The sequence below is a fragment of the Rhipicephalus microplus genome, chromosome 1, assembly GCF_043290135.1.
Source record: "Rhipicephalus microplus isolate Deutch F79 chromosome 1, USDA_Rmic, whole genome shotgun sequence".
In the NCBI taxonomy this organism is placed as follows: Eukaryota; Metazoa; Arthropoda; class Arachnida; order Ixodida; family Ixodidae; genus Rhipicephalus; species Rhipicephalus microplus.
The window spans coordinates 73,313,498-73,457,676 of NC_134700.1; the positions used below are offsets into that span (position 1 = coordinate 73,313,498).

At 46.4% G+C, this 144,179-nt stretch overlaps 1 protein-coding gene and 1 long non-coding RNA gene across 2 annotated transcripts; both read left to right on the forward strand.

Annotated features, from left to right (window-relative positions):
- The first annotated feature begins 17,487 nt into the window (after positions 1-17,487).
- Positions 17,488-106,754, forward strand: LOC142768250 (uncharacterized). Its single transcript, XM_075870204.1, has 6 exons — positions 17,488-17,709; positions 18,351-18,451; positions 62,960-63,065; positions 64,424-64,585; positions 93,781-93,912; positions 104,541-106,754. The coding sequence occupies exons 1-6, from the start codon at positions 17,503-17,505 to the stop codon at positions 104,730-104,732; spliced, it is 900 nt and encodes a 299-aa protein (XP_075726319.1). The 5' UTR covers positions 17,488-17,502; the 3' UTR covers positions 104,733-106,754.
- LOC142768242 (uncharacterized) lies at positions 20,550-23,774 on the forward strand. The gene is made up of 3 exons (XR_012885257.1): positions 20,550-20,875; positions 21,845-21,923; positions 23,517-23,774. It is a non-coding gene; the product is annotated as an uncharacterized LOC142768242 (long non-coding RNA).
- Positions 106,755-144,179: the final 37,425 nt, after the last annotated feature.

A 144,179-nucleotide genomic window follows, 5' to 3' on the forward strand; every position in this document is an offset into this window, starting at 1 on the left:
CCACTCCGTGTTCTAAGCTAACTTGAGTTACGTTTGAAGGCCGACTATTGAAACCATTGGAGGGAGCCAAACGTTGCTCTGTGACGTGCAGTTCGTAACATTTCTCACCTGCACGTCAGTTTCTGCAGCATACAGGCAAGCTGCAACAGCAGAACAAGGCCCCTTCCCCCAGCGCCTGTAATGCACGTGCAATGGGCTTTTGAAAGCACAACTCCGCGTTTTTTGCAAAAGATCCACACACCTAGAGGCTGGTCTCGCTACCTTTGTGAATGGTTCACCTGCAAACGACGTGTTGCGGGGTAAGAATAAACATTGGGGACATCTTTGCACGTCGCTTTCGAGTTATTTGTGTTATAGTGAACGAGCAATCACGACAGGCTTGACCAGTTAAAGCAGACCTTCATTGGTCGACGGGACAAGTGCACGGGAGCTAGATTTTTGGTTGACGACTACGCGGCAAGCGATATAAATCTCTTTCACGCATTCCCGTATTTTTTTCGCGCTATATATTGCCAAGCGTCCTAACTAAACAAACCAACAGCTCCTGCCATATGATACTTAAAAAAAAAGACTCGTGATGACACTTTGGGATTGAGTTACAGTAAATAGCTGAGTGGATTGTCACACTAAATCACTTGCGCACTGATGAAGCATTATTTAACTTTGAAAAATAAAATAAAACAACCTGCAACATACCTCGCCATGCAGAAACACCTTGTCTTCTTGCAACTGTTTAGCCGACAGACCCTTGACCCAACCACTTGTAAATAATTATGCGCCTCGATCGACTTGAACGCCTACATTTCTTCGAGGGTGAAATAATTAGCGAAAAAAGCGAGATATTTGCTGATGTATCCGTAACAAATGTCCGAAAATATGTTCACGTCATTTGAAGAATGCGTTCTCGGTCGCATGCAGTGTGAAGGGATCGATGCTATCGCATTTTTCCACCTTTGAGGCAGAGCGAAGCCGCTCAGGTCTCGTAAGACCCGAACATAAAGTCGGGTCTAATGGCAGCGTAAGGAAAATAGTCGGCATCGCACACAAAAAGCACCACAATTGTCTGGAATCTCGAGCAAATGAGTGCGGACTGGCCTACGCATCACAATAGCACCACGACGGATCCGAATGTAGTGCACCAGCATGGCCGCCACATCGCGCGCCGCTGGGCATGACGTCACGTGAAAACCCTGTATAGGCCTGTTCTTCTCAGCCGTCATATTGGCCTTCCCAACTGTTGCTGTCGTGTGTTTGTCGTGACTATCTTGAAGCCAGAGATATACAGCGCGGCGTGGTGACCTGTCGAAGCTTTCTTCAGAGTTCATGGGTGCAGCGAAACGCTAAAACAGCAGCCCACACTCATTCAGGCGTACACACAAGCACGACGTCGTAGTTCTTAGATCGTCGAATCTAGGCGGCCGTGATCGAGCACTCCGAGAGCGCCGCTGCACAACCGCCGCCGGCAAAATGCGGGGAAAGACTGAGCCAGCAGAGGAGGAGAAGGACATGTGTTCTGTGGAGAAGGAGGCTGGTCGCCTTGGCAACGCTTTTCGCGCTGCCTGCAATGCCCGGGCGGTTCATCCCTAGTGGAGACTAAGTGGTTTGGCGCCGCACGCTTCCCTCTGCGGTTGGTCCTCAACGGTCTATCCGTTCATCACGTGCGCCTATTGGGCTTCGTTACTCCTTTTTCGGGTAATTTTGTCTTAGAGTGTAAGTAACGTTGCGCAATTCACTGAAAAGCATTGACTGATGTATGTAACATGGAGAAATAGAATGCTCTGTATGTGAATGTTTTTTTCAGACCGGCCCTCAAACCCGAAGTACGTGAAGAAAAGTAAGTCATCTTTTTCTCATTTTTTAAAGCACTCGCAAAGCAGTACCGTACAAGTGGAGAAAAACTGTCTCCGTATCGATGTAACTAGCGCAAGTCTGAATACACTAATGGCGAATCTGAAGTTTGCTTGTGTAAAAAAACAACTAAATATGAGTAGATGTACCATGCAGCTTTTACTGTCATCATTTCGAAGGGTAGGCCCACAGAAAAAATTCTGCTGGCATAATCAGATTCCTGTTGAATCCTGCAGCAGCTTTCAGATACCACTTATGAGACTGCTCCACAGGATGCAGGCCTGTGTTCTAAACGATCAATAAGCAAAGTGGTTCCTGCATTCCAGATGAAGCGTAAGATGGAAGCGTATCTTTTCCTTCTTTTCCCGGTTACAACACTTTCCACTTGCATGGCACAAAGATAACGCAACAAGGAACGATGAGGCAGGAATGCGGAAGCTGCGAGTGCTTCTTTTGCCATCAGGTTGCCAGCTTGTTCGTTCTGCATTCTCCTCCACATAAACCACATTGAGGTGAATTTTCCCCTTGCAACTTCAATTTTGTTACATTCAGTCACGACTGCAGAGCGCAAACTCAACGAAGATGTAGAAGATGACACAACACAATTGCCTACGCTGTGTTTTTTTTTACCTATCCTTGGTGCATGTGCGATGTGCTATCATGTCTGTACTATATGACCATGTAAACCGTGGTACCACTTCATCAAGATATATTGCAAAGTGCAAGGGGACGTTCTGGATGAGTTAACGTCGGAAAGCCTTTCCTCGTTTATAAGATAAAGAATTCAAGTTTAATAACCCCACCGTATATTTGGTGTCAGCTAGCGGTAAGTGAAGGACAATAGAGAAGGTGGTACGGAGGGAGGGCGCAGTCTTACAACATGGTCAGTTAATCGACGTATGTAACTGCGCGGTAGTACACGGACGACAAGAAGATACAAGGACAAGCGCAGCGTCGATCATACGTCGATCATGAATCACCAACTCGCCCAATCGTCCACCTTGATGGTCAGTTAACGTTGCCATTTGAAAGCACGCGCTTTCCACATCTAACATGTAGGTTATTTCTTAAAGCTATTTGACGTCAGGTCTTGAAAAACAAATCGGTACAAATCACTATGATGGCAGCACTCTGTATGAAGATTCAAGAATATACTATTTTTCTTTCGCATTCACGTTTCAACCGATGGTGACCACATAAAGTTTTTCACGAAAAAAAAATGCTTGAGACCAGCCTTGTTCGTGTAGTTCATGTACAGGCTTATTAAGAAATTGTATTTAAAAATGGATTTTGGCGAACAATACAGTCATGTGCGGGAAGGGTAGCCGGGGCCGGGCGGCTCACGAGAGGTCCGCGAGCCGCGTCTTTGAGATCCCTGGTTGAGATTCAGGAAGATGTTGTTTTTTTTTTTGGTAGAACTGACCTATATACATCCATTTCACGAGCCTAGGAGCTTGGTGCATGAGCGTGACGTGTGCCTCTGCATTTGCGCAGGCATCAGTGGCCTCATATGCCACACTGTGGTGGAAAGCTACCTGAAATTTGCGGTTCCCGATGGTTGCGACTTCTTCATCGCCGACGTTGTCATCGCTGCTCCTGCAAAGCACCCACAGTACTCACCGTATATGGCCAGCGTCAACCTCAAAAATGGTTAGTGCCACACTACAGTTTGAAGTGACGCAAGCAGTGTATTGCTCCGCTTTAACTGGACCGTTAATGGACACGCAGTGGAGCATTTCACAAATAATAGTCTGACGGAAACTTGGTCGGCCACTGTAAGAGGCCCAGGGTATAGGACAGCCAAAGTGATTTTTTTCTTAGCCTAGGCCACCACTTATAAATACGGCTCTTGGTCGCTTGCATAGCTGTCTCCAGCACACCTATTCAGAGCACTTTCAAGTGCATTTTTAAGATAGCACTGATCTGTGAGGAACCGGCAAAGAATTGATAGCATACAAGTGATACTGCCACTCAGCTTGATAAATAACCACTGAGTAGCGTGCAGTCATGATTAATAGCATTTTTAGCTCTGCCACAATCCTTGGTAATGAAAACACTTCGGGTTTGAAATGCGATGTCGAGGGATAGCACTTCTAGAATTAACAAAAACATAGTATATTAGAAGTACTTTTTGCTGTTCCAGTTGGTACATCATAGTGAGTGATGTTTGTAGCATTTAAAAATTTCCCTCAACGAAGAGGGAAAATTTCATGCATTTAGCATGTTAATGCGTTTTCAAAGCTAAAAAGTTCATGCGTTTAGCAAAACTAAATATGCATGAGCCCGGAGAGGTCCAAAGGGTGCGAAAATCAAACCCACTGGGGTAAATCCACGAAGCTGCTTAAGTTGCCTTCAGCAATGTCTGTTTGACTTTCAAAGTTACGCAGAACTTAGGCAGAGTGTATGCGAAGCGTGATAATCTCGCATTGATTGTTGATGCGCCCGGCTCAAACTGACCACAAGGATCTCAAACTTGCCTCAGGCAGCGGGCCGCTGTCCCACAATTTAGTCCCTCAAGGACCAGCCCGATGAAAGTAGTAGTACCGGGCACAGTCTTTCCCAAAGTTAACTAGAAGAGACTCTGCTGCTGCGATCCTTAAACGGCCATGGGAATGATGGGTAGCTCACGAATTTGCCTTGTCTTCGTACTTGCGGGTATCTAATCACACCTGTGGCTTCGTTTATTGCTGCGTTTCGGTTTCGTTTTGAAGGGAGGAACGAACCCTTTGAACTTCGTGACCCCATTTGAAATCATAAACCTAAAAGGTTCAGGTAGTGAAGTGTAATTGCTGAAGAATTGCTGATTTTTGTTTCGTAATAAAGCAGCTTCCAGCCACGCGGTGCCTACCGGAGCCAAAAGTACGAAAATTATACAAACTTGTGTACTGCCCATGATTCCCATGCTCGCTGCAGCGCCGTGCGTTGCAGCTCTCATAGACACTATTTATTTATTTATTTATTTATTTATTTATTTATTTATTTATTTATGTATTTATTTATTTATTTATTTATTTATTTATTTATTTATTTATTTATTTATTTATTTATTTATTTATTTATTTATTTATACATCCTACCCTAAGGAACAAATGGCACAACAAAGGGGGTTGGGTCAGTACAAAAAAGATATAAAAGAACAAAAAGCAGTGAATAGGCTAAGATCGTACAAATAAGTCTCTTATAAATACATTGTCTGGTAATGCACTTACTTATCAATACATGTTAGCTAGTACAACACAGAACCTAATTATACAATGGTAGCTACTGCAACTAAACAACACAAGAGAAACCTTATGTCACTATGTTATCTAATGCATTACTAAGGCCGGCATTGTAACCGGGAAGTCTGTTTCAGTCCTTTGATGTACGATGCGAAAATGAATTGAAGAAAGGTTTTGTGTTGCATGAAGGGGTGCCTACTTTGTGATGGTGGTCAATGCGGCGGGATATGTGCTGTGGGCGAAGAAGTAGCTGGTCAATCAGGAAGAAAAGGTGGTACATCTTGTGAAATAGTGTAAAACTGGAGACTTTTCTGTGAGATGTTAAAAAATGGAGTGCTTGAGAAGTTTTCGTGGGTGAAATGTTCGCAGTTTTGTTATATAAAGATAATATAAAGCAAACCGAGATATTCTGACAAAGTTCAGGAAAAGGTATACCAGATTATTATTGGTGATGTCCCACATGGCTCTAACATATACTAGTTTAGAGCGCATTATTGTTTTATAAATAAGCAGTTTAAAGGCATACGGGGTGTTGAAAAAGTGGCGACGTAAATAGCGAAGCATGCGATTAGCATTGTTATAATGTAATAAATACTAGGTGACCAGTTGTGATTACCTGTTATGTCACCTCTAAGATACTTATAACAGTTAACAGAATCCTAAGGAATGTTATTACCATAGTAAAGAGGCGAGGTAGTGAAAGTTCTTGATACACTGATGAGTGCGCACTTATTGTGTTTATGTTCATTAGTCATTTTTCACACCAGTTATATATAGGGTTAAGGTCACATTAGAATATGTCCTTATCGCTAGTAATTTCTCAAAAATAACACAGCCGTCTGCAGAGAGATGAATGTTCGATGACACAACTGATGACAGGTCGTTAATATAATTGAGGAACAACAGGGGGCTTCATACGGACCCTTGTGCAACACCGGAAAAAAAATTTGCGAAAAGAAAAATTATGACCACTTGCAGTAACGAATTGTGGTCTGTTAGTGCGAAAGCATTCAATGCAGAATAGTAGGTTACCGTGAAGATTTACGTGGTGAAGTTTGTAAAGTACCAGTCTATGGAAAACCTTGTCAAAAGCTTTTGAGAAATCTAAAAAAAATCACTCGGCATGGGATGATTTATTAAGAATCTGATGTAAGTGATGAGTGAATGATAAAAACAGTGTTCCACATGAATATGTTTTACGGAAGCTATGTATGCTGACGAGAAGAACCAATTTGATTCTAAAAACATTGACTATGTTTGTTAATATTATATGTTCGTGCGCCATCGGCCATACCATGCTGAATGCGCCGGTTCTCGTCCGATTATATGTTCGTGCATCTTACAACAAATACTAGCTAGAAAAACGGGACGATAATATTTCGAAGAGTGTTTATTACCAGATTCATTGTGCGGAATGACTTTCCCGATATTCCTTTGACTAAAAATAGCAGAAGTATCCCGTGACTGTTGGAAAATTCTAGTTAGTACAATAGAACTGTAAGTGCTAGTAGTTTTCCAAAACTTTCTTAATACCATCATAAGCAAAAGATGATCATTTCTGAGTGATTAAATGAGGCGTACAGCTCTTAAGAGTTTCAATAATAACTGATTACATGGGTGAACATTTGTGTAAAATCACGCTAGATAAAGGGAAGCGCCAGAGTTTCCTCTTGTGTATTTCACTTTCAATTTATTTGCCTAAACAGACCATGTGAGGCAATACATAAAGTGGGGGAAGGGGGGTACAAGAAGCATGCATGACACTGGACCAATCAGGATGAGAAATGAGCTCTTACAGCTTCAATGAAAGTTTCTCTGTTGGTGATGGCAACGATGGTGCAGGAAGGGCAATTCCACTCTACAATGGGGCATGGGGAAAACGAAGACGAGAAGATCAGAGTGCGAGTTCGGAGTGAGCAACACTTAAGGGATGACTTGTACGAGGTGATATACGGGCTGGTGGTGAGAATATATATATATATATATATATATATATATATATATATATATATATATATATATATATATATATATATATATATATATATATATATATATATATATATATATATATATATATATGCAGGAAATCGAAGTGGAGGACTGTTTACTCAGCCACAGCTGCCATTCACTTCTTCGCTCTCATCTTCTGCCACCAACACAGCTTGGCATTAAACTCTCCCCAAAGAAATAAAAAGAAGAAGAAGCATCGCATGAATGCCACGGCTCCGAACAACAACAAAAGGTAGTCAGAAATGTCTGTGTCCTTTGAAAAGAAAAAGGACGAGATGAAAAAATAAAGAAGCAAGAAAGTAATGCACAATTGTCTTGAAGGCTATTGCCACATCACCAAGTTCTTGACTTGCAGTCAACGCGAATAGTACGGCTTCATCCTGGAGACGTGAACCACATCCGAGGAGCGTGGTCTGCGAGAACGGTGTGACGTGTCTGCTGGGACAACTTCGTAGTTCACTTCGCCGAGGCAATGAAGAACTCGGTAGGGTCCGAAGTTCCGACATAACATTTTTTCTGAGCGTCCCCGTTGATGTATAGGAGTAAAAACCCAGACTAGGTCACCGGGTTCGTATATTACTGCTCCGTGGTGGGTGTTGTATTGGCGAGCATCTTGATTTTGCCACGATAAAATGCGAAAGCGCGCCAGCTGCCGGGCGTGTTCGGCACGCTGAACAAAAACATCTGCGTCCGGGGTAATCGTGTCCGGTAGAGTTGGTTGAAGCATGTTGTCAAGCATTGTGGTGACGTCACGGCCATAAACCAGACGAAAAGGAGCAAAGCCGGTGGTTTCCGGCAAAGCCGTATTGTAGGCAACTGTTATATACGGGAGGATTTCATCCCAATTCTTCTGATCCTTGGCGACCTACATACAAAGCATATCTGCAATCGTTTTATTAAAGCGTTCGGTTAACCCGTTAGTCTGCGGGTGGTACGCAGTTGCTGATTGGTGCGTCGTGCCGCTCAGCAACAGGATCAGTCGGAGCAACTGTGCCGTAAAAGCAGTACCACGATCTGTGATGACGACAGCGGGAGCACCGTGGCGGAGAACGATGTTCTTGATGAAAAAGTCAGCCACCTCGGAAGCAGTTTCTCGCTGGGCGGCTTGTGTTTCGCAGTATCTGGTCAAGTAGTCGGTGGCAACCACAATCCAGCGGTTACCAGCCGTAGACTTCGGAAATGGGCCGAGTAAATTCATCCCGACCTTTTCAAAAGGTGCGTGAGGAGGTGACAAAGGCTGAAGCAGACCGGCTGGTTTCGTCGTTGGAGTTTTGCGGCACTGACAGGCTGTACATGTCTTGACGTATTGCCGGACGGTTTTCGTAAGTTTCTGCTAGTAGTATTTGTCTTTGATCCGCGCCAGAGTACGCGCGAAGCCAAGATGCCCTGACGATGGTTTGTCGTGACAAGCACGCACAATATCATCGCGGAGAGCAGCAGTAACGACGAGGAGGTAAACAGTTTTCTTTGAATGAAAGTTGCGCTTGTAGAGGATGCATTGGCGTAGACAGAAAGATGACAAATCACGCACTAACTGACGGGGGGTTGTTGGCGACGTCCCTCAAGGTATTCGATCAGTGGTTGTAATTCTAAGTCTTCGCGTTGCTGCTCAGCCACGTTTAATGATGCGAGAATAGCAAGGCAGCTGAAGTCTTCATCATTGTCTTCTTCAGTGACCTCGACAGGTGCGCGGGAAAGACAGTCAGCGTCAGTGTGTTTCTGACCAGACTTGTAAACCATCGTCATATCGAATTCTTGTAGCCGAAGGCTCCATCTTGCGAGACGGCCCGAAGGATCTTTAAGATTCGCTAGCCAGCAGAGATAGTGGTGGTGACTGACGATTCGGAAGGGGCGTCCGTAGAAGTAGGGCCTGAATTTCGTTGTGGCCCATACAACCGCCAGACATTCTTTTTCAGTCGTCGAGTACTTCTTCTCCGTAGATGACGACGTGCGGCTAGCGTAGGCGATGACGCGTTCCACGCCATCTTGATAATGCACGAGAATAGCTCCGAGGCCAAGGTTGCTCGCGTCAGTGCGGACTTCTGTGTCTGCTTCGGTGTCGAAGTGACCTAGGATCGGTGGCGTTTGTAGGCGTTGTTGAAGGTCGCGGAAAGCGCCGGATTGTTTGGGGCCCCAGACGAAGGCGACGTCATCCTTGATGAGTTGTTGTAGAGGGTCGGTGATTTTCGAAACGCTCGGCACGAATTGGCGGTAATAAGCACAAAGTCCCAGAAAGCGGCATACATCATGCTTTGTTTTCGGTATCGGGAATAAAGCAACTGCCATAACCTTGTCAGGATCGGGGCGAACACCACTGCTGCTGACAATGTGGCCAAGAAATTTCAGTTCCTCATATCCAAAATAACACTTTTCCGGTTTCAGAGAGAGGCCGGCAATGCGAATAGCCAGAAGAACGGCCTCAAGCCGCTCAATGTGCTGTTCGAAAGTCGTAGAAAAAACGACTACGTCGTCTAAATACACTAAACAAGAGTACCACTTCAAGCCACATAAATCTGTGTTCATCATTCGTTGGAACGTGGCTGGAGCGGAGCACAGGCCAAAAGGGAGAACTTTAAATTCATAGAGACCGTCCGGTATTATAAACGCTGTTTTTTCTCAATCCCGTTCATCTACTTCAATCTGCCAATATCCGCTACGGAGATCCATGGAAGAGAAGTAACGGGCGTGTCGCAGGCGATCCAAGGAGTCATCAATACGAAGAAGAAGATATACGTCTTTTTTCGTTATCTTGTTCAGTTTGCGCTAGTCGACGCAAAATCGTAATGAACCATCTTCCTTTTTAACCAGAACAACTGGTGACGCCCAAGGACTAGTCGATGGTTGAATTACGTCGTCGTCGAGCATTTGTTTCACTTGATGACGGATAGCATCTTGCTCCTCCTGGGACACGCGGTAAGCATGTTGGCGCACTGGTTGCACGTTGGGCTAAGTGATAATTCTGTGCTTCATTAGAGGAGTCTGCCGGACTTTCGAAGTAGTGGCAAAGCAGTCACTAAAGGATGAGAGGAGACGGACGAGCCTTGCCCTCTTAGGTTCTTCCAACTGGCGATTGACGTTGAGGCGACTAGTCGCGTCAGTATCGCAGCTGTTCTCAGTCGAGATCGTCGTAATCAAAGGCAATGTGTCCAAATCATTCAATGCCTCCAAGTAAGCTATAGTTGTGCGTTTCGCAAAATGCCTGTGTTCGCCACCGAAGTTAGTAACTAAAACCGTAGTCTGGCCATTTCGCAGTTGAACGAGACTTCGAGCAATGGCCACTTCCCGATCAAGCAATAACGTCAGGTTGCTTTCGGCGATGCCCGTAATCGACTGCTCCCGTGGACACTCAACAAGCACAAAGATACTACTACGAGGTGGCCACGTGACGCAATCATCGACTACGCGTAAGGCCACACCACGATGTTCGTTCTCGATGTCGGAATCTGGAGAAACACAGTTAACAAAACTGACGAAAAAATCACGCAGATTAATTATCGCTCCATATTCTTGCAGCAAATCAATTCCCAAAATGACCGGCCGAGAACAATTGGGCAGTACAAGGAATGATGCTACAAAAGCCGACGCACAAATCTCAAGCCTGGCGGTGCACCTTCCTATAGGGGATACGAGGTGTCCTCCAGCGGTGATTAGTTGAGGGCCGTCCCACGTTATCAGCACCTTGTGTAGACGGGTGGCCAATAAAGCACTCATCACCGAGTAATCAGCTCCCGTGTCGACAAGCGCAGTCACCGGATAACAGTCGACGGAAACGGTAATGGCAGCGGACGTTCTGTTGGCGGTTTCACAAAAAGGCTTTAACGGCCCGTCGTAAGGCAGCGGCGAAGGGTATTCGTCGGTTCGCGTGACAGCGGCTTCACCTCCGGAGGTCGCCGCTTTCAGTTTCCCCGGCGTGGGCTTGCGCCACTGACACCAGGGGACCCAAAGGCGGGTCGGGCGCGGTGCGTTGATGTGGACGGACGGGGTGATGGTGACCGTGACTGTCGTCACGGCGGGACAGGAGCGTGATGACTACCTTCCAAGTAATCTGCAATTTATTGTGGGCGCTCACCATAGCGTGGACAACGTGCATCTGGGTGGAATCCTCGTAGGCCTATTCGTCGGTAGTAACAGTTGCGGTACATGTGTCCAACTTCGCCACAATGGTAGCAAAAAAGACGATTGTCGGGTGCACGCTAGACGGTGGACTTCCACGGGCCAGGACGAAAATCGGCCTGAGAAGGCAGGCGATGGGCTGGACTTGGAAAGCGTCGGGGGGTACCAGTAGGTTGATGAGCAAAATGTGCCGTCGACGGCGTAGAGGCGCGTAGGGCATCCGCGTAGGAAAGCGTGGGAGGTTCGACTTGCGATGGTGGTGAGGAGTGAACGAACTGCCTGATTTCGTTACGAACGACGTCCGTAAGAGCAGCGCTACTGGGAGGGGACGCTGAGAGAAATTTCCGAAGTTCTTCGCGTACAACTTGCCGTATGAGTTCTGTGAGGACCTCCCTGTTATCACCTCCTGGTACAAGCGAGTACGCAGCGGACATGGCTGTCTGACGCTCATACTGCGACACCCGTTGCCGAAGCATGCGCTCCATAATTGTGGCCTCACGTATGAACTCGGACACAGTCGCAGGAGGGTTGCGCACAAGGCCCGCGAAAAGTTGCCCCTTTACGCCTCGCATTAGCAGGCGCACTTTCTTGTTTTCTGGCATCTGGGGGTCAGCCCGTCGAAACAATCGCGACATTTCTTCGACAAACATGACGACGCTCTCGTTCGGCATTTGAAATCGCAAAGAAAGTGCCTGCTCCGCTCACTCTTGCCGTTCGGGGTTACTGAACGCCTCGCGAAGCTGCCGATGGAATTCCTGCCAACTTGTGAGTGCAGTTTCTTGGTTCTCATACCACACTCTTGCCGCGTCTAAGAGGGAGATATACACGTTCTTCAACTTACGGCGATTGTTCCAATAGTTGATGGCAGCGACCCGGTTGAAATGGTCTAGCCAGTCTTTGACATCCTCACTGGCATCACCATGGAATGGGTTGGGTGTGCGAGGCGTGTTGATGACACAGGATATGCTAGCGAGTGGGTCATGCTCGGTTTGGGTTGCGGATGTGGCAAACATTGTCCTCACGGAACTTGCCAAGGGGCCGTACTGTGGTGGTATTCCTTGAAGGCGGCGGCTGCTTCGATAGATATCAGCAGACCCTGGTGCACTGGCGGTGGTTGCTTCTGGTTCAGGACCAGCAGGCATAAAACGTTGCAGTTGCAGTACAGTACACAGCGTGACAATATATATATATATATATATATATATATATATATATATATATATATAATAGGGGACTTGGGGAACGCTGGAGGTTGCGGAAACAGGGCTCAGCGGAAATAGTGTTAAGTAAGGATTTTTTTGTCTATCGTATGGCATCTGGCTGCAAGCCTAAACGGCAAAGTTTTAATAGTAGGCGTCGAAAAGGTACCTTGTCGAACACCTCAGCATGTGTGTTTATCATGTGTGTTAGTATCTAAATATGAATGCAGGTCCGGAAGATAAAGAGCGAGCTGAGTTTCACAACACGTTGCGAAAACAATGCTCTTATGAATGGAAAAAAAACTGTTGTAATTGAGGAAGTTCTTGATGTTTGTGTAAATGACATGCTCCATGATTTTTCATGGTATACTGGGTATCGAGATGGGCCAGGAGTTTCATGCTGAAACTCTGTTACCAGACTTGTAAACAGGATCGACCTCGCCTACTTTCTATTCGTTTGGTGGAGTGTCTGTAGACCAATGATTGATTTATATGTAGGGTGTAATGTCCCAAATCCAACAAATGGTTATGAGAGACGCTGTAGTGGGGGCTCCGGAAATTTTGACCACCTGGGGTTCTTGAACGTGCACCGAGCTCTGAGCACACAAGCCTACAGCATTTTCGCTTCCATCGAAAATGCAGCTGCCGCCGCCGGGATTCGATCCCGTGATCTGCGCGTCAGCAGCCAAGTACCTTAGCCCCTAGACCACCATGGCGGTACATGCCTGAAGACAGAGATTGTCTGAGCAACAAGAGTAAAACTGTGGCAGAAACATTTTTAATGTTTCTTAACAAATTCTCAGTGATGTTATAACACCTGGGGAAGAAGAAACTTTCTGACCCGCAGGTCGCGGGTTCGATTCACGGCTGCGGCGGCTGCACTTCCGATGGAGGCAGAAATGTTGTAGGCCCGTGTACTCAGATTTGGGTGCACGTTAAAGAACCCCAGGTGGTCAAAATTTCCGGAGCCCTCCACTACGGCGTCCCTCATAATCAAATGGTGGTTTTGGGACGTTAAACCCCACAAATCAATCAAGAAGAAACTTTCATTTTATCATTCAGTGATGTCACGCCTACAGCTAGAAAGTTTATAGCCGCCAGTGTTGACACAATAGGGGTACAACATTCAGGTAGGTGGCGTCTGATTCGCTTATGAGAATAGACAAAAAGGTGGCATTAAATGCACTAGCACACTCAGAATCTGATAGAAGATCACCCTGATCATTGTACCGTATTTACTCGCGTAATGAACCCACCTTTTTTTTTTTTTCAGAAGAGTTCACGCCTATTCGGGGGGAGGGTTCATTACGCGAAAAAAAAAAGTCACGGGAGTTACAACAGCGAAAATTTCGCTTGATGGCTTTGCTTCTTTGGGCCCGTTAAATGCGCGACAAAGCTTTTTTGTAGCCTGAAGCTCTTTTTGTTTCGTCTCGTAACGAAAGCGCACAGATCAACGTCGAAGTGTCGTCCAGCCGCTTGGTGCAATTGCTCCAGCGCTTGCTGTTTGTAAGCAGCCTTGTAGCTACCGTACTGGCCCAACGCACCCTGCGCAGCAGGTGTCCCAACCAAGTTCACAACGATAAACTCGACAACAAAAAAGTGGCAGTTTCGCCACATGAGCGAAGCAATGAATACAATATCAACAATTTAAAATTTAACGCTCATACAACTAGAAGATCGAAACGTGCAGCACGATGTTCACGCACACATGACGCACGAAAACAATTCACAGGACGAGAGCTAACTAACAACGTTTACCGCTCGACAGGTAGCGCGCTGTTTAAACAAAAACGATGCACTAATGGTAATTACAGGTACATATATTAGTGCGAAATAACAGTGTAACAAGTGCCCCAGTTGGTACTTCGCTGTGGTCGAAAAGCGCTTTCTTTTCGCAAACGGCGCCTGTCCAGTGACCGAAATGATATTAGTGCGCCCGGTAACTAAACGTGGTCGTTCAGTGAAAGGCCCGTGATTTTCCACACCGGTATATAAGCACGCGTGCACAAACCTCCATAGCCCCCCCCCCCCCCCCCCTTTATTCGCGGAGCAAAGTACGCGTGGGGATAAGCGCGCCTCGGTGCACTGGGACCGAGCTGGGCGCTGCGCGAGGGTGGCTTTTTAAATGCGAAGCATTTTTGCGAACTTTGCGACTTTGAGCCTATCTATCTATCTATCTATCTATCTATCTATCTATCTATCTATCTATCTATCTATCTATCTATCTATCTATCTATCTATCTATCTATCTATCTCTCTATCTATCTATCTATCTATGAACAACTTTTAGCCCTCCTGGCCGTTTCGATGATGATATCGATACCAAACTTGGTATGGCTTAATATGACTGTATGAAGAACATATTTGACTGGTCATAACATGAAAGTCATGAGATGTGCACCATGAATGTCATGATTTAAATGTCAAGGTCTTGCAGCTCTTGCGGTGGTTTTGTTCGCATGGCATGTTGCAAAACTGGTATAGTATGACATGATTGCATGGCGAACACAAGCGACAGACCCTAGCATGAAAATCATGACAGGCTTGTCATGTAACAACATGACAACATGCCATGGTCATGAGGCGCTGGTGACCATTTCGCTAGCGTCACGTATACTAAATTTGGTATTACGGTACGTGAATGGATGACGAAGGTATGTGACTGGTACAAACATGATAATCATGAGATGCGTGTTATGTAAGAGCATGACTACATGCCACGCTCATGATTCACTGGCGGCCGTTTCACTAACCTCACTTATACCAAGTTTGGCATTATGGTACGTGAATGGATGACGAAGGTATGACACTGGTGCAAAGATGATAAACTTGAGATTCGTGTCATGTAACAACATGACTACATGCTACGCTCATGATGCGCTCGCAGCCGTTTTGCTAGCTTCACATGTACCAAACTCGGTATTACGTGACGCCAACGGACAACATAGGTAAATAACACATCCTAATCACGACATGCATGTCATGTAACAACATGAATACATGCCACACTGATGATGAGCTCGCGGCCTTTTCGCTAGCGTCACAGATGCCAAATTTGGTATTACAGTACGTGAATGGATGACGTAGGTATATGAATGGTGCAAACGTGATAATCATGAGATGCGTGTCATGTAATAACATGACTACATGCCACAGTCAAGGCGCCAATACATTTCAACGTGACGCGGTGCGCGTGCTCGCTGGAGTTCACTTCGTCGCGTCACGCCGGCGTTGCGACGCCAGGCGCCGGTCCTGCCATATACTCGCAGGCGTGCGCTGTGCCGCGTTACTTTGACGCATGCGCATTTTAGCGTGTCCGGCGTCCCTGCATAACGAAAAGAGGGAGGCACAGTGTTGTCTGGATAACGCATCGGCGCGAAATGCAGCATATTGCACTTCGCGCCGGCTGCCGTCGGGCCGTGCCGACGGGCGCTGGTCGCTCCTGGCGTCAGACTATAAAGTGCTCGCGTTTGGCTAAGGTAAGCGTCACTGTGCCCAGCGTGCGCGCGCGTCAACGCTACATTGGAGTATATTTGGTCCTTCATGATGCTCTAGCGGCCATTTTGCTAGCTCCGCATATACCGACTTTGGTGTTACGTGACGTCAATGGATGACGAAATATATGACTGGTGCAAACAGGATAATCCTGACACGCGTGTCATGTAAAAACATATCAACATACAACGCTCATAGCGTGCTTATGGCCGTATCGCTAGCTTCACATATACTAAATTTGGTATCACATGACGTGAATAGATGACGAAGGTAAATGACACATCCAAACATGATAATCATGACAGGGAAGTCATGGGCGGCATCATTTACTTCCACCTCGTAACGTTGTGCTGATTTTAAAGTGACATATCAACATTTCTCATTCGTGCTTCGCATATCATCAATTACCGCTGTACGTGGGATCTGGCAATTTTTTTTCTTGAGTTTTATTTACATAGATACAAATACATATACAGTGAGTGACGTCGACGTCGGCGGCGAAACCCATCCGACAGTATCCATATAATTGCTGTCTCAGTAAAACGCAGCGTCCGGTGGCGGCTCAGGAAAGTTGCGGGCGCACTGGGTGCGATTGAATTTTGCATGGCCTTCGAGATAGCAAGGGCACGGCGTGTATTTAGAGTGTTCTGTCTATTTGCGCCACGCGCGCGCCAGTTTGAAGGCCATGCGCTTTGTATTTGTGCCGCTGTGCTTGCGTGACGCTATCAGCAAAAAGTTTTCTCCTGCATTCTACGGATGGTGCTCTGCCGTAAAAAGCGCGATTTTCAAATTTTTATTGACGTCGTCTGCGCTAGCACTGCTCGAAAATATTTAGCATGGTTGAAAAACTATGTTTAGACTTTTATCGCGTTGTTATTTTCAAATATATTTGCTTGATTTAGCGCTGTTTCAAACGTCAACGGCACTGACTATCATACCAAATAAAAATAACAGATACATTACAAAGCTTTTTATCTCTTTTTTCGAGGCGAAGGTGGGGGGTTGGTACATTATGCGAGTAGGTTCATTACATGAGTAAATACGGTATATACAGGTAACGCGGTCAGCTGACAGTTAATGGCGGGCCAGAATTCATGAGGGTCATCGGTTATTATGCGGGGGAGGTCAGAGCTAAAAAAAGAATGTTTACGTTGATGAGCAGTCGCGAGATGTGCGCGTTCAGCTTGATAGTATATCTGTCCCATGTGACTGCATCTTGCTTACACTTCACAGAACGCTAATCGACAGCAAACAATGTCACTTTGAAAAAACATTCCCTATGCTTTCCATACGGTCATTTTGAAGTAGATTTGGTGCCAGTAATCCAGCAACATGTCGATACTGATCCCCAAAGGGACCAAAATCTGCACTCCCATCCTGAAATATATAGTTTTTTTTCTCTTTGATGGTCAAGTTTCAGCACAGAATGAACACATGGGGTCCTTCACTATGCTTTAGACCAGTAATGCCTGTGCAGCTCACGCAAATGCATACCAATGAAGCAGAAAAAAAAGTGTGGTGCGAGGACAGTGATGTGCGAATGGGGTGTTTGCGACTGTCTGCTATAGATGAACTACGTGACCTCTCTCGCAGCGTCACAGAAGGCAGCGGTTATGAGACGGATGCAGCTGGCGCCGGGCAAGGGCCTCATCCTGATGGTGAACCGCAGCTCCTTGCGACCGAAGAACCCCCAGGCACGGCCACAGGCCATCGTGCGCGGAATCCTCCAAATTGTGACCGACATCAACGCCGATGGCGTGGGGCTCACCGACCAAGGCTTGCGAGAGGCCGACGTCAAGGAGGTCACGTCCGACGCCGACGTAAGTGCTTAGCAGTGCCCCTTCAAAGGAACACTGAAGCGACGGGCTTGTCGGTCTGGACCAGTATTTATTCATTAAATTAGTAGTTTTATACTTTTACGGTACCTGAACGTTTATCTATTGCTCTTTCAAAACTTCCCATAGTAGTAGCCCGTCAACTTTTCCTTGTAAAAATATCAGCGAACTTTGCTGAGTGATATAAGTGACTTTTTATTTGCTTAAGTATAAACTTCCTTCCTTTCTATATACCCGCCTTTAAATTTTATGTATATATACCCTTCTTTATATGCATATATACTGTAATAACTGCATACTTTACACACTGTATACTGTGTACTGTACATAAAACACTGTAACCAATTTCTGTGTCATATCAAAGCTACAGGCGAGTACGGTAAAGCTCCTTTATGACAGCCGTAATCAACATGATGCATGTTAATTGCCGGTGCAGATTCGTAACAACGTTTTTTTTTCTACATAACGTCATTGGATAAGAAGGAATACGGGACATTTATTATATCCAGAGGCTCCCTAGAATATCAGAATGATTTATTATGTATGTGCGTTACGGCATTGCGTACGAAGTATCTTTCTTGATTCAGCTAAAGAAATATCCAAGATTATTAATCTTTCTCTCTCAGGTGCTGTCGGACGAGATGCGAGATTATCACGGTCTCTACAGGCATGAATCATACAGCGGGTCTCCGAACGTGTTCAAAAATCTGGTCCAGTACATTTCAACGTAAGTTGACGAAGTGAAATATGAAGTGCAATAGGCCTCGATCAGCTGATGGCTTCACAGCATACGAAGCAATCGTTCCAATGATTTGTTCCATCATTCTGCCCTCTTACTTTCCTCCGATGGTTGCGTATGTGATAGAGCTTTAAAAGTGGGAATGAAGGCGAGGATTTACTGCTTCTCTCCAGCCCACCTTGAAAAATACCTGTTTTTCCAAGCAGCCCTCGCAATATAAATTGCTATAGCCTCCAAAGTTTTTATACATCGTCTCTTTCAGCATGCAGTCGCCAAATGACACACAAAGGACGCAGAAAAATTGGGCGAAATGGTTACTAAACCTAATATTTGAAACTTCAAGAAACGTTCATATTTCGATGTAATAAGATAGCAACAAATAGGTACGTTATACTAAGCAAAGTTAACGTTTAAAACAACTTCACGAAATGATGGCGCAAAGAAGCATTGCTGATGCAGGGAATGAATTAACCTTTGTGCTCTCCATTGCTTCAACAGCACCTGAATGCTGGGAACCCAGTACGCATCAAATTATTGATTGATTGATTGATTGATTGGTTGATTGATTGATTGGTTGATTGATTGATTGATCGATTGATTGATTGATTGATTGATTGATTGATTGATTGATTGATTGATTGATATGTGGGCTTTAACGTCGCAAAGCCACCATATGATTACGCAGTGAATGCATCAGCCTTCTGTTGTTTCTGTTGAAAATACGCGTGCGACCACCCCCCGGCCACTCAAGGTGCACAATTCCCTCCGCAGCTGTGCGAGTCCCCCTCCGGGAAGCCACATGGGTACTTCGCGTCACGTACATCGGCCAGTGCGTTTCTTCTCTGCATCAGATGCGACCTTTTACAGTCTCGCACTCTTTCACTCTCACATAGAATATAGGACGCACGGGGCGAGGCTCTCGCACTTGCACGTTCTGCGTACATCACTGTGACACCAACGGCAAATCGAGCCTTGGGTATCTTTGTAATCAATTATTTATTCATATAATTATTTATTAAGTGAGAATCATTTCTTAGCGAACTTCGGCGACTTTGAGCGTATCTATTTATCTTTCTATCTATCTAGCCGCTTATGATTGGGTGCTCTGGGGGTCATCCCCTTACCTTGGCGCGAACCAAAATTAGCATGGGAGGGTAAGATGGTTTGACGAATATGACGTGCTGTTCAAGACATGAATAATGTCACAATCTCGTCGCGTACACTCTAAGCCAAAAATGGCCAAAATGGGAGCAACGGCTGTTTTTACTCCTTCAGACCGACTGTTACTCTCCGAAAAGACCAAGCGGAACAAGATGGCCGACTTGTTCGAGAATGGGGGAGCAACTGTATTCATCTTAAGTTTGTAAGGGAGCAACGGAAGGAGGAACCGCTGTAAATGCTCTCGTCACGCAACGGTTACTCCCCGGCAGGACACCGCACACAAATATGCATGCCGCCCACATTGATATTAATGGGCCAGATTATTGTTTGTTCTGTGTGCCAAACTTCACCAAACCAAAACAGTGATTTATTTTAGCATCCGTAGATAATAAGATAGCAGCGCTGGCTGAACACAGAAGGCCTGAGAATACAATACGGCAAATACCTAACACACGCAGCAGCAGAATGGAAAGTTGGCACGTCAAAGCGGACCGAACGCCGAAACACGTGCAAAACAACGATAAAAAAAGCCTAGACACGCCGTTCGTCCGCGAAGTAAGGGCGTCAAAGTCGATCAAGCACCGAAACACGTGCATAAGGAGCCCCCCCCCCCCCCCGCCCAGATATATCGGAGAAAAAAAAAAGCGGACCCAGACGCGTTTCTCATCAGCCATTCACTTAGTAGCACGCTTCACCGTGTAGTTTGAGGGCAGAATGACAAATCTGCGCCTTCTGCGCCCGCACGACAAGTGTGGCGCTGGTGTAGCAAACGATGTAAGTTACAAAATAATTTTTATTCCGTGTTTATGTTGACTAGCACTAAATAAAAATTACACTCAACTTTTTATATTTATTTATGAGTTTTAGTGTACCCCAGTTTTTTTTTATAATTGTATTAGGACAACACATTGAAATTATTGCGCTGACGCCTGTGCTGCCACTGCTCGACGTTTTTTTTTTTTCGGCGCAACTAGGTTCGCGTTCGCACTACTTACTCATTTTCATATGGTCTGTGGTTGGCGAGCACATGGACGTGCGAGCTTGTCAGCTATGTTTTGATCGTGTGTGTGTGTCGCAGATTTGCGTTTCTACTTATTCGTGATGAAGGTTAGTGTATATTTATCTTTATGGAGCCCGAAGTAGTTGTGGATTTTGCTGCTGGGTGGAACAAACACATCGTAAACACGTCTTCAGCTATCTGCAAGCCTGTTCGCTCGTCGGACAAAGGACTGTGCATGCATCAGCGTGCAGGTGAGTGGCATTTCCAGCAACATTTAATGCTCTTACAATACATTGTTGAGTGGTTGCGCTATTGAAAGAGAAATTATTTGCTCTTATTCACCGTATCCATTGCTAGCCGTATCGGACTAAATTACCTCTATTACCGCCTGCATACCCTCTTGCTTCCCCTGTCACCACTGCAGTGCCAGTGTACTTTTGCAGTTAAAAGTTCATTTCCGCAACACTACCTCGCTTGAAAAAACATTGGGGCGGGGTTGTAGCTGCATTCATACTGGCACTTTTCTACCATTGGCTTTATGTAATGTCAACGGCTGAGTGTTGGGGCCTTGGGCCGCATTTTTTAGAGATGTAAAGTGTTTGTAAATCAGTAAGTGAACAAATCATTGTCGCATCACTTCACTGGCATAGCCAGGCGGTTGCGCACAGAATTTTTTTAGGCCGGGCGTAGGGAGCCCAAATTGACGACCATATTCGCTTGCCCGGCCTATTCAGATAAGCGGACCCCCCCCCCCCTCCCCGCACGCCTAAAAAAAAAAATCTGCCCACATCACTGCGTCACTTGCTTCACCTCTGCGCTGAACGTACTATTTTATAAGCGCACCATCAAGCGAGCAGTTTACATATTGACAGAACAATTGGAGGAGGAATGACCCAAATCTTTCAGATTTATTTAGTGATGCAAAACCTTAGCAAACCTGAATATTGTAAAAGACAATCATAAATGCTGTATGTTCTCGTTAGCACTGTCATTATTCTGCATCATGAAATCTTTATGCGCTGTGAAAACTTGGCATGCCGTTGAACTCACATATCGACGTAAATACCAATCGACGAAAATTTTGACAACCTCAATAACGCCGTTTGGGATTTGCCGCATGCACATAATTAGGCTGATTCCCACTTGGCTGTTCTTAACCTGACTTCACTGCTACCAAATGAAACAATATTTGATGCATGTCTTTTACTTTTTTTTTTCAGGGATATGACACAAATTTGGTTATACTGCAGATAAAGATGCTCCCAACGATGCTAAAGTACAGAAAGCAAGTGAATTTTGGTAAGTGCAGACTTTTTGTACTACGTATATGAAAGCATCTCTTTTTAGGGGCAAACTGTGCATGTGTTGGCCAGAGAATAGTTCATTATGCCACATGGTTACACTGGCACAGACAATTCGACATGGCTCCGCTGGCCCGTGTGTGTGCTCACACTGCTACCGTTAAGATAAAATGTTCATGTTTTCATTGCAGGGATTGCTGTTTGTACTAAAAAGCCAACTGCCAAGATTTGTTTACGCTGGTACTCCTAAAAGTACGCTTTCCCTATTTACATGGATTTTGGCTTGCACAAAGCATAACACTTGGGCCTAGATTCACAAAGCTGTCCATGCGCAGGCCTTCATAACAGCGTTTCTTGACTTGCCTTTACCCTGTTTTCTGCAGATGTTTCGTGGATTTAAAAGTGCCACAGCATGTTGACCTCCCTCACTCTGAAATATTCGCGTTCAACGTTCCGCAAGAGTGGGCTTAACTTTCTTGTGCACCTCTTTGCTAGTCCAAGATACTGAAGTGTTATGCTCTTACTAGAGGTGGCAGTGTTTTTAACGTTTGTATTTCCATCACATTGACCAAGTATGCGATCTTGGCTTGATTGGTAGCACATCCTCAACAAATGTCTTTGTGGCACATGTAGAAGGCAGTACAAAATAAATAGGCAGACATTCACACAGGGAGCTAACTTCTAATAATGCTTTTTTTTTTGGAAACCATGGTGTGCTTATTCCAATTTGTCTAACAAGCAGTAACCTGTTTGGCTGTGAACCAACAAGACGTTTGAGCTAATAAAAGCTTCACATCTTGTTGCTCTTAAATATATATGTATTGGCAAGCTATCTGTGACACTGTCAAACGAAAAATCAGAATATCTGTGCATGCCTTAAGATATATTGCTTCGTTTACATATCTCGTGGCTGTGACCCGTCAACCGAGTGAACAAATGCACCCTAGTTTTCTAAATTTAAAGCATTTTTTGAAGGTAGCACAGTCTACATTTATTTGTCTATAGTTTTGTCTAGCCGTTTGCGTCAGGTACAAAGAAATATACTGAAGTATATTATGTAGCCTCTGCAAATGGTTGCTTTCAAGCAGGCTTTGCATGCTTTGCTTGTGCCTACAGGTATTGCACAATTCAAGACGCAGCAGCGTATGATAGAACAGTAGAATCGGGAGCAACTATGTGCATGAGCTAAATAAGTATTTTAACATGAGCGGACAGTACGTGTTATTTGCCACACACATGACCTCATTTAGAATGCCCATTGGTGAATGGGCTCATAGAAATGTCACTCAGCTGTGTATAGGAAACAAGTTAACTGAACCTAAGGGTATCTTTAACTGCTACAAATATGCCTTGTTGAGGTGCTGCACATTTTCTTCCAGAATATTGCTGTCTGAGACATCATGTGAAGAGCGTCTACCACATCAGCATTTATATGGCTTGCCAAGGAACGTTTGGCCGAACCTTCCTTTTTTTCACATTTCGTTTTGCAGTAGACATCCTTGAATGTAAGCGCCGCTGCAGTGTGTGTGACTCATTGTTATGAATTTATTCTGGCATGTTTAACCTCACACTTCTATTTTTTTTCTTGCAGCAATGAGATGCTTCACATATGCCTGCGGTGACGTTCTGCTGCGCTAACCTGATGGAAACACCAGCTGCGAAACTTGACTTTTTCAGAATTGGAGAAGTTGCCCTTCTCTCACCAATGATGACACAGACTGCCCTATGCTAGAAATTCAAGATTGTTTTTCCACGGATGACGCAGAAAACCTTTGATGTATTATGGTGTTTGTTTAGTGCTGGCTGTGGTGTGGCGAAGTCTACTTTTACGTGTGGTCACACGTCGCCTCATAAAAAGAACAATAAAGCATTCATTTTCCTTTGAATATTGTCCACTTTTTGTGTTAGAAGCACCAAGCAGTGCTCTTCCAAGGAGCTCTCGCCATGTGTTAAGCGTGTGACAAGCATACTCGAGATAAATACTCATTTCCCCAAGGAGTAACTGGAAGCATGTGCAGTTGGTTTTCAAAGAGTAACTGCGAACACGTGGGAGGAACAGTAAAGAGTAACTGCTGCTCTTAGAAGAGCAACTGGTGGGAGTAATGGTTGGTCGGCAGGGAGCAACTGGTGGGAGTAACTGTTGGTCTGCAGGGAGGAACTGGAGGGAGTAACTGTTCATCCCCCGAAGGAGGAACTGAAAGGAGAGCAACGGTTCCTCCCTCTGCAGTTACTCCTTTTAGGAGAGTAATGGGAGTGGCAATGCAATTGCTCCCTGAAAGGAGCAACCCCTATACCCCTGTTGCTCCGTTTTGGCTTAGAGTGTACGTTATCAAACACTTCCCGCCAGACAGTAGCACATATCCACGGGCGGGTATGTGCCACTGGTATTCCAACAAATGACGCATGCTCATCAGGTTCATCCGTCGTACCTAGGAACGACGAGAACACACATGGGCAATTTTAACTCGCGAGCTTAAAGAAATACCCGACATTGGTAGCGTCGACCCAACGAATGGAAAAAATTAATGTCAGGGTCTCAGCTAGAATCGAACCCACGCATTCTACATGGCAATGTAGCATTTTACCACAAAGCTACGGCAGATTTCGTAACTACTCTTCAAATAGACGCTAATCGTTGTGAAACGTCAATTTTGGTTGCAGTACTGCCTACCCAATTTCATAAACATTACATATGTACTCCATTGATACAGCCGTCGCGTCGGGTTAACGTCGATTGTGGTTAGTTGCCATGCGCTGAAGTTGGTATATGTAGTAGTGCCCAGGGCCAGCATCCTCGAGAGCATCCACGCTTCATATCAGCTTCTGGTGTTGCTAATACGCATGTTGCAGTTGGCATCGTTGCTCAAGTGTAAGAAACTGGTTATATAAACAGCTGCAACTCTTCAACATACGTCTGTACGCGCAACATTTGTACATATATTTAGCGTCACTTCGCGACGTGTTGCTCAATAAAAAAAATTACATCGTCACCTTCCTTCCACATGCTTCGCATAACGTCGATTCCCACCTACGTGGAACCTGCCAAATTTTTATTTTTAGGGGCGAAGCTCCTTATAGCGGCACCCGTTCGTCCCTCGTAGTATGTAACAAGTATCACATTTTGACCTCCAAGGTGGTGCCGGTGAGAGACTTCTTCTGTGCGTTGTTGAACAATAAAAAAATATTTCTCAATGTACATGTCAATGGCTGCTAATGGGGAATCAGAGACAGGAGCATTCGGCTTTTAGTTAACGCGCAGGCTGCGATCACCATTAGCAGCCATTGGCATGGACATTGAGCACTATCTGACAAGAAAGGGTTGCTACGTTATACTCGCTGGGTGTAACCTCTTTAGCTTTAGAAAGGTTTAGCGAGCGTTGAGCCGCAGTGCCATGAATACAATGAACTTGTATATACCATGAATGAACTCGAGGTGGTTAAAAATGGGAAGTAGATACGAAGCGCAAGCCGTAAGAAAGTAAAAGCCGAATTCTCCGCCTCTCATTTTCCATTAGCAGCCATTGGCATGTACATTGAGCACTATCTGACTGAAAACGTTTGCTACGTCATACTCGCTGGGCGTAACCTCCTTGGTTTTCGAAAGGTTTAGTGAGCGTTCGGCCGCAGTGCCATGAATACAGTGAACTAGTATATACCATGAACTCGAGGTGGTTAAAGGTGGGAAGTGGACCCGAAGCGCAAGCCGTAAGAAAGTGTGCGTGTGCCACCTCTCGTTTAGTCATTGGAATGTCCGCTGGATGGCGGTGCTTCTATATGGGGAATATATGATGAAAAGATGCGAGATGGTGGTACTTGCAGTGTTGAATAGATGGACGAACGGACACATAGACAGATGCATGGATGGACGCATAAACGGACGCAGGGGCGGCTGCATGGACGAACGCAGGGACGGACGCACGAACAGACGCACGGACGGACGGGCTGATGGACGCATGGACGGTCACACTGACGGACGCATGACGGACGCACTGACGGACGGCATGGACGGACGGACGCATGGACGGACGGATTTGTGGAGACGAACTGTCATTACGGGCAGATGGTATAATTGGCCAAGACGTTCTAGTAGAACGAGATGCCGACCTCCTGCTGAGTGAGGGGTGCCTGAGAATAAGCAATGAACGTGTCCCATTTATCAATTGCGTTGGAAAGCCCAGGCCAGCCGAAAAAACTAGTTCCGGTGAAATGGAGTACAGTCCACTGAGGCCGCGTAATGTTAATGTTGTCTCCTTTATCGAAGAGGCTACCCTCCCACCACTATGCGAGTGCGTGCTGGCAGGTCAGGCTCACACGCCGGTGCCCCCAGGCAAAACCAAGGTTGTCGAGGTTAGTGGCCTAGAAACAAATGGATTAACTGCAGTACCTACCTTGACCACCACACGGGAATACGGCGTATTGCCAGTAAGGATGGCAAACCTAACATTGAAGGAGATCCACCTCCCTAAGAATAAAGTGGTTAGCTCCTTGGTTGACACGGAAGCCTACCACGTGGTCGCGATGGTTGAGGGAGTAGGAGGAGGCCCCGTTGACGAAGGAGATCTGTTGAAGATGTTCGGTCTGTCGCACGTCGACGGAAAGGAGAGATAAATGATGGAGAGCATGATAGTGCAGAATCAGTCAATATTCTCAGCAGAAACAACAGACTTGGGGTGATGCGAAGCTATCAAGCATAGGATTCACACCAAAGGGGCGGCACCTGTATATCGCCGGGCATACAGGATCCCTTTCGCGCGCAGGGAAGAAATGGAAAGACAGGTAGACTCCTTACTGGGAGCCGATATAATTCAGTACTCAACCTCCCCCTGGGGAGCACCCGCACTGCTGGTCGAGAAGCCGGACGGGTCATACCGATTTGTTGTCGATTACAGGGACCTCAACAAAGTTACCCTCATTGACCCATATCCGCTTCCTAATGTCCACAAAGCACTTGCCCAACTGGGGAAGGCGAAATATTTCACGGTCGTGGATGTAGCCAGCGGGTACTGGGAAATTGAGATGGAGCCTGGTTATAGAGAAAAAAGAGCCTTCAACACCCCCTCCGGTTATTACGAGTGGAACCGAATACCCATGGGGCTTGTAAACAGTGCGGCCATCTGGCAGAGAACCGCAGATGTGATCCTCGCAGGCCTACTCGGCAAACTTTGCCACGTGTATTTAGATGACATCATAGTATACAGCGAGACGTTCGAGGACCATCTGCGGGACCTCGGTGAGGTGTTTTCGAAATTGTGAGCGGCTGGTTTGAAATTGTAACCCGCTAAGTGCCAGTTTCTATAACCGGGGGTTAAATACTTGGGACACATCGTGTCCGCGGAGGGCGTTCGTCCGGACCCGTTGAAGGTACAGTGCGTAAGGGATTTCCCACCACCTAAAAACAAGACCGAGGTGAGACAGTTCTTGAGACTCTTGTCCTATTACAGGAGGCACGTTCCTTCATTTGCGGAAGTAGCGAAACCAATTACCCGCCTCACCAGCAAAAGCCCATTCGAATGGAATGCAGGCACCCAGGCGGCATTCGAGCAACTGAAAACGCTGCTCGTAATGGCACCTATCCTGCGGTTTGCAGACTTCTCAAAACCGTTTATTTTGACGACGAACGCGTCAAAATACGCTGTCGGAGCGGTGCTATCTCAAGTCCATGACGGACTTGAACACGCAGTGGCCTACGCAAGCCGCCAGCCTGATTCGGCGGAGCAAAAGTATGGCGCGACGGACCAAGAGTGTTTGGCCGTCGTTTGGGCAGTGCGTCACTTTAGGTGTTACTTGTACGGAAGGAGTTTCCGAATTGTTACCGACTGTCAACCTCTCAGGTGGCTCATGAACGTGAGGGACCCTAGCTTGAGACTGGCGTGCTGGCACTTACTCCTTCAGGAGTACAGCTTCGACATCGTAGATCGCCCAGGAAAGCGGAACCAAAACGCCGATGCTCCAAGCCGTGTGAGTGTGGCGGGTGTGGTTGATTTCGCGCCGTCGTCTGATGAGGCTCATTACCGTGAGGAACAGGGTAGGGATCAGGCACTTCAACAGGTGATCCAGCAATGCAAAAACTCCACAGACAACACCTGTTGGAGGTATCGGCTAGACAGCACCGGACTATTGAGACTAAAGGAAGGAAGTACCGCAGACGTCGGGAAAATTGTCGTACCGAGATCGATGGTCGGCGAACTGATGAGAGTACATCATGATTCACCTTGTGTCGGACACCTGGGAATAAGGAAAACCCTGTTGCGATTGAAGAAGGCTTTTTTTTGGTTAGGGATGAAAGCAGACGTGGTCAAATACTGAGCAGATGCAAGTCGTGTATTCTCCGGAAGGTACTGAAGGGTCGAAAACAGGCTCCACTTAAATTATTCTCTGATGTACACGAGCCGTTTCAGAGAACTGCGATGAATATTGTGGGACCGCTGCCGTGTACGACGTCCGGAAATAGGTACATCTTGGTCTTTGTTGATCACCTGACTCGATTCGCGGAAACATTCACGCTGCCAGACCAGAAGGCAGACACGATCGCTAAGGCACACTCGACGCACACTCGTCGAGGGCGTATTGTTGCGTTATGGCACCCCGTTGCAACTCCTCACAGACCAGGGCACCAAATCACTGGTAAACTTCACTGTTAAGAAGATGCACTTATTTCCGGACGTCGTACATGGCAGTGGTCATGAGAGAGGTATGCGACGTGCTTGGTGTGAAGAGGTTACGAACGACCGCCTACCACCCGCAGTGTAACGGAGCTGTCGAACGCCTAAACCAAACACTCGTTAGTATCATGTCCCACTGCGTGAGCGAGAACCAGCTGGATTGGGATAAGTGGCTCCCGTTCGCGACTTTCGCTTATAATGCCGCCGTCCACGAAGGCACAAAAGACAGCCCTTACTACCTCCTGTTTGGCAGGGACCCCGTCGAGTCCGGGGGGGCTTTCTGTGAACCAAAGGGGCACTACGGCACACTCGATGACTACCGCACGGAGCTAACACAGAGGCTTCAGCGAGCTCACAACATGGCTTCGTCCACGCTCTGTTCTGCGGCAGAGTTGCGTAAAAAGAGGCTTGGACCTTCCTGCAGGGACCCGAAACTTAAAGTTGGAGAGAGAGTTTATATCAGGGTCGGCGCAGTTGCGAGGACTGGCCAGGAAGTTAGCCGCCAAATGGGATGGACCGTATCGCATCATTGAGCGTCTTTTGTCCGTCACCATGCGCGTGCGTAACATCAAAACGCGCGAAAGCAAGGTCCCCCACGTAAACAGGCTGTGACGAGCGGATCCCTCGGGACGTGCCGAACTTGAGCAAAGTAGCCGACCAGAGTCCTCGACACGGTCATCCGGCAGTCCAGCCGTCGGGGCAGGTAACGCGAACATGCCTAACATACCCCTGGAACTCCTGCTGGAGTTAATACTACAAAAGCAGCCGCAGCGACCCGTATGTCCAGCAGGGGCCACGAGTCCTATATACCCCCTTAGAAGCCATGGTCCTGTCCCCGATCCACCTTAGGTTAAGAGACAACGGTATGGCCCACACATACAGCGGACAACAGGTAGGCAAGAGGCGAGCCGGGATCTTGGGTCGCTTGCTATGTCGGGGTCATAAATGTCCATGGTGCTTGTTATTTTGATCCCTATGTTTTCACCCATATCCTACTTTCATTACTTTTGCGTGAGCACTGTGCCAGTTTTTCGCCCCTCATGGATTTTTTTGCTTATAGACCTGTTTCGTTTAAAGATTGGATTTCGAAGAGGGCATGTAGTTCATTTGATTATTGTGGCTTTGTGTTGCTCGCAATATCTGATGTTGGCCTCTGAGCGAATGATGTGCGTGGAATCGATTTCACCTATGGCATAGGGGAGGAGCATAGAGTTAGTGAATGTGAGGTTACCTAGACTTCGCCGCGTGTCGGAGAGAGGGTGCGAGGGGGACTGGTCTGAAAAGCGGTGAGGTTTAGATAGACAAGATATGTGACTGGCCTCTGTGGCCCAAGCTAGGCAGCTAATGCGAGGTGGTTGGTCGAGATACCTAAATAGACGCTGCACAACAGGTGATGAGATGAGACAAGTAAAGATAAGACAAGCTACGGCGTTTTCCCTACACAATAGTGTCGTGCCTCGATAGGAGGCGGGGAGGGCTGGCTTGTGGGAAGAGTTGAAGCAGCCCCGGTATCGACGAGGCGAGGTGAAAGTTCAAATTGAAATGGTTTCACGGCGTCTCCCCGCACGGAAGTGTCACGCATCATTAGGAGGCAGGGGACGTCGTGATCGGTATTGATGTACAACGCCCAATGTCACAGTTGCACAGGACAGCATATAAGCTACGTTCTCAGCCAATCAGAACACGCATTTCGCGTTGAAGTTCCCTTTCCCTCACCGACAGTTGCAGCAGAGGCCGGGCAGGAGATGGTACGCGAGGGTAATTCAGTGTTGCTACATGCATGACCTATGTTTTCCCGCCATCCCGCTTTTCGTTTGGTTTGAGATGTTCGATATGATCTTAAAATTTTGTGCATGTGTGGAATGAAAGCGTATTGAAATGTGTGTATCCTCTGTTCGGTTGGGCCGAAAGTGGACAGTGCAGGCGATGTGTGTAATGTGCTCACATGGTAGTGAACCTTCCGCACACATGACTGAACGCTGCGTGCCAAACCATCCGACGAGCAGCTGTGACCAGTGTGCGTTTTGTCCACGCGTAATCCACGAGTTTCTGCGGTGATTCTGAAGGTTTCAACTGTGTTGTACGTGATACAAACGCGGAATCAAACTGCTTCGTGGTGGGTGATGATTCAGCAACAATCACAGAATGCTTCCTCTCAGCGACGCGCTGCCGCCAAGGCTGAATCACAAGTGTGCTGTGTTCGCATACCGTATTCCTAAGACTGCCGCAACGTCTCAATTGCGCTGCGCGACCCGAAGGCACTATGTGCCCGCATTTCTTGTATTTGAATTTCCCCGCTGGAAAAATTCTTCTGCAAGATGAAGGGATTGTGACGTCCCCGCAAACACGGACTGAACCCTGGTCCTTTCAAGATGTTTACGCTCGTTTCTTAAACCCATGCATTAAAAAAGGAAAAGAAAACCTTCGGTGTAACGAATGGGCATTCCGGAGTGGAGTACCTGTAAGGATTATTTCTACTGTTCTCGTGGGCCCCCCCGCGCAAACACGAAGACCGGGCGGTGCCTTGTTGTCTACAGACAGTGTGATAGTGTACGGTGGCAATAATCCGCGCGCACCCTTCAGATTTGTGGCATGGGGGAGCAGCAGAGCACCTTTTGTTGGTTCGGGGAATGCGACCCTGCTGCAGCGCCTGTGCCGGGTCCGGCCTGACTCCTTGGCTCCAGGGCTCATTACTGCGTTCTGCGCGGATGGCCACCCGCGGCGTTGAATGACGAAGAAGCGGCGGCTGCGGAGAATTTCACGGGAGACACCGAGCTGCATGGAAACGTTGAGACTCGGTCTGGACATCGGCTCATCAAGTACCAGAAACCAGGGGAATTGGTTCGGCCGAAGACATTTCGCCACAACACTGCAAACTCCGGACGTTGGCCATTACAGACGACGCACTTTGTCGGAAGCATCGGGACCATTGTTCGATCGTAATTCACGTGTCTTGGGACAGCTCGCCCATCTCTCTCTCTGAGGCTTGAGTTTGTACATTGTTAATTGCTCGGCTTTGTTTGGGAGAGGATTTTCTACTGGTGTGGGTCGCTGGGGCGGCCGTCGAAGATGATACACTCCGACTGACAAGAAAATATGCCGCGTCGATAGTGGCGATTGGTTTGGTGCCCCGGTAGGGCGCAGTCGGAACCCGAGAAAAGCGGCCACGGGTCAAGGAAGGAGTGAGGCGAGGAGAGTCATTCCCAGAGGAGAAAAAGAAGTACACGGCGATGAAAGGGTACTGATCAGACCTCGACGCCAAGAACCAACCTTGGGCCCCGACTCAAGCAGCCAACTCCGAGGCCCCGACTACATGGACATTCTGTGAGACAAACTTCACCTCCCTTACTTAAACGAGCTTTGCGGGAAGAAATGCGGCATATTGAAACATTGCGCGGTTTTATTAAATAATGACTATCATATGTGTCGTCGTGTGTTTACTCTGTATTGAGGCACCCTTGTATTATCACCGTTACTTCGCTTATGAATCTTGTTTCGTGTGTCGCGAGTATTTGCTGATGTGTTACAATTTCGTGTAACAGAGATGTCGTTCACGGACAGTATGTGTGTACGCCATTTGCACTTGTTATTGAATTAAATGCATCCATGATCAAGAAAAGTTCGTGACGTCTCTTACTTCCCGGCCCCAGCACGAATCCCTGTATGTGGAAAGTGATTGAGACACGTAGCCAAGAGGGAACCGGATAAAAAGTGGGTTGAGGGGTCTTCCCTCTCTTTGGCGATCGGGGGCGTAGTGGGGACGTCTCATCACAAAGATTGTAAAGAATGGTATCACCGGTTTGTGAAAGTAATGACACTTCGCTGGCGTTCACTGGTTTCGTTACACTCCAGAAACGTTTAGGCTTACTCTTAATGGTTATAGGCAGGGTTATCTTGAAGAACGAGAATTCAGAAGACTTTAGTCCTCACAAATATTTTAAGATTTCTGGTACGATAGCAATTATATATATCGGCCCTCAGCTGTTTTTTGCCATCGTCGTCATGCCCCCGTATATATATATATATATATATATATATATATATATATAGAACTTGAAGGGGAGGCACGACAGGTCCGGGTATTTTCTATATTGAAATAACTTGAATATAGCACATAAGAAGAGGATCGTATTTACTAACGTTTCGGCCGTGGCACGGCCTTCGTGAGAGACTCTGACGAAGGCCGTGCCACGGCCGAAACGTTAGTAAATACGATCCTCTTCTTATGTGCTATCTTCAAGTTATTTCAATATATATATATATATATATATATATATATATATATATATATATGACGCTATGATAAATGGCAGAGGTGGCCTGGCTTATACGTCATGTTTATTCCATCTCACCTCTTCTTCCTCTACTTCTCCGAACCATCCCTGCCTTCTTAAGTCAAAGGATTCCCCCTTCCCCCGAAAGACGTTGCGTCAGGCGAGCAGAAATCATAAACTGAGCATGCACGACTTAGAAGTGAATACAGTCAAAAAACGGATGATGGTTCCATGTCCCAGGAAGTTTCCGTAAACACACTTTAGCTTCACAGGAGAGTGCAGCAGTCCGGTAACTGCTGGAGTTCTGGTGGGTGAGGCTGACTGTTGCGTACTGGAAAACACAAGTACACCTTGAATGTTGAAACTGCAGACCATAAAACTGATTGTATACTTGCAAAGAATGAACGTGGCGGAAGGCTTTGGAGCACCAGCAGCATGATTTGCGTAGGCGTCGTGCTCTATGCCTTGATTGGTACACATGCTGTGTCACCCGTCTGTGTGTTTGTTGAACAAGACTGATGCGGTGATATCTGCGTCTTTCCGTAATACAGGGTGTGGTTCTGCGCCTTCTTCGTCGCTTTTTGTCCTGTTGTTAGAACAGCTTTCATTGTAGACTGCATCTTGATCTCTTCTGGAGAAAACTTGTGCGATGTTCATTTTTGCGAAAATATTTTGAATTAGAAGACTTGTTTCTCTTAAGCAAGACATGTTTAATTTGTCGTCGCTTCACTTGACCCGCTTGTAGACGCCTTTGTTTAATCCTCGAGTGTTCTTCCAAAGACTTTTCCATTCGTAGTCGTCCTTACTGGTGTAGCCCATGGAGACTCTGTTGTTCTTGGGCTAGCTTCTGCTGGCATTGATAGTGTTCATGTGTAAGAAGCTGAGGTGGCAGCCGTTTTTGACCATGGCACTGATTTTCTGGGCAGCTTGATGTGGTGTCCCTTAGGCAGATCTTAGTCAGTGGACTGTTATGCTGCATTTCGGGTAATGAAGGTTGTGCGCTCGAATTTATTGGAGACTGTTCGGAGGCTCTCGTGACGCTGTTCCTAATGGACCCTTCTGGCTCTCGGCAACGTGTGCGATTTTATGCTTCCGAGCCTCCTGTGTTGTTAAGAGTCCTAGGTGTACGTGCACAGGATGGTGACACTGCAGCAGGCGTAGTGTGGTCAGATTCCAGTCGGAAATGTTTGTCTTTCTGTGTAACTAATGAGTTAAGCTGTTCCGATGCATGCATCTGCACAGAACGGCCAGAGCCTGGCTGAGTATCTTCAGGGTTCCTCACCTGTATATCAACCGTAGTAAGCATGTGAGATGCGAGGTGAGCGCTGTGAGCAACTGAAGAGCCAAGTGACGGAAAAGTAGGAGGTGGTCGAAGTGCGCGAAAAGGAAAGTACTGTGCACAAGGTGGCACCCTGATGTGAGTGCTACGGTGCAGTGATCTCGTAAAGATTGGTTTTCGATCGCGCAGTTGCAAAACACGGTGTGGTGGAGGGTACACCCTTCCTACAAACAGATCTGGCTGCCTTTCATTAAGCGGGTGCTTTAATTGCTTTTGTTTCAAAGGCCGATTCCTTTTTGGTGTCCCAATGCGTGAGCATGGCTTTTGACTGCGTCGACCGAGCGCGGTTGTCTGTGGATGGTCGGTTATAAGCGAATCATCGTCGTAGTCGTCATTGTATTTTTTAAACTAAACGACCATTTCTGTTTTGATCTTTTCCCACGGCTCGTCGTTTAGAAATATGTGGGTGAGGTATAATTTGAAAGCCTCACCGGAGATGTAGTCGGTAAAGTTGATGATCATCTCCCGTTCCGACTATGATGCAGCGGTAGCATGGAGCTCGAACAGGCCAAACCAGTCCTGTACAGGTCCATCGTCCACTGCTCCGGTGTACTTGGGGATGGGAAGGTCAGTCGATGGTTCTGTCATGATGCCGGTAATTGCATGTGGCTGAGATCACCTCTTCTGTGGTCAATATTCAGTTGATGCGTATTGCCGGTGGTGTCGTCAATGATGTGAGGCTGATGAGTGGCGGCGAGGTCTTCATCCTGTCGACTCATGTGACGCTATGATGAATGGCAGACGTGGCCTGGCGCATACGCCATGTTTATTCCATCTCACTTCTCCTTCCTCTACTTCCCTGCCTTCTTACGTCACAGGATTCTTTGACGTAAGAAGGCAGCGTCTATATATATATATATATATATATATATATATAAATATATATATATATATATATATATATATATATATATATATATATATATATATATATATATATATATATATATATATATATATATATATATATATATATATATATATATATATATATGAAAGTAGATGCGCTTTCACATAACAACTGTTTATTGTGCCGACGTTTCGACAAGAACCCTGTCTTTTTCAAGGCATAATACTATTTACACATGTTCCGTGCCTTTTTATATCCTGTCAAGACAGGAGAGGAGGGGTCAATTGAGAGAGAGAGAGAGAAAAAAAAGAAGAAACAGCGAAACGGGAGGACAAACATTAAATAAAATATAGAAAATCTAGGAGAAGAAGCAAGACCGACACGGCGTAATTAGAAAGGGGCAGCATTTCAACAGAGTAGGGCAGAGGTAGATGAGGAATGTCATCATTGTCAACAATACCTCCCCGCACCCACACTTCCCCAAGTGGGCAGGGAGCCGCCGTTTTTGTATTTCACCTTTCCGTGTAGTCCGCTGGCGGCTCGTTCCTCTTTGAAGTGTATGACAAGTTAATGGGGAGGGCTTAAGCGCTTTGAGTGCGTGCTGGTGGCGTCGGGAGGAGCGAAAAAGCCGGTGAATGAGGCACCGCCATCGATATTCATTATATGCATTGGCTCCTTGTCAGTGAAGGAACAGAATGTGCGTTAAAAATTAAAGAAGGAAAAAAAAGAACAGGGGGGGGGGGGAAGGGGGGAGACTGTAGGACATCCGCGACAGTCACCACACAGTTGCGGCACACTGGGAAGACATGCGCGCATGCACGAAAAAGTTAACGAAACCACCTAGCTGTCAGCTCCTTGTCAGTGAAGGAACAGAATGTGCGTTGCAACTCAAAGAAAAGAAAGAGAGAAAAAAAGAAGGGGGGGGGGGGACCGTACGACTTCCGGGACCACTTATCTGTGCGTTTCGGCTGTGCTTGATGAGGCAAATCATTTCTATGTTGTCAGATGCATAGGCCAAAAGCTTTGTTAGCGGGTAATCTTAATGTCGTAATGAAACCGGACTGATTAGAGAGAAGCGTTTGCGTCTTTTAGCGGTCGTAACGCAGACAGACCCCCGTATTCAGAAACGTTCCTCGACTCGAATTCCATCCTTCACTTGACTGAGTAGAGCACTGCGCCACTGCTCGACTGAAATTGACGCTGCGCTTCTCAAGAATCGCCGCAGAATATTGCCGATATGCAGTGACTTGTTCTGCCAAGAGATGGCGCTCCCATCGAGTTTGTCAAGTCGAGGAGACTTCTTGAGTGAAGGAGCGTTTGTGAATACGGCGGAGAGTGTCTGGGTGTTCATTTATTCCGTACTTTATCGTGTTAAATTTGTAGATAAAATAAGATTCCCGTTGTTCCCGTTCTCTGATTGTTCGAAAGTTGTTTTCTAGTAGTGTAACCCTGATGTCATCAAAGCTGTGGTCTTTTAATGTGAAGTGTTTTGAAAGTGAAAGGCCTAGCAAAAATCGTACATGTGCCCGATGGTTGTTGAATCTAATTCTAAACGGAGTGTCCGTCTGGCCCACGTATTGCTTGTTACATACCCATCATTCCAGGAGGTATATGACGTTGTCTGAGTCACAGTCTAGTGCACCTCTTATCCTGTGCTTAAAATCCGAGTTGGTGCTTTTCGCCACTGTCGTTGTCTGCATGTGTTCGCATACCTTGCATCTGCTTTTTCCGCAAGGGTGACACCCAATTTGAGGTTTCACACCCATCTTTGAATTTATTAAATGATCCTTTATATTTTTCGGCCTTCTGTATACAACACAAGGAGGAGAAGTGAAAATTTTGGATAGTCGCACGCTCTGTTCCAATATGTTAAAGTGTTTTCTTAGGACCTTGTTTATGTTCGGTGGGTTGCTCGTGAAAGTTAATAGCAAGTTTTTGTTGCGGTGTTGGTCGGCGTTTCTCTGGTGGTTGAGAAGAATCTGGCGGTCCAGATTTTCAGCTTTTTTGATGGCGTCATCTATGATAGCTGGCGGGTATTCTTGATTAAGGAGTACTTCGCGCATATGTGTGCTGTTTTTGTGGAAGTCCTCAGTGCGAGAGCAGATTCGTCGAAATCTGTGGCTTGGGAATAGGGAATGCTGGTCTTGCAATGTCGCGGGTGGCAGCTTTTTAAGTGCAGGTATTGTTGCCTGTCTGTAGGTTTTCTGTATACGTTAGTTACCAACGCACCATCGTCAACTCGAATGAGTACATCAAGAAAGTTTATTTCAGTGTTAGAGTAGGTGTGTGTAAAATAAATGCTGGGGTGTACTTGGTTGAATGGCTGTATGAATTTGAGGAGCTCGTTTTCCGAATGTGTCCAAATTATGAATATATCATCTAGGTACCGTTTATAGAGTAATGGTTTGATATTACAAGATGAAAGAAAATTGGACTCTATGTGGTGCATGAATATGTTAGCGTAGTTTGGGGCCATTCTTGTACCCATTGCCGTACCGCTGATTTGAAGATAGTACTGGTTGTTAAATTCAAAGCTGTTCAAATCGAGTACAAGTCTTGTGAAGATTTCAATTACTTTTTTGCTTGGATAAGCGACAGGGTTGTGTGTGCCATACGATTCAACAAGTGCCCTTACACCATCGTCATGTGGGATATTAGTGTAGAGTGAGCTAACATCCAATGTAACGAGAAATGCACCGTCTGGAATTTTCACGTCTGCTATTTCCCGAAGGAAGTGGTTTGTGTCACGCAAGAAGGACTCATGTGTGGGTGGTATGTCTTTGATTAAAGAATCAATGTAACTGGAAATGGGTTCCGTTAACGTTCCCGTGCCTGATATAATGGTTCTGCCAGGGTTATTCTCTTTATGAATCTTTGGCAGCATGTAAAAACGACCAGGCGCCGAATGTAACGTAATAAGTGCCTTTTTAAGCTTTGAATTAATGGCGCCTTCACGTGTGAGATTCTCTAGGGTTGTTACAATGATTTTTTTGTGCTCCGTGGTAGGGTCAAAGTCGAGGTGTTTGTAGAATTGTTTGTTATTTAGTTGTCGCTTGCCTTCCTCAATGTAGTCCGATCTATTCAGAACAACAATCACGCCTCCTTTGTCTGCTGGTTTGATGACGAGATCTTCGCAGTTGCTCAACGTGAGTAGTGCCTCTTTTTCTCTTTTTGATATGTTATTCATGCTTGGTTTGTGCACTTTGTACGCATGTATAACATTTTTTTGAACCGCGTCTTTATAGAGATCCAGATGTCGATCTCTGTTGGCGTCTGGGGTCCATTGCCGTCCGATTACCCCACGAAAAAGTGCGTTATCTTTGTCGGGTTTATCAAAGAAATATTCCTCCAATCGTAAATTTCGTGCGAAGTTGTCTAGGTCTTTTAGGAGCGTGAATTCATCATACCTTCCGTTGCCAGGGCAGAATGTAAGTCCACGTGATAATATACTCAATTCTTCCTTGCTAAGTTCTTTGTCGGAAAGGTTAATAACGTTTGGCTCTTTGGGGTGTGGTGGCAAATTTTTTTGAACGTGAGATGATTTGGTATTTTTTTCTGTAAGCAGCAGTGGGTATAGCTTGTGACACATTGTTCCGCGCAAATTTCTTCCTCTTAAGTTTTTCAATTTCCTCCGTTTTTTGTGCTCAAATACGTCTAGTTCTTTAGTTTCCCACTCAGAAAGAGAAAAGTTATTTCTTAAATACCGCTCCTCGTCTGTCAGTGCGTTTAGAGTCTTTCTACAGTGTTCGATGGTGACCTTCGTTAGCTCCTGTGTGGCGTGATCGAGAATTTCGTTCCACCGTTTCATTTCCCCTTCGGCAAAGTTATGCATCGATGGTGTTAGCGACAAGCGCAGCCCCTTCGGAGCCGTACCCGCCAGTACATATTGCTCGAGGCTTTGCACGTGAAGTTCGTGCCGTATTCTTTTGTCAACCACTTTTCTAAGTTTAAGAAAATTTGGACCCGTTCTATGGCCTAGTTCATCTGAAACGGACGGAGTTTGCCCACTCGCACAGCCAGTATGTCACTTTGCACAGACGCGGCGAAGAGGGCCGCAAGGTGCCCGGAGGTCGTACCTGGTTTGGGTTGGAGCTCCATCCCGTTGTGCCTCCCGTGACGAGCTGTCCTGTAGACGCCTGCTGTTGGCTCCTGGTGGTTGCTGCTTGTTCGTTGATGATGTTGGCTGCTGATTTTTCCTTGCGGGTGGTTTATTCTGGCCACTCGTTGCTGTTGATTTTGGTACAGCTTGCCGTTGTTGTTGGCCTGGATTACCCTTCGTCACCGTTTCCGGGGTGTGTGTTGTAGGCGTCGACGACAGCCGTGGCAAGCGTGATGGCAGTTGTGCACTCGGTGAGGGGGGTCCCGACGGGGTATGCTGGCCTGGAGAACGGGCAGCAACTGTTTCTGGGGCTGCTGGGTTCATATTCTTCTCTTTGCCGCCTTGACAGGTGGCATCGGAAGAGTCACGCCGCAGTGCTTGGGGCTAGGATGGCGTCTCCCGAAGCTCGTACGCCCCCGCCTCTGGTTGCGGCGCGTGTTCCAGCCAGTTGTTGATGTATGGCCGCCGTAGGTCGAAGAGCAGGTTGTAGATGTTCCAGGCCAGGAAAGACACTCCAGCGAAGCTCGGGTGCAGACCATCGGCCGCGAGTACGGTCCACGGCGGGAGCGCGTCGATGCGATGGTTCACATAGAAGACGCCCTCTCTCTCATGGCACAAACTCAGCAGTCGCAAGTTAGACTCCCGCGCCTCGAAGTTGAACCGCCTCACCGCACGCCAGTTGTGTCGGCGGAGTCGTTGGTTGGGGGCTCGTGGGAGCACTAGTGTGGCAAACACCTTAGTAATATCTGGTCTCTCATGCCGGATGCGGTCAAGGAGGGCGACGTAACGGTTGAATGCTGTAGGGGCATCCGTATTGGCCAGGTCGTTAGTTCCAATGTGCAGAATAAGGTTCGAGGTACCTTTAGGGACGAAGTCCAATAGCTCTCCGATGTCGCCAATGCATGCGCCAGGCTGGCAGATGAAGGCAGGTGAAAGGGGGCTGGCCGGATCGAAGTGTTGATGCAGGTACTTTAGTTGTGAGTCACCGACTATTGCCGCCGAGGCTCCGTGGATCGGAAACCTCCATGTAATTTGTTTGCGAAAGGCGCGGGCAGCAGCCAATTGTGGTAATGGCTTATATGCAGAAGAATAACTTCGGTTGCCGCAAGGTTATAAATATGAAAGTAGATGCGCTTTCACATAACAACTGTTTATTGTGCCGACGTTTCGACAAGAACCCTGTCTTTTTCAAGGCATAATACTATTTACACATGTTCCGTGCCTTTTTATATCCTGTCAAGACAGGAGGAGAGAGGTCAATTGAGAGAGAGAGAGAGAAAAAAAAGAAACAGCGAAACGGGAGGACAAACATTAAATAAAATATAGAAAATCTAGGAGAAGAAGCAAGACCGACACGACGTAATTAGAAAGGGGCAGCATTTCAACAGAGTAGGGCAGAGGTAGATGAGGAATGTCATCATTGTCAACAATACCTCCCCCGCACCCACACTTCCCCAAGTGGACAGGGAGCCGCCGTTTTTGTATTTCACCTTTCCGTGTAGTCCGCTGGCGGCTCGTTCCTCTTTGAAGTGTATGACAAGTTAATGGGGAGGGCTTAAGCACTTTAAGTGCATGCTGGTGGCGTCGGGAGGAGCGAAAAAGCCGGTGAAATAGGCACCGCCATCGATATTCATTATATGCATTGGCTCCTTGTCAGTGAAGGAACAGAATGTGCGTTAAAAATTAAATAAGGAGAAAAAAACCAGGGGGGGGGGAGGAGGGAGACTGTACGACATCCGAGACAGTCACCACACAGTTGCGGCTCACTGGGAAGACATGCGCGCATGCACGAAAAAGTTAACGAAACCACCTAGCTGTCAGCTCCTTGTCAGTGAAGGAACAGAATGTGCGTTGCAACTCAAAGAAAAGAAAGAGAGAAAAAAAAGAAGGGGGGGGGGGGACCGTACGACTTCCGGGACCACTTATCTGTGCGTTCCGGCTGTGCTTGATGAGGCAAATCATTTCTATGTTGTCAGATGCAAAGGCCAAAAGCTTTGTTAGCGGGTAATATTATTGTCGTAATGAAACCGGACTGATTAGAGAGAAGCGTTTGCGTCTTTTAGCGGTCGTAACGCAGACAGAGTGCCTGGATGTTCATTTATTCCGTATTTTATCGTGTTAAATTTGTAGATAAAGTAAGATTCCCGTTGTTCCCGTTCTCTGATTGTTCGAAAGTTGTTTTCTAGTAGTGTAACCCTGATGTCATCAAAGCTGTGGTCTTTTATTGTGCAGTGTTTTGAAAGTGGAAGGCCTGGCAGAGATCGTACATGTGCCCGATGGTTGTTGAATCTAATTCTAAACGGAGTGTCTGTCTGGCCCACGTATTGCTTGTTACATACCCCACATTCCAGGAGGTATATGACGTTGTCTGAGTCACAGTCTAGTGCACCTCTTATCCTGTGCTTAAAATCCGAGTGGGTGCTTTTCGCCACTGTCGTTGTCTGCATGTGTTTGCATACCCTGCATCTGCTTTTTCCGCAAGGGTGACACCCAATTTGAGGTTTCACACCCATCTTTGAATTTATTAAATGATCCTTTATATTTTTCGGCCTTCTGTATACAACACAAGGAGGAGAAGTGAAAATTTTGGATAGTCGCACGCTCTGTTCCAATATGTTAAAGTGTTTTCTTAGGACCTTGTTTATGTTCGGTGGGTTGCTCGTGAAAGTTAATAGCAAGTTTTTGTTGCGGTGTTGGTCGGCGTTTCTCTGGTGGTTGAGAAGAATCTGGCGGTCCAGATTTTCAGCTTTTTTGATGGCGTCATCTATGATAGCTGGCGGGTATTCTTGATTAAGGAGTACTTCGCGCATATGTGTGCTGTTTTTGTGGAAGTCCTCGGTGCGAGAGCAGATTCGTCGAAATCTGTGTGCTTGGGAATAGGGAATGCTGGTCTTGCAATGTCGCGGGTGGCAGCTTTTGAAGTGCAGGTATTGTTGCCTGTCTGTAGGTTTTCTGTATACGTTAGTTACCAACGCACCATCGTCAACTCGAATGAGTACATCAAGAAAGTTTATTTCAGTGTTAGAGTAGGTGTGTGTAAAATAAATGCTGGGGTGTACCTGGTTGAATGGCTGTATGAATTTGAGGAGCTCGTTTTCCGAATGTGTCCAAATTATGAATATATCATCTAGGTACCGTTTATAGAGTAATGGTTTGATATTACAAGATGATAGAAAATAAGACTCTATGTGGTGCATGAATATGTTAGCGTAGTTTGGGGCCATTCTTGTACCCATTGCCGTACCGCTGATTTGAAGATAGTACTGGTTGTTCAATTCAAAGCTGTTCAAATCAAGTACAAGTCTTGTGAAGATTTCAATTACTTTTTTGCTTGGATAAGCGACAGGGTTGTGTGTGCCATACGATTCAACAAGTGCCCTTACACCATCGTCATGTGGGATATTTGTGTAGAGTGAGCTAACATCCAATGTTACGAGAAATGCACCGTCTGGAATTTTCACGTCTGCTATTTCCCGAAGGAAGTGGTTTGTGTCACGCAAGAAGGACTCATGTGTGGGTGGTATGTCTTTGATTAAAGAATCAATGTAACTGGAAATGGGTTCCGTTAACGTTCCCGTGTCTGATATAATGGTTCTGCCAGGGTTATTCTCTTTATGAATCTTCGGCAGCATGTAAAAACGACCAGGCGCCGAATGTACCGTAATAAGTGCCTTTTTAAGCTTTGAAATAATGGCGCCTTCACGTGTGAGATTCTCTAGGGTCGTTACAATGATTTTTTTGTGCTCCGTGGTTGGGTCAACGTCGAGGTGTTTGTAGAATTGTTTGTTATTTAGTTGTCGCTTGCCTTCCTCAATGTAGTCCGATCTATTCAGAACAACAATTGCGCCTCTTTTGTCTGCTGGTTTGATGACGAGATCTTCGCAGTTGCTCAACGTCAGTAGTGCCTCTTTTTCTCTTTTTGATATGTTATTCATGCTTGGTTTGTGCACTTTGTACGCATGTATAACATCTTTTTGAACCGGTTCTATATAGAGATCCAGATGTCGATCTCTGTTAGCGTCTGGGTTCAATTGCCGTCCGATTACCCCACGAAAAAGTGCGTTATCTTTGTCGGGTTTATCAAAGAAATATTCCTCCAATCGTAAATTTCGTTCGAAGTTTTCTAGGTCTTTTAGGAGCGTGAATTCATCATACCTTCCGTTGCCAGGACAGAATGTAAGTCCGCGTGATAGTATACTCAATTCTTTCTTGCTAAGTTCTTTGTCGGAAAGGTTAATAACGTTTGGCTCTTTGGGGTGTGGTGGCAATTTTCTTTGAACGTGAGATGATTTGGTATTTTTTCTGTAAGCAGCAGTGGGTATAGCTTGTGACACATTGTCCCGCGCAAATTTCTTTCTCTTAAGTTTTTCAATTTTCTCCGTTTTTTTTTTGTGCTCAAATACGTCTAGTTCTTTAGTTTCCCACTCCGAAAGAGAAAAGTTATTTCCTAAATACCGCTCCTTAAATACCGTTCTCGGCGTGGGTCGGGCCACCCAAGATTGTCGCCGAAGATTGACCCCTCCCGCCACTGCGGTGATAATCTTGGGTGGCATGACACACGCCGAGAACTGACCAGCACGGGATTAGAACCGGATGTGGACATACACGGACATTTGGTTTGGTTCTCAGTGTTGACAATGGCTCTTCCTCTTTTTTAATTTCTTTTTTTCTTTTTTTCCTTTTATTCTTTTCGTCTTGTTCTTTTTTTCTTTCTTTCTTTCTTTTTTTAGTTCTCTTTCACTCTCGCAAACATCTTCCAAGGCGAGAGGGACGCGGCAGCAACGAAGCTTGGAAGTTCATGTTAGTATAACTCATCCCCTGATGAAGAAAGGACCCCTCCCGAAACTGTTGGGAAATGAATATATTTATCCTTGTTGACAACGCTCCCGTTGTGCCATATCCCATGTATGTATATATATATATATATATATATATATATATATATATATATATATATATATATATATATATATATATATATATATATCTTAAAGCGGTATGAGCCTTGGGAAAGAAGAAGAAGCACGAGAGCTGAGGCAGAAAAGGAGAGAAGGATGAAGTGAGAAATAATGCAGATTAAGATGGACGCCAGTTCCATACTGAAGCTGTAATGCTGTTCTGTTCTTTTAAGTAGGAACACTACATTATTTTGGCGCAGCCGGCCATCGAAGCCAACATGTGGGTGACGTTCTTCAGTGACGAGACCTCCGCGGACAAGATCATCTTTTCGAAGTACCAAATTCAAGATGAAATCAGCGGTGGACCTACCTCGTGAGCTCTGCTCGGAAGACCTCGTGAGCCTAGTTGTGGGTAAGGCAGCCATGGACACTACTGAAATACGACGAAAGGTGCTGTAAAGTGAATTTGCGTGTGGCGACCTTCGACAGCCTAGTTCTTGAACCAGCACGTCGAAGATACTCAGCATCAAGGTCTTTGACGGAAGAGGCTCGCATCAATTAGAAAGCTCTTCAGCTGCGATAGGAACAGATTGTGCAACAGAACCAAATATTGACATCCCTTATAAGCTCTCTAAATGCTGAGAAACCGGTGCTTAAATTCGCAGAGCCTGATGCCTTCGACGGTATGTCTTCAAGTCCAGAAAGTCGCCTTGAGTTCTACGAATATGCCACTGAAAAAAAACAGGTGTCTCTTTGATGAGAATAAAATCAATAACATGAGTGTTTACTTGAGAGATGTTGCGCGCAAGTGGTATGACATATGCATTCAGGAAGACAGTGGTGACTCTTGGAGTCAGTGGAAGAAGAAACCTTCGACTGCATGCATTCGAAAGCAATCCAGTACATAGATGGAGTAAAGCACTCAATTTCGAGTCCAAGCAAAGCTTACTTATCGAGTACTTCTTCGAGAACCACCGTCTTTTGAAGCTAGCTGAGCCTTTGCTTCCATCTACGGCCCTATTAGCCTTAAGAACGCATGGATTACACACTCAAGTCTTGAAGCTGGTGCAAATACGGTCACCAAGAACTCTAGATGACGTCCTGGAGTGTCTTCAGAACATACCATCAACTTCGGAAACAAGCATAACCGCTAATTCAAGCAACTGTTTCAGTTGGAGTAAAGCAGACTGGTCAAGGCGCGATCAGCGAAAAACGAGCCACCTCACAAGTAGCACGGATAGCTTGAGCGTGTGCGCTCCAAGAGGTCGAGTGAATAATATTGACACAGAAGCTCAGGGGGGTTCGACAGAAAAAAAACTAATAAATGAGGACGGTTAGTCCCACCTGATGACTCAAAATGAGACTGCTTAATTAAGCTGCTCTAGCCTACTTCACATTTCAGTGAAAGTAGGAAACAAGCGGATGATGGCTCTTCTCGTAGACAGCGGTGCGTCTGTGTCCATTGTAAATGCCAAGATGGTGGATGCACGTCGCGTGCATAGTGGGAGAGTCCCACGGGTACAAGGCTTTGATGGAAAAGTAACATTACATGATCAGTGGGCCTTTGTAAACATCAAGTTGTAGGATTAGAAACTAGAGAGCGAAGTGTTGGTGGTAGAGGGGGTGACGTACGAGTTTTTGCTATCAAGACCAGATATAATGAAATTAAAGATCAACGTATACTGAGATTATGTGGTTCTAGTCGAGACCGTAGCAAGGAACGAGACATATGCAGATGCTCTATCAAGGTTAATTGTACGAAGCAACGCAGAACAATCCGAAGAAATCAATGAAGTGTAGCTGTGGGATGGCTCCGAGCAACTGGTTTTTACTGATGGTCGGTATGAGGTCCCACCAACACTTGTTTCCAGTGTCCTTTATTTGTACCAAGATAGCCCAGAATCTGGAAGGCACGACGGATTTTGGCGCACCTGACACAAATTGGTCAAGAGATTTACATGGCCTCACATGAAGAAAGACGTTAGTCAGTACGTTCGTTCCTGCCACGTGTGTCAAGTACACAAAGTCAAGTATAAACAGCCCACGGATGCTATGATACTACCTTGCCACTCTAACGTGCCTTTCGAATTAGTTCACCTGGATTTCGCCGAAATAAATAACAAACGGGAAGGAGTCAAGAAAACGCAAGCTTTTCTTCTGGCCATAGATTAATGCACGAGGATGGTCGTGGTACGAGCAGGAAAACAAAGTGCCAATAGCATCATAGCCCTCCTCTAAAGAGACATGTTTAAGACTACGTCGTCAATCGTATGCGATAACGGCCCTCTGTTCAAGAGCGAAAACCTAGCAAGATGGGCTTGGGATCACAATATATCGATCAAGTTTTGTGCTCCATACCATCCCGCAGCTAATGGGCTGGCAGAACGTGCCATACGAGACGTGAGACAGTACAACAAGATGTACGATAGTTATCCTGGTGGATGTATATGTTCTTTGGAAGCCGCCATGAAACATCATAAGCGATCCTATACAAGCGGCTTGGGGTGCAGTCCACAATACGCTTCTTCAGGAGAAACCCTTATTCTGCTGGCAGACCGTGAGTTGGGACTCTTGGAAAACATCGAGGATGTAGAGGAGAGCCCAGAGAAATCACGGGAGGAGAGATATCGAAGACGAATGAAAAAGAATTCCGTCAAGAGGCATCGAGCAGATATGCCAGACATTCAAGTCATCGGCCTCGTACTAATGAGGAAAGGAATAAGAGATGAAAGTGCTAAATTTTACGGTCCTTACCCTGTGACCAAGACAGCCACCTAGAACGGAATTTGAAGACTGTCTAGTACAAATGTGAACGTGGTCTAGTTGAATGTGCTTCAATTAGAAATGTCTTCAAATATTACTACAGGAGGGGTAATTAAAAGAAACCGTGAGTATGAGCCTTGGGACAGGAGAAGAAGAAGCACGAGAGCTGGGGCAGGAATGAAGAGAAGGATGAAGTGAGAAATAAAGAAGATTAAGGTGGATGCCAGTTCCATACTGAAGCCATAATGCTGTTCCGTTCTTTTAAGTAGGAACACTACATATATATTATTCCCACGCGCGGAATCGAACGGGTGACCTCTCGCTCCGCATCGCTAACTGTTCTACCGCAGCAGCACACGTCCTTCACCATGCTATAGGTGAACTATTTATAATGCCACCTGTATGTATTGGGTTAGGAGCAAGAGCGGCTCTAACCGTGCAAAAGAAAAGAAGATCGCGTGCGTCTTTTTTGCTCGAGATCTAGCCACGACGGACGCGCTTTTCAAGATCTGGCTACATCTTGGCTAATTAAAAGCCCCTTGCACTTCTGAAGTCTCGTGACAAACTGGTGGAGGCGCTGGGTAGCCCTCGCGGATGTTGCAGGCCTCTCCAGGGAGTCGTCCTACGAGTCCATTTCCAGTTAACACCCCAGTGCATCGGGCCAGTCGCCGAATCGAGTGATTGCCTCCGGAAGTCAACGACACGTGTCCCACCACTTAAACAGGCATGACGAGTGCTTCGGTTGAAAGAGCTTCAACCGACACGGGAACCGCGATTTCGAACCGGTATACGGTGGAGAACCCTCAGGTCCAGACGATGTTCCGGGGCACGGAGCATGAAGACGTCGAAGACTGGTTGGCCGATTTCGAGTGCGTAGCCACCTTAAATCAAAGGGACGATGCGGCCGAACTGGAACATGTGTTCTTCTACCTGGAGGTCGGGACGCGTATACGCGGTACCAGAATCGCAAGAAGCACCTGACGTCGTGACACGAGTTTCGTCGTAGGCTTCTGGAGACCTACACAAGTGCCGATTGCCAAGAACGAGTGGTACAAGCGATTGAGGCCCGGGTCCAGTTGCGAAATGAAACGGTTAGCACTTACGTGAAAGACATAACACGTCTCTTCCAACGAGCTCACCCTTGAATGGCGGGGGATAAGAAGTTGCGCCATCTGATGCGTGATTTTCAAGAGGAGCTCTTTACCGGCCTCGTGCGGAGCCCTCCTAAGACCGTCGCGGAGTTCTTGACAGAAGCTGTGACCGTGGAAAAAATGCTGCAGCAACGTTTCAGCATGTATGCAAGACAAATGAATGGCGTGTGCGCTGCGGACATTGTCGCCACAACTGGAACCAACGACAGCCTACGAGAAATTATTCGTTCCGTGGTGCGCCAAGAGGTGCAGGAGGCCGGCAGGACACCTCATCCCACGTCTGCCTCAATTGCAGTGGTTATCAGAGAAGAGTTACAACAGGCCCTACGGGGCTCCTCGCCACCTGAAAGCTCTGTGCCAGCCCCTACTGAATACTGCCATTAGACGACCATCCATCGCGTTCACCATCGCCGAGCGGTATTCTACCACACGATATCTAAGTCCCCACCGGGAAAACTAACTGGAGTGACGTCTGGGGGCGGGGTTGCTGAACATCGAAGTGCCGAAGACCTCCAACCGACTCAGAGACTTAACGATACTGCAGAATACGACCGGCTTTCACTTGATATACCAGTCACGATTCATGGTTACGTCATTGACGCGTTAGTGGACACCGGCGCCGACTACTCAATAATGAGCGGGAAACTGGCCTCGCAGCTAAAAAAATTATTCACGTCGTGGCACAACTCCCAGATTCTGACGGCTAGCGGCCGTGTTGTTACTCCGCTGGTCGCCTGCGCTACTAGAGTTTAGATCCGATGATATACGTTTGTCGCGAGCTGCCTTGTCCTACGCGAGTGCTCCAGTGACGTTATTCTTGGAGTTGACTTCCTTCAAGAGTGTGGCGCTATTATCGACCTGGAAGAGCATCGTGTCATCTTTTCAGCCGACTGAGCAATCGATGTACAGGATGACGAACGGCGTCTCAACATACATCGAGTTTCTGCGAACAGCGTCACGCTTCCTCCTCGAGCAAGCGTCATGGTTGACGTCACATGCTGCAGTTTGGAAGGTGGCATAGCCATGGCCAAAACGAACATGGAGCACCTTCTGAAACAAGACATTTGTGTAGCCAGAAGTGTCATACAGCTTCGTGCTGGCTAATCGCAGTTGCTTGTTAGCAACTTCAGCAACGAACACCGACAACTCTTCCGCGGAACTTCGATCGCTTTTGCCAACGAAATAGAAAAAATGGCAACTCTTTTGCGTCGGAGGGGCCACCGATGCCACATAGACGGCATTCGGTAATATCGACATTAATCCTGCGCTGTCGACCAGTAACCAGACTGCACTGCGAACGCTCTTGTTGGAATTCCGGTCCTGCTTCGCAAATACCTCTATGGTGCGCAAGACATCAATTACACGGCAAAGAATAATCACGTACAACGACGCACGCCCGATCACTAGTATCCTCACCACTTGTCGATAAAATAACGAGTAGCGATACGTACGCATGTCCGAGAGAGGCTTGAAGATGGTGTCATCGAACCATCCAACAGCCCATGGTCGTCTCCGGTTGTCCTGGTAAAAAAGACAGAACACTGCGCTTTTGCGTCGACTACCGGAAGCTTAAAAACGTCACCAAAAAAGACGTGTATCCGCTGCCACGTATCGATGACTCATTGGATAGACTTCGCCATGCCCAACATTTATCTTCTCTGGATCTGAAAAGTGGGTACTAGCAAATTGAGGTAGATGAGCGAGACAGCAAGAACACAGCTTTCGTGACTCTAGACGGCCTCTTCCGATTCCGATTCCGAGTGCTTCTTTTTGGTTTGTGTTCAGCGCTGGCAACCTTCCAATGAATGATGGACACTGTCCTGCCATGGCTGAAGTGGCAGACATGTCTTGTCTACCTTGACGATGCGTTGGTCTTTTCTGCCACGTTCGAGCAGCATCTTCACCTTTTGCGCAGTGTGTTGGAGGCTATCCGATCGGCGAACCTCACACTAATACCACAGAAGTACTGATTCTGTTATGAGGAACTCATATTTTGTGGACATGTAGTTAGCGCCGAAGGAGTCCGTCGCGATCGATAAAAACTTGCCGCTGTTGCTGAATTTCCAGCTTCTGTCGATAAGAAAGCGTTCCGGCGCTTTCTTGGTTTGTGGGCCTACTATCGCAGGTTCATTGACGTCTTTTCACAGATAGCGGAACCCCTCACTCACCTCCCAAGGGACGACACACTGTTTGTGTGGGAAAGCGAGCAAGAAGCAGCGTTTGCTGAACTGTGACCACGCATGCAAACAGCGCCCGTTCTCACTCATTTCGACGATCATGCTGACACGGAGGTGCATACTGAAGCCAGCAACGTTGGTCTCGGTGCAGTGCTCGTTCAGCGTCAAGATGGCATCGAAAAAGTCATAGCTTACGCCAGCCGCTCCCTACCACGTGCCGAGGCGAATTATTTCACTACCGAGAAAGAGTGTCTCGCAGTAGTGTGGGAAGTCACCAAGTTTCGCACGTACCTTTATGGTCGTCCCTTCAAGATAGTGAGATATACTATGCCCTCTGTTGGTTGGCTAACGTGCGAGACCCTTCAGGACGACTAGCATGGCGGAGCTTGCGGCTGCAGGAATTTGACGCCACCATCGTCTGGCTGTAAACATGAATACGCTGACACACTGTCGCGCGCACCACTTCGTCTCGTCAGTCAGGGAGCAGACTATGACGAAGATTTCCTGGGAGCAATTAGGTCGTCGGGCCTGAGCAGATGACAGCGTGACAATGTAGAAATTCGACCGATCATTGATCACTTGAAGAGCCACGACGCAACCATACCCCGTCATCTCTCCCGCTCGTTGACGTCGTTTTGCCTGCGAGACGGCTTTGTTATACAAGAAGAACGCCCGTTTGAACGACCGTACCTACCTCCTGGTGGTTCCTCCTGACATGCGAGGCGACGTCCTTTTCGCTTGCCATGACGAACCCACGTCTGGCCACCTAGGCTACTCACGTACACATGCCAGAGTGAGTGAGAAGTGCTCTTGGCCTGGACTTTCGACATGCGTCAAACAGTACGTCAAAGCCTGTCGGGTATGTCAGTGCCGAAAGCAACCATCTGTTAAGCCAGCTGGCTTAGTTCAGCCCATCGAAGCACTCTCTATGCCGTTTGAACAATTTGGCATGGATATTCTCGGCCTATTTTCCCTGTGTTCTGAAGGCAAGAAATGGGTGATCATAGCGACCGAATATTTAACATGGTATACGCTGAGACAAAGGCGATCCTATGAGCCAATGCCTCGGAGGTAGCGCAATTTTTCATGCGCCACATCGTATTGGGTCACGCTGCACCTTGTAGCGTCATAACAGACAGACGCACAGCATTCACGGCACAGCTTATGGAAGAGGTTTTTGTCCTAAGCAACACCAGGCACCGAAAGACAACTGCGTACCATCCGCAAACGAACGGGCTTACCGAGCAGCTGGATAAGACGCTCGCAGACATGATCGCAATGTGCATCGACGTAGAGCACAAGACATGGGATCGGATCTTGCCTTACATGACCTTCGCGTATAACACCGTCGTGCAAGAGACCACGCGATTCACGCCATTTCGGCTTCTCTACGGCCGTAAAGTGCGGACCATGCTCGACTCCGTGCTACCATGCATCAACACAATGATGAGTTGGCAACTGACGCCGAAAAATTCGCAGAGCGTGCCGAGGAAGCTCGACAGCTTGCATGACTGCACATCGGCGAGCAGCAGCAAGCAGACGCATGAAGCTATAATACCCGCCACAGGGACGTGGTCTACAACCTCGGAGACCAAGTTTGGGTGTGGACGCCGGTCCACTGCCGAGGCCTCAGTGAAAAGGTACTCGGCCGGTATTTCGACCCATACAAAGTGCTACGCCGCGTCTGTGACGTCAACTACGAAGTAGTCTCGGACTCTACAATACCGCAGGCACGGACCACCACACGACCAAGCCCGGACATCGTTAATGTTGTGCGCATGAAACCGTTTGTTGCGTGTTCGTAACTTTCTTTTCTTTATCACTCACTGGTCTTTGTGTACTTCAATCATTTTCGTGAACTTTTTTGCTCGTTCATTGACTTTTTTCTTATTGTCACGACCTTTTTCTACTTTCCGTTCATCTGGGATTTCTATTTCCCTTTTTTTCTTCACGTGCCTATGTTATAGCAACGGGGCAATGCTATATGTCTTTTCCTTTCTTCTGTTTTTGTATTTTCGTGTTTGTTGTTTTTCAGAAGGAAGGATATTGACGCCTTCATGTAATGGGTTGGGAGCAAGAGCGCTTCTCACCCTGAAAAAGGAAAGAAGATTGCGTGCATCTTCTTCGGCCTAGATCCCGCCGAGACGGACGCGCTTTTAAGAGCTGGCTACATCATGGCTGATTAAAATCTCTTTGAACTTCTGAAGTCTCGTGACAATATGCACTACTTACAGCTGGCGATACGCCGATCTCGGGTGAATATAAGCCTGTTTTTTGCGAACTAGCGAATGGCGCGAACTGAGCACGTGGCGGCCCACTCGTCGCGATGCGCTCACTTGTAACCTGCGTTTTGCCCTACAGGGCGCAGTCTTCTGCGTGTGTGCACGCGCGCCTATCTTCAGGCAGGGACAGTTTGCACATCGTGTGCTTTTGCTGGAAAGATAGGGTTTACATTACGGAGCGCGCGAAGCTCACTTCGCTCACTGTAGAGGGTGCTGCCACACTTGTTAGTTCACGGTATTTCGGTACATAGCTGTGTGCACGTGTCGTGCGCATAGGGACAAAGCTCCTTATCGCGGCACCCGTTCATCCATCGTAGTCGTAGTCGTAGCCGTAGTGTGTAACCAGTCTTACGTTTTGACCTGCAAGGTGGAGCCGGTGGGAGATTTCTCCTTAGTGTTGTTGAACAATAAAAAATTCGTAGCATGCACGTTAACTAAAAGCCAAATTCTCCTGTCTCTCATTCCCCATTAGCAGCCATTGGCATATACATTGAGCCCTATCTCAAAAGAAAGGGTTGCTACGTTATACTCGCTGGGCGTAACCTCCTTGGTTTTAGAAAGGTTTAGCGAACAATACAGTAAAGTAGTATATGCCATGAACTCAAAGAGGTTAAAGGTGGGAAGAAGGTACGAAGCGCAAGCCGTAAGAAAGTAAAAGCCGAATTCTCCTGTCTCTCATTCCCCATTAGCAGCCATTGGCATGTACATTGAGCATTATCTGACAAGAATGGGTTGCTACGTTATACTCGCCGGGCTTAACCTCCTTCGTTTTAGAAAGGTTTATCAAGCGTTGGGCCGCAGTCCCATGGATACAGGGAACTAGTATATATTATGAAGTCGAGGCGGTTAAAGGTGGGAAGTAGACGCGAAGCGCAAGCTGTAAGAAAGTGTGCGTGTGCTACCTCTTGTTTAGTCCTTAGAATGTCCGCTGGATGGCGGTGATTCTATATCGGGAATATATGATGAAAAGATGCGAGATTGTGGTACTTGGAGTGTTGAATAGATGGACGAACGGACACACAGACAGATGCATGGACGGACTCACGGATGGCTGCACCGACAGATGGATGCATGGATGTACGCAGGGGCGGAAGCATGGATGAACGCAGAGACGGATGCACGAACAGACGCACGCACGGACGGGTGGATGGACGCGTGGACGGTCACACAGACGGACGCATGGACGGGCGGAAGCAAGAACGAATGCACAGACGAATGCTTCGCCCCACTCTCCATCATTCACTCCGTGAATATGCTGCCTTTTTTTTTGCGTATGGGGAGCGCATTAAGCGTCGAGCTGTGAACTTTGTTAGTATGCATTCGTCTTGTGTGTGTTCATTTCGTGCGTTCTTTGCGCTTAGGCAACGCACTCCAAGTTCCAGTCTGCTTGTGGCTGTTCCCGTGGCATCCCAATATGTTACCATCATAGTCATCGCTTCTCTGTTGCGGTACAACTGAGATTTTTCGTCACCAAAATATTATTTGTGAAGTAAATATTGCCCATTAAACATTACACCATCTCTCGCAAAAAAGAGAACCATGTGGGAATGGGAAGCTGCGGGCGCTAACACTTATACACTGGCAGATGCGTTGACAGTGGCACTCATCGCAGCGTTTCGCAGGAGAGAAACCTGGGGAGGCGCAAAACACGCAGTGATGGAGTGACACATGCCAATCACCGCTAATGAGACACAAAAGACACCGATCTCCGATTCGACACTGGTACTCGTAGTCCTGTTTTAGCGATCGCGCACGCTACGAATGTTCATTGTTCAACAATGCCTACAAAGAATCATCTCACACACACACATATATATATATATATATATATATATATATATATATATATATATATATATATATATATATATATATATATATATATATATATATATATATATATATATATATATTGTAATGTAAATGAGAAGAAAGAACAGTGGATGAAAAGATAACTTGCCGTGGGCAGGATCCAAACCTGCGACCTTCGAATAACGCGTTCAATTCTCTGCCACTGAGCTACCACGACAGCTATCCCCTCAGCCACTTTATTGGGTATCTATGTCAATTTACACGTGGGAGTGCCAGTCAGTGCCACTAGTAGCCATGGCGGCGAGTGTGGCACACTCTTTATGAACCTGTTTGGCGTCACGTAGCACGTAAACTTATTACTAACTGGCAGCTGACCAGATAGTCCCTCGTAGACAACCTAAAGGCACTAAGTCTGCCAGTAAGAGACCCTCGTTAATGAATAAAGGAAACAAGTGTATACTTAAGGGCTCGTTTTTCGTGTTTACACGATATTAATGCGATCTAACAGACAATAATGCCAAGGAAGGTATAGGGAAAGTTATTAGGCCAATTGTCAGCCAAAGAAAAGTGAGTGAAATGATAACTTGCCATGGGGAAGATCCGAACCTGCGATCTTCGAATAACGCGTTCGATGCTCTACCACTGAGCTACCACGACAGTATCCCCCCAGCCACTTTATTGGGTATCTATGTCAATTTGAACGTGAGAGTGTGAGTCAGCGCCACTTTTCGCCACTTTTGCGCCACTTTTCTTTTTTCTCATTTACATTCCAATTGGCCTAATAACTTCCTCTATACCTACCTTGGCATTAATGCCTCTTAGATCTCAATAATATTGTGTAAACACGAAAAACGAGCCCTTAAATATACACTTGTTTTTCTTATATATATATATATATATATATATATATATATATATATATATATATATATATATATTATATCACCAGCAGCAGCAGCATGACTACGTTCCCTGCAGGAACAAAGGCCTCTCCCATGTTCCGCCAGTTAACCCGGTCCTGTGCTTGCTGCTGCCAATTTATACCCGCCAACTTCCTAATCTCATCTGCCCACCTAACCTTCTGTCTCCCCCTAACCCGCTTGCCTTCTCTGCGAATCCAGCCAGTTACCCTTAATGACCAGCGGTTATCCTGTCTACGCGCTACATGCCCGGCCCATGTCCATTTCCTCTTCTTGATTTCAACTATGATATCCTTAACCCCCGTTTGTTCCCTAATCCACTCTGCTCTCTTCTTCTCTCTTAAAGTTACACCTACCATTTTTCTTTCCATTGCTCGCTGCGTCGTCCTCAATTTGAGCTGAACCCTCTTTGTAAGTCTCCAGGTTTCTGCTCTGTAGCTAAGTACCGGCAAGATACAGCTGTTATATACTTTCCTCTTGAGGGATAGTGACAATGTAGCTGTCATAATTTGAGAGTACTTGCCAAATGTGCTCCACCCCATTCTTATTCTTCTAGTTACTTCAATCTCGTGGTTTAGATCCGCAGTTATTACCTGCCCTAAGTAGACATAGTCTTTTACAACTTCAAGTGCACTATTACCTATCTCGAAGCGCTGCTCTTTTCCGAGATTATTGTACATTACTTTCGTTTTCTGCAGATTCATTTTAAGACCCACCTTTCTGATCTTGTCTAACTCCGTAATTATGAGTTGCAATTCGTCCCCTGAGTTACTCAGCAATGCAATGGCATCGCCGAAGCGCAGGTTACTAAGGTACTCTCTATTAACTCTTATCCCTAACTGTTCTAATTCTAGGCATCTGAAAACCTCCTGTAAGCACGCGGTAAATAGCATTGGGGAGATTGTGTCCCCCTGCCTTACATTCTTCTTGATTGGTATTTTGTTGCTTTCTTGATGAAGCGCTATGGTAGCAATTGATCCCCTGTAGATTTCTTCCAGGATGTTTATATATACTTCATCGACGCCCTGATTCCGCAGTGTCTGCATGACGGCTGATATTTCTACTGAAATATCAGTAGAATATATATATATATATAGATATATATATATACGGGATGACCAGTGAACAGCTGTACAGCGCGAAAAGTCAGTTTTTTTTTTTTTTTCAATCAAGAAACGCGCTAGCAGACGTTTTCTGCGTCGGCAGTTGCAAGGCTAGAGAGAGGGAGCGCAGGAGAGAAGAGAAAGGGAGAAACAACACGCATGCGCAGTAATGACGCGTTCACAGTAGCGAAGCAAAGAAAAAACGAAAACGCCAGAGCGGCCGGAAAACCACGACCGCGCACGTCGAAGATGCTCACATTCGTTCTGCCCCGTCCCACCACCGCTACCTTGAAAATCGATGCGATTTTGCCTGCATTTTTCAGAGAGTTTCGCCGCTTTCCTTCTCTTTGAGGGAAAGGGCGCGTCCACACCGAGAGCGGAGCACACAAAGGGTGAAGAGGATTTTTGAAACGGTGAGGCCGCGAGCACGCGCGACTGATGGATGGACGGTAAAACGTTAGTTTGTCAGAAAGCAACTGTGAACGATTCCGTGTTAGATAGCCATCAACTCAAGGTTGACGGCGACCTGTGCGGCCCGCTCCACGACCCTTGTATGGACGACTCAGTCTGAGCGCGACCGTTTAGGCCGATTGCGTTACCTTCTCTCCGCTCCGCTGCAGGCACGGGGCAATCCACCGATCCACGGTGGGCGTGTAGCCATGTTGCGGCACTTCGCGATACTGCGTGCGCGCGTCTCGGGCGCTGATTAGTTGCGGCCAAAGCGGCCAGCTTTTCACTGCGGACGAAATTGGTCCGGGAGTGATCCCGAGAAGCAGCCGCGGATTTTCCACTTTTGCGGATAATGCGCGTTTGCTTTCCGGATCCGGCCTCCGTGTGAACTTGCCTTAATGGAAGTCACGCCGCGGACACACCAGACTTAACTCAACCATATTATGCTTGGCATCTAATAGTTATCGTATATGTATACAATACTTTCGAAGATTGATACACGTGTTAAAACTTCACCCAATTTGGGTGCCGAGTGGCCCTAAAGACATAAGCTATTAATGATGACAAAAGCGTATTTCTCTATGAAAACGTTATTTTGCGAATTCTAGCCGAACCTTCGTATAGGAGGTTCATTACTGCTTCGTGGCATTGCCATAAAGCCTAGTTTACTATTGTGTCATTACCCAAAATGAGAGGAATGACCATCAAGCGGCCACACTATGATCCGCCATCGACCACGGCTCAGAGATGATCATGCTGCAACGTTTGCGCCCACCTATTCTTATACCACTGCCCACATGACATGTACATTTCCCATTTTTGTCAAAGGAAACACGCAAGCGCATAGACGGCGTGATTCTCGGCTGCTTTCCAAAGCGCTGAAACCAGCCAGTACCGCCTCACGCGGCCGGCTACCGTGAGGGAGTGCATTAAATGTGGGTTCCTCGAGTGGCGGAGGACACGGCAGAAAGCACAGCGCTGCGGCGTTCACGTGGTTACCTTGCGTGCACGCGTTACTGGCATTCTGCATTGAGGAGAGAAAAGTTCAGAGTGAAAGTTTAAACGAATCTTCGATTCAATAGTAGCGATTTATTAATTAAGTTGCCGACTGGTTACGCTTTACACAATGGCTGCTATGTGAGTGCTGTGGTTTTTTTTCCTGTTAAAGAAAGTAACGTCAGGTTTTGTTTCTTCTATTTAATTTCACGAATATGTCATACTGCTGCCTGCCCTTCTGCACGTCAGATAAGAAAGAAAACTTGCACGAAACGCCAGCATGCGTAGTGGTGGTGTCAAGGGCGCCGCCGACGCCCAATTCGCGATTAGGGGTGACTATCAAATGCTCCACATTTATTAAAAACTGCAGCCCAATCCACAAGCTGAATAGCAATGCCGAATTCTGCGCTCACGGGTTACACGCAAATGGGTCACTTGATTTCTTGTTCCTTTCGTGGAACTACCCCTGATTTAGAATGTAACGCTGTTTACATATTTATTACAGGTGCATTGACGTAATCACACCTGCGTTGCATAGCGCGACGTGGTTTTATTGCTGTTAGGAACGAAGCACTTTATAGCAGTACTTGGTTGGTCGTCCTTCAATCCAGCGTCGCCATCTTATCCACGGAGTGAATTATATGATGAGTGGGGCTAAGCGTCCCTCCATGCGATGCGTGCTGTAGTGTGATAGGAATGGATGGACGCGTGGACGAACGAATGCACGTACAGATGAACGGATGGATGGACGCTTCACATCACTAATCATACACTCCTTGCGTACGTCGTTTTCTTTATTATCCCTCGCGCGCCGAACAGCGTTTTGCTCCTCGTTGGGAAGTCCCACTGATGCGCCTCATCTGTAGGGGAGACCAGTTGTGGTGAGCACGCCTGGACGGTGGATCTCTTGCAGAAGCAGCGCAATTCTAACTGCTCTAATATGGGCAGCACTCTCGTACTCCGTGACGCGGCATTTCTAAACGAACACAAAATTATATAAAAGCACCAAACCATTTTTTTTACTCCCCACATACACTTTTCAACAGCGCGGCAGCCTTTTCGACCGAAAGAAAGAGCGCCGCGGTGTGGAGAAAAGAGCGGGCTACGCCCACCACTAGAAACATGCTCTCTCCGTGCGATTGGGACGACCGGAGAGAAACATGCAGCGCGCGTGCCATGTTGGAGGCCATGGAGTAACTGTATGCAATCCCTACGGGACCTGAGTAGCGCAAATGTTTTCCAACGCCGCCGGCACCTACAGCAACTTGGCACTGCGGAGGAGCTGACGCTCAGGCCGATGGTGTTTTCCGACACCGCATCTGTATTGGCGCGAATCTACGCCAGTCAAGTTCAAAGTGAATCTGGCTGGTCTTCGCGCCTTTTCTGAACGTGGTTCAAGGATGCGTGCGGGTTACTGCGGATCAGCTTTATGTGCGCCCCAGATATGCAGTTCTACCACCACAGCCATCGGAATGTTATAATGACTGGATGAACTGGTAAAATATATTTTACCAGTCTTACCAGTTACTGAGTGCTTCTTCGTTTGTTGTGTAGATGCTGAACGAAGACTGAACTGTTTTTGGTGCGCATTTATATCTGTTCAAATGGAGTCTGGTTATCTGTATTCATGCAAAAGAAATATGTTTATTCGCTACTGACATAGCTTAAAGGGCGCGGTTGTTGAATTCGCTAAATTGTACAGCGAGAGCTCTTATGAGATCACTAGGGTCGATTCTGGCGTGTTGAGTTAGCCGCCGTCAGGCCACTATTGCACGAAAAGAAAAAGAAAAACCTACGCAAAAAAAAACATACGTGTAGCACTTGGGAATCAAAGCCGAGTTTTTTGCGTGGCAGTCGAGTACTCTACCACAAAAGTACACCAGAACATGGATCTGACTTCTTAACCGACGTTATGTAGGGTATATATATATATATATATATGTAAAAAAATTGTTTTTACATGCGTAATTGTTTTATAACAGTGAAGTAACAACCATACGTCACACAACGCGAATTGCGTGAAAAGTTCGCCGTTATGCTCTTACGTACTTGAAAGGCCCCAGGCATAACTCTTCATTGAGGTATATTCACTGAAGCTAATCGGTTGATTTATTGTATGGTTTATGCCAACAAATGTCGCACATCACCAGCGTTATAACGTGCTTACTGAATTTTCCTGCTCGTTATTCAGTCGAAAACTCCGAATATGCGCGAAGAGTGATTGTCGCAAGACAGAAGAAGTTGATAATGTTCGCTCTGCACTTCTCGCCACCCGCTGAGCAAGAACGTCGCTTTTTTTTACCACGGTATTTAGTCGGTTCTTACGTTGTGCTTTGTTGGCAATAAGGTAGAAAAGCGGCCTTCAAGAGCTGCAAATAGCGCGTGAAGGGCGCAAGCCAAGTATGTCGATATGCAACATGGCAGGTGTGTCGCCTGCAAAAACAGAGGGCGACTCTGCCGCACAGCTGTGGCTGCTAGCCAGGGAAGATTGTGTACTTATGCGCTACTCCGGTACCGTAGGGACCATATGCAGTTACCCTAAAGCACAACCTCTTTCCGCGTCATCTAGTGGCGGGCGAAACAACCAGTCACTGGTGATATAGAAATCGCAGCATTATTTCAAACCGTCCTCCTTCAACGAGATTACGCCGGGGGCTGGCGTGTGGCGTAATCGCCTTGAAGGGGAAGACGGTTGCAATCTTGCTGCCGTTTTCATATCACCACGTGCACACTGGTTGTTATGCTTGCCACTAGATGACGCTGAAAAAGGTCGTTGAAATTTTTGGGCGTTCAAGCACAAAAGAAGACCCGTTCCGTCGATGATCAGATTTTCGACGAACGACATCCAAACTGACTGATCCCCTAAAATGTTTAGGCGGGATTGGGTTCGAGGTCTGAATCGTAAGGGTACGATAATGGTGCCCGGAGAGTGAGGGCGTGGGCAGCGGCATCGACCGACTCATTACCATGGAAGCCCGTATGAGATGGAGCCCAAATGACCGTCCGGTGCGTGGGAGCACCTAGGTACAGGCTGTATTGCAAAATTTTGTAAGCTAAGTACGGAAGGTATCCCTGTTAGATATTGCGGCAGGGACACCTTTCGTCGGTGATACTCACGGAGGAAGGAAAGGTAGGAGAGGCCCTGACGTCACTCGTTCTGAAGCCCCGATGAAGCCGGAAGTCGATCTTATCGACTGAGCAAAATTTCTCCTCTCTTATTTACATCCGAATGTAAAGCTGAAGGCACGACCCTTTCTCCGGCTCGGAAAGCACGTGAGCTGCCTAGCGCGCATATCGTCACGATCCGAAACTAAAGAAACGGGGCTCAACACTCTGGGGCAGCGCAACACCTTCGGCGAAGTCATTCCGTCCAAGTATTAACAGTGAGTAACAGCTCACCCACAACGCAGCAAGTACAAGAGAACGCGCGCTAGATTCACTGACAGCGGCTAGTGTTTTCACTTCATCAATTCAACAACTGTAGAGACATCACAATCGGCCGTGCGCCTGAATTCTACGGTTGCATTCCGCCACGCGGCCGACGCAGCATCTGGCCACTGTGTCCGTGTTCTGCGTGAAACTCAACTGCGTCAGCATTCTGTGACCATAATGACTTTGAATGCGGTGCAAGTGACACTTGAACGCGGGTGCTGTTACGTTGAGATTACATGCAATGCTGGGGGAAAGTATACGAAGCGAGACAAAAAGGTGTTTTAATACGCACATGCAAGTAGTCACTGTACACACAACACGAAACTACGTATGTGCACATGGTCCTCATCGCGTCTTGCTGGGCTCAACAGCGTCGTCCGTTGTCACAAGCAGGTGCACTGCCCAACGGTCACTGACCTGTAAAGCGTTCATCGTCGTTCCACTTCGTCATGGTGCCCAACCCAACTTCGATGAACACTAATTGCTTCATATCCGCGTCATCCGCCACACGCCACATGGATATTCACTCGTTCTACGCACAGTTGAAACCCCGTGATAGACAAAAAGATTTGTAAACGTTGCTAAGAGTACAGTAACTGCCAGAACACTGCGTAACCAGAAACGTAGTGCAGAGCACGGATATTGTCGGCCACGGCTCAGTACGAAACCTGGGGAGGCAGACATTCCATCGCCAGCCATGGCCGCTCACTGCTAGACCAGCTCCATTGCGCAACACGTAGTCATAGCAACGCCGCCATTGTGCCCAGTGAATATGGCCGCCATGATGCCATTTCCGCCACACTTTTCATCCAGCTCGCCGGCTGCGCATGCCCTCTCCTACCATTCCTTCCTCCATGGTGATACTGACCCACGAGTCTAGATGTGCGGCGGCTTGCACGATAGCGATCTCCTCCACATGCGATTTTTGTCCTTGGAAGGTGGGTGCGTTTACTGCGGCGTTTTTGTGGACGACCATGGTCTGTACCTACCCCGGTGGTGAGAGCAGGAGGTGTCCACGTAGAATACTCCGAATTTGTGACCGTAGTGACGAGGCAAAGGTTCCGCCCTCGTACGGCGTCGGCCACTGTGGTCGTCTCGGGCCATGCTAGCCGGAAGGAAGCGCACATGCAGGAAGCATTTCCAAACTTCCGGAATCCGTGCGTGCTCTTACGTGCGTATTGAGTCATTGATTTGTAGTCGAACAAGGAAGCGGCGACCTCACGGGATATGAGAATACTGGTTTGTCAAGTCCGCCTCTCATAGTTCCTTGAATATGTTCACAATACTTGGGCCCAAAAGACGATCACTGCTGACTGGTTGTTACTGGAAAAAAAGTTATATTTCGGGTACTCTACCATCCCAGGTACAAAACAATGTTCCAGAAACAGCACATGATGTATCAAGTATTCGTAATCAATCCACTGGCTTTAAAGATACCTCGTAATAAATACGCGTATTGCAGATAGAAGTCGGTGCATTAAGATCTGAGCAAATTTGTTTCTACTAAATATAATGCGCACAGATATGGCTTAGCGAAATTTTTCTGCATGTGCATAGACGTTGATCATCAGGTGGTGCGGCAGTTCGCGTCATAAACAATTTAATCGAACTTTACCCTATTCCGCAGTGCTTATTCTGTTGCCTTCTCAATTGTGTGTGTCATGTATATCACCTGAACCGTTTCTTCTTTTGTTGTTGTTGTTGTTGTTGTTGTTGTTGCTGTTGTTGTTGTTGCTGCTGCTGCTGCTACTGCTGCTGCTGCATTGCCATTACTCTTTCAAGCACCAGCCCCCTCAGTAATACGTCCTCGGAACTGACTAACGCAGGAAATCCTCGCTGGTCTTCATATACAGAGTCTTCGGCCGTGCGACGTACTTCACCACTCCGTACTTCACTAACTTCTTCACGGCGAAAAAGAACGATCCACCAGTAGTGAGTCATTTTCTTGTTTTTGTACGGTTGCGCTTCAATTTAAATTTTTCATGGACTGTCGGCAAGACTGCGGTTGTTACGACGTTGTTTTACGTTAAGTGTACTACATTCAGCACATCTGAGAATGATAAATTTACAGATGCCATTTGAAGCACGAAGCCACCACGCGAGCTATGTGGATTGCTCATTAGTAAAGCTTCTATGTCCACAAAGTTCGCCTTGATGCGGGAATCGAACCTGGGGCCAATGCCGTTCTGAAGCGGTCACTCTGCGATCACTCTACCTTTCCGGGTGGTTGCTTTGTAGAGGAACGGCCCTTCATAGGTGGAGAATATGCGTTCGGATTGCCTTAGTACGACGTTGGCATATTTCTGGTGCGCAGAACCCCCTGTCGAGAGGAGAAAAATGCTCACAAGCAACAATGTAAGAGATCAAGTACAATAGGAATAGATGAAGTGAACAACATATTTCTTTATTCAAAAGCAAAGAACATAACAAACACGCATTCTCTTCAGCGATGATGTGCGCTCTGGAGATAACACTGAACATTTCCTTTTAAATAGCAAGACACCGTTAATTTCATGGCCGATCCCCCATGGTGGATTGCGCCAGGATAAAAGGGACAAACAAACCAACAAACAAACAAGGCGTTCATCCCTAACCTGTGGTTGCAGACAGCACATCTCATAAAGTGCACCCATTTCACAAGGCATCTGCATTATTGCATGCATTCGATAGTGCAAGGATATAAGTAATGCTGTCATGGATCTAGTTTCCAAATGAGTTGAGAAGGAAATGGCGGCAGCTAAAATATAGTCACTGCAGAGTGATGCAATTTATGGTCATATACTTGAAATATACAAAATGGATTCAGTTTTCGCGGACGATTTCGCTTCGCCATTTTGCGCAATTATTTAACACTGAAGTGTTATTGCGCTAAATATTCAAGCAATTAAAAACAACATAACCAGAGCGTAGCGTCCCACGAGATGAAGCAAGTTAGGTTGTCAAGCGTAAGCTTGGTCATAGAGGTCGATAGTGAAATTTTGCTTTTTTACGGTGTTGATTATGCTGTTGATCACAGAGCTACTCACATGGTTCTCAATCAATCGAAATCGGGAAAGATAAAAGTGTTATGTGGGGTTTAAGGGCTTCTAAGATACTTGGACCGTAACCCGTGAGCAAGAATAGAAACGTATCTCCTAAACTAAGTGTGCATACCTGCTTGCGGCTGTGCGTTCGCTTGTGTGTTAGCGCACATGAGTGTGCTCCTGTACTCCAGCAACCTCAAGAACGATTCTTTTAGTCTGCCCTTCGACTGCAATATACAGCAGGCTGATCCGACTTTCTGTTTGCAGAGCGACTACATCAAGCGAGACATCGTCGACCCACTGTCGCAGAAGCAGGGAGCTAAGGCTGTCGCCCTCTCAATGTCGCTGAGGGTTCGCAGGTGCGCCAAGTACTCGCTAGACGGCAACCAGCAACCCAACTGTACCGAGTTGCCTCTCGACTTCAAAAAAGTGCGTGGCCTTTGTCTCAACTGCCAGCAAAAATGTGCGGAATCGTTCGTGCCATATTTATTTATACATTTATTTTCAGATACTGCGGCCCACTCAAGGGCTATTGCAGGAGTGGGGTACATAAATACAACAGCAAAGAATAACAATATTACAGCAAATGTTTTACAGAATGAATATCGTTACCTCCTCAACACGACCGAGTATAGAATGAGAGTAAAAAAATTTATCACCGACTCTCAAATAACTCCTAAAAAATCAGGTGTATTCATTTCACGAACAAAACCAAGTAAACTGTTCCAGTAAACCTTTATCCTTGGAGAACAACTGTACTTAAACAAGTTAGTACGTGCAAAAAAATGACTTAATGTTAATTTTGTGACCTCTTCTCATTAGTAGAGCACTAGAATGCACGACGTAATTGTCATTTGATAACCGGCATGACAAATTAACAAAAGAGTGCAATAGTTTCAATGAGTCGATATTCTGCCAAGTACACAATGATGACTACTTCAAAGATTTCATAACAAATGAGGGGAAAAATTATGGTCATAGCGATGGATAATGAAACGAACAGATTTTCTTTGAACAGATTCAATCTTATCTACATCACACGCTTTGAATGGATTCCATACGCACGAAGCGTACTCTTATATTGAACGAATCAGTGTTTTGTACATTAGCAATTTGGTGGATTTTGGAGATGTAGCTAAAATACGTCTTAAATAACCTAATTTTAAGGGCGAAGCTCCTTATAGCGGCACCCGTTCGTCCCTCGTAGTCGTAGTGTGTAAGCAGTCTTACGCTTTGACCTCCAAGGTGGTGCCGGTGGGAGATTTCTCCTGTGCGTTGTTGAAGAATAAAAAAAAATCGCAGCGTGCGCGTGAACTAAAAGCCGAGTTCTTCTGTCTCTCATTCCCCATTAGCAGCCATTGGCATGTTCCAGTAGGAAACGTTAGTAGAAGTAGAAGTGTTAAAAGCCGACTTCTGCTGTCTCTCATTCCCAGTAGCAGCCATTGCTTACCTCCAAGGTAGTGTCTGGTGAGATTTCTCTTGTGCGTGAATAAACAATAAAAAATTTTTGTTCAAAACGCCGTTGATTGATGAAATAAACCAACGAAAGACGCCAGATGTTTTCTAAAAGGAAGACGAAGAGACGCCAGATGTTTCTAAAGCAAAACAAAAAGAAGATGCCAGCTGCTTAACGAAAGACGCCAGGTGTTCTCTAAAGTAATGGTTTTATAATCAAAACTACATCGATACAGGTTTGTAGTTGCCGATGCTCATTGCCGTCGGTGTGCGCTCGTATGGATAAGGATGCCGAAAAGCGGGCGTGCAGGGCAGCGGCAGCGCTCGCTCGCAGGCAGGACCCTGAATGAGAGCACGCGAGGCAGACGCGCCGGGAAGTTGCGCGACGTCGCCGCCAAGATCCTGCTGTACGGGAACAAGAAGCCGCATCAGCAAGGCAGCGTCGGCAAGATCCCGCCGTACATCAACAAGAAGCTGCAGTGGCACGTCAGTGTCGGCACGATCCTTTCGTACGGGAACGAGAGGCCACATCAGCTAGGCAGCGTCGGCAAGATCCTTCCGTACGGGAACGAGAGGCCAAGGCAGCACGTCAACGTCGCAAAGCAGATCTTGAAAACGTTCGACAAGGGGAAGCGGCGAGGAAGCGCGCATATCGCCAGGCGAATTAACGGAAAAAAATTTCACGTTATTACTTCCAGGAGCTTCGCCCAATCTCGTCATCATTCACCTCGTGGATCTGCTGTCAATTTTTAATGCTTTAGATGTAGTGTAGTCTATGAGGTGTGACCAATGCATGTTGTGAGTGAACATAACGCCAAGATATTTGTATGTCTGTGCCTGGGGAACTGCGGTGTTGTTGAAGGAGTATGCATGTTGCGATGGAAAATGACTGTTCGTGAATGAGAAAGCTACAGTTTTTCACAAGTTTATACTCAACTGCCAATCTGAGTATCATGAACAAAATGTGAGAAAGAATTGTGAAGTACGATGTGATTATTAGGACAAGTTATTACCTGAAAGATCACACAGTCGTCGGCGTACAGACGAACTTGGCACCTAATTTTGCTTGAAAGATCATTCATAAAATCTGAAAATAACAGAGGACCCAAAACGAGGTCCCGTGTGACACCAGATCTAACTGCAATGGCGGAGGATGGCTTGGAAATAAATGAAACAAACGGAGAGCCTGAGCTTGGAAAACTTGCTATTCAGTCGATCAATTGCGGATTATTCAAAAATATGCCTAGTTTACTTAGACGCTTGCTATGAATGACTGTGTCGAACACCTTTGAAAATATGTAAAAATGGCATCAATCTGATAACCAATGTCTAAATTACTCATATTATCATGCGAGAATCCCACAAGCTGTGTTATTGTGCTGAATCCACGACGAAATCCGTAGTTGTATGCTGGTAAAAAGGTTATTTGCTTCAAGAAACTCAGTTATCAGTTTAGTAATGATGTGTTCGAGCAGCTTTCCGGCATTGGAAGTGAGTGATATGGGTCTACAATTTGAGAAGAGCTGTCTGTTTCCCAACTTATACAGAGGAAGAACCTTGGCTAGCTTCCAGGACTCAGGGACTGTACTTTAAGACAAACATTTGTTAAAAATAATGGTAAAATACCGTGAGCACCAGAGAGCCTACCGCACGAGAAAGTTATTTGGAATATTATCTGGGCCAGTACATTTATTTGTATCTAATTTCAGAATCAAGCTCAGCATACCACCAGTGCTAATTACCTGTTCATCGACGGACAGCTCTGGCTTAAAACTTCTGAACACAGGGAGGATATTATAGTTATGCGTGAACACTGAATAAAAATACATACTTAACGCATTAAAAGGGTTTAAAATAGTCACGCTATCTATATTGTCACGAACAAAACAAGACCTGCAGCGAGGAGTTCACTTGAACCAGAGCAACGAAGATGTTCTCTTCTTCTTCGTCCCCAAAAACGCGTATTAGCCACAGTGGCTCGTTCATCAATGGTGGCATTACCCCCTCTCCCAAGAAGCATCGTCTCGATGCTGTACATGAAGGCAAAAAAAGAAAAGAAAATTAGATGAAAATTAGCATGCGAGCAAAATGAATGGCGTAAGGCGGATAACGTAGTTGGTTGTGGGGACAAAAGTTAAATGAGAAATAAAAAAAATAGGAAAAATGTAAGGAAAAGACGAAACAAAAAGAAAGACGCGAAGTTACCAATAAAGTCAGTCACTCACTGGCGATTCACAGCGCGAAAAGTATGGCTTGAGACGTGAAACATGAATGACTTCAGTTTGCGGGGTGAAACGGGAACGTCTCGAATTGCCTTGTGGTAGAACCTCGTAAGTGACGTCGCTGAGACGTCGCACAACCTTGTAAGGGCCGAAGTAGCGGCGAAGAAGCTTTTCGGAACGTCCACGCTGTCGGATAGGGGTCCACACCCAGACTTCATCACCTGGATTAAAAATAACTTCACGGTGGCGAAGATTGTAGCGGCGCGCGTCTGCGGTTTGGTGACGTTGAATACGGTGACGAGCAAGTTGACGGGCCTCTTCTGCGCACTGCGCGAATTTGGCGGCATCCGTGTGGTATATTCCTAAGTTGTCGGGCAGGAGCATGGCGTCGAGCATCGTCGTGACGTCGCGACCGTGGACTAAGCGAAAAGGTGTGAAACCGGTACTTTCTTGAACAGCAGTGTTATAAGCAAAAGTTACGTAGGGAAGTATGGTGTCCCAGTTCTTGTGATCGATGTCCACATACATTGACAGCATGTCTGCAATTGTCTTATTGAGTCGTTCAGTCAGCCCATTTGTTTGCGGGTGGTAAGCCGTTGTTTTACGATGTTCCGTGCACTTAATCGCAAGACTTCCTGCAGCATCTCTGCGGTGAAAGCTGTACCACGATCAGTTATGACGACAGCTGGAGCACCGTGACGTAAGACGATGCTGTTAACAAAAAATTGGGCGACATCTGCTGCGGTGGCTTTTGGAAGTGCCTTGGTTTCACAGTAGCGTGTTAAGTAGTCTGTAGCGACGACAATCCACCGGTTTCCAGACGAAGACGTGGGGAATGACCCCAGCAAGTCCATGCCAATCTGATGAAAGGGTGCCTTTGGTGGGCCAATTGGGTGCAGTAGTCCCGCTGGTCGTAAAGGTGGAATCTTACGTCGCTGACAGTCGCGACATGTGCGAACGTAGTGCTTCACAGTCTTCGCGAGACGTGGCCAGTAGTAGTAGCGTTGAATCCGTTGCAGCGTGCGCGTATAGCCGAGGTGTCCGGATGATGGCTCATCGTGACATGCACGTAAAATGTCACCACGAAGCGTAGTTGGCACAACAAGCAGATACATAACTTGTGTAGAATGAAAGTTCTTTTTATAAAGCACTCTATCACGGAAACAAAAGGAAGATAGTGAGCGCGCAAAGCTTCGAGGAAGGTGAGAATTGCGTCCTTCCAGGTAGTCAATGAGCGGGATGAGCTCCGAGTCGTGACGCTGTTGCTCAGCTAAGCTGGTCGCTGATACGGCAGAAAGAAAAGTGTCGTCGTCTTCAAGGTCAGTGTTGGCATTTTCGACCGGTGCACGTGAGAGACAGTCGGCGTCGGTGTGTTTCCGCCCAGATTTGTGGACGATGGTGACATCGAAATCTTGTAGCCGAAGGCTCCATCGTGCTAGACGACCTGAGGGATCTTTGAGATTCGCGAGCCAACAAAGGGAATGGTGGTCGCTAACTACCCTGAATGGGCGGCCATACAAGTATGGGCGGAACTTTGTTATGGCCCAGACAACAGCGAGGCATTCCTTTTCGGTTGCAGAATAGTTTTTCTCCGCTGGGGATAACGTTCTGCTCGCATAAGCGATCACGCGCTCGACGCCATTTTGCCACTGAACTAATACCGCTCCTAGTCCAACGTTGCTGGCGTCAGTGTGTAATTCCGTGTCAGCGCTTTCGTCAAAATGACCAAGTACAGGCGGAGCCTGGAGGAGGTTTCGGAGGGTGTCGAACGCATGGCACTGATCGGGACCCCAAACAAACGAGACACCGTCTTTTGTAAGCTTGTTGAGGGGTTCAGCAATCTTCGAGAAGTTTTTGACAAAGCGCCTGTAATACGCACAGAGCCCCAGAAAACGGCGTAGGTCGCGCTTATTTGTGGGCACGGGAAAGGTGGCAACGGCGCGGGTTTTCTCGGGATCTGGCCGGATGCCAGCATGGCTCACAACGTGACCAAAGAACTTCAGTTCTTCATAACGAAAATGACATTTGTCGGGTTTGAGAGACAACCCCGCTGTTCGAATTGCCTGAAGAACTGCACGAAGGCGTTGGACGTGTTGTTCAAACGTGTCTGCAAAGACCACGACGTCATCAAGGTAAACAAGACATGATTGCCATTTGAGCCCCGTGAGAACCGTATCCATCATTCTTTGAAAAGTAGCTGGCGCTGAGCATAGACCGAAAGGCAACACTTTAAACTCGTACAGACCGTCGGGAGTAATAAACGCCGTCTTTTCGCGGTCGCGCTCGTCCACTGCGATTTGCCAGTAGCCGCTACGCAAATCCATGGAGGAAAAATATTTAGCGTTGCGTATATGGTCCAACGAGTCATCTATCCGGGGTAGAGGATAAACGTCCTTTTTGGTGACCTTGTTCAGTTTACGGTAATCAACGCAAAAACGCAACGTACCATCCTTCTTCTTTACTAGCACAACTGGCGAAGCCCAGGGACTGGTCGATGGCTGAATGACGTCGTCCTGAAGCATCTGCTGGACTTGGTCACGTATAGCATCTTGCTCTTTTTGCGACACCCTATAGGCATGTTGTCGGATGGGTCTCTCAGTAGGTTCCGTGATGATACGATGTTGAGCAAGTGGTGTCTGTTTAACCTTTGACGTAGTGGCAAAGCAGTCTTGAAATGAGCCGAGTATACGCAAAAGGCTTTCTCGTTGAGCCGAAGGTAGCCTCTCGTTTACGTCGAGAGTGCTCACGAAGGCCTCATCAGGGTGCCCATTCGATGAAAACGAAGCTAACGTAGATGGACCATCGGCATCGGCAAGTTCTTCACAATATGCATTGGCAGTGTGTCTCGTTAGGGGGCGATATTCGTCGCTGAAGTTTGTGACCAGGAGGTGAGCATGCCTATTGCTAGGCTGAATGATTCCTCGGGCAACACAGATTTGTTGTGAAATAAGGAGAGACAAATTGGCCTCTGCAATTACCGCGTCAGACAGGTCCTGTCCCAATTCTACTTTGACAAAGAGGCTGCTTCGAGGTGGGAGAGTGAGAGAATCGTCGGTAACACGGAGCGCTCTTTTCCGGAATTGCGTAGTGTCAGTTGCAGCGCAAAAAGGATCCTCGAACGACACAGGTAATTCACGGAGGTCGATAACGGCGCCGTATTCACGAAGGAAGTCCATTCCTAGAATGACTGGCCGGGAGCACACGCGCAATACGAGGAAAGAGCCCGCAAATGTTGACGTACGTATTCGAATGCGTGCCGTGCACATACCAGTAGGCGTCACCAGATGGCCACCTGCCGTGCGCAACTGAGGTCCTTCCCAAGGCGTGGTAACCTTCCTCAGTTCAGATGCCAGTGTTGCGCTCATTACGGAATAGTCGGCACCGGTGTCGACGAGGGCGTTAACAGCATGATTGTCGACGAAGACGGCAATTTCGGCAGAAACAATCTTTTTGCTGTCAGAGAACACTGCAAAACCGGAATCGCCCTCGTCTGGTCGTTGCGTCGAAGGAGGGTCTTTTACAGTTCGCCGGGCCGCGACTTCACCCCCAGAAGTCGCCGTTCCTAGTTTCCCCTGCGGGGACTTGGTGACCGGTTCCTGAAAGGAGCGGAAGACGATGAGGGCAAACTGGGTGACGTAGACTGGCGAGGCGATGGTGATCTCGACTGGTGGTGCCGAATAGTCGAAGGAGTACGTTGGCCCGTGAGATAGGCTTCAATTTCGCGGGGGCACTCACCGTAGCGCGGGCATCGAGCATCAGGGTGGAAGCCGCGGAGACCTAGTTGCCGGTATTGACAGTTCCGGTATACGTGACCCGCTTCGCCATAGTGATAGCAGAGCGGACGGTTATCCGAGGTGCGCCACATGCTTGCCTTGCTACCACTTTGTCTTGAGATAGACGGCGAATAGGTGGGTGGGCTCGAAAACCTTGAGCCGAGAGGTGGGCTTGAAGCAGTGTCGTGAAATGGCTGCACAGCCTGGTACCTTGGCCGCATAGCAGTATCTGTAGCCGGTGGCGCAGGGGATCGCAATGCCACTGCGTATGTCAGGACTGGGGCCTCGGGAATCGGCGGTGCGATCTGGGCTAGGGGTGTGACGGCCTGCCGGACTTCTTGTCTGATTACATCCGCGAGGGCTGACACAGGTGGATGGGATCCCACTGCCTGCAGCTGTCGCAATTCGTCCCGAACGATACTTCGAATGAAGTCTGCGAGGGTCTGTCTCTCACTGTCAGAGCCGATAGCGCATGTGGCGGCCGGGATCTGGCGTTCGTATTGAGACGACCGCTGCTGCAGCGTACGTTCCATCGTAGCTGCCTCACTGATGAACTGGGCGACTGTCGTCGGTGGATTTCGCACGAGCCCAGCGAAAAGCTGTTCTTTTACTCCGCGCATCAAATGACGCACCTTCTTTTCCTCAGGCATGGCAGGGTCCGCGCGCTTGAAGAGTCGAAGCATGTCCTCGACAAACATGGATACACGTTCGTTCGGCCGTTGGTTTCTGCTGGATATGGTTTGTTCGGCCCTCTCCTTCCTTTCGGTGTTGCGATAGGCGTCACGGAGCTGTCGGCTAAACTCTTGCCATGTTGCAAAGGAGCCCTCGTGGTTCTCGTACCACGTCTTCGCAGAATCCTCCCAGTAGAAATAAACTCGGCGCAGCTTGCGAACATCGTCCCATTCGTTGATACTGGCAACCCGATCAAAGTGGTCTAGCCAGTCATCAACGTCCTCGAAGATGTCTCCATGGAACGGCTTTGGTGTCTCTGGCACGTGAAAAACATGGGCGAGAAGAGAATCATGGCCATCGCTGGTTTGGACCGCCTGGCTTGTCATCGCAGTTGCCATCTTTCTGGGTGTCGATGCCAAGGGACCAAATTCAGGGGGTAATCCACGCAGGCGGCGGCTGATTCTTGCTCTGGGAGATGTAGCTGTCTCCACGATGGCCGACACAGCCGAAGTACACGTACCCAGCACCTCCACCAGTAATGTCACGAACAAAACAAGACCTGCAGCCAGGAGTTCACTTGAACCAGAGCAACGAAGATGTTCTCTTCTTCTTCGTCCCCAAAAACGCGTATTAGCCAAAGTGGCTCGTTCATCAATGGTGGCAATATTAAAGCAAACTGTATCGGTTCTAGTGGGGTTGACAGAAGACCATACATTTTTGGGGGCTTGGTTTCGGTAAAGCAGGAAGTTCAGCCTGTAAGGAAAACTTCCTGGCATTTCCCATTTTTTATACAGGTCTATCGCAGCGGTGTTAAAGCGACCTATACTTCAGGACTACTTGTTTTCAAACAGCGCCGACAACAAACGTGACGTGAAGTTTGCAGCAGGCTGCGATTCATTGAAGAAATATGCAAATTTCTTTTTTTGAGGGGGGTTTTGAGAGAAACGAACTGATCAACGCAAAACTTCACCATATACTCAAATGCACTGACTAAAGCGTCAACGTGACCATGACTATACTTCGTGCTCGAAATGAACCATAGTTGGAAGCAAGCATATTTGTGATAGAGGTGTCGTCTGCATGAACGAAGTCATGAAACTGCTTAATTCCCGGCTGCTGTTTATTTATACAATATGGAAGCGATATGTGCACAGATTTATGATTCGAAATGCCATCAATTACGTTGCATTGAAATGCAGCTTCAACTAAAAGTGAACTGAGTAAAACAGGGTCTAAGAGAGCATTATGGCGACCTAAAGCTTGTACAATTTGTGTAAGACCCAGGGTTAGTGAAAAAGATAAGAGTTTTCTACAAATAGAAATTCCTTGCCCAGTCACACTCTTTTTTTTTTGCCAATCGATACCCGCTGCATAGAAGTTCCCTATGAAGACATATTCTGGTAAACCGAATTCATGTTTGCACATTTATGTGCTAAGCCTTTGTAAGTATTCCAAAGAGGAACCAGGTGCTCGATAGAATACGCCAACAACTTAAGACTGCTTATTTAAACATAGTTTGCACCAAGCAAGTTCTATGTCAGGTGTGTCTGGAAGCACAAAAAAGTTATATGTCAGAGCGAATAAATAACGCTACACCACCACCTTTGACATGTGATCGGTCATTGCGTACTGCTACGTAACCGGGTGGGGTTAATTCACAATCAAAACACTCCATCATGTAGCCATGTCTCTGTAATGGTCACTATAAGGAGAGAGTACGACGCAACAACGGCGAGTAAAGAACGAGTTTGTTAACTATACTTCTGGCATTTATATACAAAATACTCAAACTATTAGAAACTCCTGACTGTCAACAGTTGTTTTAGCCTTCAAAGCAAACGATTCTATCGCAGCCCCAGTAAAAGCACGTTATAAGGAATCTGTACTATTGTCTCAGATGTAGCGTACGTCATCAATATAGGCATGAACATAACGCAGCTTTACTCTGGATCCTTCATCTCGATAACTGACAGTCGTGTTCCGCAGATTTTTTTTCGTAACACGTACACATTCGGGGATAAATCTTCAGGTATGTACAGACCAGACCATTTCAGTTTCGAAACATTTTTGATGACGTGCATCTTTTCCCTTTAATCACAGATTTTTATTGGGAATGATCGTGTTCTCCCTTCACGTGATCTTCCTATGCGATGACATCGCTCAATATCTGGGCATTGTGTCTGCAGACTCTCAGATAGCACTTCTGTTACAGCATTCAGCAAATAACTATTTTCATCACGCGTTTCCGAGAAGCTATGAAAAACTAATGCGACGTTGAGAAATATGAGCGATAAGCAACACAGGAAAATTACCCAATACTTTAACGAAAAAGTCTGGGCAGGAGGAGAAATGCCTAGCTAATGGAAGAAGGCCAACATATTTTTTACTGCAAAACCTAGGAAGGATAAAACGCTCCACAACCTTCGGCCCATATCGTTGACATCATGCCCAGGCAAGCGTTTTGGGACGGTTGTGCACACCAGGCTTTCTGAATATATAGAAAGAGAGAATTATCTGTCTCGCAACATGTATGGATTCAGGCAGCATTTTCTACGCAGGATATATTCCTGAGAATAAAAGATGAAGTGATTCAGAATGTAACCACTGAAGGCGAGAACGTAGTCGCAGCGATGGATTTCAGGCAGGCATTCGATACAATCTCTCATAGACTTGTACTGAAAGAACTTCAATCATTGAATTGTGGTGCTCGGACATTTGGCTGTATTAAATCGTTTCTCTCCAACCACACAGCAACCATTGGCATGGAGAACATACGCTCCCAAATGTTTCCAATGCCAAATGGAGGCACACCGCAAGGCGCAGTCCTTTCACCACTCCTCTTTAACATAGTGATGAATAGCAGCTGGAGCGAATCCAGCTGGAGCAAAGCAGCTGGAGCGAATCCCTGACCTCCAATTCGTGCTCTACGCCAATGACATCACTCTGTGGGTTGACAAAAGCTCACTGGGAAAGAAGGAGCAAACTTTACTAGAAGCTATCGACACCGTCCAGGCATTTGCTGAAGATAATGGCATGACATTTGCACCAGATAAATCAGAAATTACCCGCGTTCATGGCAGAAATTATAGAGAGAAATCAGCTATGCAACTAAGCATAGGAGATCAAACGCTGCCGGAGAGACAAACGATGAGAATAATAGGTTTATGGCTGGAAAGCAACAAAAGAAGCTATACAATCAAAATGCTGAAATGTACACTGAAAAAGATCGCTCGAATGATTCACAGAATAACAAGAAAAGGCAAAGGGCTAAACAAAGGAGAAACTCTACGCTTGGTACAAGCCTTCATCCTTAGTAGAGTCACATATAAACTACCATATCAGGAGCTCACACCAACGAAAATTAAAGAGATTGACTTGATAATACGGGGAGCATACAAAGCTGCCTTAGGTGTACCACTTAATGCACCCATTGACAAAGTGGAAGCACTTGGTGTGTACAACACTTTCGAAGAACTTGCGGCAGCAACACTTCTCTCACAGAAGGATCGACTATGCCTTACAAAGGTAGGCGGAGGAACCCTCACTCGCTTGGGATACCCTACTAAACCACAATACTGCCGGGAGAACATTACTATCATGGTTAAGGAAACACGCCAACACATAACCGCCTGCCCCGTTCCGCGAAACATGAGTAAGTTGTACCATGGGGCGTGAAGACAAGCTAGAGCTCGCCAGCTTCAAAGACAACTTGGCGAAAGCCACGAAGTAGTATACACCGATGCCGTTAAATCAAACGAGAGCTGCGTTATAGTAGTAGTTCAACCAATACCGCATACAGCTAAAACTGTTGCAGCGTCAATTAAAACAACCTGTACAGCGACGGCGGAGGCGGTGGCGATTGCGCTAGCAATCTAACTAAAGAGGCAGAGAACGCATCCGCATTAGTCTCGTCTGATTCCCAGAAAGCCCGCAGAATGTTTCTCTGTGGTGCACTACCAAATGACGCCTTGAAAATACTGAATGACAGGCTATAATTTGGTGCCCAGGCCCCGAGGGTATCTCGGGTAATGCACTGGCGCACAGTTTTGCTCGTGATTTGAGCAACCGAGTGAGCAACGACACCGATAATCAGTATGAACCATACACTGCACGCGATATACTCGAGCATCAACGGAAGACAAGACAGCGGTATGCCCCAACGCACAGATAGCTTAAAGTTGACGAAGCTCGCCAGCTAAGACAAATTCAGGTAAACACCTATCCACATTTAGAAAGGTGGCATGACATAAACCCCGATGCATATGTAAACCAGTGTCCGTGGTGCGAGTCACGACCGACAATGCAACATGTCACATGGGACTGCCGGAACAAGCCTATGGATGTTCAGTCTCCTATGATACTCACGCTACTGGGGAGCCTTGGGAAGCCGTCCTCGCCCGACCTGACCTGAAGACCCAAAGGAGTGTCCTGGATCAAGCCGGTCGAGTGGCAGCGGCCACTCGTGTGCTCGAATGGGGAAACCACCCTTGAAATTCTCCCCTCTTTTTTTTCCTTCTTTATAAACAAAAACGTTATGTCCTCATCAAGCCATGTAAAATAATATTGCTTTGACGTGAACGGTTTTCTCGAGCATCTGACTTTAGGCTCAGTTTGGTGTCAGATTCCATAAGTAAAGCAATTTCAGAGTCAAGTTTCTCATTTGTCGCACCATTATGAGTAACAGCTGGGGAAGATTCAAACTCAGGTACTCGAGTCTCAAGGCCCTCGAACCACCAGTTACATGTTTCTTTGATGTCAGCAATGTCACTTGCAATTTTTTTTCGGCTGGTCAGTAAAGAAGGTTAGCCATGCCGATTGAGGAACTGGTTGCGCTTTCATTGCTACTCGTAACGGGGGAACTGTTAACCTCGGCTGTCTTAGTACTACTAGCGGAAGGCTTGCATCTAAGACCAGGGCTAAGTTCGACGTCACCGCATATGAGAAGGCCATCGAAACAGTGCAAAACACGAGAGCAACAAGCAACAAAATCATTCGGGCATAACAGCAGCAATAAGAAGTAGTCGTCGGAACGATAGCTGTAAGCATTAGGAATATAACCTACCTGCGCGAGAACCAGGCATCGAATTAGCGATATTTCGGCGTTGCCGCTGTTCTGCCCACTGATGCGAGGAGCCGCTGCGAAGGCCGCGGACGCTATAAAAGAATCCACTGTTGACGTTGTCGACCACGTGGTGCCAATGAATGGCATTTAGATGACCTCGGTCTTAGGTGGATATGTTATGGTTGTCACTGCGTTTTACGACGCATTACTAAACAGAAAATTTTCACTGATTGCGGTATAGTGTCCTCCGATGGCAGGGCAGGATGCTATAAGACACGTCTAGTGATTCGCATTGCTCACAAAATGAAACGCAACAACCCACATGTAGGCAATGCACCTACTATAATTTCCGCCGCCTTCTATCGGCTCAATATTGGCTGGTAACTTACTCCAAAGTCAACATCTTCTTTTGTGGCCCAAAACACGTAACGTAGCTATGTTGAGAAATTACACATGCGAGTCACTACACTTAAAGCTTTCAAATCGCATCTCCTTTCGTGAGTACTGTACTTATCCTAGCCAATGAAATTGATCACGTCCTTATCGTAGATGTTCTAGATGTTCTGCATAAAATATTATCAGAACTTTCATAACCATTCATGAATATTTTGGTGCCCATCATTTCTTTTCCTGATTCGTTTTCCATTCATTTCCTCGCATTTCTAAAGAAGGATTGTAATTTCTTACGAGTCGTTTGAATCATTCTTGTAATTCCTTGTACACAATGACATGTTTTTGCAAGAACGGCATCACGGTGATGTTTCAGCGAATTCACGAAGGCAAATGGTATTAGGCACCCTTACCGATCCCCGTCGCAGGCAAGGAAAATGTATGTCGCTTGAAGCACACTGCTCTGTCGTTTCATGGCACTTTCTCGGACATGTGATTTGATAACAACACCCCAAGCGCAGCTCAGGTCTTGATCCAAGCTACTTCGTGTGTTAGTATAGTAGAGCAACTAAAGCGCACAAACAAGAAAAAAAACATGACACAATATATGCTACAGTAGGTTATTCCAAGTGAAACATCCCATACCAAAAATATACCGCCGTGAATTCATTAGAAAAAACTAATCTAGAAGATAAGTGCGTGAGAGTGATTTTAGTAAGGTATTTTTGTTCGAAAAAAATTCCTGATCACGAGACTGTCTTTTGAATGTTCCGGAGAAAACCAAGAATTAAGTGGGAATAACTTATGTGCATAGAACCTTGAAACTGGGCACAATGACACATTGTGGTTTGAAGCATTAAACTGTCATTGTTTTTCACGTGACGTCACAAGTAAAGTCCTATATTATTATTCACGCTCAAAAAGGCCTAGAAAAGCTAGAAAACATGCAAGTTGTGACATTTTTTTTGTAAAAACAGCAGCATATTTTCAGCTGCAAACATTTTTTGGCATTATCACCACTCAATATAGTGTCTGTGAAAAATACTTTCAACTCATGTGAAAGAACGTTTATTGGAAAAAATGCTTTCAAATTTCAGAAAAAGTCACTTTTTAGTAACATACATTTGTGAATTGAGTATGATGGCCATCGCAATAAACATATACGATATCATTCATTATATGCTTCAACGTATTCTCTTAGTATGTGGAAATTTTGATTCCTGCAAATTTTGTTTAAAGTGAACAAATAATATTTGAAGCTCACAAGCAACGTCCCTGGTCGGCAGTGCCGATATTTGCCTGCAGTGTCGATCGCGTGCTTGTTGTTGGTCATGGTGCTCGCATCAGTTGTTCAAGCAAACTCTGGCAGTGTTTTTCACGTCAGTGTACATATTGCCGCGCGTATGTGCCAGTGGTGGCGACAACGAAGCAGCGCGAGTGTCCTTGGCCAAGGGCAAAAGACGAAGAAGTCGCTGCAATCTTTTTCCTACGATCGATAAAGTGTAATCGTTTGAGGCACTATGTGTGCTCGTCGATCCCGCGTCATCACACTGGTGGAGGTGCTGGGTACGTCTTCATGCTAGGCACCCCTTCGCGGACCCGACATTCGAGCCCGGAATCGCTACCACCCGTCGACACACCAGTTCACCGTTTCAGTCGCTGTCTGCGATGTCTGGCTCCCGAGCTCAATCCCTTGCCAGAAACTGCCGGAAATCGCTTGCCTCCTTCAGCCGCCATGGCTACTGCAGCTTCACCGCACATGACACTTCAGAATCTCATGATTCCTCACTGCTTTCGTGGGTGAGACCTATGAAGACGCCCCAGACTAGCTAGACCAGTTCTAATGCTGCGCGAAGTACAACCAGTGGGCCACCCCAAAAGACAAGCTCACAAATGTATACCTCTACCTGAAAGACAACGCCCAGACGTGGCACATCAACAGGGAAAGAAGCATGGCTACATGGGACGACTTCCGCAACCAGCTGATTGACACCTTTACTAGTCTCAACAGAAAGGATAATGCGCAACGTCTCTTGGAAGCTCGAATTCAAAACCCAAATAAGAGCATTGCTTTGTTCGCCGAGGACATGACCTGTCTTTTCGGCAGAGCAGATCCCAAGATGCCGGAATACGGGAAGCTGCGGTATCTAATACGAGGCGTGAAAGTGCAACTGTTTGCTAAGCTTGTGAGAAATCCACCAACCACAGTAGCTGAGTTCACGAAGGAAGCTACAGCTATTGAACGGGCCCTACAGCAACGGTACCGCCAGCAGAACCCCGTCAACTTTCGAGCAAGTAGTCTTGTTACGACTGCAGCGAGCCTCTGCGACAACGACAGGCCTCTGCGGAAAACCATCCGGGAGATTTTTAGGGAGGAGCTTCGGCAGCTTGGTTTAATTCCAGCAACCGAACCGACGCTGGCATTGTCCTTTGTCGCTGATGTAGTCCGGGATGAGGTCAGTCAGGCTCTTTCTTCATCCGGCTATAATGATGTGCGATGGCATTTTACTTATGCTGATGCAGTCCGACGCCCCATCGTCGCACCTTCGGCATAGCGGACTCCTATGACTGGACCATCACCAACCCCGCAAATACAGCAGCTCTCAGTGCTGACGCTTTCCCAACTTCACCGATCTGACCGACAAGATAAATGCCATTTAGCCCAAAAGTGAAGGCCACAACTTGGTTCAATAGTGAGTCCCCGCTTACCTACCAGCGTCGGAAAACCGATTTGTGGCGTGCCGCTGACCGTCGACCGGTATGCTTTCATTGTGGCGAAGCTGGGCACGTTTACCGAGTTTGCCGTTATCGCGAAGCTCAGTGCTCGATATTTCCTTGCTACCGTCATTACGCTACGTACGACGATCTACGCACGTACAACGACACTCCTATGAACACACCGCCACAGAATCCAATGAGGCCCGGGTCACGTTCTCCATCTCCTGCGCGGGGCAGTTAACCTAATCATCGCAGTTTTGCCGACGTATCCAGGGTCTTTTAAAACGGTACTGGCATCGCTGAACACATCAAGGAGCTCACCTTCACTAGCGGCCTTTCTGTTGCCAGGGCTGTCATCACTCTTATTGACGAATGCACTGAACTCTTATTGACAAATTTCAGCAGAGAACGCCGACACATAGTTTAAGGCACGGCTATTGCCTATTTTGACGAACTCTCGCAAACAGAAGATTGTCGTTTAGTGGAGGAAGCAGCAGCGTGTACTATCACTACACCGACACCTGTAGACGTTGGTCCAATGTTATCTCCCATTGAGCGAGACCGCCTTCTCACGCTGATCAACAAGTTCCACGGCTGCTTCTCAGTTGGTCAAACTGCACTGACGAAACACCGCATCATCACGGATTCCGATGCCAGACCCATCCGGCAAAATCCTTATTGAGTCGCCCCAAGGAAGCGTGAGGCAATTCAAAAACAGGTGAAAACGATGCTAGAAGATGGTGTTATTCGGCCGTCTAACAGTCCTTGGGCGTCACCTGTAGTACTCGCCAAAAAGAAGGACGGTAGCTTGCGTTTCTGCGTCGACTATCGTAAGCTTAATCAGATCACAAAGAAGGACGTCTACCCTCTGCCGCGTATTGATGATTCATTGGATAGACTACGAAACGCGTGCTACTTTTCGTCCATGGACTTGAAAAGCGGCTACTGGCAAATCGAAGTGGATGAGAGAGATCGTGAGAAGACCGCCTTTTTTACGCCCGATGAGCTTTATGAATTTCAGGTACTTCCTTTCAGTTTGTGTTCAGTGCCAGCAACATTCCAGCGTCTCATGGACACGGTTCTGTAGGAACTTAAGTGGCAAACCTGCTTGGTGTACCTCGACGGCGTGAATGTCTTTTCGGCAACTTTTGAGAAACACTTACGAAGGCTCGAGGCCGTTTTTGAAGCAATACGCTTGGCCGGTCTTACTCTAAAACCTGAAAAGTGCCACTTCAGCTTCCATGAACTTCAATTCCTCGGTCACATCGTGAGCAGCCAAGGAATCCGACCAGACCCGCATAAAATTGCCACCGTGGCGAACTTCCCGACGCCATCAGAGAATAAATCAGTGCGACGTTTTTTGGGACTCTGTGCCTATTGCCAGCGACTTATTGCTAATTTTTCGCGCATCGCATGGCCATTGGCACAGTTTACTCAGGAAGATATCCCCTTCAGATGGGGCGAAGACCAACAGCAAGCGTTTCACGAGCTTCGTCAGCGCATGCAAACACCCCCCATGCTGGCCCACATCGATGAAGACGCGCCAACAATGCTTCATACAGACGCTAGTAATGTGGGTCTTGGAGCAGTCCTCGTACAGTCGAAGGACAACAACGAAAAGGTGATCGCCTACGCCAGCAGGACGCTGTCCCGAAAGAAAGAGTGTCTTGCAATGGTATGGGCAGTCCTGAAGCTTCGTCCTTATTTGTACGGCCACCCACCGTTATTAGCAATCACCACTCTCTCTGCTGGTTAGTCAACTTGAAAGATCCGTCTGGCCGTCTTGCACGATGGAGTCTTCGGCTCCAAGAATTTGACTTCAGTGTTGCCTACAAGTCAGGAAACCACACATCAATGCCGACTGTCTTTCTCGGTCTCCTGTTGGGATGGCATCCCCAGACAACGGTGACAACGACATGGCCTTTCTAGGAATTGTGGACACTGCCACCTTTTCTCAAGAGCAGTGTGACGATGCTGAACTGCTACCACTCATAAATTACCTACAAGGGCGAACGAATAGCGTGCCGAAGTTATTTGCGAGAGGGCTGCCGTCATACTGCTTGCGAAATGACGTTCTTTAGAAGAACTTTTAACCCGCCGGCAGCAGCTACTTGCTCGTTGTTCCTTCTTCGCTTCGCCGTGAGGTACTGCAAGCCTGTCACGACGAACCTTCCATTGGTCACTTGGGTTACGCAATAACATTGGCGAGGATAAGGCAGAACTATTACTGGCCAAGACTATTACTGGCCGAGATTTTCCATCGAAGCCATCGTTTTAAGACATGGTGTCCCGCAATAGTCATCAGCGACAGAGGTACTGCGTTCATGGCCGAGCTTTTGGACACCATTTTCCGAGTAAGTGGTACAGCTCACAGGAAGACAACGGCGTATCATCCCCAGACTAACGGGCTCACCGAATGCCTCAACAAGACACTGGCTGACATGATAAGCATGTACGTAGACGTAGAGCACAAGAACTGGGACGTCATTTTGGCCTAAATTACGTTCGCGTACAACACGACTCATCAGGAAACCACTCGGAATACACCCGTCAGTCTCGTTTACGGACGCGAGGTTACGACAACGTTAGACGCAATGCTCCCTCATGAAAATGATGCCAATGAGACAGATGCCGAAGAGTTTACCCAGCTAGCAGAAGAAGCCAGACAAATTGCCAGGTTGCGAATCACCTAACACCAAGGCGACGATGCCAAACTTTACAACCTACGGCACAGACCTGTCATATATAACGTGGGCGACAAAGTATGGGTCTGGACTTCTATTCGTCAGCGTGGGCTCTCCGAAAAGCTCTTGCAAAGATACTTCGGACCCTAGGAGGTTTTGCGACAAATCAGTGACGTCAACTACGAGGTTGTTCTGGACGGCGTCCAGTGTTCGAAGCGCAGCAGACATTCGCCAGAAATTGTCCACGTGCTTCGGATGAAGCCTTATTTTTAGTGAAAAACTGTGCAGTTTTGGTTTCGCCTTGCTTTTGGAACGTTTAACATCGGGGCGAGGTATTTTTAAGGGAGAGTAATGCCACGCGTTTGTGCCAGTGGTGGCGACAACGAAGCAGCGCGAGTGTTCTTGGCCCAGGGCAAAAGACGAAGTCGTTGCAGTCTTCTTCCTGCGATCAATACAGCGTGTTTGTTTGAGGCGCTTTGTGTGCTCATCGATCTCGCGTCGTCACAATATATGTATCGCAACCAGCTTGCTTTTGTCGCTTCATGACAGGCACTTAATGGGAGGAAGACAGACACAACATAGGCATGAGCGTTTGGCAGTAGAACTTGGTGGCCGACTTTGCTACATTTTATGGTGCAAGGACGCATAAATAAGATGGTGTCTTGTTTTCAGGCCTTTAAAACTAGCTTGAAAAGAACACTTCACACCTCACCAACACTGAAAAAAGGAAATTATGGCTTCCGAAACATAAGTGTTTTTTTGTTATAAAGTATTTTGCTTTCGGATGTGTCATCCTCTGCTCACGGTTTGGACGCCTTGTGTTGGGCTACGCTGATCAACAAGGACGTGCCCCGAGAAGGGGCATTTCGCTGACTCTCGCCATTTTCCCAAATGGGGATAATGGAGCACTTAATTTTTAGTAGAAGGCTGCCTTGCCACTGGCTCTTTCACACTGGCTTTCTCACTTCAACTCCGTAAGTGTTGGAGAAGGAAGTAGTCCCAACTTGTAGTGGTGGGAGAGTGAACGGTTTGAAATGGTGCAGTTGTCTGGTTCCTTTAGCAGGGAGGGCTATGGCAAATCTCGAAGAGAGCTGTGTTCTCTTTTTTTGAATGGCGGAATGTGGCACCCAAATTACTACAACTCACTTAAAATTACTTTTGGCCCAAACAAACAAATCCTCAGGTTTCTGATTCTGACCACCATGTGACCTCTGAAGGCTTGCTTTTGCTGCCAGACGTTTTAGTGTGTCACCGACACCGTCGCATGCGCTTTCGCCATGGCACTTTGCAAAGAAGTTCCACTACTCTGCTGATAATTTATGGTCCTCTTCGTGGAAGCAAAGGTGCAGAAAGCTCTTTTTGTTTTTGTATTGGGAGGATGCTCCATCAGAAAATAATGTTTTTTTTTCACTTGTGGTAGATCTTGTTTACGTACCTCGAGTACCGCTTTCTGAAACGCGTGTACTGCTACTGTGTCATGCTCCAGACAGTCTGAAATAACGTCAAAACACCGCACAGAAATAGCTCCATGGGCACTCTGCTGTTCGGTGAAGTAGACAAACACAGGGTGCACTGTGGCCTGTGTGTTAACCCAGTGGTACCACTGAGGTTCACACTGAAATGTAATGCTGTGATTCTCTGCGAAATTCATTACCACAACTGCTTCTTAAGGATTTAGGCTTGACTTAATTTCCCAGAAGTACCTGGCTTGCTGCTTCCTAACAAAATGATGGGTCTTCAGGGAATTAGGCATGTCTGCAAACTTTTCACCAAATTATTCCGTTGTGAGAATAATGCTTTCGAGTGAGCAGAGAACTCCACTTATCCATTGCATAACAAGCATATTGCCTCTGCTCTAGACAATACGGGCGAAGCTTCGCTGAAGCAGAGGCACTGCGTAAATTTTACCTGGGCAAGATGTACACTTGCTGAGCATGCCATCTTCATTATTAATTTCACATACCGATGTAGCCAAGAGCCCTTTGGTTGTCTCTCTTAGGCCATGGCATAAAGCATTATTTTAAAGTTTTAGTGGCTCACACACACACACACACACACACACACACACACAGCGTGCGTGCCACTCCCACCTGCCAGGATACAGTGGCGAGGACGCAAGGAGGTGAATGCTGGGAACCCACACTTTAAATCGTATATCTTCTTCCATTCTTAATGCATCTATTTCGGGTTCATTAAAATTAGTCGCTTTTGTTTGCCTTGCAACGTGTCTTTTTTTTTCTGGTAAGCAATGGGTAGCCGAATAATCCTTCTAGAATTCCCTTATTGATGATTTTATTTCTTCACTAACTGAGCGGCCGTGTTTTTTATCTCGTGTACCTAAAATCCCATCACGAGATTTGATCTCCAAGGCTCCAGAAACTTGTCTTTCTGACGCGTTTTTCACGAGACCAAGACTGGGGGGCCAAAGTAAGGCACTGAAGTTTTTTTCTCACGGCTTTGTTTATGCGAAAACTTTTTTGAGGTGTTGCATCAAGGTCACGTAATCACTGAGAACAAGACCGAAGTCCTCATGCTAGTCACAGGCATATCATTGACCAAGTTCTCATAATGTAGATGTCCTTTTCGTAACATCTGGCCATGTTTCTTTTCTACGCTTCGCGTACAATTTTAGTCCACACTGTCCTTGTTCCTTTCTGCGACCACTATCTGCTTCTAAAAACTCTTCTTGCGCTTCAGTAGCTACACCTCCAGACGCGCCTTCGCTTCGTGAGGACAGCGCAGCGAGTTCTTGCTCAGAGCTCACATTCTTTCGGGCAGTATATAACTTGCGCCTGCATGCTTCACAAAGTCTATTTCACGCAACAAGGTCCAAAAAAGAATGGTCACCAGCAATGACCATTGCGCTGACTGTCGACTATCGACAGCTTCTTGTATGTTTAAAAAGTAGGTCCGAACACAACTTTGAAGCATTTTTCGAAGTATATCGGAGAATATGAAGTTTTTTGTGGTGTTCACAAGTTGTTGCACCTTCATGCAGACTTAGCTTGAAGCGCATGCAGCAAGAAAAGACGGTTATCTCTGTCGCTCAAACTGCAAACAGTTGTCAGTTGCCGCCGGCTACAGTAATGTGTCTTGTGGCATTTTTTTGGTCCGAAAATGCATGGTTGGAGTTCGTTTCCTGAAACAAAAATGTGTCTCTGCCTCGAGCAAACCACATTCGACCTCCCTTTCATGCTCCTGGTTCGCCCGAGTGGTTCAATTTTTATATAACATGCTAATCTGTAACCTACAATGCAAGCAAACGCAGGTGCCATAGCAAAATATGCATGCTCTCGATGAAGCATGTATTTTTCTGTATGATGCAGACACAAATAACACAGCAAAATGTGTTTCATGCACGCTATTTTGCTGAATTGTACAAGTAAAATTTACGAGTCAATTCCAGGAACATTTCTCTAAAAGCCAATGGTAGGGATTCGTGACGGCTTTGTTGATGAGTTTAGAGTTCGTCATCCATTCTGGAGTTGCGGCACCAAGTCCTGTTGGCTACTATAGCATATAGAGAATCTGTAAGCTCGAACTCTGCTTAGGATGATTGTAGAATTCGAACGAATACCTTCTCTGCCTTCTTCTGTTACTTTCAACTCACGAGATGCAGAATCGTCACTAGACTGACAAACGCGAAAACAGACGTGCAAGCAAAAAGAAAAAACAAGAAGATATTCATTTGACTCCCAGACGTTTTTTTTTTCCTCCAAAAACAAAAGCAGAGGGAAAACGTCGTGAAAATTTTAAACGAAGCTTACATACCTACTGCCGTCTGCTTTGCAGCAGACGACGAAAAAAGTAGCAGACGACGAAGAATGTAGCAGACGACCAGGAGACGCAGCTGCGCGCATGTAGTTAGTGCCGACCACGGCCGTTGGTTGTGAACTTCAAAAATTATTTGTTCGTTTTAAACACAATTAACAGATAAAAGGATTTCCACATCCTAAGAGAAGACTTTGGAGCATACAATCAATGATCTCATATATTTTTATCACGATGGCCTTCATGCCTAATATACAAGTAAATGTTACCAAAAAGCCACTTTTTCTCAACTTTGGAAGCATTTTTCTCAATAAACGTTCTTTCACAAATGTCGAAAGTATTTTTCACAGACACTATATTGACTGGTAAGAGTGAAAAAACAATTTCAGCTGGAACTATGCTGCTGTTTTTACGAAAAACGTCAGAACTTGCGTGTTTTCTAGCTTCATTGCTAAGGCTTTTTTGAGCGTGAACAATATGATATGGCTTTACTTGGTGACGTCACGTGAAACAACAACGACAGTGCAATGCTTCAAACCACATCGTGCGATTGTGCCCCGTTTCAAGGTTCAATGCGCACACATTATTCCCACCTTACTCTTGCGTGATCAGAAAATGTTTTGCACGAAAATACCATACTGAAATCACTCTCACGTACTTATCTTCTATCTCAATTTTTTCTTCTATAGAATCGCTGGTGGTCGAATTTTAGACTAGGACGTTTCAGTTGGAATTACCCCTGTGCATTCAGGCAGCAGTTTCCCATTGATGTTTATTCAGACACAAAGCTACAAATATATATACGGTTCTTTTTCACAGTAGATTTCGTTAGAATGTAGTGCGGTCTGTCTGCTAGTTCTCTTTCCTGGCGGCATTTGTGTATGTGTGTTTTGCATACCTCTAGGAGCACATGTTATCGAAGAAAAGCAAAACTTCTGCTCTCGCAGCTATGGAAATAATGCACATTTCGACGTCACACCATATGGATGAAACTTCATCGTACTACTAGTTGTTTCACGTGATTCATTCACGTGTAAACTCGACGGAACGTCATAGCCGATCACCGAAATTCGACGGCGCGCATCAACTTAAAACTAGTCAAGCGTAAGCGCATGTCCAGTGGCAACCATGTATTCACAATGTAGCTTCTTTCTTTGTTTGCTTTGTCACTGTCACATTTTCTTCCCTCCACTAGCCCCCGTCCTGGTGTCTGAAGGTATTGGTACTATAACAGCATCATGGCACGACTTGATGCGACTTACGTTGATGATCGCTCAGACACGACGACGTATACTGGCACGGTGTCACAATTTCTCGCTCATATGTAACAATGTCAGTAAGAAGTGATTGGGCCTGACATAGCAGGCCAATATTTCGGGAGTATTCCGAGAGAGAAAAATCTAAACGAGAGCACCGAACTTGAATGTATACAGCGGAGGAAGAGGGGTCGAGCGACCTCGTACCTCACCTTCAAGTAACATTAGTCATATATTTTCAACTGACGAGCCATCTGTCGAATAGCTGGGGACATCAGAACTTGAAATGTAGGCAGATGTGTCAGGTGGCTGGCGACGTGTAATTTCCAGAGTGCAATGTCCGGGGTGCGAAAGAGCCACCAAAGGCAAAACTGCGATCTCTTGCCTTACAGTTTCCTCACTCATTATGAAAATAGTTTCCTCATCGGTAAGGCCTGAAGCGAAATCTCTTGGCCTGTGAATATGCGGACGGGTAAGACAGGGGCTGAATCGTACCAGCTAGGCATTGCGGTGGAGCCTTTCTTCACTGAGAGGCAGTGCAAACACGGATATATTTGCACATGTATACATTCAGCGCCAGTAGTTCCTCGGGAGCAGGCAGTTCCAAGTCATGAGATCGCCGGTTCGAGCGCTTTGCGTGTGGATGTTGAAGGCAGCGCCGATTTTTGTGCCCACTTTGTGGCGTACTACTCAAGGACACCTCCGTCCATCACACTTAATCGTCAGGTCCCCTTGAATACTAGTCAGTGCTCGTTAGCAGTTACTTAAATCATCTTCAGCGATGTGTATATCCATCAAATGTGATTATGCGTAGTGAACAGGCGATCATATAGCCTCAACGGCTGCATAGACACGCGTGTGTGCAGGGCCACCCGGCAGTCCCCACAGATTCGTGTGCGCATTCGATCATCATTCTTCATGTCTGGTTAAGCAAAGCCATCCGCGAAAAACCTTCTTGTCACTTAGGAATCAAATAGACGCCGACGTATCTCACCTTACACGAATGGGCTCGGAGATTGCCGTCATCTGTCGCGCGTGGCCGAAGTTTTTCAAAGCGGAAGCGGCATTCTTCATTTGACTAGCGACAGTTTCCTAGCTGGAAGCTAGAGTTTTTTACTGTACAATCAAGCACAGCACCAATCCCTGACAGTGTATCTGTCATCCTCCTTCGCTCCAACAATGTAGCGCATGTCCTCATAAGATTGGAAAGTAAAGAAAATTTGTCAAGCTCATTTTCTGAGTGAAACGAACTGCTAGACTTTGACACGTAGTTTATGTACTTATGGTCAGTAAAAAAACAAATATTTCATGGCACAGTACATGAGCCGAATTTCTCTACAGAAGTGAAGCTCGGTAGGTTTAATAAGTTTCAACAGGCATCCCAGTGGTCTTCAATCAGCGCTGTTGTGCCGCTGCTATATTACGCCTGTACCATAGGGGGGGGGGGGGGGGGTGGCGCGTCGGGCAATGAAAGAACTAGAGGCGCTACATTGGCCCACCACTTTCCTCTTCCTGGAAGCACTGTTTGGGCTCCCAGAACCAGCGGAAGGCAGGTGTTTTCTTAAAAGTGTGGCAGCTTGGGCTAGTTGGTATGGCATGACGATAGTTATAGCGCAAGAACAAAACGACGACACAGAGACAAGAAGGAAGGCTTTCGTGTCCTTCTTGTCTCTGTGTCGTCGTTTTGTTCTCGCGCTATAACTATCGTCGTTTTCTTAGAGCCACGACTGACAATGGCGTGAAATGTTTCTCAAAATTTCTGAGGCACACAAATTCGCGCAACTTTTGTCCGATTTTCTGTGCGGTATTCTGCAAGGAGTGCGATAAATCTTGAATTTCCAACAGCATAAATCATAAACAGCATTTGCAGCAACACAAGAACGACGTTACGATGCCTGGAACGCCTCCGTGCGGTGGAACAACACATAACTCAACAAATCATCTACTGTGGCTCCACTACGTGCCATAATCGCCCCCTAAAAACATTTCGGCCTATGTGCTATAGGCGTAATAGCATATTGAGTCAATTACGCGCAATATTAACAGGACTAACGGGGACTTACTTTAAAGGTACACCTACTCGCCACTTCAAGTTATACGAAAATGTGGCGCATCCACACTTGGCTTCATTCATATTGATGGACTGGTAGAAGTCGTGAGGCGTCATGCATATTTTCCTTACATTCTTCAGGAGACCACTTCTTCAGAAGTGGTCTCCGCCGTGGTGGCCTAGTGGCTAAGATACTCGGCTGCTGACCCGCAGGCCACGGCATTGCATCCCGCCTGCGGCGGCTGCATTTTCGATGGAGGCGAAACCGCTGTAGACCTGTGTGCTCAGATTTGCTTGCCTGTTAAAACACCCCAGGTGCTCTAAATTTCGGGAGCCCTCCCCAACGGCATCTCTTCTAATCATAGAGCGGTTTTGAAACGTTGAACCGTACATATCAATCAATGAAATCTTAAAGCGGAGCTTCTTCTGGGTGAAACGTTTCGGCAGCAGCGCTGCCGTACGCAAAAAATGCTCCTATTTCACCGAAGGAAATCTTGAAGAAATGCGAAGGCGTTTCTCGCACCGAGAAAGGATACTGTTGCCGTCAGACATTCGCCTTTACCGACTTCTGCCATGACCTTGAGTGGTGACCAGCCAGCGAATGGTCGATTGTGAGGAACGAGTAGACGGAAGAGTGGGGCGCCAGCATGAGGGAAGGAAAACTGAGGAGAGGCACTCGCTATCCAAGCAGCTGAAAAAAGTGTGGTAGAAGTCACGTGCTTTTTCGCAATGGTTGCTGTGGCAATGTGGGCACGCCGCCGATGCCCCATCATGGCTCCGTCGTCGGCGAATTATACCTTTCATCGGCTTGTTGTCTGTGAATTTGCAATTTTAGGATATCGCTGTGTTCGCGGATGACGTAAGGTTTAAGAAGTTCATCCTACAGCGCGTGTATGTCGTCACGGTTGCGTGCGCAGCATTCAGCGTGCCATCATGAGGGGTTGTCGAAGCCCATGACAGCTTCTCCGAGAAGGCTTCGCGCCGCAACTTCGCTGTTTGCCCTCGACACCGTGCTGTTGCACTCCTCCGCGATGAAAGGATACATTTGCGATGTCAGAACGACACTTTCGGCAGCTCTTATTGTTGGAGACAGTGGTGACCCGTTTCCGTGCAGGACGGTGACGATTAGAATGCATTGACCCAGTGCTCTCACTGAAGGCTGCATCATCAAGAGTAGAAACGACGTGCCTAATCCAATTGTGTTTGACACAAGAAGGCGGTTGGCGATGCTGCTTGGCGTGTTCAGATTCCATTGCGTTTTGTGCGATGTAGTTTTATATGGGCCGAAATTCTCTTCAAAGCGGTCGCACCTGAAAAACCGCCCCTCCCCACTGTAACTTGACTGAAGTGCCGCCACGTTGGTGAAATTGTATGAAACTATGTGGTGCGATTGTTATGACGCACAGGCCAATGCTGATGGCATTCTTAAATAATGTCACACACCCTTAACTCACCGGTTCACCTGAAAAAAAAGTCCATGGTGATTACCCTGCCGAGTTGCTTGCACTGTTTCTTTCTTACATTCAGCTCGATAGGCTTGAAGCACGTAACTGAAAGTTTATTTGAGATGCTCAAAAGCAACGCTTGCCCTCCATTAAGCTTTGTTTTATTTCCTGTAAACTCACCTGGGCAATATACCAACGTATATAACCATGCAGTCAATTTACATGTCGCTCCAATATCGATTGGGCACTTAAATCTGCAGCGCGTGAGTCTTTGCGGTCTCTCGCGGCAGTAGGAATGGCATTCTCGTGAAGGCGAACTGCCACTGGCACCGCACGATTGAAGTGCTAAGGTAGGAAGTGTTCTGAGCACACAAAAGGCCATTTCGTCGGTTCCAAGTCGCGTTGGCTGAGTCTAATGGCCTCGATTCATAGCCTCCTTCGACGGGGGTCTTTGGGAAACCTGCATAAAAGCAACTATAAATGTACGCGAATTCACTGACATTATTGACACATGGACAAATAGTCGTGAATAAATTGAACCACAGTGATATCACGACGCGGACAAAGCGAACGAAAGAAGAAACGCCGGTGCTAGCTGTGCCGTGTCGTCAGCGTCGTGGTTTATTGCGCTGCGTTTCATTGCGTTCAAGAACTATCACCAAGAGCCATAAATAAATCTCAGAAACAAAACGCTCAGGCATGCAGTATCGCGCATTATGTTCTGCGAGAATACTCTCCATCATACCGTACGTCGAGCATAAATAATATTCAATACACTCACCTGTGGAAGCTGACGCCTAGTTCCCGTTTTATCGAGGGCATCGCAGCTTCTTAGCCCACGCAATGAGATGTATCGCTTTCCGGATCGGTCAGCTGGTGATGTCCCTGCGCTTTGGCCAGCGCGACGCGATATCGTCTCCTAGCAACCGGATGAGCGTGCCTACAAATGCGAGAAGGAGCGCTCCTACTTCCTGCTTCACAAAAAGTGACGTCACGGCCTTTCCTCAGTTTTTCCTTCCTCCATGGGCACCAGCGTTTTTGGCTCGGCATTGACGTTTTACAGCGGCGTCTCGAGCACACATTTCCGATGATTTCCGGATGCCCAGCCAGCGAAAGGTCGAGAGTGAGGTGCGAGCGGACGGGAAAGTGGGGCGCATGGAGGAGAGAGAGCGAAAGGCGAGGGGGAACGGCTAAGCACTCTACCTACTCTCTCCTACACTCTCTCGCACCACGTGCGCCAGTTGCTAGGGGCGAGAATAAGCGCGCACCCTCCAGTTGTTTTTATGGGAGAGTGAGTGAGAGCGGAGAGCTAACACCTGCCAGCGCGAGGACACCGCCGCGGACAATGCCGGATGCCTCACGTAGCCCGACTAAAAAATGCATTTGCATTTAAATACGCAGCGCCACAAAGAATTCATTAATGCAGCCCTCGAACGTGCGCCGGTCGCATCCGTGAGCGCCGTTTTTCAACGAGTAATGCTCGCTCGATTCTGTGCTTGCAGTCGATTCAGCCGTTTACGTGATTTTTTATGCAGATCGCTTGTCATTTGACGAACACGCATTTCATTGCTGCCTGGTTATCATCACGGGACCTCACGTTCGGGTGCCGGCGCGGGAAAGTGGGTCATTCGGCATGCACGATGTCAACTTCGTGAGTGCGCATGTACGCACTTGGCATTGCGTACGGGCGCGCCTAAGCAGGTGGCTGCGGGCCTTCGCAACGATCCGCAGCTACTCAGGGTCGTTTCGCGTCCAGAGTCAAAAGAAAATGGCTCAATGAATGAATAAATAAATGAATAAATGAATAAATAAATAAATAAATAAATAAATAAAAGAAAGAAAGAAATGTGCGTTAAGGACACACACATGCCAAGGTTCGCTTCTCATAATTCTAAATATAGTGGGGGTTCTCATTTATTTCTTTAGCACCCATATGTTTTCTAGTTTCTTGATTACGATGGAGCGTTTGACTCTTTGCCAAACGCTTGAACATAAGCTGCTATGCGGGCCCCGACGTATTAGCTTCACGAAAGATAGCTGCGTGTGTGACGCTGCTGTATGTGGTTATTGAAAACAGAGTGAACGGCTGTGCCATGACATGCATGTCTACATCATTTCACTCGCAGATATGTGACATCAGCCCGGCGAACATCGAGTGCCACCGCTATTCAGTGATGACCAGGCGCTGGGAAGGAGGACTGAATGAAGACCTCACCGACATCTATTTCTTCGAAGTCGAGGAAACCGTCTCCAGGAAGGTGAGAACAAATTCACTGCATGTAGTTCGCGTCATTTAGTGTAAGATCCCGAGGAATCACCCCCCTCCCTTTTTTGTGAGATTTCAAGTATGCAGCGTCTTCTCCCTTTCTAGCATTTCCACTGTTTCGTTGTTTTCAATCACCCGGTGGGGGCAAATTGAAATAGGAAGTGCTTGTCTATTCCATAAAACATTTCATCACAAGCACGTTTGAGCATTCTTTACTCTTTGTGGTTCCTCCGCCATCTTGAGTTTTGATTCATGGCCGATCAAGAGCCGCCTTCCAACTCTTGCCAAAGTATTCTTGCCCCCCCCCCTTCCGATGGGGGCTTCCTTGGGATTTTACTGTAGTGTTACTTTTAGCAAGATTGCGAATGGACTTTCGCCCCTAAAAGTTTGCTTGGCATGCTTCGTATGAACACAGAGTGCAGCTTATGTCGTGAAAGAAATTGTTAAAGAAGCATTTAATTGTAACCAGCTCAAGGCAACGGCATGACAGCAGGTGGCACGCAGTGATCGGCCTGTGAGATGCTGTAGTATTTTGCTGCAGCAGCTGTCGCAAAGTTATCGCATATACGCGCCACATTCTCACGCAATACTCGACCAAGAACGTCACTGAGAAACAGCTTTCTAGGTTTCGGCGTGGCCGCTGGATAACTTTGACAGTAGTCCGAACTGAAGGTAAAAGTAGCCAAAGTGGCCATGCCACCTAATTTTACCGGCAAATTAGTACCAACATGAAGAGAAGTGTTATTATAAGAAGAGATGGTATTATTGATCAGTAAAAATAATATCCCTTAAAATTAAGAAGCCATAAAACAAGAGTACAGTTTTTCCATCGTGCTTGATCTTCAAGGCACAACTAAGTTGCAAATAAAAAAATAAATCATATTAAAATGAGTGCTTCATAAATTTAGCTTACGATATACGGCGCATTTTTGTAACATTCCAGCCAACACGTTAGCACGAACATTAAATGTAAAATCATTTTTATTTGAAGCCGTAGACCAAATTTCATTTGACCAGCTTTAGGTAATAACATGTGGTTTAAAATAAACAGCCCAGCTTGATTTTCTTGAGAATCGTTGTTGATAAAAAGCTCACACAAGAACGTGTACAACGCAGCAGATTTATGAACTTACGCGCAGCATCAGCACAAATGGCGAACAGCGTCAGCTGCGTACTAGTTACACGTTTCGCCAATACGAACGTTTGAAACTTCGCCCATGGACTCCGAGATCTGTTTTCTGGCGTGCAATTTCGAAGGTCATGCTTCGTCTCTTCATGTTTGCAGGCGCGCCATGGTGCATTATGGTGAGCACGCGTGTGCGCATGGGCTGATATGGCAGAAAAGCTTGAAATAATTTGTTTTATCTTTTTATATTACAAACAGAGGATAGTTCATGCACAATATTATAAATTAAAACTAACCAGAAAGCAACCATGGCACCGAACTGAAACTTTTGTCGCCAGACAGGGTCGTAATGTAGCGCATTGGGCCCAATGTAGCACACGCTATCATCTAAAGCTTCTAGCGTTATGCTTGTGGACGCTAGCTTCAGCGCTCCTACGCTCCCTGGCCACGGCTTCCGAGTATTTTTTTGTTCTGAGTTGTCAGATGAAGTCTGCTCACGTCTAAAGACAAGCTTCAGAAGTGACGCTAGCACTGAACAGCATACGATACGGTGCAACCGTTTCGTGTTAATTGCACCATGGTCCGAGGAAGTTTCAGCTGCGCACATTGTTCGATTGGTACCATAACATAGTAGATTGTTTTAGTGGCTAGAACTGATTCTGCAGATTAAGATAACGACGTTCTCACTAAAGCAGGGTGGTATTTTTGTATATAATAAGCCGGCACTGCTAAAGGACCTTCCTGATGAGCTAAGCGGCGGCGAATGAAAGCGTGGGATGGACAGAAAGAAGTCTCTCAGGAATCCTTTCGATGCGACTGCACTATTCTGAGCGTTCTCTTGGCCATGGAGTTCAGGAATCACAATGCCTTAGAGCGACTCTTAATATGAATGCCGATACGGCGAAACCCTCAGTGCGACGTAGCATTGAGGGGTGGCAAACGCAACATATGGACCCCCTAATGGTGGGTGATAACCCCGCATGTCACGCGACAGAGAACACGTTCGAGGGACGCTGAAGTGGCACCTAAGTCTGAGTACTAATGTTAATCATCATAGAGTTGAACTTCCCAAAACAAGGATATGGTTATGAGATATGCGGTAGCGAAGGGCTCCAGGAGATCGGACCACATGCGGTTCTCTGACGTGCACCCAAGCGTACGGACCTCAGTAATTTTCGCCTCCATCGAGAATGTGGCTACTATGACCGGGATTTGATCCCGCGACCTGCGGGTCAGCAGCGGAGCACCATGGCCCACCACGGCGTCCAGGTCAATCTGAGTACTGCGTCGTGCTAGTGCGAACGTCTGCGCCATTCCAGCATCATCAGAAGGTGCAAGAAAATCATGAACCAGAACTGCAGCTTTCCAGCACCTCTGGAGGCGTCGTGATTCACTGCTGCACAGCTAAAACAATTGTGCACATTATCGTAAACTAGTTCAGGTGGTGCATATGAACTGAAAGGTTTCTACTTCCAATTACGACGGTGGTATAATCGCACTTGACAGGTGTGGTTGCACCACCGAGCTTTCTATTTGAGTTCTAGAATCAAATGCAACATCGTTTTTATTGGCGAGGTCCATTGCGGGCCAAGGCAGCGTCGCGAAGAACACTGTTGAGCCAACAAAAAAGTTTGGGTTTCGTCCACCACATTAATACTTTCCCGGCAGGTTTATTACGCTGTTGTTTCGTTTGCTGGCTAGAAATCGTCCCGTTCGCTGGCGAAGGATAGAGCGCTGCACTGCAGTGAAAGCTCAGCTACATCGAGAATTTCTTGCTGACCACCGCTATACACAAAAATTAAAGTTTCTTTAATTGATTCATTATCACACCTAGAAGATTTACCTAGGCAGACCTCATCACACTTCAAGGCATCCTGATCACACTTACAAAATCCTGGGATGTCCAGCTGTAGTGAACATCTATGCCAACTCATTATTATTTAGAACAGTTAAGCAGAGCAGCGGGCTAACCGAAAAGCAAGCACATTGTAGAAACGAAGGTGTATTATTTTTGATGCTGTAACACCCTGTCATAACGGAAACGAAGATGTATTTATGTGTGAATCAAGTTGTACTAAATGTGCGACCGAAGACTGTTGTAAAAACCCCTGCGGTAACACCTTTGGACATTGCGGGCTATCTTATGAATAAAGAAAGCACAAAAAAATGGGTGGCATCGCTGAGCGATGAATCGAGTATGTGTAGCGCCTCTCCACGTGCAGTGAGTATAGCTACGTAGAAATGCTATAGAGAGAAATGTTGTTGCTTTCACGGATATCGTTTGAGTTCTATTAAGTGTACGTACGAATATGCGCACTCCCATTGGTAGTCATGGTCTGGACAGACAAATAGCGCCCCACTTTGGTAAAAATTGGGACGCTGATAATTCATTGAGGCTCTATACAAGGCATGCTACTGACAGTCCGAACTCTACTTTTGTGAGTAGACTAGAGACACGCTGCCGTGTACTTGCTGCATCTTTTACAGCTGCAGGTTCTTCCGCTCACTTTATTCCAAGTGCCAGCTAAAATGATCCTTACGCCGTTCGAATAGTCTCAGCACCAAGCTATTTATTCGATGTGCAAAACATTTTCTCCAAGCGCCAACATATTTAGTTCAAGCGCCAACTCAATCAGGCCACATGCCAGTAAGTTAATTAAAGTGCCACCATGTTCAATTCATTTGCCAAAGGCTTTATTTCAAGTGCCAGTCAGTTTATTTCATGCACAAAGAAACACATTGTTTGCCAGTTTATGTAGTTTAAGTGTCGGAATAGTGTGACATGAAGCGATTGGAAAAACTTTTCACTCACCTATACATACTAGCGCTTATAAAATGAGGTGCAGTGCTATCCCCCCCAACCTTGTGGTGTCACAGATTAAAATAAAAAAAACAGTGCATATTGTTTACATTTACGGGTACTAAATGTATTCGCTTATGTAGTCCATGTTAGTCTATGCTTCATCGCTAATGCATTATTTCGGCCAATCATCTACACCATCGCATATGGAAGACACCCATGTCGTCTGCTCAGCAGATGGCTCTGGGCTAATTATTTGCAGAGGCGTTCGCAGTCGTCTGCTGAGCATGGTGAGATCGATGGCGACTAACGGGTGGCATTCATGCGTTCATGGAATCAGAAATAACCATTTAAAAACTAACCTTGCATTTACTTGGGTTAATGTCCAATTTAGTTTTTTTATATATAAAATTGTCACAGAGATCCTCGTGCTTTCATGTAACAGACGACGTTAGTGCTGCTGAAGCGTGTTTGCTTGAAACACGCGCGCTTCCGGTAGAGAACATTTGCAGACGACAAGAGAGCTGTGCTTGAAGTCATGGCTGCACGCAAACGAGGGCCACACTTTAAGGACCCAGTCAAACCACGTCAAGCAAACAGCAGAGCATCGGTGGTCAACAGGGCTATATACGATTGTAGACGTCTAGAGGTGTGGTCGAGGCCTAAAGGAACTGGCCGACGCCCTATAGGAATCAACCCTAAAACAGCAAGGTCACTTGCCACTGCCGCCTGAGAATCATCAAAGCACAGTGGTAGTTCAAAAATCAAGCTTGTAGAGGACGTCCTGAGTATTTTGAGGCAAATTGTTGACGAAAACTGCACATTTTCATTACAGCAAGTAAAGGAGGCCCTGGAGGAAGAAATGCCAGGTGTAACAATAAATAAAAGCACATTCGATCCCTTGCTGAATTCCCACAGTTACTTGGTGAAGCAGGTGACGCCGACGCCCAGAGACCACAGCCGTGACGATGTCAAGCACAGCCGCAAGCTTTACAGTCAATGGATGCACTCTGATGGACCGCGTGTTTGTCGCTTCTATTTGGACGAGACAAACTACAATATCAAGGAAATTCGGCAGGGCAGCTAAAGGGCAACCAGCTGTGCCCATTACCACGACGACGGAGGGAGCGTACTTGAACATTATTACATGCATGTCCGCAAATGAAGTTATTCTCTGTACTGTGGTGGACGTAGTTCATTATTATGTTACCGATGATTTCGTCAGCGATGTTTGGGCCCGCGTGGAACCTAATGAGTCAAACGGAGAAGCTGTATCCATTTTTGATGGCGCAACTCCTTACGAACAAGCAGAGCAGGCGACTTTGGCTAACACATAGCACTCTATCAAGCACCTACGAGCGTACAGTTCCTTCCTTAAACCCATAGAAGAAGCTTCCTCGAAATTCAAGCCATGGCACTCGTGAAGGCCTACTTGAGTTACCTTTGTGATTTAGTATTGGCGACAACCACAAGGCATACCAGAAAAAATTAGGGGACTCTAAAGCTTTTCGCCTTTAGGAGTTGAACGCGATAGCGATATATTGTTCCTAGTGCGCGCATCAAACACTTATTGCATAAAACTTCTCCAAACTTGCTATGCACCCACTTAGTGGCATTCAGGAAATAGGTGCAGTAGCCTGTGGGCATTTTGTCGTGGGGTACCAGCTTTCAACCGCGGAGCCATTATATTAATCACATACTCTGACGCGCGTGCAACAGGCGCTTGTACCACGCGTTATTACTGCAATATTTCATATTGCATTGTGAAACATGTATACAGAACGCGTGTGTTTGTGAAGCAAATGTCACCTTCACTGAATTTTCAAGCAGAGGAAGTTATTTTCAATGTATTCACGAGCAGACACTTAGCTATGTGGTAGAACATCGATTTGCCACGCGAACAACCCGGCTTCGATCGGGTCCCAACAACCCTGGCTCAGTACCCACTGTGGTCCTAGTTTTTTCATCATTTATTTATTTTGTTCTTGATTATTCAGTCACGCATAAGATGATGATTTTTCGCTCACAACCCAAGACGCCGACGCCGACACCGTTCTTTCTGCTATCGCGTTAAGAGGAGCAAAGGCGTTACTTGCTGCTGGATGCAGCATGACTTTTGACGGCCACAATTTCTCTCACGTGTCTGCGTACCTTCATCCAGCGTTGCATAAAGTTCACTCGTGGACTTCCGTCTTCATGCAATTTTCACAAATACTTACACTGACCTGGGCTTACTTTGCATTCCTCGAATAAGTGTGTGAAATTATGTAGTGGTCGCAGTGAATCCGCAAGCTTCCAATGTGCGATAAGAGACACAATGCCGCGTGAAAAAAAAAAGGGCCCCGTATCTGCATATAATCTGCAAATGTCGTTGAGAGACGATAGTCTTGCGTGTGGAGAGAGTGAACAAAACATTTATGAAATGTTCTGCTCATGAAAACTGGTGAATGGTATTCTGGAGGTGCTGCGTTACAGTGCCTAGAGCGTGAAGCAGACGCGAACGAGCGCATCAAGTCACGTCACACGTGAGACATGACCACCGTCTGGCAGTTTGTTTTTTTCAAGAACAAAGCACGTGGCTCTGAGACGGGTGTGCGCACCCACCTCAGAGGTGATAAGGTGTAGAACGCAAGACGACGGGTAGGTGCCACCACCGTCTCATTTTAGCAAAGCGTTGGAAACACTCGCCTTTCCGTGCAAGCGTTGGATGGTCAGAGCAGCGTGATAAGCGCTACGGTCCTTAAAATTACTTATGTATGCCTTTTCTAGTAAAGGCGCACATGCGGAATATATACGACTTGTTATGGTGCCCCAGACACGCGCAATAATTGTTTTTTCATCGACAATTGCACAAGTATGAACGCTGAATCTTGGGCAACATAGGTGGACGCTGCGGATGGGGTCGACCGTTTCAAATACTCGATGCTGTTAGGAGTGGACAAACAGACAAAAGTACAGACAGACAAACAGACCAAAATTTTTGCGTCAAAGGTCACCAAGAAAGACTATCATCTTTAAAATACGTACAGACAACAGAGAGCTAGGCTCAAGAAGGACTATTGCGCGTCCTTATCATTTCGTTTCCGCAGTGCTCGCTACCGCTTCAGCATGGGGGCGGGCCTGAATGCCAGAAGGCGGGGATGTAGCGAGGGCTGCCCGCCGAGAAGAGGACAACACGTCGAGTTGATGTGTGGCCGCGTCACCATGACCCTCCCTTCGCGGGGCTATAGGACGTATCGTCCACTGGTCTCTCTCTTCTCCGGTGTTCGTTTCATCGCGCTGCATTTAGTATGACGCTAAACTACCAAACTAAACGAGCCATCAGTACTGTTCGTATCATCCGAGACACATAATCTTCTTTTATCAAAAAAAGCAACAGCTAACAATAACGCAACCTGTAGCTTCCATTGTCAACGTCAGGATCCTCAGTTTAAGTTTTATGTGCGCTACAGGGCGAAAACGCCTTCGAATTATTTCTAAGTTGCTCTGCCCTGTGAGGGCCACCTAATTTTTTTTATTCTGTAGCTGCCATTGACTCGTCGCTGCCCCCGGCCAGGTTTTCTATATCTTCGTATGCATCCCGGCACTCCAATAAGCATAATATCATCTTTGCAATACATGACCTGTCCCGGTAATTTATAGTGTGATCCAAAGCCAAATCAAACGGTGACCTTTAGTTGCGAACATTGTATCTCACTGCGCGCAAGAATATTCGTTAACATGCTCCTACTTTTTCCTTTGTTTCCATGAAATTATTATGTCCTAGCCAAGCACTCATCTGCAAACTTGTACTTAGCTAAGGATGATCGCTCTAAAAACGGCTTGAGCTAACAATGATACCAATTTTTTTTTCACAAATACTAGCGGCGAATATAAATAATATTGATTTCTTATACTTTCTGGCTATTCATTGTTTTTTATATTGTAAAAACTGCGTTTGAATAGTGCTGTGCCATCTTTACGCCACGTATTCTGCTTTCTGTGCATGGAATAAACTGACTCAAAGCTGTTGGCAATTCGAAGAACAAAGTGGCCATACTCACTCGCACGTGGCCTGATTGAGTTGGCGCTTGGGTCAAGTGTTTTACACATGGATTAAATACATTGGCCCTAAGATTATTGTAATGGCGTGTGTATTATTTAAGCTGGCACTTGGATGAAAGTGGGCGAGAAGATCTGTAGTGTTCAGGAATACATGATTTGTTGTTCACTAAACGAATTTCCTTCTTAGCTGCCTTTCTGTCTTCAATCACTCGTGCCGACCATTAATCGAGGGATGATTATAGCCAACGGTGAATAAACTACAGAAACATCCCGCTCGCTTCAGCTGGCTCCTGTAAGGAGGCAGTCAATCAAGAAGGGTGTAAGGCAGGGGGACACAATCTCCCCAATGCTATTTACCAGGTGCTTACAGGAGGTTTTCAGAAGCCTAGAATGGGAACAGTTAGCGATAAGAGTTAATGGAGAATACCTTAGTAACCTGCGCTTTGCCGGTGAAGTTGCATTGCTGAGTAACTCGGGGACGAATTGCAACTCATGATTACGGAGTTAGACAAGGAGAGCAGAAAGGTGGGTCTTTGCAGTTAAGCTGCAGAAAACGAAAGTAATGTACAACAACCTCGGAAAGAAGCAGCGCTTCGAGATAGGTAATAGTGCACTTGAAGTTGTAAAAGACTATGTCTACTTAGGGCAGGTAATAACCGCAGAGCCGAACCACGGGATTGAAGTAACTAGAAGAATAAGAATGGGGTGGAGCACATTCAGCAAGCACTCTCAAATTATGACAGGTAGATTGCCACTATCCCTCAAGAGGAAGGTATATAACAGCTGTATCTTGCCGGTACTTAGCTACGGAGCAGAAACCCGGAGACTTACACAGAGGGTTCAGCTTAAATTGAGGACGACGCAGCGAGCAATGGAAAGAAAAATGGTAGGTGTAACCTTAAGAGACAAGAAGAGAGCAGAGTGGATAGGGGACAAACGGGGGTTAAGGATGTCATAATTGAAATAAAGAAGAAATGGACATGGGCCGGGCATGTAGCGCGTAGACAGGATAACCGCTGGTCATTAAGGGTAACTAATTGGATTCCCAGAGAAGGGAAGCGGGTTAGGGGGAGACAGAAGGTTAGGTGGGCAGATGAGATTAAGAAGTTTGCGGGTATAAATTGGCAGCAGGAAGCACAGGACCGGGTTAACTGGCGGAACATGGGAGAGGCCTTTGTCCTGCAGTAGACGTAGTCAGGCTGATGATGATGATGATGATGATGATATATTATTATTATTATTATTATTATTATGAAGAAAGAGATCGTGTGCGGCACTATGCACCGACTATCGGCTGGGCCACTTATACAACGCACGCTTATCTATTCTGGTTTGGTCACCGCAGCAAGCCACTCAAGTAAACAACGTGCATTCAGCAGTAACAGGTTAGTCTATCTGATATATAAAGAAAATGTAGAACATGTCCTATAGGACCGCAAACGGTGGCACAACAGCTAGTTTCTACTCAGTTGTACCCGCCCACGAAAGTTTACCCACAATGGGCTCCACTGCAAGTTCGAATTTCTGCTTTGTTAGTGCATAGCGCCTGTAACCTATCAGTTAGCTGTGTAGGTCACAAGGACTACAACATGCTGGAACATCTATTTGCAAACTATGTTCTCAGACAAAGCTGCTTTCTAAGAAATTTCGCATACCAAAAGATTTGGAAGGGGAAAAGGGGGCTACATGCGAACCACGAAATACTCTACCTTCATGACGACTTTCGTGCATCCTCGCAATCAGCGTCATCCTGAATGCGATAGTGCGGAGACGCCTTTCACTCAACTGTCAAGAAAAGCTGAATGCACTCGGTACAGAATGTTTTTTTTTCTCTCTTTTAGGATATATATAAATGCGCACCTTTCGGAGTTCAGCAGTATATATAGCTTTGAAGCAGTAGCAGTAATATCATTACTGACATTCGAGTATTATAGTTTGAAATGAAAAAGAAAATGTATTTCATTAGGACATGCCGTGAACATACTATGTGAAATTGAATTTCGCGACCCTTATGCTGGCAATCACCATCGACAGTAAGCCCGATTAATTAATTGATTGATTGATTGATTGATTGATTGATATGTGGGGTTTAACGTCCCAAAACCACCATCAGATGATGAGAGACGCCATAGTGGAGGGCTCCGGAAATTTCGACCACTTGTGGTTCTTTAACGTGCACCGAATCTGAGCACACGGGCCTACAACATTTCCGCCTCCATCGGAAATGCAGCTGCCGCCGCAGAGATTTGATCCCGCGACCTGCGGGTCAACAGCCGAGTACCTTAGCCACTAGACCACCGTGACGGGGCCGACTGTAAGCCCTTTCTGTGGTTCAGCTTCGTTTCAGCGCAAACTTTATGGATAACTTCCTTGCTTGCTATCCGTATAGCTTCAAACATATCTCTGATCTTTCTAAGCAAGAGATACAAAAGATTTTTTTGTCTTGGTGTTTTTCAACTTGAGTCGAGTGGCGTTGTTGCTCCAGTATAGTCTGAATGATAGATAACGATAACAAATCAAAGTAATTTATGAGTTTATACCGGTCATTGTTAAGTTTGTCACTGCATATGCACAGCGTATTGTTCAGCTGGTGATTTATATTATTGCGCTAATTATTTGCATTTCGCAATTTTTTCACTTTCCTCCACAGGCCCGGCTAATGGCTGAGCAGCTGAAGAAGGCCCAAATTCAGACGATCGCAATCATCGTCGAACATTACGAATATGATCCGAACGAAACCGTTATGGCGTTTTCCCCTGATAAGCAGAAGGATGTTCCGTGCGCCGTGACCCCGTTTGGCATCACTAACCGCACGAAGGCTCAACTCAAGAAAGTCATCTAGTTTTCTACAACATCAACGCGGCGTTGTACTTTTTAATGACAGCACGAAGCGCCTTCGACGCTGCGGACCTAATCCATCGTCGAGGCTGTTACTGTGCAGCGCTGCACGGTGGATTTGCTGTATTTTTCTTTCACCACGGCTTGGAGGTGCCTGCAGGGTTTGCTCGCAGGTTTTTTACAGCCCTCATTCATGGATATTTTGTTTAGACATTAGTAATCGTATTTTTTGCCTCCACTTGCTTCTCATTGTATTACTGGAACATATTTATATTTATTGCGCTGTTTTGCCTCGGCTGCTGAAAATGATTTCATTGCGTGATTTGATCAATACTTAAAAACTTTAGATGTGCTAAATATTTGAGCGCTACGGCTCATTATTCATAAAGCTCACCATTCCAATCAACACCGCATCTACATTTCGCGACAAAAGTCTGTTGGTTGCCGTTCACCATATAAGCACTCTGTGCATGTGAGTACTGAGTGCTCCTAAGCTCTACATCAACACACTCAACACAATCTATCATTAAAGCATTATTTTTGGTGCCTTGTATTCGTATTGTGAGACAGCTTTCCCAGGCTTTTGCAATAGCCTTGATGGCAACGCGTGTAGCACGGTGCTTAAACTACAGCGACTCTCCTTGATGACTATTATGTGCAGTAATAAATTTTAAAAAACCCTGGACAGTCATCACGAGGCTATCAAATGCAGTCCACTGAGCCTTTTCACTGTACGTGAGAAGACTCTGCAGACTACTTGGCTTAAGTTTGTTTAGCGTGTATTACAGAAAGTTTTAAACGCTCCCGCTAGTCCGCTTTGCAGGTCGCCGTCGCAGAATTATTGAACAGCATAGTGTCAGGTCCTCAAAGCGACTTGGGTATACGTATGCCCCTGCGTTCATTCGTATTGTATACAGAACAACGCAAGAGCGATCATACGCAAGCGGCCTGGGGTTCGGGACTAAAGCTATATTGGAGATCTTCAGCGTCGGGCCCCGAAGCGGCCCTCATACAGAAGATCTTGCGCTCTTTTGTATACTCTCTCCATAGGAATGGCTGGTGAACCAGTGAAGGGTTGCTTATAAGAATGCAATAGCTTGGGGACATCACAGCAGCGGGTTGCCGGCGCTGAAGCTCTCACGCAAGTCAGTGCTTGCTTTCTTGACAAAGACTTTGCTATTCAAGGAACGTCTGCAGCGTAATTTGTCTCATAAACAAGGAAAGTTTTTGTTTCTTTATTGCAAGTCATCAGATGGTAGCCCCTATTATTGCCGGTAATCTTTACAGGCCACTTCGATATAGTTAAATTTATGCTTATGATGTCGATGTAAATATTCAACAAACGCGGTATGCGCTGCATGTAAAACTATACTTTCTGGTTTTTGAGTTGGATTAGGGCTTTTAAACGTGAAAAATATCGCTTTAAAAAACGAAGGCGCATCGCACACCTAACGTATTTTCCTAAACACGTCACTCTTGTCAAATATAATTTATTTCAAGTGTTATCTTCCAGTAGGCATATTTCCAGAGGTTATTCTAGTTAACTTCAATCGAACAAGATTCACATCTAATCCGTACTATGAAAAACGATGTGGTTTTGCATCATTATCGACTTGGAACATCCTTCCTCCCAACGTTAGTCTCCACCGTTAGCTCTTGAATATAAAACATACATTATATTATTGGTAACTTGGAAGCCTTAACTGCCTGATATTACTCTCACTTATTCTTTTTTCCTGTACGCTCTTACGGCCTCACCAGCTCATCTTTTTTTTTTTCTTTCATCGTCCATTATTAATTTCGTCGATAGTTTTTGTGTTTGTTGTATAATTTTTAGCAGTGTTCTTATTGTACCTGTTTTGTTTAATTTCAACAATTACACTTTTTGTTACAGCTTACTTCTATACCTCCTTCCGCTTTTTTGGCATATATTGTTATATTCCAATGGTACCTATAACACAAACTTGCTGAGAGCAGGTCCCCCTTCAGCCAAGTGCTCTCGTACTTTCTTCTGTCTACCTATGTAAGCATGTATGTTTTTTTATTAATGTAAATAAACTGAAAGAAACTGAATTTTACGTTATCCGTACCGCCAAAACTTCGCTTCATGGTCGGACTGTAATCGTAAGGCTCTAATAAAAGCTTCAGTGCCTACCTAGCCAGAGCGGGAGTAGTCCTACCCCTACACAATCCTTAGTTGGGCCTTTTGCAGTGGCGTAGCAAGGAGATGGCACACAATGTACGTACCCCGTCCTCCCCCCCCCCCCTTTTTTTACCATGGCATACTGAACGCAATATGACACTCGGCATATGCGTGCCCGCGATCCCCACTTCGGACAGAACTGTCCACCCCCCCCCCCCCCCCAACTCCCTAAAAAAGTTCCTGACTAGGCCCTCGGCCTGTTGATATACAGCTGCCGAAAGCTTACGCGAACGGCGATTTTTTTCTGCAGTCGCCTTACCAGTGAATTAAGATTTTAAAACAAAAAGGGGGGTGGGAGGGGTGAGAGCAAGTGCCTTAGCACAGAACAAATGCTTCCAAAGCAATTTCTTGCAACTTTGTTGTATCATACGCACATTACAGGTTGCCGCCAAGCAAACTAGTCAAGAATTTGGGCGCTTGTACATCGGAGCGTAATGGGGACAAGAGTGACCAAGTCTCAGACACAAAAAACTGAAGGCCAACCTGAGAGAGCTTAAACGTGTGCTTGGCGGCCTCTCTTCTAAAACTGATTTGATTGATATGTGGGGTTTAACGTCCCAAAACCACCATATGATTATGAGAGACGCCGTAGTGGAGGGCTCCGGAAATTTCGGCCACCTGGGTTTTTTTTAACGTGCGCCCAAATCTGAGTACATGGGCCTACAATATTTACGCCTCCATCGGAAATGCAGCCGGGCTCTCTTCTAAAACTTCAAGCAGCTCTACAGACATGAAGTAGTTCAGGAACGCATATGGTGGCTGCTTGCGAAGATGTACTTTCGAAACAGTTGGTTCATATTCACAGTAAAACAGTGCCAACCAAAACGACAGACCGGACGAGGACATGGACATGTCTTCTGACCACTTGATGTACTTTGATATATATATATATATATATAAGGGAAAGAAGTGTATACCTAAGGGCTCGTTTTTCCGTGTTTTTAACACAATAATGATGAGATATAACAGACAGTAATGCCAAGGAATGTACAGGGGAAGTTATTAACATTAATGGAATGTAAATAAGAAGAAAGAAAAGTGGATGAAAAAATTACCAACTGTAAGCAGGAATCGAACCTACGACCTTCGAATTACGCGTTCGATGCTCTAACCACTGAGCTATTACAGCGGCACTCCCTCCATCCACTTTTTTGGGTTTTTATCTGTGAATTTAGAAGTAAAAGCGACAGTCAGCGCCATCTATAAGCCAAACAACGAGTGTGAAAACACTCTTATGCGCATGTTTGGCGTCACGTAGCACGTGAACTTATTATGAGCGGGCAGCTGATTAATTGTCCCTCTTATACAACCTAAACACACCAAGTCTGCCAGTACGAGACCCTCGTTCAATGAAATAAGGGAAAGAAGTGTATACCTAAGGGCTCGTTTTTCCGTGTTTTTAACACAATAATGATGAGATATAACAGACAGTAATGCCAAGGAATGTACAGGGGAAGTTATTAACATTAATGGAATGTAAATAAGAAGAAAGAAAAGTGGATGAAAAAATTACCAACTGTAAGCAGGAATCGAACCTACGACCTTCGAATTACGCGTTCGATGCTCTAACCACTGAGCTATTACAGCGGCACTCCCTCCATCCACTTTTTTGGGTTTTTATCTGTGAATTTAGAAGTAAAAGCGACAGTCAGCGCCATCTATAAGCCAAACAACGAGTGTGAAAACACTCTTATGCGCATGTTTGGCGTCACGTAGCACGTGAACTTATTATGAGCGGGCAGCTGATTAATTGTCCCTCTTATACAACCTAAACACACCAAGTCTGCCAGTACGAGACCCTCGTTCAATGAAATAAGGGAAAGAAGTGTATACCTAAGGGCTCGTTTTTCCGTGTTTTTAACACAATAATGATGAGATATAACAGACAGTAATGCCAAGGAATGTACAGGGGAAGTTATTAACATTAATGGAATGTAAATAAGAAGAAAGAAAAGTGGATGAAAAAATTACCAACTGTAAGCAGGAATCGAACCTACGACCTTCGAATTACGCGTTCGATGCTCTAACCACTGAGCTATTACAGCGGCACTCCCTCCATCCACTTTTTTGGGTTTTTATCTGTGAATTTAGAAGTAAAAGCGACAGTCAGCGCCATCTATAAGCCAAACAACGAGTGTGAAAACACTCTTATGCGCATGTTTGGCGTCACGTAGCACGTGAACTTATTATGAGCGGGCAGCTGATTAATTGTCCCTCTTATACAACCTAAACACACCAAGTCTGCCAGTACGAGACCCTCGTTCAATGAAATAAGGGAAAGAAGTGTATACCTAAGGGCTCGTTTTTCCGTGTTTTTAACACAATAATGATGAGATATAACAGACAGTAATGCCAAGGAATGTACAGGGGAAGTTATTAACATTAATGGAATGTAAATAAGAAGAAAGAAAAGTGGATGAAAAAATTACCAACTGTAAGCAGGAATCGAACCTACGACCTTCGAATTACGCGTTCGATGCTCTAACCACTGAGCTATTACAGCGGCACTCCCTCCATCCACTTTTTTGGGTTTTTATCTGTGAATTTAGAAGTAAAAGCGACAGTCAGCGCCATCTATAAGCCAAACAACGAGTGTGAAAACACTCTTATGCGCATGTTTGGCGTCACGTAGCACGTGAACTTATTATGAGCGGGCAGCTGATTAATTGTCCCTCTTATACAACCTAAACACACCAAGTCTGCCAGTACGAGACCCTCGTTCAATGAAATAAGGGAAAGAAGTGTATACCTAAGGGCTCGTTTTTCCGTGTTTTTAACACAATAATGATGAGATATAACAGACAGTAATGCCAAGGAATGTACAGGGGAAGTTATTAACATTAATGGAATGTAAATAAGAAGAAAGAAAAGTGGATGAAAAAATTACCAACTGTAAGCAGGAATCGAACCTACGACCTTCGAATTACGCGTTCGATGCTCTAACCACTGAGCTATTACAGCGGCACTCCCTCCATCCACTTTTTTGGGTTTTTATCTGTGAATTTAGAAGTAAAAGCGACAGTCAGCGCCATCTATAAGCCAAACAACGAGTGTGAAAACACTCTTATGCGCATGTTTGGCGTCACGTAGCACGTGAACTTATTATGAGCGGGCAGCTGATTAATTGTCCCTCTTATACAACCTAAACACACCAAGTCTGCCAGTACGAGACCCTCGTTCAATGAAATAAGGGAAAGAAGTGTATACCTAAGGGCTCGTTTTTCCGTGTTTTTAACACAATAATGATGAGATATAACAGACAGTAATGCCAAGGAATGTACAGGGGAAGTTATTAACATTAATGGAATGTAAATAAGAAGAAAGAAAAGTGGATGAAAAAATTACCAACTGTAAGCAGGAATCGAACCTACGACCTTCGAATTACGCGTTCGATGCTCTAACCACTGAGCTATTACAGCGGCACTCCCTCCATCCACTTTTTTGGGTTTTTATCTGTGAATTTAGAAGTAAAAGCGACAGTCAGCGCCATCTATAAGCCAAACAACGAGTGTGAAAACACTCTTATGCGCATGTTTGGCGTCACGTAGCACGTGAACTTATTATGAGCGGGCAGCTGATTAATTGTCCCTCTTATACAACCTAAACACACCAAGTCTGCCAGTACGAGACCCTCGTTCAATGAAATAAGGGAAAGAAGTGTATACCTAAGGGCTCGTTTTTCCGTGTTTTTAACACAATAATGATGAGATATAACAGACAGTAATGCCAAGGAATGTACAGGGGAAGTTATTAACATTAATGGAATGTAAATAAGAAGAAAGAAAAGTGGATGAAAAAATATATATATATATATATATATATATATATATATATATATATATATATATATATTTATATATATATATATATATATATATATATATATATATATATATATATATATATATATATATATATATATATATATATATATATATATATATATATATATATATATATATATATATATATATATATATATATATATATATATATATATCTTTTAACCTCCTTTCTTCTGCGGCAGCATTTTTTGTGCTAATGCTGAATAAACATTGTTAGTGCGCTTCGCATACGTACGTGTCTTTTTTCTCGTCTGCTCTTCTTTTCGCTGGCGCTGTTTTATTTTGTCATATCATCATTCCGATGTTCGTACTAAAACGCGTGACTCAAGCCATCGCCGAACCTCTCTGTTATACACATCACAGGGAGGTGAGCAGTGGGGCCTTCATGCGGTAGGCAGCCACTGTAAGCTGCGGGCGCCCTGCAGGGTTTCAAATGCGAATGCATTTCTTAGGCTATGTCGAACGTCCGGCGTTGCCCACGGCGTGCGCGCGCCAGCAGGTGTTATCTCTTTGCTCGCGCTCCTTCTCCCATAACTACAGCTGTCAGTGGTGCGCTTATCCTCGCTCCTCGGTGCGAGAAAGTGTAGGAGAGGGTAGGTGCACTGCTTCTCCGCTCCTTCTCTCGTCATTCGCCCTCTCTTCTCTCTGAACCCCAAAGTACAGTGGCTAGAATAGGCAAGTGTGATGAACGCGCCGGCTAGCGCGTAACGCCTTGGGAGGAAACCGCCAGATGGCGCTGGCACACGTTTGCGCATGCGCACCGTGTCCCCCCAGGTGCAAATTGTAGTATGCACAGTACCGGAAGTACCGGTGCGCAACGTCAACCTGCGAAGAGCGGTTGTCGACGCAAACAAGGAGATATGGCGGATTAGTCGAGAGAAGGGTTTCGAGGTAGTGGATTTAAACAGGGAAGTGCACAGGTGGTGTGGATTCCAAAGAGACAGGATTCATTTCGATAAGAGGCTTGGACACGAGGTGGGCTGGCGACTGGCAGGACGCGCAGTAGCTTTTTTGGGGGGCTCACGGGCCCTTCGGAGTCCGGGGTAGCTCGTAACAGGGAAAGCAACCAGGAGGACGCTTTGACAGGTAGAATTGCGAAAAACCAGGAAAAAGGTAAAAGAAAAAGGAAAAAGGCGCGTGTTGCAATTAGTTACATAAACATGCAGGGTGGCAGAAAGAAGGCAAAATGGTTAGAGATTGAGGAGCAGTTAAACAAAGAACAGATAGGCGTGTATGCGGTTACAGAAACACACCTTAGAGACTTGGAAGAGCCACCACATATTAAAAATTATGTTTGGGAAGGGTGTAACAGGACCATATCGGAAAGGAAAGGTGGGGGTGTAGGAATGCTAATTCACCGCGGAGCCAAATGGGTTAGAGTGAAACAGACGTGTTCAGAGCACCTCTGGGTTCGGGGCACAGTAGGTGGAAAGGAAACGTGGCTAGGGGTAGCCTACTTGTGGACGGGGAATAACTGCAGAGAAAAGAATCAGGAGATAGTGGATTGCATGAGTGCGGATATTAAGGAATTTGGTAATGGGGCCGAAATCATCCTTCTAGGGGACATGAATGCCCACATACATGACCTTGACGGATATTCAGACACCAATGGGAAGTTATTACTAGATCTTTGCGAGCAACATAGTCTGGAGATAGTTAACACGGGGCCTAAATGTGACGGCCAGATCACATGGGAAGTCGGAAACAAGCAATCAAGTATTGATTATTGTCTCATGACTGAAGGAATTTACCACAAACTGACAGAAATGAGGATAGACGAGGAAGGCATTAACAGCTTGGGTAGTGATCATAAACGAATAACATTACAAATGGGATACGAAACTGAAAATATGAGCATGGAATCAAAGTCTGGCAGCTCGTATTTAAATGACAAACAAATAATAAATATAGCCGCAAGAGTCGAGGAAGAAGTAGGCGAAATACCAGGCAAGGACTGGGAGTATAGTGAGCTGTTACATCTAATGACGAAGGAGATAGGGAAAGAGAAGAAAACTGTTTGCTGGAAAGGAAAAAGGAAGCCAAAAAGTTGGTGGAACAAGGAAATCCGGGAGGCGATCGAGAAGCGACGCGAAGCCTCACGGGAGCATAGAAAGGCAAAAAAGGAGAAGCGGCCGCAGGACGAAGTCAAAAAAATATGGGAAATATATTTAGAGAAAAAATCCCTTGTACAGAAATTGGTAGAGGCAAAAATTAAAGGTGAAAGTGAAAGCTGGATGACAGAGATACACGAAAAAAAGGAGGCCGCGCCTAGGATTTTTTGGAGCCACATAAAGGCGCTAGGTAGGAAGTCTGTCACAACGCAACAACATATTCTAGGTGAAGGAGGAAATCAATTGGAAGGGTACGAAGCGCTAGGTTACATCCAAAAGGTAACAGCCGATTCGTTTCAAAAGAGCGTCCAGGGGATCTCCCCGGTGAGTAAAAGTGTGGCGGAGAAAGCAACAGAGGAAGAGCTAGTACTTGATAATTTCAACTGGAAAAAGGCCGAAGGAAAAATTCCAAAGCGCACTGCCGCGGGTTTAGATGGGATTCCCGTTAGCCTCACTAACGAACTAGGACATAACACTAAAGAAGCATTGTTAAAAGCAGTAGAAAAAAAGCTTAAAGGACGGACAAATACCGGACAGTTGGCGACAAAGTAGAATGAACTTAATCTATAAAGGCAAGGGAGAAAAGGACAAGATTCGCTCGTATAGACCACTAACCATTACATCGGTACTATACAGGATGGCGATGCAAGCAGTAAAAATGAAAATAGAAACATGGGCCGAACATAACGATATTTTGGGAGAACTTCAGAACGGATTTCCAGTCGACAGGCGGTTAGACGATAACCTGTTTGTTCTCACTCAGTGTATAGAAATATCCAAAATAGAGAATAGGCCCTTGTACGTGGCTTTTCTAGACATCACTGGGGCATACGACAACGTTAATCAGGAAATTTTGTGGGATATATTGAAAGGAATGGGCATGGGCGACGACTGTATACAGCTTTTGAGGGAGATATACCGAGAAAATACAGTTTGCATAGAGTGGGAAGGAATGCGTAGCAAAGAGAACGTTGAGGTTAGCAGGGGTCTGAGACAGGGATGTCCTTTGTCCCCGCTGTTATTCATGCTGTACATGGTGAGTATGGAAAAAGCGCTAGAAGGTAGCAACATTGGTTTTAATCTGTCACACAAACAGGGCGGCATGATGATTGAGCAGAAGCTTCCAGGTTTATTTTATGCGGACGATATCGTCTTATTTGCGGACAGTCGAGATGATATACAGCAGCTGGCGAATATATGCGGAAGGGAAGGTGAAGCTCTTGGACTAGGATTCAGTGTAACGAAGTGTGGATTGATGGTATTCAATGATCCCTGTGATCAGACGGTGTCCATAAAAGGCCAAGAAATACCGAGGGTAAGTGAATACAAGTACCTTGGAGTATGGGTAAATGAGAGTGATAGATACATGGAGGTACAGGAAAAAGCCTCGGCAGCAAAAGGAAAGAGGAATGCGGCAATAATGAAGCACAGAGCGTTGTGGGGATACAATAGGTATGAGGTGCTTCGAGGTCTGTGGAAGGGTGTAATGGTTCCAGGGCTTACTTTTGGGAACTCAGTGGTGTGCATGAGGGCAGAGGTGCAATCGGGAATGGATGTAAATCAAAGGACTGTGGGACGCCTCGCGTTGGGTGCTCACGGGAAGACGACAAACGAGGCTGTAAAGGGCGATATGGGGTGGGCAGGTTTTGAGGCGAGGGAAGCGCAGAGCAAAATAAGGTTCGAAGAAAGGCTAAGAAATATGAAGGAGAGTAGATGGGCAGAGAAGGTGTTCCGTTATTTGTATAGGAAGAGCGTGGACACACAGTGGAGAAAAAGAACTAGAAGACTCACTAGTAAATATACGGCTGGTATTGTGAGCCATATGTCAACAAAGAGCGTTAAGGGAAAAGTCAGGGAGGCGGAGAGGATTTACTGGATGGCAGCTATGGAGAAAAAACCGGCTTTGAGTAACTACCGAAAGGGCAAAAATGAAATAAGGAGGGAGGCATTTTACGATAATTCAAGGGGAAGCGCTTTACTGTTTGAAGCGAGATCGGGTTGCCTTAGAACGCGTAGTTATAAAGCAAGATTCAGTAAAGAAGAAGAACAATGCACATGCTGCGGGAAAGATAAGGAAACGGCGGAGCATGTTCTGATTGAATGTGGAGATATCCACCCAGGTGTACGTTTGGGCACGAGCCTACAGGAAGCCTTGGGTTTTAGGGACAACAATGGAAAGCTGAACACACCCGCGATTGAAATAAGTAAGAGACGGTTAGAGTATTGGTGGCAGAAAATTAGAGAGAAAGGACAAAAATAAATATTGGAAAAATAAAATATGGACAGTGTGCCGTAAATGGCAGAGAACTTAAGCTGAAAATTTACCTTTTTTTCCATTAAGATAGAATTTATCGAAGTAGAGGCATTAGGCCAACATAAAAAGAAAAAAAAGGTTTTTTTTTTTTTTGTCGAGCCTGGTGGCATACTTGTCACCACCCCGTTATAAAGGGGACGCTCATAGCATCCATCCAGCATCCATCCATCCATCCACGTCACCCAAGCTGGCGATGCGCTGCGCATGTATGAGACGGGAATCAACCACGCGTGCGGGCAACGCTAAACATATAAAATATATTTTGCTGCTCGTGCATGGTTTGAAATTGCGACCGAGAAAGTATGCTAATAAGCTTCTGGAATTACTGGATGCCTACGCGGGTGCGCCACTGAACTGAAATATCGACAGGGTGCCGAAAGTGAGCGCGTTACGGCACTGAAACATTTTATTGATGTGAAATGGTAGAAGAGTGGAACGATGGACTAGGTTGTGAGCCACTGTTTGGAACACCTTCTACGGCGAACCATCATTTCAGGGACGAGAATCCCGAGTGGTATATTAATGAAAACCTTTTATTTTCTGCACACTGGCCATACAAGGCATTTCCGAGTAGTGACTCACTATCTCTTTACAACAATGCATACTTGATAATGGGTCACGTGTCTTTTTTTTTATCCCCAAGAAAAAAAGTTTTATATTTCACAAGCACCCCACAGAACATTGTTTCCTTTGGACTGAGAGCAGATGACGCGCCTGGCTTTCAGGTACTTCTTTTCACGGGAAGATGCTCGCTCCTTGTGGAGTGCCTTTGTGTAAAGACCCAAACGGGTGAGCAGAAAAAAACGTGTTCACTTGATTAGTGAGGCTCGAACCATGTTTGACGCAGCCCAGTGTGACATCTTTGTTTTGTTTTTGTTTTTTAATCAGAAAAAAGGCTCTTTCAAGCTGTCACTGTGAAGCTCGTTGTAGCAAAACCACTTTGAAAAAGGGATTTCATGAAGTCTACAAATACGAAGAGCTTCAACGAAAAGCCTACCAATAGGCGTCCGCACAATGGGGGCAAAGGGGATGAGCGCTCCCCCTAGTCACCTGTGAGGGGAATGCTAAATCGACTCTATACATTGACTAGGCAGCGCGGCACTCTTTAAGTCGTCTAAAGGAGGGGCGCAAAATCTGCCTCATACACTGAATTAATAGGGAGGGGGCGCACTGCAACGAACCTTCGCCCCCCCCCCCCCTGAACGACAAGCACGCCTATGGGCCTACCCCTTTCTATGCGGACCATTTCGCCGTTCACAGTGAGCTCGAAGTGCCGGGAGATGTACATACCTCTCGTCGAAGTGCAGCTTGCACACAGCCAAGTTTTCTTGAAGCGGCTTGTCAGCGCGCGGGATCGCTCTCCGCCACTGCGCAGAGCTTTGTTCTTACTAACGCCGAACAACCTGACTTGTAGCCAGTAGTGCACCCCGGGACGAAGCAATGACTTTATTTTCGCGCCATGAGAGTGCATACAGAAGCATTGGTGTAAGAGCGCCACGGAATAAAAAAAAAACGAGGACGAACACGCCCGACCAACCTGTCTAAACGTGCAAACAACGTATAAAGGACTGCGCGCGCCCCCACGCGGCTTCTCCTCAGAGGCTTCGGTGCGCTCCGTAGGCGCTGCTTGCCGCTCATCACACTTCCCTATTCTAGCCACTGAACCCACTGTACCCAAAGAGCTGCTTGGCATCTAAAAAATCACAGCATATCCACGGAGTGAATGATGATGAGTGAGGAAAAGCGTCCGTCAGTCCACTCTTGCTCCCATCCGTCCGTCCGTGCGTCCGTTCCTACGTACATCCGCGCATCTGTCTTTCTGTTCGTTCATTTGCGCGTCCATACATCCACCAGTCTGCTTATCTGTCCATGCGTCCGTCCATCTAGTAAACACTTCAAGTACAGCCATCTCGCATCATCTGATCATAAATTAAACATATAGAAGTACCGTCATACAACGCACATTCCAAGGACTAAACGAGAGGTGATGATTTGATTACTGATATGAGGGGTTTAACGTCCCAAAACCACGATATGATTATGAGAGACGCCGTAGTGGAGGGCTCCAGAAATTTTGACCACCTGGGGTTTTTAACGTGCACACAAATCTGAGCACACGGGCCTACAGCATTTTCGCTTCCAACGAAAATGCAGCCGGCGCAGCTGGAATTCGATCCTGCGACCTGCGGGTCAGCAGCCGAGTACATTAGCCACTAGACCACCGCAGCGGAGCTAAACGAGAGGTGACAACCTACAGCAACGATGACTACTACTACTACACACATCATGAACATGTTTCAGCTTCTTTGGACACAGAATTATCTCAAGAACATTATGCAAAGTTCGTGAAGGTTTTTGGTACGTCAAGGACTTTTCAGTAATTTCAAACACTAACCTTTGGTGACCGCCAACAGTGCAGCGAATGAAATTTTGGCACTTTTCAGAGTTGCGTGCAGCTCTGTTGAGGTAGTATGCCCACTACCACATAAACTACTTGGGTTCCAGCGGCAACTGTATTTATTTTATTCTTTTTTTTTTCATTCCTAAAGTAGTTTCGGTTGTCACATGTTTGCTGATGCCACAGGTTTTCTGGAAGACTGGCACATGTTTTCTGGAGCACGAGTTTGCACGCGTAAGTGTGAAAGGCTCCGCATTTTAGAAGAAATGATAGTTACCAAATGCTATCAAAGAATCTCCCCAGGCTTCTTAACTCATACAACAGAGCAGGCTATCTGTTATAGTATTTATCGTTGTCAGAATTTGAAGTGTTATTACGCTGCCTTCACAAGAGTGTTTTCAGGAAGTTATTGATGTGCTATATTTCTTCTTATTTTTAATATGAGGTACATATTTATTTAGTTGCCACTTTTGCCTGAGTAATGTATTAGACATTGCAAATGTCCATTTTTATCTTTTATCTACTTTTTTGTGAAACTGCCGTACCTTATAGTCACTGTATGAGTGTATTATACAGGTGTATTATGTACCCTACCATATGTATACTGCATTATAAAAGAGTGAGGTCACCCTCAGGCCGAGTTTGTGCGGCTTTTTTCTCTCACCTCCTCCATTCACCACTATGTTGCACATGTATGTAAGTGGAAAACAATAAATCAAATCAAATCAAGTCCATATTAAACATATTTCTACAAAGAGTGATATTAAATGTCAAACAAGATACAATAAATTTGAGTGACAGTGACAGCACCAAGTTTTCGTTCTTCTTTTGCTGGAAGCCAGTGGTCGGCAACCAAAAGCGGATTCAACACACTCGCATAACACACTGGCCGAGTTAACTAAAGACTCGGTGGCCATACATTCTTTTCTTTGTATTCGCTAAATCTTGTGCTGTCAATTTTTAGGCTCACTGTCTAACTGTTTACATTGCACTTCACATTTCACATCACTTATTTTATTATGCGCAGCAATTGAAGCTAGATACGAGAAAAAATAATCGAACGCATTTGTAACAAACTACATAAAATTTATTAGAATCTACAACCTGCAGTTGCTTCTCAAACCCGTGCATTGAAAAGTGAGAAGCGGGCATGCTACCTCTGCACCACTTTGATATAACGGCACGCAGCTCTTAGACGACAGCAATTCGCAGGCCAGTGATCAGAGCGCTACACTCCACTTTACTCCCTTTTGGCTTCATTTGTTGTGCATTGGTTCTACGGCCATTTAGTGTGCTCTCCTTGTTTTAGTACCCTTAGTGACACACTCGGCTTCCCATCGTTGAATGCGAGTTGCAGACCGCATTGGAGGCCACGGCATCCCAAGGGATTTCCGCCGACTTCTATGCACTCTAACAAACCTCAGGATCAGTCGCCGACTTCTGTAAAAAAATGAAGTTTTAATCATCAACATGACCACCACTGCCAACGGTTACTCTTTTTAATTATTTCTGGCCGTAAATTATGTAATTTGGGTTCCAGTTTTCTTCTATTCATGTCATGTTTTGCCTCCTGAAAGCAGTTTCAGCTCGTTGGTGCATAACGACCGGATATTGCAAATCAAGACGTGCACACAATAAACGAGAGCATGAGAAAGTTTACCTCATTTTCTTGCTAAAGCGACGTTTATTGAATTCCATATGGCAAATAAAACTGAACGCTCCTTACCTTACAGCAATCGTACCGCACGTTCCTATAGTGCCAACTTTCAGCCAAACCTCATCATTCGAACAACAATTCACTCCGCTGGATAAACATTCACGTTACCACATGCTCGATGCTTCTGAAAATGGCCGTTTCAAAGTTATCTCGGAAGAGTTACGACGATAGGCATGAAGCAGGTCGCGTTGACCCCAGTAAAATGTAGCTGCGATGCTTTTATTTATAACGCCAAAGCTGCAGACTCCAGATACTGCAAAAGTGTGTAAATAAGGCGACATACCAGAAATCGGCGACAGCCCTCATCGCTGGTGTGATTGTTTGCCAAGATCAGCCTTGTAAGCGTAAGTGAGCCATTGCAAACTTTTCCTTTGTAATCTGGGTTACGGGTTCGAATCCCGGCTGCGGCGGCTGCATTTCCGATGGAGGCTGAAATGTTGTAGGCCCGTGTGCTTAGATTTGGGTGCACGTTAAAGAACCCCCGGTTGTCGAAATTTCCGGAGCCCTCCACTATGGCGTCTCTCATAATCATATAGTGGTTTTGAGACGTTAAAGCCCACATATCAATCAATCATCATTTGTAATCTGAGGCATCACAATCAATACATATCACATCCATCTAGTTTCCTTCCACCGGCCACCCGTTCGTGTGCTCTTGATTCAACAGCAAGTGTACAAGCTTTGGCGCAATCTGACGATCACGTCTAACTGCGCCAGTCGGATTCAGAGGTAATGCCAGATTGTGGGAAGCCATATTTTTCGGAGGCACACGATGTGTTCAAAACATGCATAAAAACGCATGGCACCCGTGGCGCACGCAGTAAAAGCTGGAGGTGTGACCTTTGTGGGAGCCCCTTGTAAACTCTCCTGGGGCGACTACAGTTGCAAGGTACCCAACTGTGAAATAGATCATCACAGTCTTTTGTCGTATTTCTACGGAGAAGCAAGGTGCCCACTATACATCTGTGAAGTAGCATGCATGTGCAACTGATGCTGTTGTTGAAGACGATGAAGAATCATGGTTGAATCATCCGTAGTGGGCAGTTTTTATGATTTTTTAAACAACCTACTTGTTATGCAATCGGCAGCGTGTGATGCCTCCCTGTTATTATTATTCTACCACGCTACATTGCACCTGTTAACGAGATTCCTTGCCCGACGTAAAGAGCGTATATATGGTATTTTTAGAGCGGAGCTGTTCAGCTTTTAGTTATGCTGTGCAGGCACTACAGGAAAACATCATCATGAACGCGGTCTCTTCGTCGTCTTTTCTTCCGCGTTCTTATCACGTTCAAATGCAACCTAATCGACTGATATTCTTTTTTTCACATACTGTACAGAGATTTCAGGGTTAACCTAGTTGAACACATCGTACTAGAGAAAACTACCTCATCCAGGACAAAACATTCGAAACATATCACACCAATCAACCACAAAACAGATTTATTCAAGTATTTTTTTTAATTCGGAGCATTGATTATTGGAAATGGCTACTTCAAAACATTGTCCAATTCTCCGATCTACATAGTTTTGAAAAGGCTTTGTTAGAATATGTGAGAACGATTTTGTATTTCTTTAGCATTTGTTCTCCCTTCAATTGTCTTGTTGGTTACCCGTTGCCTGAACTTGTTCATTGTACTATATCACTTCAAATATCATTTTTTTTTCCTTTTCTTTCGTACCTAAGGGACCGCAAAACCGTCCTTCCCGGTGGAGGGAGATCAGAAATAAGAGTAATACCGGCGTACGGCGCTCCCATACCGAGCTTAAAAAACAAAATAATATTAGGTCTACATCTGCAGGCCAACGGTCACAACAGTGAGACAGTTCGATTACTTAACATTCGGTAGACGACACGTATCGCTATTACGCCACATAACGAACAGACGCAGAGGTATGTGGGAAATCCGTGCGATCCGCCTCGTACATGCATACGCGATCAGTCGCATAACGTTCGTCACCCCTTATCTGAAATGGTTGGCACCCGAACGGAAGAAGGTCAATTGCATGATTCGCAAGGCCTTCACGAGGGCAATTGGCATACCTGTTAACACGAGCACTGACATGTTCTTCGAGCTGGTCTGGACGAACTGATCGAGGCGCACAACATTGCACAATACGAGCGATTGTCCAAGTCCATAACGGGCAGGTGCATCCTCGAATCTCTAGGCATAACATGCCACACGCAATGCGGGGAGAAGACGATGGTTCCTATCACGGTCCGCGATCGTCTCACCGTCCTAGAGCGCCCCAGGAACATGCACCCGACACACCACGTCGGGCGCCGCAACACAAGAGCGAGTGACCTCCAAAGAATGTATGGCGACAGCGACGAAGTGGTGTACGTGGACGCCGCGCGATACTCAGGGGGAAGGCGTGCTCACGTTATCGCCGTTGTGAATCGCACAGGCAAATGCCTCGCGAGCACCACGGTGCCTACGGAACACACAGAGGCGGCAGAAGAGGCGGCGATTGCTCTTGCACAGGTCGCAGCACCAGAGGCTGTGGTCGTGATCAGCGACTCGCAAGCTGCCGTCTCCGTGGCTTCACGCGCGTTCGCATCTCGTGTCTGGCGGCCCGGATACTACAATCAAGTAATGATAACAAGGACGGCGGTGAGCTTCGAGGAGCGATGGCCTCGGCGTTGTCGTCCTCGTATCTCAAAACTGAAAACGCGAATCCTTCTTCCTGTGGACCCCGGCTCACACCAGAGTCCCGCTCGCAGGTAACCAGGCGGCCCACGCCGCGGCTCGAGATTCACTCACCGAGCCACAGTCGATTTGATGGCCTCCTTCACCTCCGAGCGCGGGGTGATGGCACTATCCACACAACAACTATACACACACCAAATGCTCATGGGGTGATCGCCTGACCGCATTCAACGACATTACACAACATTACAGACTAAACAGACGCAAATACCCACCACCACACAACAAATTGGACAAAAGACAGGCCGTAACCCTGAGGTTATTACAGACAAATACGCACACCAGCCCAGTGACCCTACGCATCTGTTATTCTCATCTATACCCAAAGGACGCGTGTAAAGCGTGCGGGGACCACACTGCGGCCCATTCCTTGGGGGTGTGCTGAAAAGGTAACGTCACTGCCGCCGCTCCCTTCGCGACGCATGCTAGGCAGGGACGAACTCCGGAGCCTATTGCTGCTGCCACCACCGCGCGAGGGCAGGGGCCGGCCTCCACCGCGGCTGCGGTCACTGTTGCCGATCGGCGGCGGCACTCACAAGCGACGAGCTGGCCGACCAGCTTTGGGCCATCCGGCAAGCTGGAGATGCCACCCGGGTCCAAGGACTTTGAGCGCTCACCTGAGCCACCGCCATCATAATCGACGGAGAGTGGGAAAGGACAGGGGTTAATCACCCCTTCACCCACCTCACCCGGTAAAACGGCCGCACTTTAAAGTTCATTCATTCATTCATTCATGCATTCATTCATTTCCTTTGGTAACCTATGCGGGATATATTCGAACCTGTTAATTTATATATATTGGTGAGCTGTACGGGATGTTTTCTAATATGATTTCGTGTTTTGTTTTCCTATTCTGATATGTTGTGCAATTCATGAGTGTTCCATGTTAAAATTGTTTTAGCATGTACTACGTTTGTTAATAAGAGTTGTGTAACCCCAACTCCTGTATTGGCTCATGTGCTGACAGTATGAATTAGAAAAAAAATTTCCCGCTTCGGTCGCAGAGCCCGTCCGCCCATAACTCCGCAGTAAGATAGGTACAACACTGATGGACATGAGAATGAGTAAAGAGAGAAAAAATGGGGAGACAGTAAGTAATAGGTAGATAGAGAAATAGACAAAGAAACAAGACACAAAAAGAAAACAAAAAAAAAGATTAAGAAAAAAAAGAGAGAGAGGAATAGGCAGATTCAAAGGAGGCACGATAGAGAGACACACAGAACGAACCGCGGGAAATAGAAAGGGAAGAAAGAGCGAGAAAGAATGGAAGATAGAGAACGTAAGAGGACAATGGATCTTGCGTACCTTGGCAATCAACGCTACGCGAAGCATGTGGAGAGAACGTGACCAGGTTGTAATTTCTTATTTGAGTGACACGTTATGAAATGACGCTGAATGCATGTGCAAATGTCACACACGCAGACATATGTTGAACAGTTGCAGATGCTTATTTATTTATTTATTTATTTATTTATTTATTTTTCATAGCACCTACAGGGCTCAATGGCATTACAGTTGGAGGGGGCATAATACAAAATTTCAACACAGAATACAGATACTCACTCTTTTACATCACAATAATAACGCAATTTAATATCAATTACGTAGTGGTACATGGTAGTACACAATACAAAGCAGCTTCACAGTACAGTTTCGTCTTTACGCATCCTCGCGAGTACATTACTCCAGACCCTGAAGTGAACTTGAAAATACTTCATGTGTAGTAATATCTGCTACTTCAGAAGGCAACCTATTCCACCGCGCTATCATCCTGAGAAAAAATGACCACTTGTTTGCACTAGCGCAACAATTCTAACACGAACATGATTATTAGCAACACCAGAAGCGATAGACTCATATGAAGCGCTGGTGCTTGCAAGGATGATAGCCCTGGACACTGCTACATAAACAAGTTTCAGCGCATGGCACCTAACTACAAAGAATTTCATTTGATTTGGTTGATATGTAGGGTGTAACGTTCCAAAACTACCATATGATTATGAGAGACACGTTAGTGGAAGGCTCCGGAAATTTTGACAACCCGGAGTTTTTCAACGTGCACCCATATTTGAGCACGCGGGCCTATAGCATGTTCGCCTCCATCAAAAATACAGCCGCTGCAGCCGGGACTCGATCCCGCGACTTGTGGGTCAGCAGCCGAGCTAGTACTTTAGCCACTAGACCACCGGGCGGGGCACCTAAAAATGACTTTAGCGCGCCTTGACAGCTGTATCACAGGAGTACATATCTAATATTTATAAGATTGGATAGTCAGCACTGCAACCATAATTGACGGTTCGGAGACAAGCCGTGGCTCTTTGGTAGAATGGTCGATTGACACGCAGAATTACGGGGTTCGATTCCTGCTGTGACGCTGACATTTATTCTGTGCATTCGTTGAGTCAACGCTGACGATGTCAGCTTTTTTCTTGAAGGTACCCTGAGGCGGTTTTGACGACTTTTTACAAATACATTGGGCCGGTAGAACAAGTCACAAGGTTAATTTAGAGACTAATTTGAGCTCTCTGCGTAAACTGTGTAGTTTATTACAACGCTTTAAAGCTGCGAATCGCTCCAGATTACTGCAGATCACTGCGCCTCAGCCAAACGCGTTTTCAACGGCCCATACAACAAGCGACACGCCCTGCCCTACTGACGTCATCGTTTCCAGCTGATCTGATTGGCTGTCAAACTTGCAGCACCGACTGCCGGTATCAGATCGGCGGCGGGATTCGCGCGTATGCGGTTTCACGCCACATCGTCACGCAGGCGCCGTGAAGGAGGAGCTCAGCCCCGAGCGCTCGAACGAAGAGTTGAGGGTGAAAGCCGGAGCGGAGGAGTAGAGTACTTGCTTAGTAATCGTAGTTCCATTACTAATGGGTGTTTTGATTGAACTAAGGTGCCAACGATTTGTTCCAGTAGTGGGCTAATGAAAAACAAAATGTGAAAAAACCGTTTCAGGGACTCCTCAACATTCTCTTGTTAAAATAACCCATGTGTGTTCTCGTCGTTCCCGAGTAGGTATGAAGCGTCGATCACCCGTGGCACATACCCGCATACTAGTGGCACATACTGGCCGCAGGGATGGGCCACTGTCTAGTGGAAAGTGTTTGACGACGTACTCGACGGGATTGTGACAATATTTATGTCTTCACCAGCACGTCATATTTGTAAAATCATTTTACCCCCGCACACTAATTTCGGTTCACGCCAAGGGGGTGATCACGAGAGCACCCAGATGTAAGCGGCTAGATATATACGCAGATAGACGCCAAAAATGTTTGAAGTACGAAAATGAATGCTTCGCGTTTAAAACAAAATAGAAGGAACGATAAAAATAGGGGAATAAATCAAGAGAAACAACGCAGGATACCAAGCCCCACAGTCCCTTCAAGATTGGCCCACCGAATGCGAAGCTTTTTACGAGGAAGTTGTAAGCAGCCTCGTCGTGGCAGAATGCTCGGTTGCCATGCAGAGGGCCTTGGTTCGAACACCACTAAATACTGGATATTTGTTCTTTCTATTGAGCGTGATCGGTAAAGGACGCTGGCGGCCGCCACATACAACTGCGCCACAAAAATCGGCTGCTACTGTGACCTCATTAACAGCCCTCGTTTCGGCTGAATGATGAACAGAAAAACTCACCTCCAGAGTGTCTTATATATCATAACTCGTAGTTAGTGGATAGCATATATATATATATATATATATATATATATATATATATATATATATATATATATATATATATATATATATATATATATATATATATATATGACGCTATGATGAATGGGCGACGGGGCCTGGCTCATACGCCACGTTTATTCTATTCTGATTTCCTCCTCATCGGCTTCTACCAACCATTGCAACGTCACATGATTCCCCCTCCCCCCGAAAGAAGGCATGGATTACGAATAAGAAAAAGCAAACAAGGAGAGGTTAAAAGTCACAAATGTCTAAATTTCCAATTGGGTCTATGCTCCAGGGTAGTTCCGTAAACATTTAAAGACTTCGGGGGAGAGTGCAGCAGTCCGGTTAACGCAGGAGTTCTGGTGGGCGAGGCTGGTGGTTGCGTCCTGGATAACACAAAAATGCTTTGGACGTGGAGATAGGGGTAATCACAGCTGGCATTCTTGTGAAGAACGAACGAGGCTCGAACATCTTGCAGGATCGACAGTTCTGATATTGTAGGCATCGAATTTCTCGTCGTGGATGATACACAAGCCGTGCAGGCAGCTTGCGTGCGCGTTGATCAAGGTTGATTGGGCGCTGCCTGTGTTCCTGTCGAGTACAAGGGGTGCTTTTGTGACTTTTGAAAATTTTTTCATAGCGATGTCGCAGATTTTTTGATCGAAGGCGCATTTTCGATCTCTGGTGGAGAATATATCCACGACGATGGGCCTTCTCGCAATGTTGTTTGAGCCTTAAGAGTGGTTTCGATGAAGTTTTCTTTCGTCGTTGACAATGCTGAAGTGTACGTTGATGTTGTAGTTTCTTGGTTTCGTCGAGTTGCTTGAAGTGTGACATTGATCGTGGTGGGCCAGGATTCTTAGCGATTCCTCCGCAGGCTTCTACGACGCCAACGAATGCAGCTGTTTTTGGCGCAAGACAGTGTGGGGGGATTCGTGCAACTTAACCTTCTGTATTTATAAACCGCTCATTGTTGGTGGTTGCCCGAAGAGTACTTGTGTCATCAGAATTTGCACCTGCGCTTTTGTTTTCAGTGTTGACAGTGAGGTCGTATACTGGAATGACGTCGCTTCGATTTTGTGACTGATGAACTCTAGACCTTCTCCAGAAAACTTTTCTTCACAAGGTGCCGATTGTGAATGCTTGTGTCTTTGTGGAACTGCTGAGCTGAATACCAAGTCAGTTTGCAAAGTGCGCATGCGGAACGAACTAATAAATGCATCTGGGTCATCAATAGTGGATTCAATTCTTTTATGCCGCGAACAGTTAAGCATTGGCAATATTTGCACGGATAGGAAACCAGGTGGAAGGTTGGGCCTCGTAGACAAACGGCCTGGATATCTTTTCATGAGCAGATGGCTGACTTCGCCGGACGGGAAATGTAAACTTCTGCTCTGTACTCGAATGCGTGATGATTGCCTATGACTGTGATTACTGAATTTGAATACATTGATACGGCTCATTGTAATCGAATCTTCGATATAGTCTTGGACACACTTTTGCGGGCTTTGCTGATGTTGCTGTGGAACGTTTTGCGATGGGAGCCCTTCTTGACCATCAGGCCGTTTTTTTTTTTTGACAACTTGAGGTGGTGTCCAGTCTGCATCTGGTAGCATATGCGCTGTTGTCATGCATGTCATGCAGTTCGGGCAATGAAGGTAATGCTTCACAGTTGGCAGAAAGCTCTTCAGAAGCTTCTTCTACGCTGTTCAATACGAGAGGCTCTTGAGCCTGGCAGCGTGCGGCGTTCCATGCGTCTGAGTCTTCTGTTTTGCTTCAACTGTCGAGTGTGTATGCAAGGGACGGTGATACAAGAGCCCGTGCGGAAGGAGCATGGCTTGACAGGGTAATTTCGTGAAGCGTCAGGTCATCTACCGTAATCACCGCGTCCTTATGATGCAAATAGTCAGTGATAGGAGCGCTTGGAGAACCGCGTGATAGAAAACCATGTGGTGTACCACATATGCGAGGCGAAGCGTGAAGGGTATTAGTAGGGTGAGCGACGTCTCGTGTCGCATGTTGGTGCAACGATTTTAGAAATGCCGACTTACGTGCAAAAGGGAAGCGCGCTCGATAGTTGGGTTTTTCCCGATATACGCATGGTCGCCTGTCAGTGAACTCATGTTCCCTTTCGTCTTTTGGTAGTTGTCGATTCACGTTGGGCTTTCGAATGCTTGAGGACTGCTTAAGGAATTGACGATAGTGTGCGGTTGTCGTCAGATGGTTGGCAATAAATAGGTCTTGGTCATAGTCGTTAAAACGGTTAATCATCTCCTCTTTGATCTTTTGCCATGACTCGTCGTTCTCGAATATGTGGGTAAGATAAAATTTAAATGCCTCACCGGTGACGTAGTCACTGAAGTTCGTAACCATCTCCCGTTCCCAACACGATGCAGCGGTAGCGTGGAGCTCGAACAAGTCGAACCAGTCCTGTACAGGTCCATCGTCCGCTGCTCCGGTATACTTGGGGATGGGAAGGTCAGTAGATGGTTCTGTCATGATTCCGGTAAATGCATGCGCCTGAGATAAACTCTTCTGTGGTCGATATTCAGTTGAGGCGTACTGCCGGTGGCTTCGTGAATGATGTGAGGTTGATGAGCGGTGGCAAGGTCTTCATCCTGTCGGCTCGTGTGACGCTATGATGAATCGGCGACGTGGCCTGGCTCATACGCCATGTTTATTCTATTCTGATTTCTTCCTCATCGGCTTCTACAGACCATCGCTTCATACGTCATATATATATATATATATATATATATATATATATATATATATAATAAGGGAAAGAAGTGTATACCTAAGGGCTCGTTTTTCCGTGTTTTAACACAATATTAATGAGATCTAACAGACAGTAATGCCAAGAAATGTACAGGGGAAATTATTAAAACCAATGAAATGTAATTAAGAAGAAAGAAAAGTGGATGAAAAATAACCAACCGTGAGCAGGAATCGAACCTACGACCTTCGTATAACGCGTTCGATGCTCTAACCACTGAGCTACCACATCGGCCTTCCCTCCATCCACTTTTTTGGGTTTATATGTGAATTTAGAGGTTGGTTGGATGGATGGATGGATATGGCTGTACCCTTTAGATCGGGCGATGGCTAGCGCCACCAAGCCGTAATACCTAATGAACCAAAAGCTATATTTATTTTTTTTCTTAAAAAGTGAGTTTGAGGATTCGTACTTTGCAGTGAAGAGTTTAATTTTCACTCGTGCCTAGACTTTAGCCACCAATCAGATAACCTCCTTCTAGTTAAGTCTACCCGCTTAAAGTTTATTTTGCCCTCCCGGTCTCTAAACCTCACTGCTTTGAAAAACTCTGCGCCATCATCCTGAACTATAGGGTGAAGCCCTTTACAGAACATTATCAAGTGTTCGGCAGTTTCTTCTTCCTCTCCACACGCACTGCATACTGTGTCTACCCCTTCGTATTTGGCCCGATATGTCTTGGTTCGCAGTACTCACGTCCTGGCCTCAAACAGTAGAGAACTACCCCGAGTATTATCATAGACCCTTTCCTAGGCAATTTCCTGCTTAAAAGTTCGATAGATCTCTAGTGCGGACTTTTTAATCATGCCCATTCTCCACATGTCAGTCTCCGTTTTTTTCACTTTCTTCCTAACCGATAGTTCTTTTTGATTTGGCCAGCTGCTGTTTTCTAAGTATTTACCAGTCAACTTCCTGGTTCGCTTCCTCCATACTGTATCGACATTCTTCATGTACAAGTAGCTGAAAACCTTCCTAGCCCAACGCTCTTCCCCCATTTCTCTCAATCGCTTCTCAAATTTTATCTTGCTGCTAGCTTCCCTGCCCTCAAATGATGTCCATCCCATATCACCTTGTACTCCCTGATTTGGTGTATTCCCGTGAGCTCCTAAAGCAAGCCTACCTATTCCACGTTGCTTAATTTCTAATCTTGCTTAACTTCTGATCTCATGCACAAGACCACATTGCCGAACGTCAGCCCAGGAACCATGACCCCTTTCCATATTCCTCTCCCAACATCATACCTATTGTAATTCCACAGCGCCCTACTTTTCATGACTGCTGCATTCCTGTTACCTTTAGTCGTCACGTATATTTCGTGTTCCCTCAAATACTCGGTCCCATTGCTTATCCATACGCCCAGATATTTGTATTTATCTGTTATCTCTAGCGTGACCTCCTGTATTCTAAGCTCACTACCTTCGTTGTCATTGAAAATCATGATTGCTGATTTTTCTTTACTGAATCTAAAATCTAACCTATCTCCCTCATTATCGCAGATGTCCATCAATCTCTGCAAACCTTCCTTGTTGTTGGCCATTAACACTATATCATCTGCGTACATTAATGCTGGTAGTGCCTGATCAATAAGTTTTCCTTGTTTTACTAAAGAGAGGTTGAAGCCCAGTCCACTTCCGTCTAATTTTGCCTCTAATCCTTGTAGGTACATCATGAATAATAAGGGTGACAGGGGGCACCCCTGCCTAAGCCCCCGTTTTACCTCTGCAGGCTTGGATACCTGTTTTTACCATTTTATAACTACCTTGTTACCTTTATAGATACCCTTTAAAAGATTAGTGACTACATGTTCCACGCCTAGTGTGTCCAGTATTCCCCACGATTCCTCTTGAACCACGCTATCGTACGCTCCCTTGATATCCAAAAATGCTAGCCACAGGGGCCTGTGTTCCTTTTCTGCTATTTCGATGCACTGCGTCAGTGAGAACAGATTGTCTTCCAACCTCCTGTGTTTCCGAAACCCATTCTGCAGTTCCCCCAGCATCCCCTCATCCTCTATCCACGCCTGCAGTCTTTCCTTTATAATCTGCATCGCCAGCTTAGACCACTGATGTCACTGTTATAGGACGGTAGTTGTTTATATCAGCTTTGTCCCCCATTCCTTTATAGATCATGCTCATCCTGCTAAGTTTGCATCTATCGGGAACTTCACCATCAATTATTATTGTGCTCACTGCCTCTCTGAAAGCCAGCTTAGACTTCGGACCTAATGTCCTTATCAGCCTAATTGGAATGCCATCCGGGCCTGTTGATGTACTACTAGGAACCCTTTTCTCAGCCCTTTCCCACTCTTGTTGTGAAAATGGAGCCATCGCACCACTTGATTCGTCCTTGTCTATTGTGGTGCATAAAGCACTTCTTTGTTGAAATTTTTCTGTCACCCTTGTTCTTATATATTCAATAGCTTCGTCCCCTTCTAGCCTAGCACCTTGGGCTGTAGTTATAAAACTCTGCTCTAGGCTCGTCTCATTTTTTAGGGAGTTTAGATGGTTCCAAAAATTAGCAGCTGCCTTTCTATCTTTTTTATGTACTTCCGCCAGCCACTGAGCTCCCTTTCTTCTAATCTTTTCATTGATCAGAAGGGATGCATCCCTTCTAAATCTTAGAAAGGTTTCCCATCTACTTTCAACATAATCTGTCGGTTCACCCCACTTCTTAGCATGTCTGTGTTCCCTAGAGGCTTCCTGACGTTTTGCTATGGCTCTCTTAACTTCCTCATCCCACCAACTTTTGGGTTTGTGTATTCTTTTCCGGGGTGACTTGTCACGCGTATTAGCAAGCTCTAGCTCAAAGAGTCTAATTAGATTCGTGTATGTCCACACTGTCTTATTATCCTCCGTGATTACTTTCTCAATTTGTTTAGTGGCTATTTCAATTTTCCTTTCTAGATAAAAATTTTCATGTAGTTGCTCATCTTGTCTCCTTCCCACTTTCACTGCTCTTCCAAAACTTAGCTTGATACGTTTGTGATCGCTACCCAGACTTCTGGAGCCCACCTTCATCTATGTGCATTCCCCTGAGCTTATCATACATCCTATGTGACATCAGTGCATTATCTGTCGTCGACTGAAGCCTTCCTACCTTCCATGTTATTTGCCCTTCACACTTTTCGGTAATGTTGCAAATGATCAAATCAAGCCTTTCACACATATCCATGATCATTTTGCCTGTCGGGTCGGTATACCCATCTATATCTTCTATGTGCGCATTCATGTCTCCTAGTATAATTATCTCGCACTCTCTTCCTAACTCCTGAATGTCCTTTGATATACACTCTACCATTGCCTGGTTTTCCTCTCTGGCCTTTGCTCCCGTCCACAAGTACACGAAACTAAGGAGTGTCATTTGACCTGCCACTTTCCCTTTTAGCCATAAATGTTCCTTGCACTCCTGCTTGACCCTTTGCCAGTGTGTGCTTTTATGAATGAATGCCCCAATACCACCCCCTTTCTGCTGCCTTTTGTTCTATTACAATATTCCCACGCGTAGTCCGGATTGTTCGGAGGTTGTTCCAAGTCTCTGAGCTGTGTTTCTACAAAACCGTATACCATCGGCCTCTCTTCCCTTAGCTGTTCTTCTATCTCTTCCCACTTCAGCCTGTTCCTACCACCCTGCATGTTAATATACCCTATGTCTGAATTGGCTCGGCGCTCGTGGCTACGTCTATTATGCCCCGGACTCTACCTATCTTAGATATTGGTGCCACTTTCCAATCGTATCTGTCCATACCACCTGTCGAAGAGTCTCCCTGGTTGTTTTCCTCGTTACTAGCTATCCTGCATCCCGAAGGGCTCGCTTGCCTCCCAAAAAAGCTACTGCACGTCCTGCAAGTCGCCAACCCACCTCATGACCTAGCCGCCCATCGAAGTGAATTCTGTCTCGTTGAAACCACCCCCCCCCCCCCCACCTATGCACCTCTCTGTTTATTTCCACCACCTCAAAGCCTTTCTCTCGACTCATCCGCCATATCTCTTGGTTTGCGTTGACCACCGCTCTTTGCAGGTTGCTATCACGCACCGGTACCTCCGGTATCGTGCATATCACTACCTGTACCTTAGGAGAAGTGGCGCGCATGTCATCGACGCCTTTCGCCAGTGTGGCTGCTAGTCCTGCTGCATCTTCATTTAAGACATCGTTTAAACCGCCTGAAATTATCACGAGGTTTCGTCTATCAGCTGTCGTTTTGAGCTTTGCGCTCGCTTGCCTCATGACTGCTTCCAGCTTGCGTCCTGGGAACGCCCCTACTGCAACCCTCTTGTCACCTCTTACCCTCTCTTTGATGGCTTCTGTGCATCGACTTAAATTCGAGTCCCCGGCGATTATCACATGCTGTGACTTTTCAGCTGGAGCGTTCTGCACCTGGGGGCTACTTGCACTTGTGACGCCGGCTGCTTTGTTCCCTCCCTGCCCCACCACTACCTCGCTGAAGCTGGGCCTTGCGACAGTTGAACCGGCTAAACCTGTTTTTTCCAAACTTGCTTGCTTTTCCTTCTCCACCGTTCTGGTTGCCGGTTCCCTACCGTTCTCTCCGTAGGTCGCTTCTTTGTTCAGCTTCGCCAGCGCTTCCTCGGCGGACTTCAGTCTTTCTCCCATTGCCCTCGTTTTCTCTTGCTCTGTCGCCAACGCAGTTTCTTGCTCAGCGATTCTCGTCAGCAGTTCACTCTGGGCAACCATCATTTTCTCCATTTTTTCCTCGACCTCACATTGCCTACACTTCGCGTGAGCCTCTTCTCCATCCGCTTCTACGCTTGGGTCCACCTTTAAACCCACTCCACATCCTGAACACTTTACAGTCTATTTAACCATGCCTTTCTGACGCCAATTGTCCCTATACTCGATAATTACTAAACTCGAGCCCTGCACTACGAAAAAAAAAGAAAGTCTAAGCTCTACTACAAAAATTTGCGTGTTCAATGTACGCGCACCTCTCCCACGGGGTGGCAAAAGAAAAAAAACAAAAAAATCAAACACACACACCCGACCTAACTAATAAATACCTGGTGACTGGCCCCCGAAAAAGCCGTACCATAAAATAAGTGCTACGAAGATTTCAACCGCTGCCTTATAATTATAAAGACAAGCTCAAAACATGCATAAACACTTACCTGCGCAGTCGATCCGGAGCTCTCAAAAGACACGTCCATCCACCTTGACAGCCTGAACTAGCTGTCAGGTAGGAGTGACAGTCAGCGCCATCTATAAGCCAAGCGACGAGTGTGAAAACAGTCCTTTATGCGCATGTTAGGTGTCACGTAGCACGTGAGCTTATTATGAGCGGGCAGCTGATTAATAATCCCTCGTATGCAACCTAATGACACCAAGTCTGCCAGTTCGAGACCCTCGTTTAATGAAATAAGGGAAAGAAGTGTATACCTAAGGGCTTGTTTTTACGTGTTTTAACACAATATAATGAGATCTAACAGACAGTAATGCCAAGGAATATAAAGGGGAAGTTATTAGAACCAAAGGAATGTAAATAAGAATAAAGAAAAGTGGATGAAAAAATAACCAGCCGTGAGCAGGAAACGAACCTACGACCTTCGAATAACGCGTTCGATGCTCTAACCACTGACCTCCCAAAGCGGCCTTCCCTCCATCCACTTTTTTTGGGTTTATATGTGAATTTAGAAGTAGAAGTGACAGTCAGCGCCCTCTATAAGCCAAGCGACGAGTGTGAAAACAGTCTTTTATGCGCATGTTTGGCGTCACGTAGCACGTGAACTTATTATGAGCGGGCAGCTGATTAATAGTCCCTCGTATACAACCTAATGACACCAAATCTGCCAGTACGAGACCCTCGTTTAATGAAATAAGGGAAAGAAGTGTATACCTAAGGGCTCGTTTTTCCGTGTTTTAACACAATATTCATCATCATCATCATCATCATCAGCCTGACTACGTCCACTGCAGGACAAAGGCCTTTCCCATGTTCTGCTAGTTAACCCGGTCCTGTGCTTGCTGCTGCCAATTTATACCCGCAAGCTTCTTAATCTCATCTCGTTTAATGAAATAAGGGAGTGTCTCGTACTGGCATACTTGGTGTCATTGTGTTGTATACGAGGGACTATTAATCAGCTGCCCGCTCATAATAAGCTCACGTGCTACGTGACGCCAAACATGCGCATAAAAGAGTGTTTTCACACTCGTCGCTTGGCTTATATATGGCGCTGACTGTCACTCCTACTTCTAAATTCACATATAAACCCAAAAAAGTGGATGGAGGGAAGGCCTCTGTGGTAGCTCAGAGGTTAGAGCATCCAACGCGTTATTCGAAGGTTTGATTCCTGCTCACGGCTGGTTATTTTTTCACCCACTTTTCTTTCTTCTTATTTACATTCCATTGGTTCTAATAACTTCCCCTGTACATTCTTTGGCATTAATGTCTGTTAGATCTCATTAATATTGTGTTAAAACACAGAAAAACGAGCCCTTAGGTATACACTTCTTTCCCTTATTTCATTAAACGAGGGTCTCGTTGATTGATTTGATTGATTTGTGGGGTTTAACGTCCCAAAACCACTATTTGATTATGAGAGACGCCGTAGTGTAGGGCTCCGGAAATTTTGACCACCTGGGGTTCTTTAACGTGCACCCAAATCTGAGTACACGGGCCTACAAGATTTCCGCCTCCATCAGAAATGCAGCCGCTACAGCCGGGATTTGATCCCGCGACCTGCGGGTCAGCAGCCGAGTACCTTAGCCACTAGACCACCGTGGCGGGGCAAACGAGGGTCTCGTACTGGCAGACTTGGTGTCATTAGGTTGTATACGAGGTACTATTAATCAGCTGCCCGCTCATAATAAGTTCACGTGCTACGTGACGCCAAACATGCGCATAAAAGAGTGTTTTCACACTCGTCGCTTGACTTATAGATGGCGCTGACTGTCACTCCTACTTCTAAATTCACATATAAACCCAAAAAAGCGGATGGAGGGAAGGCCGCTGTGGTAGCTCAGAGGTTAGAGCATCCAACGCGTTATTCGAAGGTTTGATTCCTGCTCACGGCTGGTTATTTTTTCATCCACTTTTCTTTCTTCTTATTTACATTCCATTGGTTCTAATAACTTCCCCAGCACATTCCTTGGCATTACTGTCTGTTAGATCTCATTAATGTTGTGTTAAAGCACGGAAAAACGAGCCCTTAGGTATACACTTCTTTCCCTTATTTCATTAAACGAGGGTCTCGTACTGGCAGACTTGGTGTCATTAGGTTGTATACGAGGGACTATTAATCAGCTGCCTGCTCATAATAAGTTCACGTGCTACGTGACGCCAAACATGCGCATAAAAGAGTGTTTTCACACTCGTCGCTTGGCTTATATATGGCGCTGACTGTCAATCCTACTTTTAAATTCACATATACACCCAAAAAAGTGGATGGAGGGAAGGCCGCTGTGGTAGCTCAGTGGTTAGAGCATCGAAGCGTTATTCGAAGGTCGTAGGTTCGATTGCTGCTCACGGCTGGTTATTTTTTCAGCCACTTTTCTTTCTACTTATTTACATTCCATTGGTTCTAATAACTTCCCCAGCACATTCCTTATCATTACTGTCTGTTAGATCTCATTAATGTTGTGTTAAAACACGGAAAAACGAGCCCTTAGGTATACACTTCTTTCCCTTATTTAGTTAAACGAGGGTCTCGTACTGGCAGACTTGGTGTTATTAGGTTGTATACGAGGGACTATTAATCAGCTGCCCGCTCATAATAAGCTCACGTGCTACGTGACGCCAACCATGCGCATAAAAGAGTGTTTTCACACTCGTCGCTTGGCTTATATATGGCGCTGACTGTCAATCCTACTTCTAAATTCAGATATACACCCAAAAATGTGGATGGAGGGAAGGCCGCTGTGGTAGCTCAGTGGTTAGAGCATCGAACGCGTTATTCGAAGGTCGTAGGTTCGATTGCTTCTCACGGCTGGTTATATTTTCATCCACTTTTCTTTCTTCTTATTTACATTCCATTGGTTCTAATAACTTCCCCAGCACATTCCTTGGCATTACTGTCTGTTAGATCTCATATATATAAATATATATATTGCTGCGACAGGTTCGCCACATTCAAGTAGCCCGCCACAATCATCTTGGCACCAGCACCAGCAAGAACCGGCTCGGCTGGCATGCGCCACGCGTTCGTACGTTCCAACAACGAAGAAGAAGAAGATAGTCGGATCTGTGCCACTCGGCTACTCGAACTGGACGTCCATAGTTTTTAGAATCGTGGGCACAAGTTCGCCCTAATAAAGACGCTTGTTTTTTTAACCTGTCGGCGTCAGCATCGCTACATTTCTGGTGGAAGTGCTGGGTATGAACCGAAGCCCCGCGAGCTCAAGACAGCGTAGCCCCGACGACCAGCGTATCAAACCCGTGGAAGTGACTCCTGTACACCAGAGGGCAAGTCGCCGTCTTTGAGGTGACTCACCTGAGTTCGGTCCTCTTCACTTCACACCAAGGGGAATTCAAACGATGGATGCCACCACTATGACTAGCCAGGTAACACCAGCACAAGTGTTCATTAGCCAACCGCACCAGCCACCAGTTTTCCACGGCGACTCGTACGAGGATGTTGAAGATTGGTTGGACCTGTTCGAGAGAGTAGCGAGCTTGAATGGATGGGACGAAAGAGAGAAGCTCCGTCGCGTATACTTCGCCCTAGAAGACTTCGCGAAGACATGGTTTGAGAACCATGAAACCTCGTTGTCTACCTGGGAGGTATTTCGACGACAAGCAGTGGCTACGTTCGCGAACATAGACCGGAAAGAAAAAGCGGAGGCAGCTCTTCAATCGAGGAACCAGCTAACGAACGAGAGTGCTGCTATGTACATTGAGGACATGGTCCGCCTGTTCAAGCGTGCGGGTTACAACATGGCTGAGGATAAGAAGGTGCGCCATCTAATGCGCGGAGTGAAGCAAGAGCTGTTCGCCGTTCTCGTTCGCAACCCTCCGAGCACGGTTGCTGAGTTTTACTACGAAGCGACGGCCATCGAAAAAACACTGGAACAGCGGGCTCGGCAGTACAACCGGAATCTTAACTGCGCATCTGCACAGGTATTCCCCGGAGGCGTGCGAAACGACGTTGAAGCCCTGCGAGAGCTAATTAGATCAGTTATCAGAGAAGAACTGAGCAGACTGCATATGCCCCAGACTTCAACTGCACTATCTGTTACGGACGTTGTTCGTGACGAACTGAGGCAGGTGATACGAGAGCCAGAGCGTGAGCTGCAGCCGGTTCGACCTATCCGAACATACTCTGAGGTTGTCAGACAACCCATGGTACACAGCAATGCAGCAGTTGCGATGGCGACGACTCCTCTCCCACCTGCGGCACGCAGAGCACCTCGTCCACGGGAACCGACAGCTACCTATCTGCCCCCAGGAGCACGTAGCACACATCACTATGTGGAGCGTAGGCCCAGGAAAAGTGACGTCTGGCGTGATCACGAGCGCAGGCCTCTGTGTTTTCATTGTGGGGAAGCGGGTCATCTGTACAGATTCTGTCCTTACCGACAGGCTGGATTAAGAGGCTTCCCGTCATATGCACCGTGCCCCCGAAACGGCGAACGACCAGCGGAGATTGAGGAGTACTTGTCGACGCGCCAGAACTCGCCAACTCTACGCCAACACTGGTCACGGTCACCATCGCCTATGCGCTACCGGTCATCCAGCCCACGTACACCTTCAAGGCAGCCTGGTCATCGCTCTCCAAGTCTACACCCGGAAAACTGAAGCAAGCGACCTGTGGAGGTGAAGCCGCTGATAACGTCAGTTACGAAGATCCTCCAGTTTGGTTTCAGAGTGATGACGGTGTATTTCCGGTAGATGGGTGCAGCAACGAAAACGTTACTTCAGATTTGCGGTTGAGAATGGAAGGATGGGAGCTGAATGCCTTAGTCGACACCGGTGCTGATTATTCAGTGATAAGTCACAAGATGGTGAAAAAGCTAAACAAAGTTGTGACGCAGTGGAGTGGATCGCAGATACGCACGGCAGGCGGTCACATTATTACGCCCCTTGGCAGATGCACTGCAAGACTTGAAATACGTGGCTTTATTTACGTGGCCGATTTCATTGTGCTGCCAGAATGTTCAAGAGAACTCATTATAGGAATGGATTTTTTGCGAGCTAATGGCGCCGTAATTAACCTGCGTAGGTCCAGCGTGTCGTTTTCAACTGAACGAGCTATACCTGTGGAGGAATCTGAGGAACGACGCCTAACTGCTCTACGCGTTGTTCATGATGACGTAACTGTGCCGGCACGCTGCAGTATAATGGTGCTCGTAGAAAATGATGCATTGTACAACCGCGAAGGCATAGCGGATACAAATGTAGGACTGTTTTTGAACAAAGGTGTCTGCGTAGCTAGGGGTCTTGTTCACTTGATGAATGGCCGTGCAGATGTCCTACTCACAAATTTCTCCAATGAGCTTCAACACATCGCTCAAGGCACGGCTATCGCCTATTTACACGACTTCTGTAAGGCGACTGAACTATGCAGCTTAACGACATCAACCACTCGACCAGTGGCCTGCAACATCGACACATCCGTGACCGTCAATCAGAGCCTTCCGGACAGTCAGAAGAAACAGATTTACGCCTTGGTAAAAGAATTCTCTGATTGCTTTTCAAGTACCTCGAAGGTCCAGCGCACGTCAATCACGAAACACAGAATTATAACGCAAGACGACACGAGGCCTATATGCCAGCATCCATATCGGGTGTCACAGAAAGAACAGGAAATTATCAAGAAGCAAGTGGAGGAGATGCTTTCTGATGATGTCATCCAGCCTTCGAATAGTCCATGGGCGTCTCCCGTTGTGCTCGTTAAGAAGAAAGACAACACACTTAGATTCTGCGTCGACTACAGAAAACTGAACAGTGTAACTAAACGAGATGTCTACCCCTTGGCACGTATCGACGATACACTAGATCGGTTGCGATCCGCAAAGTTTTTCTCCTCCTTAGATCTGAAAAGCGGATATTGGCAAATAGAGGTCGACGAGCGGGACCGTGAAAAAACGGCATTCGTAACACCAGATGGCCTCTACGAATTCAAAGCGCTTCCATTCGGCCTCTGTTCCGCACCAGCGACGTTCCAGCGAATGATGGACACTGTCCTCGCCGGATTGAAATGGCAGTCATGCCTAGTGTATTTGGATGACGTAGTGGTATTCTCTGCAACGTTCGACAAACATCTAAAGCGACTACGCACAGTATTGGAAGCCATCCGGTCAGCGAAATTGACAATCAAACCCGAAAAATGCCACTTCGGCTTCGAAGAGCTGCGATTCCTTGGACATGTCATTAGTTCCGATGGTGTTCGTCCCGATCCCGAAAAGACAGCCGCTGTTCAGAGGTTCCCTACACCCAGAGACAAAAAGTCAGTGCATCGATTTTTGGGTTTTTGTGCCTATTATAGACGATTTGTGGAAAACTTCTCAAAGATTGCGGAACCTCTTACAAAACTGACAAAAGACGACGTGCCCTTCACGTGGGAAAGCGAACAACAGAAAGCTTTTGACGAATTAAGGAAACGACGACAGGGTTCACCAATACTTGCCCATTTTGATGAGACAGCCGACACTGAAGTCCATACCGATGCCAGCAATGTCGGCCTCGGCGCCATCCTTGTCCAGTGGCAAAATGGTCAAGAGAAAGTGTTAGCCTATGCCAGCCGCAAACTATCAAAAGCTGAGGCAAACTACTCTGCAACTGAAAAAGAGTGCCTCGCAGTCATCTGGGCCATAAACAAGTTTCGACCCTACCTTTATGGTAGACCGTTCAGAGCTGTCAGTGACCACCATGCTCTATGCTGGCTGGCAAATCTCAAGGACCCGTCAGGTCGACTAGCAAGATGGAGCCTTAGGCTGCAGGAGTATGATATTACGGTCGTGTACAAATCTGGAAGGAAACACAGCGATTCCGACTGCCTGTCACGCTCTCCCGTCGATCCAAGTGTACCTGAAGAGGAAGACTTCCCGTTTCTAGGCGTTGTCGACACATCCAAAATCGCTCAACTACAACGAAATGACCCGGATTTGCTGGCACTTATACAACACCTGCAGGGTCTCGACGTTCAAGTCCCTCGCATATTCTCCAGAGGGCTCTCCGCGTTCTGCCTACGAGGAAGTGTCCTTTACAGGAGGAACTTCGAACCTAATGGTGAAACGTTTTTACTAGTCGTGCCTACAGCCATGCGAGAGGAAATTCTGCACGCATGCCACGACGAGCCAACATCTGGACACATGAGTGTGACCCGAACATTCGCCAGGATTCGCCTGAAATACTATTGGCCTAAGTTGCTCGCATCAGTGCAGCGCTACGTGAAAACTTGTCGTCAATGTCAACGGCGCAAAACTCCACCCGTAAAACCAGCCAGCCTTCTCCAGCCAATAGACCCTCCAGATGCCCCATTCCAACAAGTCGGCATGGACTTCCTAGGACCTTTGCCGACATCGTGTGCAGGCAAGAAATGGATAGTCGTAGCCACAGACTATCTCACCCGTTATGCTGAAACTGACTCTCTATACAGTGCGACAGCTGCCGAAGTCGCCAAGTTCTTTGTGAAAAACATAGTGCTCAGACATGGTGCGCCCATCGTCGTTATTACGGATCGGGGCACCGCATTTACTGCAGACCTGATGCAATGCCTGATGCGCATGACAAATACCGATCACAGAAGAACAACGGCGTATCACCCTCAGTCAAATGGCTTAACCGAACGCCTCAACAGAACTCTGACCGACATGCTATAAATGTATGTTGATGTTGAACATAAACAGTGGGATGAAATATTACCCTATGTAACATTCGCATATAATACAGCCGTTCAAGAAACAACCCACGTTGCCCCTTTCGAACTAGTATTCGGCCGAAGAGTGACCACCCCGCTGGATGCCATGTTGCCACTACAGGACGGAAGCAGCTATCCACCTGACTTAGATGACTTCTTGCAAAGAGCCGAAGAAGCACGGCAAATGGCAAGATACCGAATACGCCACCAACAGCACGTCGATTCTAGTCGCTACAACAAGCGACGCAGTGACACACTTTATCATCCCGGTGACAAAGTGTGGATATGGATACCAGTGCGCCGCCACGGACTCTCTGAAAAGCTTCTTTGCCGATACTTCGGCCCTTATGAAGTACTCAACCGTATCAGCAACGTCACTTATGAAGTTAGATATGCTGGACACGTGAGTTCAAGACGCCGAAATCCCGCGGAAGTGGTCCACGTAGTCCGCATGAAGCCCTATCATGACAGATCGTCGAAAAACGAGTGAGAGTGCGCGTGTATCTTTTCACTGTCTTAAGCATCGGGACGATGCGTCTGAGGAGGGGGGCAATGCTGCGACAGGTTCGCCACATTCAAGTAGCCCGCCACAATCATCTTGGCACCAGCACCAGCAAGAACCGGCTCGGCTGGCATGCGCCACGCGTTCGTACGTTCCAACAACGAGGAAGAGGAAGATAGTCGGATCTGTGCCACTCGGCTACTCGAACTGGACGACCATAGTTTTTAGAATCGTGGGCACAAGTTCGCCCTAATAAAGACGCTTGTTTTTTTAACCTGTCGGCGTCAGCATCGCTACAATATATATATATATATATATATATATATATATATATATATATATTGTTAAGCGGTTTATTGACGGACACTCAGCGATGATTCACGACAGCGACAGTCAATGCGGGGATCGACTCTCTGCTCGAGCTGCTCTTTTTCTTAAGAAAAGGGCGACCCACTAGAAGGCGCTGAAGAGGATGACCCACTGTTCAAAGGCTTTACCACAACTACCCCGGGTACGAAAAGGGAGCCGCCTGGCGACCTAACAGCTGGTTACGATGAGCGGATCATGGTAGGCCTTGAGGCGCTCCACGTTAACAATGTCGCGTCCTCGACGACGCATGTCCGAAGATTGTTCGATGGGTTCAATCAAGTAGTTGACTGGGGAAGTGCATTTGACGACACGGTAGGGGCCTTCGTATTTAGGCAATAGTTTTGAAGATAGGCCAGTTGCAGTAGTAGGGATCGAGAGCCAGACGAGCGCTCCAGGGAGGAATGTGGGCGCAGTAGTACTGGCGTCAGCGCGAATGCTTTTTTGCCGCTCTTGATCATGCGCAGTAAAGGTCTTTGCAAGCTCTCGACATTCTTCAGCAAGCTTGGCTGTAGCAGAAATAGGTGCCCACTCAGACGGATCTGGCCTGTACGGAATTATCGTGTCGATGGTGTGTGACGGGTGCCTTCCATATAATAAAAAGAAAGGTGAAAAGCCAGTAGTGCTCTGAGGGGCGGTATTTATTATATGCGTAGGTGACGAAGGGTAGAATGGAATCCCAATTTGTGTGATCGGCGGCGACGTATTTGGAGAGCATGTCGCTCAGCGTACGGTTGAAGCGTTCTGTGAGGCCATTCGTCTGCGGGTGGTAAGCAGCAGTTTTGCGGTGAACAACGTTGCACTCTTTGAGAATGGCTTGAACGACTTCAGACAGGAAGACACGGCCTCGGTCACTGAGCAGTTCCTGGGGTGGGCCGTGTCGCAGAATGAATCGTTGGAGCAGAAAGGAAGCCACATCGCTCGCTGTAGCCGCGGGAAGAGCGGCCGTTTCGGCGTATCGCGTGAGGTGGTCCACAGCAACAATGGCCCAGCGGTTACCAGCCGACGTTAGTGGAAGTGGCCCATACAAATCGATGCCAACGCGCCCAAACGGCCTGGCAGGGCAAGGTAGAGGTTGCAGACCTACCGGCGACAGGTGCGTTGAAGTTTTGCGGCGCTGACATTCTATGCAGGAGCGAACGAGTTTCTGCACGTAGCGGTACATGCCACGCCAAAAGTACCGTTGGCGAATGCGGTGGTAAGTCTTCGATACCCCGGAATGCGCACACTGCGGATCAGAATGAAAGAATTCGCATATGTCAGAGAGCAGACTGCGAGGTATGACTAGCAGCCACTGGCGGCCGTCACCGTTGTAATTGCGTCGATGGAGGAGGTCGTCGCGAACGGCGAAATGGTGGGCTTGACGACGCAACGCGCCAGTGGATGGAGTGGATGGATCAGTCAGCAAGTCTATCAGTGAGGCAATCCATTGATCCTTGCGCTGTTCAGTAGCAATGACATGAATGCTAATCGAAGAAATGGCAAGGTGAGACACTGAGTTGTTGGCATTGTCGTCAGGCAAGGGAGAGCGCGACAGGGCGTCGGCGTCAGCATGTTGCCTTCCATTGCGGTACAGCACGCGGATGTCATAGTCTTGCAGGCGAAGTGCCCACCGGGCGAGACGGCCTGAGGGATCTTTCAATGACGACAACCAGCATAGTGCGTGGTGGTCGGTGACGACATCAAATGGGCGACCATACAAATAAGGTCGGAACTTTGCAAGGGCCCAGACGATTGCCAAACATTCCTTCTCGGTAACTGTGTAATTAGTGTCGGCTTTAGTAAGCGTACGGCTCACGTACGCCACGACATATTCCGGGAACCCTGGTTTGCGCTGCGCAAGGACAGCGCCGAGGCCGACACCACTGGCATCCGTGTGTACCTCTGTAGGGGCCGTAGGGTCGTAGTGGCGGAGTATGGGAGGCGACGTCAACAAACGACGAAGTGTTCTGAAAGCGTCGTCGCACTGTGATGACCACGAATGGAGAGGCCCGTTACTTCCGAGAAGCTTC

Coding starts and splice junctions, on each gene's coding strand:
- LOC142768250 (XM_075870204.1), top strand. CDS start 17,503: ATGAGACGGATGCAGCTGGCGCCGGGCAAGGGCCTCATCCTGATGGTG. Junction 63,066..64,423: donor AAAAGAACGATCCACCAGTA/GTGAGTCATTTT, acceptor TTCTGTTTGCAG/AGCGACTACATCAAGCGAGA. Junction 93,913..104,540: donor AGGAAACCGTCTCCAGGAAG/GTGAGAACAAAT, acceptor TTTCCTCCACAG/GCCCGGCTAATGGCTGAGCA.